This window comes from Ambystoma mexicanum, chromosome 1q (assembly GCF_040938575.1).
Source record: "Ambystoma mexicanum isolate Mex_15411 chromosome 1q, UKY_AmexF1_1, whole genome shotgun sequence".
Taxonomy (NCBI): domain Eukaryota; kingdom Metazoa; phylum Chordata; class Amphibia; order Caudata; family Ambystomatidae; genus Ambystoma; species Ambystoma mexicanum.
In genome coordinates, this window is record NC_090922.1 from 522,146,029 (window position 1) to 522,290,207 (window position 144,179).

General features: G+C 46.3%; 1 protein-coding gene across 1 annotated transcript; it reads left to right on the plus strand.

The window, feature by feature from the left end:
- The first annotated feature begins 13,503 nt into the window (after nt 1-13,503).
- LOC138521635 (cornifelin homolog) lies at nt 13,504-115,457 on the plus strand. Its single transcript, XM_069634616.1, has 4 exons — nt 13,504-13,580; nt 57,215-57,339; nt 104,176-104,312; nt 113,976-115,457. The coding sequence occupies exons 2-4, from the start codon at nt 57,222-57,224 to the stop codon at nt 114,063-114,065; spliced, it is 345 nt and encodes a 114-aa protein (XP_069490717.1). The 5' UTR covers nt 13,504-13,580; nt 57,215-57,221; the 3' UTR covers nt 114,066-115,457.
- The last annotated feature ends 28,722 nt before the right edge of the window (nt 115,458-144,179 follow it).

Sequence of the window (144,179 nt, forward strand, 5' to 3'; positions counted from 1 at the left end):
TTCTGCCAATTATTCTTTTGCATGACACAGTATTTCAAATGGCAAACTTGGCCGCGGTTTTATTTCCATGACAACAGAATTATTGTACACATTTGTGAACTTCAGTCTGCAAGTGTGGCGCTTGCTTGCCGGATTTCCCTTGCTTCCCCTTATACTTTGTATAGTAGGCCCCCAACTCCCCCGACCCATTGTACCTGAGCCTATCCTGCCCGTGCAGGTGTCCGTGGGTGGGGAGAGCGCCGTTTGTTTGGGGGGAAGCTGAGCCTTATTCGTTACCACTAGATGCCCCCGCCTGGTGGTTTAGGCGCTGGTCCGGAAGAGCGAAGACCCATTTCGTTTCCTCCTGGCTCATCCAGAGTCTATCATTTGTGCTTGGTTGCCCAAACACTGCCACGCCACTAAGTGGGTTCTCGCCCGCTGTGGCTCCCCTCCTTCCTGTCTCCTTCTCATAACTCCAGCAATTTGGTACAAATGTTCCAGAAAAAGAGATCCATTCCTTTTGTGGACAGGTGCACCCCATCTTTTAGGAAGTACTCGGGCGTCTTCCCGTCAATCAAGCCATGCCTGACTTGATGGAAACCTCTGCACCTGCAGAATTTTGCAATGGCCCCATTCAGCTTCCTCCTCGATTTCTCTACTGCTGAATGGCTCTCTGCCCCTCTCCATTGTGCCCGGGGAATCACTTCAGACCATATAATTTCAGTTTTGCCCAACTGTGCAGAGATTTCCTGCAATGAGCTCGTAATGTCTTGCAACAGGACACCCCTCCCCAGGCTGGTCAGGTCGTTCCCTCCCAAGTGTATCACCAACACCTCTGGCTTCTGCTGCCTACTCAGCAACTTCCGCAATTGCCCCTTCAGCTGAGCCCATTTCATCCCTGGCACCCCGTGCCACTCAATCCTGAACTCGCCAGCCGTCAGCGCCTCCTGCTGCTGAGTCCAGCTTGCCTTGGCCCTTGAGATGAACGAGTGCCCCACTACCCACACGGTGCGTTTCCTCCTTCCTTGTGCCGCTGGGGAATGACAAATGGAGGGAACGGCATGGTTAACTTACATTTTATCTGGCCTGATATATCGTTTGTGACACCCCGAAGACCATCTCCCCAACTTCTTGATGTCCTCCGCCCCTAAGCCCCCGACTGCCGCGGAGGTGGCGGCCCCTATTCGGAATGAATGTGTCCCAAACCGGCCTCCCGTCAACCCCATCCTTGCCAAACTCTGCGCCATCACTTTTTTAAACTGAAAGTGGCTTAATGCGGACCCGTCTCTGTGCAAGAGCCACGGCGCCTCTGCCTCAGATGGCAGCCGCTGCTGGAGAAAGTTGGCCACTGCTGCCACTGGGCATACCCTGCTTGTCTGAATGGCCTGCAGTGTTAATGCCGCCCCCTTTCCCTTTTGATCTGTTTTTGACCTTCTCACATAGATGAAAACCTGAGTGCTGTTCACCTGGACGTCCCTTAAGCGTAAAAACCCGCTCCCCTTGCCGTCCTTGTTCTCCGGCACCAACTCGCTGACCCTGAGTGCCCCAAAGAATGCCACCATAAAGGCGGCCGTGAACAGTACCCTTTCGGCCTCATCGTTACATACTGCGCCCAGACATTTAATTAACCCGTGCAATTTAAAAATATCAATTGGCCGCCTCTCATCTGGTTTTGTTATAGTTTGCTTTGCCCAGCCTCTCATGGCTAGCATGATGTAGTGTTCCTTGGTGGGGTCCTTCTCCCCCTTCATCTTTGCGTAACGCGCTATGGCCGCCAAGTGGTAACCTACCCATGCTCGGGTCTTCCCCGTCTTCCAGCACCAGCCCACAAATGCCCGTCCCGGGTTCTCACCCCGGTCGCCTGTTAGCACCTCTTCTTGGAATTGCGTAAAACAGTCCCAACATGCCCTGTACCTCTTAGCTGTACCAGGCGCCAGTGCTGTCTCCACCAAAGAGCTCAGATCACCCCAATCATCCCCCACCATTGTTCCTTGAACGGGGCCATTTCTTTCCTTGCTTCGGGGCAGCTTTCCCAGAACCGGTCCCACTGTAAACGAGACAGAGAATCAGCGGCCGTATTTTTTACCCCTGGAATGTGCCGTGCCCTGACTTCAATGTTCAGACTTAACAGACTTTTGGTAAGTTCCCTGAGTAGCCGCAAAACCCTCAGATTGCTGGATGACCCTGTGTTAATAATCTGGACCACCGTCAAATTATCTGACCATAAGGCCACTTTTGTATTCTGCAGCTGCTTCCCCCATAACTTAAAAGCGACTACTATGGGGAATAGTTCCAATAGTGTAATGTCCTTAGTGACCACTTCCTTGTGCCATTCCAGTGGCCATGCCATGCCACACCACCTGTCCCCCAGGATCGCACCAAAACCCAGGGACCCTGAGGAATCGGTAAACAGTTTGAGCCTCTGACTGCTAGCCCAATCCGCCCTCCAGAGCGCCACCCCTTTGGATTCCGCTAGGATGATATCCCACATCCTGAGATCCTCCTTTACCTCTGTTCCCAACCGGACGTGCTGAGAGGCGTGTTGTAAGCCCATTGTCTTTAGTTCCACACTTCTGGCAAACGCCCTGCCCGCTGGTATTACTCTCCCTGCAAAATTAAGGTTACCTGCCAATGACTGTAGCTCCCGCAAGGTCGCCTTGCTTTTCCCCAATAGGTCTCGTATCAAGACCTGTAACTTCTGTACCTTGTCCTGCGGGAGCCTACACTCCCCTTTCACCGAATCAATCTCAATCCCCAGAAATGTCAATGTCGTAGTTGGACCCATGGTCTTCCCGGTGCCAAAGGCACCCCCAACTGTTCCATTCGCCCCTGAAATTCCTCCATCAGGGCCTGCACTCCTCTGTCCCCTTTCTCCCAATGAAGAGGAAATCATCCAAGTAATGCAAGATTCCCCCCTCCTTCTTCTTCAGCCTCACTGTAAATTCCAAGAAGGAGCTGAATGCTTCGAAATATGCGCAACCCATTGGCAAGCACCTGTCGTGGTAGTAGTTGTTACCCACTTTGAAACCCAGCAAGTGGTAACTGTCTTTGTGGATTGGTAACAGTCGGAACGCTGACTCTATGTCTGCTTTCCCTAACAGAGCCCCTTCCCCTGCTTCTTTCACCATTTGTACCGCATCCTCCAGGGAGGCGTACTGTACCCTGCACCACTCCTCAGGAATTCCATCATTCACAGACTGCCCCTCGGGGAAGGATAGGTGGTGGATCAGGTGGAACTGGCCCTCTTCCTTCTTCGGTACCAACCCTAGTGGGGACACCACCAGATTGCTCATGGGTGGTGCCGGGAATGGGCCTGCCACTCTCCCTAGTTTCACCTCCTTCTCCACCTTCCTTTCTACCACCTCGGGTTTTTCCAATGCCGACCGCAAGTTGGCCGCCTCCTTCCCCCCCTGGCTACCCGCCCCCGGGATCCGAAAGCCCCGCCTGAACCCTTACCACAACAATTTAGCATCCGCCTTGTTGTGATATATATTCAGAAAGCGAGCCATGGCAAGGAGGCTAACTGGTGTGGGTAATGTCCCTTTAATCACACGTTTGTCATCCATACTTTCCCCCACATTACATTGTTTTACCGGCATATCAATCAACATTTGCTTTTTCTTTAGGTTTGCTACTGTCCCTGAGCTTGGCCTCGCCTGGGGTGGCTTTGCGGGGACCAGTCTGCCACCCCTTTGATGCTTGTATCTGCATGCCTTCCCATAAGAACAGTACCCCTCTGCAAACCTCCTGCAGTTCTCTTGCTCCCCCTGGTGGGCTGCTGCCCGGTACACCCAGGAGGAGGGCCCACGAAAGGACCCCCTCCCCCGCTGTGTGTACCCCCTCTGCCCCTCCCTGCCCGGGACCTCTCCCCTTGCAGCTTGTCCTCTGGCTCCCTGCAGGGTACCACCTTGTCCATGTATCCCCCAACATCCATTTCGTCCCATGACATTGCTGGCCATATCTGCATTTTTAGTCTGAAACCCCGGTCATATTCCAGCCACCCCTCGCCGCCATATTTCTGATACAAGTCATGCACATATTGCTCATAGGCTATCAGTGCTAGCGCATCATGAGGATACCTTTCCAACATCACTGACATGTACATCCTATATGCCTTGAGCCAATTGTTAATGGAGTGCTGCACCTTGGTGCTCTCTCTGTCCCTTTTTTCCTTCTCCTTCTTGGACAGCTCTTTCAGCCCTCCCCCCATGGGTACAATCCCTAATAAGTCGAAGATGTCAATAAATTCCTTCCTCCCCAACCTCTCCTTGACCGCCCATGGAATATGCCATTCTAAAGAATTCACTGTCGCCCGCATTGGTGCGAACCCTGGCATTGGTCTCCCATACTGGGTTGTCTGGCCCCACACTCCCCCTGCTTCCATGCTGGTCGGGCCTGTTGTCGGAAGCTGCGCTGCGCTCTGCACCACAGACAAGACCACCCCGGGCCCCAGCCCCCATCCCCTCTGGCCCGCTTGCGCACCTGTTGGGTCCATAGCTATAGGCGGTTGGGCCATACCCGTGGTGACAGGAGCCCTCAGCCCTTGACTCCACCATTCCTGTCCCCCTGGCGTCCCTGCTGTGCCCGCCATCTGCGCCTGCTGACCGCCCCCAGCAGGTGGGCCCACGCTAGGCAGCCCGACAGATAGGAATCCCCCGGGTGGGATCCCGCTCCTCTGTGGCAGCTGACTTATTCCCCCTACTTGAGACCAGCCCTGACGCCCTGGGCTGTCCCGGGTTGAGTCGCTGCTCCCACACTATTCACCATCCCTTCCATCATACTAGCATTAGCAATAACATTTGGCACTTGCCCATTTTTCCCCCATGCTTGCATGCATTCCATCACCATACCTTTCACCATCTCCAGGGATGTGGTTCCTCCCCCAGCGACCTCCACCGTTCTGGTCACAGGAGTGCTGGGTGGGCTCACTTGGTTCCCTGGAGCCTCAGCAGGTGTAGAAGCCGTTAAGGCCGCATTCCTCCTGCGCCCTCCCCTTCTGATGAGGCCTCTTGGTGCTGTTGGCCTGTTCCCGACTCGCTTTGGCCTTTGCCGTCAGTGTCCTCTTTCTTTTTGTTGGCTGCACCTCCGCCTCCTTGTCCTCCTCTATGCCGTGGATTTCCACTTCCAACACCGTTGGTTCATTGTTGCTATCCTGAAACAAAAGCGGTGCGCTTTCAACTATCTGGCTGTGTCCTCCCCTCTCCTGGCCTGGCTGGGCCACCATTGTTGTCATCCAGTACGGGCCGTGGGTAGCCGCTGCCACCCTGGCCATTTCCAGAAAGGCCGCCAGATCCATTGCCTTGCGGGCCCTGCTGGGCCCTGCCGGGCCAACTGCCCACCTCCCTCCTGGGTGATGTGAGGCTCAGAGCGAGCGTTCCTGCCATTTCCTGGTCTCTGTTGCCTCGTATGCCGCGGACGTTCTGTGTCCTCTTGTACCGGCTGCCTACGCCTCAGGCAGGCCGTAGCCCGCGTAGTACTCCGCGAGCTGCGTTGACGGCTGTGTGCGCAGGTGGTGCCAGGAGCAGACCCAGCCTGCCCGCAGCCGCTTGGCCGGCGGTGTCCTCCGGCGGTTGCGCGTCCCAGCCTGCGTGCCCTGGCCTGCAGGGAACAGCTGCTTCTGCCCGCCGCTGCACGGCAGCGACCTCTGAGTCCTTAAGCGGGGCCCCAGCTCACCCGAGCGTGCCGGTGTCAGCTACTGTCTGCTCACCTCCGCTTCCCTGTTTCTGCTCCTCTGCACTGGACCGCAGCTGCTGCCAGTCCCGCTGTTCCTGCACTCGCCGGAGCTCCTTTCGGCGGCTTCTTCCTTTTCCCGGCTTCTCCTTCTCCTCTCTGCTGGGCCTGGCTCATCGCCGCTCGAGAGGCTTCACGCCGTGTGGTGGATGTGAAGTACTCCTGGACAATACTTCGTCCCGCCCCCGCTGGTTTCTCCTCGAAACCTTCACGAAATCTTCCACAGCCTGACGATCCTCCACGAAATCCAAACGAAATCCTTCTGACACGGCGAGTCGGCAGGGCCCCACTGCAGGAGCGAGGTGTCTCTGCAGACCGACCCTGCCGCTTATAAGGCGCTCGCCCCGCCCACTTCCTTTGTTAGCCCTTTGCGGGCTTTTGGGTTGTTTTGGCGCCCTGGTGCCGTTCCGCCCCCTGACCTCCCTTTCCCAGGGGGAGGGTCACAGGTTGTAGGTGACATGACCCTGCAGCGGTTACAATGCTGCCTCCTCCATTTTGCTTTTGGTTCATTGCGTCGTCAGCGACATAATTAGGGAGGTGCATTTCAAAACAATATCTACAATGGCTGGTCGGCGGTGATCCCCCCCCAACCATCCGGCTCAGGGATGTGTGTTTGCCCCCTAGCAGTGTACAATTCAACAAACAATAGCAATGCATTCCGCGCGGGGCGGCGGCTGTCCTCGGGTGGATATCTGGCTGTAATCACCATCGAGTTAGCGAGAGACTCAACAATCCAACCCCTGCAACACTATCTCTCACACATGAACAATCTCCCCTTACTAATGACATACGCCAGTTCTACCGATGGGCCTTGTGGCACTGCGGGACCGTGAGAAAAAAATGCACCTGTATTTCTCCCAGCCCCAATGACCCAATGCCCCGGGGTTCTGAAAGGACGCGGCCTGTCCCCCTCGATCAGCAAGCCAAAGAGGCACAGCACAAGGCTGCAAACTTACCTATGCTATAGCATTTCCAAGCCGATGATCCGACGAAAGGCTTCCACTCAAGTGACGATGGACTCCTGGCAGCTGTAAAAATGTTCAGGCGGGGGGGAATGGAAAGAGACCAGGCTCCATTCCTGCCCTGCCTTATATGCGGTCCCCAGGGCGTGCCGAAAGCACAAGCCCTGGGGATGCCCCCCCGCCTCCTGGAGGAGGGGTGGGGAAATCCTGTAGAGGGAGGGGGCAGCCAGAGGGGCATCCCGCTATGTGGGATGCCCCTCTAGCGCCCTCTGCAGAGGCTTGGACATCCCCTAATACTTAACAGGCCTCAGGAAACATAGGAAACATGAGATGTGTCTGGTGAACATGCCATGTGCCTTTCCATAAAGACTTGCTTAGAGAGACTGTCCCTGAACATTCTGGAAGTGGTTACTACAACCTTCTGCCATGCTGTTTCCTAGGGCCTTAAAACATGTGACAGTAGTTAAGAAGCCCATGACATTTCCCAAAGTAGTGGCCCTCTGTTGTCTTGTCTGCCACTTCTCTGGTAAGGTGATGGACTGAAAGGTTGCTCCTCAACTCTTGGTCCTGGTAGAAACTCACTCAATCCTCAATAATTAAGAATCAGGATTTATACCATTGTGAGGCCAAAAACCCAAAATGGCACCTATCACGGAAGGCCTTCTCACATCCTTAGATAAATATCAACCCAATCTCTAGATCCTACTATGCTATACCTGATGGTGGTTTGTAACACAGCCCATCATAGCAACATGTTTGGGGGTGACCAGAAGGACCCTAGAGTAAATTGAAATTCCTTTGCTGTCAGTATGAACAGATCAAAATTGTCACTGCCTCTTGATCGGTCAAGCACATCATGTGGGATGTTTCCTAAAGTTTGTTGCTCTCTTCCCTTATCCCACAGCTATTTAGTGCACATACAAGACGATTAACAACAGTAATTATGCATCATCAGCTACTGTGCCAATTGTACGATCATACACAAATCCACCTTTGATTATGTGGACCAGAGGCGTAGCCAGGATTGTCAGTGACATTAACATCTGTAAATGATTTATGATATGGCATTTGTAACGCGCCTATACACAAGTGTTTCAAGGCGCGACGAGGCGAGGGGGAACAGGGGGAGACAGACAACGATCCTACTAGGCCAGGTGTCATTCAGATCGCGCAAGTGCAAGGGTAGAGGGGAAAGGGAAAAGTGCAAGGGGAAGGGGAGAGGGGAAAGTGCAGTACATGGTTAGTAGAAAACAAGATAAATAATAGGGCCAGCTGGTGGCAAGTGCAAGGTAAGTGCCGGGAGGAGGGGCTGTAGGATACAGAGACAGTCCCGTAGTGCAGGTAGGAGTGCAGGGAAGAGTGGCTGGGCCAAGGAAGTTGCAGATTCAGTGCAGGTTTGCTGATTTTAGCAGGGGAGAGAGGGAGAGAAAGCAGAGGCAAAGAGGAAGGTTTTGAGGTGCTTCCGGAACCGGAGATGGTTCTCCTCAAGTTTCAGGGAGGCAGGAAGGCTGTTCCAGAGAGAGGCCCCTGCTGCGGAGAGAGATCTACCCCCAACTCGTTGCTTGGAGAAGCGGCTGACCCTGAGGGAGTTGGAGGTGGATGAGCGAAGAGCTCGAGATGGAAGATATTTAGGAAGAGAGAGTTGAAGGTATTTTGGCCCAAGGCCCCAGAAGGCCTTGTGGACAATGCAGAGGGTTTTGAACTTAATCCTCGCAGCCACTGGGAGCCAGTGTAGCGATTTCAGTCCTGGAGAGATACGGTCCCTGGGCTTGAGGCCAAGGACAAGTCTCTCAGTCCTGTTCTGGATGAGTTGCAAAGGGCGGAGAGTAGAGGCAGGAAGATTTAGATAGAGGCTGTTGCAGTAGTCCAGCTTCGAGAGAACGAGGGCTCTAGAGACAGTGAGCTTCTTGGGGAAGGATAGGAAAGGAAGGATACCTCTGAGGAGTTGTAGCTGGTAGTGTGACTTCTTAGAGACGTCAGATATGTGAGGAGAGAAAGAGAGTGTGGAGTCGAAGATGACCCCGAGGTTTTTTGCCTTGCAGGTAGAAGCAGGGAGGGGGCCAAGGGAGGCCGGCCAGAGAGCTGCAGGGAAAGAGGGAGTGGGTGTGCCGATGAGTAGAATCTCAGTCTTACTGGCATTAAAGCAGAGTCGTTGGTGGCACACCATTCATGGATAGCAGAAAGACAGTCAGAGATGAGGGAAGGGGAAGAGGAGGCCGAGGGTTGCCAGAAAATGAGCTGGGTATCATCCGCGTAGCACTGAAAGTTGGGACTGAGAGCGGCGATGCGGTGAGCAAGAAGTGCCAGATACTGGTTGAACAGCCAGAGGGAGAGGTTAGATCCCTGGGGGACACCACAGGTAGAGAAAAAGATGTCAGAGAGGAAGGACCCCAGTTGGACCTGGGAGGGTCGATTGGAGAGGAAGGAGGTCAGCCACGCCAGAGCCTGACCAGTGATACCCAGGTTATCACGGAGACGGTTGAGCAGGATGGTGTGGTTGACAGTGTCAAAGGCAGAAGAGAGATCGAGCAAAATGAGAACACAAGGGGTGTTAGAGTCAAGGTTTGAGAGCAGGTCCTCACGGATGTTCAGGAGAGCAGTTTCCATGCTCCGGGCAGCTCTGAAGCCGGACAGAAGGTCATGAAGACCACCAACAGATTCAGTATGGAGATTAAGCTGGGAGATGGCCAGTTTCTCCAGGAGCTTGCCCAGGAAGGGAGTGATAGAGATTGGGCGATAGTTAGCTGGGCAGGAGGGGTCGGAAGAGGGTTTCTTAAGAAGGGGGTGCACAAGGGAGTGCTTGAGGGGGGATGGGAAGACTCCAGAGGCGAAGGAGTGATTGCAGAAGTCAGCCAGGGCAGGAGCCAAGGAGTCGATGTGGTCCTTGATAGTTTTGGAGGAACAGGGGTGGACCTGTTTTGACTAGACTTTCATAGATCGAACTTGTCTCGAAACCTCGTCAGCAGAAAAAAGGGGAAAGGCAGAGAAGGAGGGAGGAGGGGTGGCTGCAGAAGGGCCAGAGGAAGAACAGGGAATAGAGGGGGGGAGGTGATAGGAGGAGAGTGAGGACAGGATGTCCTGAGCTTTTTAAATGAAGTGAGAGGCCAGTGTCATGCAGAGGGCCTGGGAGGGGACAGGAGAGGTAGAGACTGCAGCAGGGTTGGCCAGCTCCTTGAAGATTTTAAACAGTTCAGCCGAATTGTTAGATGCCGCAGAGATACGGGCTTGGACAAGGGCTCTCTTCTTGGTGAGAACGGAGAGCCGGTATTGCCTTTGGAGCAGGCGGCAGGCCAGTTTGTCAGAGGATGAACATGAAGCACGCCATTTCCTCTCTGCCACCCTGCACTTGCGTTTAAGGGTGACGAGATCCGAGTCATACCAGGAGTTACATTTGGCTTTAGGCTTCAGGCGGATTCTCATGACAGGGGCAAAGATATCAAGAGTATCAGTTATAGCAGAGTGGAGAGTGGAGAGGGCTGTGTCAGGGTGGGAGTCAGCCGAAAGGGGAGGGGGGGGCGAGAAGATAGTAGCAAAAGCCTCAACTGACACGCGCTTCATGGGTCGGATGACCGCGAAGGTGAGTGGCAGTGATGAGGGTGGCTTTGCCTGTGGGGTAGGGCAGGTGAGGTGGGAGGATAGGAGAAAGTGATCACTCCAGGAGAGAAGAGTGGAGAGAGGGACAGAGAGGGGAAGGTCATAAGAGATCAGAGCATCAAGAGTGTGCCCTGCAGAATGGGTCGGCCCAGATGGGAGAATAGAGAGTGAGAGAGAGTCGCAGAGGTCGCGAAAGAGTCCAGAGGGAGGACAGGAGGCATCAAGGTGGATGTTGAAGTCTCCAAGAAAGAGGAGTTGAGTGGTTGAGGACAGGAGTGAGGAGGAGAGGTCAGGCCACTCAGAGAGGAAGGAGGAAATTTGACCAGGTGGCCGATAGATAGTAGCCACGGTAAGGGAATGGCTAGGAGAGAGAGAGAGTCGGCAGACAAGGCTTTCAAAGGAGGAGTAGGTCTGCGTAGGAGTGACAGTGGCAGGAATCCACTCAGGGAAGATAAGGGCCACACCCCCCCAGCACGGTTGGGCCTAGGCAAGGAGAGGATCTTGTAACCGTCAGGTAGGAGTGTGTCAAAGCTGGTGACAGAGCTGGCCGTGAACCATGTCTCAGTGAGACCGAGGATGTCAAGGTCCAGTTCCTCAAGAAGGCGAAAGATATCAGAAGAATGTTTGACGGCAGAGCGAGAGTTGAGAGTGGCAATGTGGAGAAGGTTGCCATCCTTGATGGAGTTCCGGGGAGGGGTACAGATCAGAGGTATGCCCCTTGGAGGTGAAGAAGGAGCCCGAGAGAGGGCAGGGTGAGAGGGTGGAGGCAAGGTAGCCGAGGACAGAGAAGAGGGTACAGCAGGAGAGGAAAGGAAGTTGATGAGGCGCGGGAAGCGTCTATCAAAGAGGTGGAGGTTGGCCTGAGGGCCTTGGACCAAGACGGTCCCATTAGCGTAGACATTAATGATGGCCTTAGAGGAGCGGAAGGGGGCCAAGAGGACATCCCAGCGGGTGCCACCATTAATGGGAGAAGAGGAGAAGGGAGAGAGCACAGAGACCATATGAAGGGTCCATAGGTCAGGGGAAGGCACGAAAAAGAGGATGTCAGTAAATGTTTCCTTGGAGGAGGCACTAGTGTAGGTGTCAGCGATAGGGAGGCCTGGGTTGGAGACCAAGATATCCTTTTTAAACTTTTCCCTACCAGATTTAGTGAGAAGAGCAGGATGGTCAACGAAGAAGCATTTAGAGAAGATAGGCGAGATAGAGAGCACCATGGAATAAGGAGGGAGTGGGGGGGGAGACAGACGAGAGCAAGCGGACGGGAATGAGCGGCAAGCCCTAGTTTACCACATTTCAGAGCAGCAGTAACACTGTAAATACGTATTAGGTACCCAGTGTAGAGGCCACCTAAGTTTGAGAGTCCTGCGAGGGGAGAAAAAAGCCCTAGTTTACCACAATTTCAGAGCAACAGTAACACAGTAAATGCGTATTAGGTACCCAGTGTAGAGGCCACCTAAGTTTGAGAGTCCTGCGAGGGGAGAAAAAAGCCCTAGTTTACCACAATTAACGGAACACAGTGAAGTGTAGAAACCATGTGAATGAATTGAAAAGGTGTAGGTTGGTGGCTGGGCGAGCAGGTGGAGCACTTCTGCTGAGTGGGAATTAACAGAATTTTGGTGGGCCTTGCCCACTCAGGCCCTACCCTGTCTACGCCTCTGATGTGGACCTCACAAAAACCAGAACAAAACATCTGAGTACTTTAGGCATATTCTCTTCTAGTGGATGAATTAATTGTCTGTCCCCACATAGGTCCCAAACTGCATAATCAGTCATGAGTTTTAATTCAAGAATTGGGTGCAAAGTCAAAAATTGCGATAAGTGGTTTGACACAGACCTCACTTTTACCATTAGGTTTCAACATTCAGACAGAAGACCTTCTTCCAACTGAGGAAGTTTCCGCCATTCTTACCGCGTACTGTAACATTACATATCAGCACCAAAAAAGTGTTTCCCAAATTAAAGGGGATTCAGAACATCTCGTCTCAACCTGGAGACATCGGACCACATTACCCGGGCCTAAAGAAACTCAACTTTCTCTTAGTTTCACTTTCTCAGAGTACAAGAAATCATCAAGTTCCAATACCTTGCAGGAAGTGGCTGGGATACATACAAAACAAGACCCTGCACACTGCCAGAGCCAGGATCTCAGACTTGGCTGTGCCACACTGGAAAGAGGAAGAAGCACACATGCCAAACTATCTAATTGCTATGTTGTCACCTCTGAAAATCTTTGCTACTCAATCTTATTACTGGACCAAACATGCGCTTATATGAAAATGCAGTCAAGATGATCCTGTTCACGGAGGCCTTCTCCTTATGTCCCCCCTCCCAGTGCTGAGAACACCGCTTAAACACTCCACGGTGAGGTGTGCCCCAGGACCTGCTCAGAGAATCTTACTGATCAGAAATGATGAGGCTTGATCTCTAGCCAGCAAATTTGCTAACCTGCAAACTATCCCACTGATAAACGTCTTCACCTATATGATCCAGCTCGCAGCTGATTCTCAGTCTTGGTGCTTTGCAGTGGCTGCAAGGTGGCATGCAGGCACAGCACTATTGCTTTCATGAGCACATTTTGCAGTGGCTTTCAGCAGAATCTAAAAATTGAAAATCAACAGGCGTTACCCACTATGTTTGCACAGTACGAAAAGAGTGGAGATATACCTCACATTAAGTGGTATCGACATAACTCGGATAAAAAAAGGTAAAGCAGTGGACGGACAGTTTGAAAATGTCTTAAAATAGAGTGCAAACATTCTGTAACTTTCTAAAATACATGTATTGAGTTCAACTCACAGTTCTATATTCACGGTATTACTCATGGTATGGCCAGGCAGAGGTAGCATGATGTCTTTTGCAACTGTATTCCAGCGTTTAGCATTGCAGATGTGCCTTAGAAGGAGAGAGTATAGTAAAAACATAAGGATTAGGTGCAGAAATGGCAGCAGAGCGGCAGTGCTGGCGGGACTGTGGCTTGCTTGCTGGGACCTTGGGCCGGGATGGTGCGACTGCTCACCTCTCCACCAGTTTGCCTTCGTTTGTGCTGCCCCTAGATAAGGCCTTACGTGCAAGGGGTGTGTGGGCAAACACAAAGGACCACATCCCAGGGAACACACACCACTTCCTGAGTTGGCCATGTTTACCAAGCAACGATAGTTTTTTTGAATAGGGCTAGGCAGAGCTTGGCCGAGCTTTAAAAGGAAAAGGGCGTAACCAGCCACGTAACAGGGTCAGGCCAATATTTAGAGGTTCTCCAAAGCTCGTTACTCATTTCATTCTTCCAGTTTCAACTCGTTGGAGCAAGGGACGCAAAAGGTAAGAGGCATGAAGTGTATATTGTCGGACTAGGGTGGGATTGTGTTGAAAGACGCTGGGCCTGGTCCCAGTGCCTATCAGTCATAAGAACCTTTGTTGGGTTGCGGTCTTGCGTTTTTGGGTCTGGTCCTTCTCCTCCGCATTCCTGTACTTCCTGCTATAAACCACATTAACATTGGCAGCCAGCAGGGGCGTTGCTAGGGGGGGCTAAGGGGGCTATAGCCCCTGATCTTTTGGTTGTAGCCCCGGATAGAATCTCAGGAGCTACAGCCAAAAGCCTAGCTAGCCCCCAGTCCCAACAGTTCTGACATCAGCTTAGCCCCGGGTCTTTTCCAGACCTAGCAACTCCCCTGGCCAAATGGATGGATGGTTATGGATTAATACATTGATATGGTAGAGATGTAAAGCTACATAGACGCAGATAGAGCGAGGGAGGGGGGAGACTGTCACAGAAAGAGCAGTCTGAGAGAGAGAGAGAGAGAGAGAGAGAGAGAGAGAGAGAGAGAGAGAGGCGCTTTAAGCTAGGTATAGTCAAGACGGACAGACATTCCGAAAGTTCAGCGGTGGCTCCGAGGCCATCGCACTGTTTTTTTCCTAATGATCTGAATGTAGGAAGCCCCCTCCCTCTGCCCCCCCCCCCACACCTCCACCCCCTCAGCCCGGTCCCCCTGGGGAGAGTGCTCTAATAATGTATTTGATCGACTCCCGGCCCGCGTACAAGCGATTATTGTCTTGTAGGGAGTCAAAAGTATTGATCCGGGGAGAAATATGAGCGCGGAAAATGGAGCCTGTGTGTCAGTTACAATAACCGCAGACTCTGGGGAGGCCGGCACCGACACAAGCAGTCTCCTTTAATTACCGCTTCACCGTGATCCGTCTGTTGACAGGCAGGGGCGTTGCTAGGGGGGGCTAAGGGGGCTATAGCCCCCGATCTTTTGGTTGTAGCCCCGGATAGAATCTCAGGAGCTACAGCCAAAAGCCTAGCTAGCCCCCAGTCCCGACAGTCCTGACATCAGCTTAGCCCCGGGTCTTTTCCAGACCTAGCAGCTCCCCTGGCAGCCAGGGAGGAGTTGTCTGACCTACGCTGAGCACAGTGTACTTGTTATGTTGGGTACTTTAGGTACTTCTGCCCTTGCATCTCTGACTGCGTAACTGGCACCACCTGCCCACCGTTATATTGGCTGCCAGGACACCTCTGAGGTATCTATCATGCTGACTTGTCCTACCCCAAATGCTTTCCTTTCAAAACATGAAAACTCGATTAACTGGACCAACAACTTGTGTTGAGTTGTTCAATGTTTTATTGAGGTCATGACCAAACACAATCCGCGTTAAATGAGGTGCCCTGATTGGAACACACATAAGTCCCTGTACGTCAGGTAATCCCTCCGATCTGAACAAAGCTTTCCCAAGACCCGGGCATAAGGCTGGTCCCGGGACAACGCTTCAGTCTTACCGAAAGGCACATATCGAATTGCCAAAGGCACCGTTGTTATTCCACCAACAACATGTCCTTCCCTGAAAGCTGCTTCCATGAGGTGTTCCGAGTAACTCTTGGCAGCATTGCCAACTCTGGCTGCTCTGCAGTTAGATTTATGATTATTTGCCTAAAATGTAGCCACCTCCTGTCTCACGAAGTAACGTTGGATCTTGCGTCTCTCTCAGGGCACAGTGGAGGGGCGCTGTTCTGCTAACCCCGTCAAGCCATTCTGTAAGTGTTTAACACGGTTACCCTACGTTTACTACTGAACTTCCACGTGCAATGAACACAAGGTTGTATGGCCATAAGGAAAGAAGCTGCTATTTCAAGTTCCGCGCGTTACTGCGCCCGTTTTTGGAAGCAGGGGCAAACTGTTGTTCTTTCAAAGTGGGCGCAGCCCGACGGTTCTGCGCGCGAAGGAGTGACGGGCATTGATTGACTTGACTCTGCCTGCTGGACGACCGTTCCCCTGCTGCCCTAGTTCTCTGAAAGAAAGCTGACGTCCTCAAACGGACAGTCACAAACAGTGCAAACAAACACCTGTGACCGTGAAACATCTCTGGGTGCCAAACTCACTGCATTTGGACTCGGAATCTATTTTCTGCTTTTATGGACAAATAGCTGAATCTGCACGTGGGCACTCCACGGTGAAGCTGTATTTGCCGAACAGCTTCTCCCTTCTTCTGCCATGATTACTGTAAACACATGTCTTCTAAAGGGACTTTACAGGGCGGTGTATCGTGGGTCGTTTATGGATTCTAGACCATCATAACTGAAAAACGAACCCAGGGAATCGTTTGACAAAGTTCGACCCAGGAAATGACGTTGGAAAACGCAGGAAGTGATGGAATGACAGCAATGTGTATTTATTATGACTATGCGACCTAATACACTTAAGTCTGCAGGCTGCAGGGCAGCTCTCCCTGGCCCCAGGGGAAACCTCTGAAAGGAAACGAGCATGTGGAAAAGTGTTGCTGGCAAGGTGACTACTGTGGGGTCCTCTCTAAGGGGAAGCAAACCAGTCCTTATTGTGTAACAAAGAAAGGGCTAGGGCCCAACATGCAACAGACTTGGCTCTTTCTATCCGCTGCCACCCAGCGTGCCACCATATCCAATGCTACATTGAACACCTTTTTCGGCAGTGAGGGGAGGATCGTGTTAATTTATTTATGTAATGTTATGTTGTGAGGTGCCAGCTGCGAAAAAAATTTGCTTTGTGGCCCCCCAAGGGAAAAGAGCGAGAAAGGTGACAGGAAGGAGCGGAAAAGATTTTGGGCTTCAAATCCTTGTAACATTAAGAAGTGCCAAAAGGTCAAGAAGAGGGGAGGAGGGATGCACAAAACAACTAAGAAGCGCAACCGTGTCACAAGTGTTTTAGCATTGAGATGCCTCTTAGGCCATAAGCGCTTTATCAACATCCACAGATCGATAGACAACATAACAATAAGCACAGGTAAGTTCAAGCGATATGACAGTCCAGATAATGGAGGTAGGACAAACTTCATTGTCGTCACAGAGACATCATGACCACGGGGCTAGCATCTTCATCAATGGTCAAAGGCAAGCTTAAAAAGGATTGACCGCAGCAGTCTCCGGGACAAGAACCGGTTGTGGAGTGTGCTCGGATTGATGGGAGGTAGTTCCGAAATAGGGGAATTCTGCATTGTTCCAAAGCCAACCACCATCTCACCCTTTCTGAACATGCCCAGTCGAATGGGGGAAGTTGGCAGAAAATGAAGACCCTTAGAAGGCAGTAGCTGATTTTTTCTGGTGAATTTAGCCCATTTCGACTCTGCAGAAGGCTGGATGGATGATGCACAAGGTTTTAGGGTTATCCTCCTCCCAGCGGGTACCCCAGACGTGAGGCCAGGTGTGGTATTATCTCTGGCGTTCTAGCTCAGGATCAGCACAGCAGAGTGGTTCAACATTACACGCAACTTTCAAGCCTTTTGGCCAGGAAGACCCAAGCACAGATGCACTGGCTTTCACAGGTTCTGATGTGATCCCACATGAGCCTTTAAAAGGATGGTGGATGATTTGGAAGCCCGTCTACTGCTAAAGGGACTGATTTCTGGTCTGCCCGGAAATCCCGCCAAACATAAAGCACTTCCAGAAGTTCCGTGGATTATACCAAAGTCAGTCCCAGGAATCAACCTATTTTCTGACCGTGGCCATATATGTTTGCCATGTAGGTGGTTGTCTGTCTCCACCTACCTGTATTTTCCTTTCCCCTTCTCCTCTCGCCAGTCCTCAATTTTCAGTATTGTACAAAAGCAGGTTATCCAGTAAACTGAGCTTTTTTCAGAAAGTGGGGGTCACCTCACTGCCCCTGTTGACCTAACAAGGCTATCGCAGCTCAGAGTAGGTGTTTTAAAGGGGTGAGATATATGCTGTTTATTCCCAGAGGAGCCCAGTGACCGCCTAAGAGGGGCCCAGTCTCCACAACACCCGAGGACTCGAGTCAAGTTTGTTGACAGGGCTCAAGGACCCTTTGGGCAGCAGCCATAGGGCTCCATTCTTATCAGGGAACCTACATATTGAGGGCCACCCACATGGAAGTGTCCGCAGGGTCATTCCCCTTTCCGTAGAATAGAACTGGTCTTTAGAGTCTCCGGGCCCTCCAGCTCAGACCTTTGGGCGCATTGATGCTTATTTTGTAGTATTGTTGGCTTGCAGTAACAAAGGCCCCCCGCCCCCTGCTCCACATTCTCTGTGCTGTGAGGAGGCCTTACTGTGTCATACAGTGCTACACAAGTGAAATGCATGTACATGTGCAGCTCCCTGTCCAGGAAGCCTGAGCTGAACAGTGACTGCACCCTCAGACTCTCATGCACTATAGGATCAGAATATTACACTATCCCCTTTCACTGATCCCATCCTGCGGTGTGTGGCAATGCAAGTCTGGCCCTCTGTGGGATGCCCCACACACCTGTCTTTGCTTCTCCCGGGTCTCCACCTAGGTCACCCTGCACAGCGTGCACTCTGTCACTGCTGACAGCTGGATGGGCAAGCCCAGACTTACCTCTCATGGGCCTTTCCGGTTACGGCAACATATACAAACATGCCTCTTGTCTCAGGAGCGCATGTCAAGCTCATCACACAACTACCCACTCATTTATGTTCTTCCCTGTAAGTAGCAGAAACTGCCCACAGGGGGCGTATGCTCATTTGCAGATCACAGATTTCCCTATTTCTGATCAGCGCTATGCTTTGATCATTCCAACGGATACTACGGGCATGCAAACTATCACAATCTCCCCCATTCTGTTTCTTACCGGTACACATCTTTCATGTGTGATTGACCCTTTCTCCCTTTGCCCCCTTCCCTCCTCTGCTGCACTTTTCCATTCTCTCAAAGACCAAGGTCTAGATACACTGGGCAGAGCCGGGCACACGAGGACACTCTCCAGACACGCATTAGTGCTGTTAGACCACTGTAGCAGTGAATGGTGCAGTATAAAACACTCTTAACATAACGCATACGTTACTTACAGGAATTGTAATCAGTATCTTGTTATGCTAGGATTTTTTGTCTCATTCCGATTACAAAGGAATAGATGGCGCTTGCTAATTAACTTCAAACTCTTACAACCTAATGAAGTAATGTCAATGTCTTAAGAAACCAAGAAGGGATACCAGATGCTAATAAAATAAGAACGTTTTGCAAACTGTGATTGAACTAAAGGAAAGTCTTTTCACTCTTATTAGCCCAAGGAAAGTGACATCGAAACTATATTGACCCCTCGGAAACAGGGACGTCATTTCACCAGAATGCCAAGGGTAGCGGAAGTGACGTCACACAACCCTTGCCCTCTGATGACATCACAGGAAGTGATGTGATTTCACCCCACCCCAAAGTGACATCACGGGCAGCGATGGAACACAACCTTTCACCCCTTGACAAAACAGGAAGTGGCATCACCTAGCATTGTTCCTAAGTACAGTATGAAACATATAGTTACAATATCACTGTAATGTGATATGCATTTCATACAAGAATGGATCACCATATGTATTGTTAATATCAGTGTGTATAGGTCCATATTACCAAAGTACTGTGAATGCAAGCAGACCTCCAAGGTCAAATGAGAATGATGTGTTATTGTATAGCACTTATGCTTAAACGCTTTATATGGAACACATATACATACAATATCACCCAACCTGAGTTGGTACTCATTTATCAACCTCAGAAGGATGAAAGGCTGAGTTTGCCTTGCCGGGATTCAAACCTGCAACCTGCAGATCACCGACGTACCGGCTATAGCTATCTTATCGGCTAAAGTAAAATGAGCAATTGCATGACTGAGTGTTCTCAAAGTCTGAAAGCAAATTATACTCTGTAGTGCTTACCCTTAAACTGGTAACTGAGATTTAACAGCCCAGTTCATCTGCACGTTTGGTGCAAAGTTGGCCACATGTCAAGCCTGTGTGGATCTACTCTACAGGCTTCAGAGGTTGGAAAAATACATACCACTGGGAGGTTTCATAACTGTGTATTACAGCGTAGCGCAGGGAAAGCAGTGCACTCACACCTCATCCCGTACTCTGGGCCCTCGTTCCCTCATACATGCAAACAAACACCCTGAACAGCATGCCATGAAGATCATCAACAAAGCATTAACTGTGGCACAATGAAATCAAGGGCCACTTTATGTGCTATGGTCAAAAATTTCCACACTATACACAAGTTTTTTTTTCGTCACAAGGATTTTGCCAAGTGAACGAGGACACTGAGATGGAAGTTCTTGTGATGATCGTACCAGAGACAACGGCAGATAAAAACATGCTATAACAGCAAATTGCGAAAAGCAAAATACATAGTCCGAAATGGATGTTCATTCTACTCTAAATGCGTTTTGGAAGTTGTTGTCTGCATTGTGAATTTGAGGTGTTTAAGAACCGACTAAATCGTTGACTCACCCCCTGAAGTGTACCTGAAAAAACCCTTTAATGCGTCAGTCTAGCAACTATTGTATAGAATTCCAGAAAGACAAATTATTTGTTATTCCTATTCTTTCTTATTTAGGGTCACTACTACACTTGTGGAACACCCTGTCTTTTTTAAGAGGCCTGAACAAGAAAGCCAGCCACTCTAGAAACAAAGAGCCACATGGCGCAGGCCGGCGCAGGCCACAGCCCGCTGGCTTCAATTAAAAAAAAATCTCTTTTTTTTAGGGGTAGCAAGGGAGACCCCAGAGTTAGCAAGGGAGACCTCGAGGGTCGTGGGCGCAACCCCTGGCAAACCCCAAATGACGTCCCGGCTAGGAAAGTGATCTCACAATTCGATGAACCTAACATCGTGATATGACACACTTTTATTAACATATGTGGAGGGACGCCCCTTTCCCATTCCCTCAAGCAACTCATGATTAAAATGCAAAAATGGTATCGCTGCATTTTTCCAGAAATGACTACAAACTGGTCAGTGGGGAGCGGCATGGCACAACTTCAAGAAGCAGAGTCTTAATAATGATGGATATGTTTGATTGATACACTATTTATTTCCGGCTTATCATATGCTGATGTAGCTGTCTCCAATGTTCCCCCTAATTATTTTTCCCCAAGTGCGGAAAAGATTAGCCTTCGTGCGCACCTTATTTTCCATGTGCGCAACTGAATAATGATGTAGGCCACTTTGTGAGAATGCATAGTTAGTGAGATCCCATCTCCAAAGTGGTTGGAATGAAATGTCCCCTTCCCAACCACCGAAATTCTTTACAGATCAGTGTAAAAGTAGCATCTTGCAACTCTTTTTCCAGACACATAGGTTATAACATACCAAAAGTACTCCTGTGCATAGAGAAAAACGTGTATGCACAAAAAGGTTTTGTATGGTCCGGATAAACAATAGGTTTCGTGAACCCATTTGTCAACACTGCTCAGAGACAATTCAGAAAGTGCTTAAAGCCATTGGGAAAAAACATTATTACAAAAAACAAGTATCGCTAATCACTGATGTGGTTGCCAAAAAATTGAGACATTATGCAATTTTTGCAAAAATAATAATTGCAACTGGAAGAAATGTGTCAGAAAACATGCCAATAGGAGTTCATGTGACACTTTTATGGTGTAACTCAAGGGCCAGGAGAAAATGCCTCTCATAATATATGTAAGGATGATAATTGCATCAGAATACCTGCACCACAGAATATGATGATCAGAATTCATGGGTCTCTGCTTACTATCCCCATCATGTTTTTCTGTGAGTTGTGACAGCATTATTATTTTCAAAACTAGCCTTACAGCTAGGAGACATATACTATTTTACTCCCTAAAAAAGGGCAAGGTGCCCAACAAAAATGGAAAAACATGAACATATAGGAATCCACCCCCTGCTTCTACACAAAAAGTTCAACTGATCTCTTTTTGAATCGGTGATCAGCAAAGCAGTGTCTTTGGTAGGAACTCGAATATCACTGCCCAATCTCAAGAGGAATTTCAGGGGGAAATAGCATTTGAATAAGCATGAAATATCCCTACTGGCACCGCCAATTACTTTCTTACTCCCTGAAAAATCTTTTGAATTCAAGTACGGAGTAAAATCGTTTCAGAGCCCTGATTGTAACCCTGAAATCGAAAGTGAAATTACAGGGCATATAATACAGCCTTTAGTTCTGCACACCTTTGATCACCACAGCCTAGACAAAAAATCAACAATAGCGTTACTGATGTTTCTTCTGGTACCCTGTTGTAGAAATCACGTATATTTGCCCTTTAAGTCAATAGCAGCATTTCTCACAGTTACAACATATAGAGCACCTTCTTCTTTAACTAGGGACCCATCTTTTCAAATTCACTGTTATCAGTTGAACAAGATGCATGGGGATGCTAGGAGCAATAAATGCAAACCCATTAATATATTGAAAAGTCCTCAGCAGCTGAGCATAGAAATAAATAGAAGGTACTGTTGTCTAGGCTATTACTATAGTTTCCTATGCTTTAGCAAACACACATTTCCTTCATTGTACTGCCAAAACATTTGATTTGTTGTTTGAAAGTTGCTGATTCGTTGTTCACCCCGAAGGGCTATTCTCCTATTCCCTTCCACCCATTCCCCTCCCGGGCTTCTGTGCTATCCTCCAATATTAGTTGACAGGGTTCTGTAAAAAGTGAGGGATTGTAGAAGTAAAACTAACTCCGATATTTGCATACCCACAAATCTTTGCGATCAAATCCAATTTAAAGCCTTATGATGATGATATGTGCAGTTTAAGAAAATGTCATAAATCTGCATGTGCACAATTACTATAAAGTGCATACAAGATTGTTTGCAACATGCCTCACCTTTCAATTGTTGAGTAGGTTTCGACAAGTGCTCAGTGACCATTCTTGTATATCAGCAAGTTAACATAACTTGTTAAGGTCTATCCCCCATGGAACTCTGAACATTTTGAAAGGTTGAAGATTGTGTGAAAAGCATTCTAGTTATCTGAATAGTGTTTCCCTAATTATATATATATGCTTAAGCCAAGGCAGAGTCCATACTAATTATCCCTTTCAGGCCAAGTAAATGATATTGCAATGTTGCTCTCCACTCATATGGTAATGTTAGCAATGCTAAAGTAGGAGACACTGAACATGCCATTTGCCTACTCAAAATACTTAGAGGGCAAATTAATATTTGAGTTTTATAATGTGGTAACTTGCAACGGGGGTCTTCAAAGTGCTTGTGTGACACATGTACAAAGAATAGGAAGCATGGGATGAGGTTAAATATCCTAGTAGCCTGCTTACTTACAGCCTGTACCCGATATTTGAGCTGGCACTCGGGTTAGATAATGTGGGTAATGCTTTTGCTAAGGCACCATGAGTAACAGAAACTCTTGCGCTTGAACGTCATTCATATTATAACATAAACCAACGCTTATATCTTAGTCTGGTAACCTTCTGCTGAGCTAAGGTAGGCAGAGTCATGGTTGCCTGGTAATATCTGCATGTGGGATGGGGCGGAGTCCAAGTCATACGGTATAAGTGTGGCAGAGTCAAGAATAGGATCCTGGGTGGGGAGGAATGATAATGTAGTTAATGTGTGCAGGCATATCTAAGTTACTTCTTCTGTTCATGGAGGCACTTTTTCATATTTATTTTTATTTTTAACCTTGTGTGGGTGTATTCTATTTTTAGAGTTTTTAGGTCAAGCTTGCATAACAGGGCAATGTAATTAGGTTAGGCCAGAATATCAAGAATAGTTAGTATAATTTAGCTTGAGTTTGAGAGAAAGCAAATATTAGGTACCTGCTGTGGCTTGTGCCTTATTAAATCTTATTTGATCAGGTGGGAATTGTCTGTGTGCGCTGCTAAAATTCTTCTGAGCGGCACCCAGAAGGAAGCTGGGCAAGCGCACATGCGCACAGCTTAGAGGGAACATTGGCTGTCTCTCCCTCTCTTTCTCTTTCTGTCTCTTTCTGTGCTGCCCCTCTCTCACTCTATGTGTCTCTCTGTCTCACTCTATGTCCCTGTTTCTTTTTATGTGGGTGAGAGTCGCCTACTTAGGTGCATATTTGCTAAAAACACTCCAGACGTTGCTGACAGCTGTGCCACCAGTGGAAAAAACTGGTATCCTGAGGAAAGGGGTTGCTATGTTTGTTGCAAAAGCATATATTAACAAGGAATTATGTCACTGTACGAACATTGCAAACTGCAGATTTTTAACATCTTGCAATATTGATTTCGAAGGTTCACGTTCAGCATTTATTTTATTCATAATCAGAATGTTACACTAGTCTCACTGAGAAAGGCATACTATCCAAACCTAAAATACCGACATACATCGTTTTCTGATAGAAGGTTATCATTCCAGGATGGACAGTCTGGTACACTTGGATTGTATTATTTCAAAATTCCCCTATGAAAAACGGGAAGGGAACAAAGAGCACCAGTGAAGGTTTCAGCCTGTTTTGCATAAACATTCTCCAGGCAGAATGTTAGCAGTGTCACCACGGAAAGATGGCTCTGCATATGCTCAGTTTCCAATGCAGAGACATCCTAAGAGATCTATATAAGTGCATATAGGATGAAGGGGGGACTATATGATAATATGGAATACCCAGTCATCCTTTATTTAATCATAGCAACATCAATATGAGGTCCACAGTTCTTGATGGATGAAATGAGACCACAGCAGTGTTTGCCTACATCTTCTCCACTTATTAAAGAATAATCAGACGATATTTTTGTAGACAAACAGGGAATGAGTGATCTACCAAAAATCGTGAAATCAATCAACTCTCACAAGGTCTTGCATCTTTGGAGGATGTTGACATGGTTGGCCCAGGGTTCTCTTTTGAATGACCTTCTCCAGGAGTTAACGTCTTCACAGACAACATGTGTGCTTGTCAAACAAGTGTCACCTGGTGGTGAGACGCTAGAATTTGAATGATTCCCAAACTCAGTGTGTTTTTTAGGTGGAGGTGTTTGTTGCACCACACTGGTTGGCATGGAGATGGCACACATCAACTCTGAGAGATGCTTGTGAGGTGATGGGTCACCTCGTGTCATAGAGCCCAGCACTGCTGGGATCACGTCTTCTTTTGTATCCCCGGGTAATCAGGTCTATTTCAATTTGTCAACAGCCTCAGTAGGATCAGAAATGGAAATGGACAAGAGATCACTCTGAATGCCCCCCATGATGTAAAGCTGCATTGATGTCCTAGGTCTGATCATAATGGGCAGAGGTTGTTCCCAACGTTAATACTCACAGCGATCTCGCCTTACTACTAAGTCGAGGAAGTGATGTCACGCCTGTAAAGCAATAGGAGGTTCATTTGTATCCTTACTATATCGCAGAGGAGGTGAGACACAATTGGTGATTAAAGCAAGTGCATCGCAGTTTTAGAGACATGTAGTGATGTCACGCTTCCTACAGCGTAGGGGTTTGCACCGTCAATAACACAAGGAGTGGCCACCACACTAATTGTGTGGAGGACGGGAGGATAATGCTCCTACTAATCCAAGGAAGGCCTGCAAAAGTAACGTCGCATATGGGGCCCCTATGGAAGTAGAATGACACCCCTTTCATAGGAAGGAAGTGGTGTTAGACCCATTCCCCTGAGTAAAGTGAAGGCATGCACACACTAACCCAATGAAGACATGTCACACTCTTAACACGAGGAACTTAGGTCCAACTCGCTCAGTAAAAGGAAGTGATGTGCTATTGCAGCTGGAGCTTTGCACGGACAGCAGAATGCCCCATTAACACTTCTCATATCTAATTGCACTAATACAACATCTGAAACACAAGACAACAGAGTACAGTGCCCTGCTGTGGGTTTGTGCTTTATAGGAACCATGGCAGCGCCCAGTATACAAATATGCCATGGCATGGACCAGGAACGTATTTTCCCACCAGGCTCGTTCTTGTTTCCATCGCTATCGCCATGGGCACGGTGCCACACCAAACACTGCTATCTTGCCCACATGCTGGAAATACAAATGCACACGCCCTCTGCTTTTGTGACTGTCACAGAGGGCTGTGAGTGATTGCAAGGAGAGTATGATAAGACTTCTGCTTACTCTACTCACCCAAAGCACCTTAATTCAGAGCTACAGCCTCAAGGTGGGGCAGGTTTCGCCTCAATCTCAGCTCAGGCAATGCCTTTACATCCTCTCAGGCGGAGCCCTCTATTCCACCTTCTGATGGCGACCCAAACACAGCTCTCCTACTGTACCTCGATCGTGGCATGCAGCACTCTCCACTATTCAAGTATTGATTCTCATCTACAGCTCTGCCTAGCCACCTCATCCTTGACCGAAGCACACCTTACTGCCCCAGTTCAGAGCTCTCAATTTAAAAATAGTATTACGGGGCAGACTTGGTCTGGTCAGATCACGGTTGCGTTGGTGGGGTAAGTCCCCATTCGTTTTGGAGTCCATGGGACTCAATGGGGCATATTCGGTGCAATTAGTGCGGTGGTAATTGTGCCACAGTAATTGCGATGAAAATGACTGGAAAGTCAGTGCATTCACCTCCAGCTCAGAACTGCAGGCGAACACTTGCGTTTCCCCCAAACTCTGGATTGGCCGGAGCAGTAATGTGGCAGTACTAGCATTATGGCTGTATTGGTACTGTGCAACCAACTCCTGATGAGTGGCGGAGGTATGTGTCTGGTTCTTTAGTGCTGGAGGGTAGGTATGCAGTGTTAGAGAGTTTTTAGGAGGGTAAGTCAGCGGTTGTCTGAATTTTTTTCCTCTGGGCTGGGTTGATCAGTTGGGTTAATATTATTCTATGGTATTTAGGGTTGGCTGCTTTATTTCTCTGGGTGATTCAGTTTTGAACTTCCTAATTGTGTTGTGTGGTAGTTTTCCTTGGCTGGTGTTCACTCTTTAGCTTGGTGAGTTAAAGAGTGATGCTTTTAACAGTTTGCTGAATTTTAAGTGATCTTCTGTTGTTCGTATTTCCTCAGGGGGCAAATTCCAAGGTCTGACCGCTATGCAGAAGAATGATGATCCCCGAATATGTGCTTTGTGTATTGTTTCGGTTCAAGGTGAATGTCGTTGCTGGACCTTAGTGTTTGTGTTGGTTTGTAGATGGAGATTGTTCCTGGTATGAATTCTGCTCCCTGGCCATGGATTGCTCTGTGTGGTATGCAGGGGGTTTTGAAGAAGATTACTTTTTTGGCTGGTAGCCAATGTAGTGTTCTTGGTGCTGGTGTAATTTGCTCTCTCTTAGTGAGTCTGAGGAGCAGTCTTGCTGCTGCGGTTTGTATTCATTGTAGTTTTCTGATATAGTATTCTGGCGTTCTGAGATAGATGGTGTTGGCGTAGTCTATTTTTGACATGACGAGAGAGATGACGGTAAGTGTTCTGTGTGGGAATGGGAAGAAGTAGAGTATACTCTTGATTGTGTTTAGTGGAAGAAGCATTTCTCAAGTACTGTGTTGGCTTGTGGTTCCAGTGTTAGTTCATTGTCCATTAATATTCTGAGATTTTGTTACCACTTTGGATGGTTCTGGTGGGTTTCCCAGTCTGGTAGGCCATGGAATGTCGTGATTGTTTGATGGGTTGTCGGGTGTGATCATGATGTTTGTTTTCTCCGGATTGAGTTTAATGCTGTTGGTCCCCATCCATTGGTTTATTTGCATGTGAACAAATAAGTAGATAGGGAACATCTGAGCATGAGTAGATAGCGAAATAACTTAAGTTTGGAAGCATCCAAAAAGTTTGAAAAAGATAGGTTGTATGGACAATTTGGCTGAATACGTCCAGCACTAAAAAATCACAGCCCAAAATACCAAACATGAGGAGCCCTGTGGTGATGAACGCTAAAGAGCCTTTTTTTGTAATGGAGCATACAAATGAATTGTGTGGTCAAGGGCGTCCTATAGTCACCTATGGCAGTGAGATCCATCATCTGCTGGCCGACCAAGATTTTACCAAACTGGAAAAAGCTCCTTTCCTTGCAAGCCACAGTCCCTGTGATTGCAATACGTTAGGACTAGTCTCCTTGAATGCAAGGATATTATGGAATGAACTCTTGCTGTGTAGAAAGCTGGAATTCCTGCCTGCCGCTTCCTTGTTTGCTGCCTTTTCAAAAGAGACACAAGACCCTACAGATTGCCATATTTCAAACTGTAGAGGGTTATTGGACTCATATGGTTTAAATTGTGAGAGGGAAATAGCAAACCAGGCGGTGTTTAAGAATTAAATGTTGTGGAGTTGATTGGTGAGGGTGTCTTAAAATACAAAAAACTCCCGGACCTGAGACTGGTGCACAAGAGGGTTGACATCGGCACCTCTTACCTCGTGTAATTTCCATTTAGGACATTTTGTAGCGCTCTTTTGTGATTTAGGCTCTATGCGCTACTAACAAAAGAACATTGATTGTTATGGAGGGGTTTGTTGATAATATCTGTCGGGTTTTGTTACACCGAAGTTGAAACGCTGAAACATTTATTCCTAGAATGCCCTCATTTACTACAAAAACAAAGGACTCGCTTTGCATCTATCATCGGAAAATTGGGTATTAGATCTGACGAAATTCTTTGGCTATATTTGCAGAACCTTTCTACCTGGAACATTTGAAATAGCTTATATCAGTTTCTACTGAGATTTGAACTGAACCTGATTCCATAAACATCTGATGCTAGCTAATAAAAGGAAGCCGTGCACTTCGAGTGGATTGGGTGGGAGCGAAGGGGTGTTTTCATCTGTACATTTAAATTAGCTGATATTTAAAATGCATGTGTATGTACCTATCTGTAATGAGGAGTCACTCTCTTTCTTTGTTTTCTTCTCCTTCCCTTCTTGCCTCTTCTTTTCTATCTTGTTTCTTTGTTGTTCCTCCAAAGGATGACAGACGAAATGTTTCTTGTATTAATGAATTGTGAACAATATGATACTTTTAAGAATCGTATTGTTGTTAGATTGTATGCAAGGTTTTAAATCTGTAAGCTTTATGCACAATAAAGAAATAAAAATTAAAAAAAATGGTCACCTCATTGCATATTTATGGCTGTGGGTTCATGAACTGCTGTTATGTTCTGTGACCTAGGGTGTCCTAGCCTGCAAAATGAGAATGAGACTAACGCATGATCTCAGAAATCGAATTATTTTATTACACATGTCACCCTCTCCACTGACATCCAACTCTGCTTGAAACCACAATTGGAGAGGTCTGTTGTTCCTTCTGACTCCCGAACAATTCACATCTGAGACTCCCAGATTTGAAAGAATGCGGGTGATATCGTAGCTCCTGTACAAGTGAAGTCTCATTACACAATTTAAGGAGACGCATTTCATTGTTGTGGTTTATTGATTAAATGGACTCTAGTAGTAAATAATAGTATCATAAAATACTGGAAAGAGACTCTGATGAAGGTGGCATTTTGAAGTGCTAACATCTGTTCATGAGTCAAACTCATGTGGAACTGGACTTCATAAAGTCCACCATTCCATAGATGAAGCAGCATAAACATGCTCAGAAGACAGCGAGGGAATTAGATGTCGCAGAAGGGAACTACATAGTGGAAAAAGAATTAAGGAGAAGGAAAGGAAGCATGGGATGACCCGCCGGTCGTAAAGCAGCACAATAAAAAAAAAAATGAAAGGGGGGAATGTAAGCTATCATATTTATACCAACAGAAAGTCCAACATCGACTTTTATTCTCATAAAAGTTCAACTCACAAATAGATTTCAGCCCTTGAACATGGAACCTTAGAGAGACACTGGACTAAGGCAAATTGTGTGAAAACAAGATTCAAACAGAATGCTCTCCTCCGAAAATTCCATTATATTTTGATATTTCAACCATACTTTACGCCACAAAAATTGCCTGTTCTCATTAATGATTGTTCAACTAATTGTCTGGAGTGGTTTTGAAGTAGATACTGCCTCAAAGCTGAGTGGGCCCAACACCAGACAGACACAGAGATAAGTACACATCCATGTTTATTGATTGTATTAACAAATCTGATCACACTTTAAATTCCCTTGCTCAATCCCAGGGACTTTCCCTCCAAGGCTGTCTCTGAACTTCAACATGGTGTGTTCTGTTTTGGGCACATAACACAGTACCAAAGTTCAGGATGGCTCCTGTTTGTGAGCAGCAGTTCCCTGGTATACATCACTCCTTTTTTTAAACCCTAACCCGGAGTGAGTAAAATAAGGAAAATCAAATTCAACAACAGGCTGCTCAAAATTCTTAATCCAGGGGGTTCCGTCCCTAGTGAATATTATTTCCTTTCAATCACTCACAGTATTGGGGTCTTCCTATTCCCTGACTTCTACCTTTGCTTTTCTTTCTGTAGACTCAGGTCATCTGCTTCTAAATCCAAACTCTGGGGAGCCCCCTTATGTAGGTCTTGGGGCCTCCTCTGTGTCTGCATGCTAGTTCGGGGTCTAGGCAGAAGCTCTGACTGGGTAGCACCAGGAAGATGCCCACCGTTTCCACCAGGGAGCTGGCCATCTGAGCTTCTGAAACAGTTGGACTAGGGCAGAGAAGTATAATGACATGCCCCAGAACTGTCACCCAGATGTTGGCCGGATAAACGTTTCTGTAGGTCAGATCAGGTCACCCTCTCTCCCTCTCTGGGTTGGGCTCCTGACTATGATCCCTGTTATGCTGCCCTTAAATGCTTTCTCAGTGAGCCATAATGATCTGTTATAGGGAACCACTCCTACACCTCTGTCCTCCGGACCACTGTGTTGCTCCTTCATCTCTACCTTTGCCTCCACAATGCCTCATTACATGCTTGTACCACCACTCTTCCTTAACTCTTTCAGGAATGTAGCATACCCGTTCCTTCCACTAAACTCCTTCAGCCTAAATATCCATCTTCATACCCCAACTGTGCGTCTTACTTCTCAAGGTTCTCCACAACCTTTCTTCTGGTGCTTTCTCCAAACCCCTTTTCAATAGGCCTCCCGTTCCATCCTGATGTTTCCTCTAACTGCCTCCTTTTACATTTCTCCTCTCTCCTCTCTCCGCCTAGAATCTTCTCCAACCATCTACTCAATGTGCTCCACCTCTCTCTAGTTTCTCCTATGGGCACCTGTTCTGTATGCTCATCATTCACTCTGTCCTTTACTCTTCTTTCTTTCACCTTTCTCCTTCTGCTGTTTCTCTTTACTCCCTACTTCCTGTTGTCAACCTCACTCCTCAACCTCCTTCTGGTCACCTCTCAACAGATTCTCCTTCCTACTCCACCGCCAACTCTTACTAATGTTTTATCTCCTTCCCGGTTAAAACAAACTGGTAGAATCCCAGAAAAATTGGTATCTATATATGACACCAACCCTTCATACTGTTTAGGTACAACATGATTTGTATATATAACAAGAAAGGAACAACCTATTAGCAAACAGTGTCTGTGACCTCTCTGTAAAGAACATCACATTAAGTCCTGAAAAAATGGCCTGCAAAATGTGAAAAACGAATATAAAAATATATACATCTTTTTTATCAAATACCTCACTCAAAATAAGAAAGATAAAACATCCAGTATGATTTATATGTGTATATGAAACACAGGCAAACTAACCGTCGCACTCACATCACCCTTTTTAGCCATGATTTGGTGTTTGTGATTTTAATTCTGATGCGACAACATGACCTAGGAGGTTTTTTTATTTTTTTTGATACATGTGTAGTAATGATATTCAGTGCAGTGGGTAATGATTGACATGTATACGTAAAGCACTAAGCACTTTATTTACTTCCGAATGAGGATTATTATGATGATGCTGCTAATGCAAGTTGCACTTTACCAACAGTCTGTTGGACTCCCTTGCTGCTAATAGCACAAGCACATTTGGCCTCATTACGACTCAGGCGGTAAGGGTTTTACGGCGGCATAAACAGCGCCGACCCTTACCGCCTGAGTACGAGGTCCCTTAGCGCCATGGCGGACTTAACACCTGCTTTTAGCAGGTGTTAAAATCCATGGCGCTAAGGGACCATGGAGTTAATTACGCCACCGTAATTTACGGTGGCGTAATTAACGCCTTCCCCACTCCCATTATGCCCTATGGGGCAAAAATGGGAATGGGGAAGGGTAAATGGGGATTGGGGACTTACCGCCCCGCCAAGGTCGGAATGGGGCGGTAAGTCCGCCAACCACCATGGCGTAAACGTAGTTTACGCCATGGTGGTAAAGTCACGGCCCAGGCGGTAACTTACCGCCAGGGTCGTAATGAGGCCATTATCAACAATTAGGTTGAATATTGCAGATTTGCACAGTCAGTCATAATAGGTATTTAGGGAAGCAATTCCAATACCTGTCAACCACAGCACATCATGGTCAGGTGCACTAAGCACTTAATCTCTAACATTATATTATGTTGTTAGTACTAATAGTGATTACTGACATACACTACATGCTGTAAGAGCAACAGTGCACTCCATAGAGTGCAGTACTTAGCTTTGCATTAATGAGCATATGCGTAAGATCAGGAAAGTGACACTATACGGACAAAGGGTTATTTGTTACTTTTTAGTTTCCCTCTGTCAATTGACATTGAGCACCATTGTTCATAACCAGTGAAAACTTACCGGTTAGCAGTTACGCTTGTTTTGGAATTTTTCCATGACAGCGATTACTGCATGAACTTTCAAAGTAGCAACACATAGTATAGCGTGCATTTATTTGCCTTCTGCTTTCCGGTTCCTAAATAGAACAAACTGTGCTGTGCACACAATCTAATATTGATCTCCGCATATAGTTCACAAATGGTTATGTTGCAAATGTTACAATGTCTGTTTTTGCAATGCTCGATAACAAATATGACAGTTTGTATTTTAAAGGTAACGAACTATGCAAATTACACCATTCAAACATAGCGGCCCTTTAACTATAAGACTGTGTTTGTCAAAGCGACTCTCTATATTGAAACCATAGAGATGATGTTAGTTTATAAGTCTCTTTTCTGTGTTTCTTACCCTCAACGTGAACAAGCGGTTTGTTGCCGAGAAACGTGTCGTTGTTTTTCGTGTTGCTATCTCTGTCCTGGACATTATATTAATTAAAGATACTTTTTGGGCCTGTAACACCCTGGCTTCCTGTTTCTATGTTTGGAGAAGACTATTAGCCTCAAACTTCTTCCTGGAGTGCCATCCACTTTCTTTGTACTTTTGTGCAGAGACCTTTCTAAATATATATATATGTATATATATATATTATATCTGCGGTAGCGGCCAGGTAGTTATGGTTAATTTGGTAAAACCATAGGAAGAGCACTTTTTGGGCGGCTTATAACTTCTCCCCCCTTGGACGAATCCTCACCAAACCTTGCAAAATAAGTATTTTGCCCACCCTGAATTTAGTTTGCAAAATGTGGTGTGGGGTTTGGTCCAGGGGTTTGGTCCAGGGCGGGCAAAGCTATAGGGGGGGTCCTAAAATTTCTTTTTTTCCCATAGACTGAATGGAGAAAAAATGTCACGCCTACAGCCCAAACCGCTGGATGGATGTTCACCAAATTTGGGGCAGGAGTGGCAGCTTGGTCCTGAAAGCGTACTTTTGTAAATTTGGTTAATATCCATCCAGTACTTTTTTTAAAACGTCCAAGAAGTGGGTCTAAAAAAATTTGTCATATCTATGTCCTCTCCGTGGACAAACTGACCTGTTCGCTCCACAGACAGGACACCGATTGGCTTAGAGAGCAACGTGGTGTCTGCGGGCATCGGACGCGCCTGCTGATTGACTGGTGAAAAGTGTGAAGAGCATCAGAATTTTGGGAACGCCTGCGACCTTGGATTTGCAGACTTCACCGGTGTCCACGGACATCGAGGTAAAAACATATTAAAAAACACAACATTGCACTTGTCAAACAGGTGAGGGGTGATGAGGATGGGATGGGAAATGGCTGCAAGAAGCAAAAAAACAGGTGTTTTCTGCCACGAAAGTCCGCAAACATTTCGGATGTTCGCGAACAGTCCTGGGAAGTTCGGGGACACTTCAGATGTTTGGGGGCAGTTTCTGGATGGCATATAGCTTTGGCACCATTCAATGAAACCGCATGAAATTTTGCAAGTATATTCCCGTCCTGATTCCGAATGTGTTTGCAAAGTTTGGTGGGATTCTGTCAAGGGGGGGGCAAAGTAAGAGGTGGGTCTCAAAATAACGTAAAGGCTTATAAATGAGGTCCCATTTGACGAATGTACACTTAATTTGGCAAACTGATGATAGAACTAGATATTAATGGTTTTCTGAAGTTTGGTGGGATTTTGTGAAGGGGGGCAAAATTAGAGGGGCGTTCCAATATAATGTACAGGTTTATAAATGAGGTGCAATTTGACAAATCTACACTTATTTTGGCAAACTGATAATAGATCTAGATATAAATGTTTTTGCAAAGTTTGGTGGGATTTTGTCAAGAGGGGGCAAAATTAGAGGGGGGTCACAAAATATTGTAAAGGCTTATAAATGTGGTGCCATTTGACAAATCTACACAAAGGTTTGCAAAAAGATTATAGATCTAGTTATAAATGTTTTCTTAAAGTCTGAAATGATTTTGTTTTTTGACAAGTGTCATAATGTAGGTACAAAAAATAGGGATATATCTTTGGTGACTGAGGTGTAGCCTGTGGCCATGGGCAGTGCCAGATTGTCCGGGTCATGGAATAAGGTCATGACCTGGACAATCAGGCTAATGGCCATAACCACGGGGGACAACACATGGGGTTAAAGTGGCCAAGTCCAACTGGGACTGGTTTTGTGGTAAAGTTATTCGAAATTGGGATAGGTTTGAAAGGGAAGAAAAATGTGCTTGTGGTAATATGGTCATAGGGTCCTCTTTTCGCCTTCTGCAGGCTTCCATGGAAAGTGAAGAGGGGCCCTGTACGGAACCCTGCCTTCCCTTCCCATGGTGGCCATCTTGGAAAAGGATTTTCCTTCTTACACCGGGACACCTCCGACATCCCGGTGTAGGAAGAAAAATCCTTTTTTCAGCACCCCGGGATCCCACTTTGGGAACCTAGGGTGCTAATGGCCTTCATCCCCCATTACAGGGGCTGGAATGGGGGGATAATGGTCCGGAGACCTCGTTATCCACCCTCGCTTCACTTGGGCTGATAACTTGGGCTGCCAGGCCGGTATCCACTGTTCCATCCCTGGAACAGGGGTTAAACACCACAATATTGCCATTAGGATAACACAAAATGCAAATGGAAATGTTGGAAAATCTTATTGAGTCTATGGGCTCATTACGACCTGTGCGGAATGCGTTTAACGGTGCCGGTAATGGTGCCGGCGCCGTTAAACGCATTCCGCACTATTACGAGTTTCCCTTGCGGGACCCGATGTGGACGTCTGGTTTTACCAGACGTCCAGAGCCGGTCCCGCGAGGGGACCAGGGAGCTAACAGGCTGGTAGTAATCAGCTTATTGTTAGCTTCCGCACCCATTCCCATTGAGCAGTATGGGGGCTCAAATGGGAATGGGGAAGGTCCGGGCCCGGGTTCCCTGAATGAGGAATTACCGGGCCCTCCAAACTCGGAATGGCCCGGTAATTCCCCATTCAGGGAACGCGGACACGGTTTTGGAGGCAGCCATGCCCTTATTAATTAAGTAGATGGAGTCTATACATTTTTTTTTTATTCTACTTTTTAACTGTGAAAAGTGGTTCCTAAAAGAACATTCTTTAATTGTTTTTGGATGCATTTCTTTTTATTTTGGCAGGAGATCTGAGAACGAAAGGTGGGGAGGGAAATGAGGGGAGAGGCACCAAACACTAATATGGAGGGGCAGGTGGACAGGGGAAAATGTTGCAGGTCTGTTATTTCTAAGATAGGGGACAGTGATTCTCATGCTCCTTGTTTACTGCAGTGGTGGTGTCTCTTGGGGAGGAGGGAAGGCATTAGCTGATTCCATTTTAAGATAAATAGCAGTTTTTGCTAAAAGTATGTACTGTGTACTAGATTGTTAATGGATGAGTAGGAATAGGTGTTAGAGCTGTGCAAGGGAAATTTTGAAGTTGAAAGTTCCTAGATCAGTAGGAAATGCAGTTCCAAACTGTCTGCAAATCACGGATCTTATCGTGAAGTGCGGACGGGTTCTCGGACATCTCATCATGCCGCGCGCCAGCATATGGTCATGTGGCACTGTCCGGAAGGTCCGCAATGAAGTCAGATGTTCGTAGACGTTATGGTTAAGTTGCACTAATAAAAACCTATGAAATTCATTGAAAAAACCTTGTTAAGGGGACATTATGGTTAAGTTGAACTAATAAAAACCTATTGAATTCAATGAAAAAACGTTGTTAAAGGGACGTTATGGTTAAGTTGCGCTACTAAAAACCTATCAAATTCAGTGAAAAAACTTTGTTAAAGGGACGTTATGGTTACAAGTAAAACCGAAAACCCCTGAAATTCGCCAGTTACGGTAAGCTAAGCTACCATAACTCGCGCCACCACCTTGCACTGCTAAGAATAACACCCATGACATCAAAGATGACATCATGAATATGATTGATGACATCACTGATGACATCACTGATGACATCACATGTCTAGCCCTTTCTGTTTTTATTCACTGACATATCTAGGCCAGGTGAGTTTATTCACTGACAGTCAAAAACGTACAATTCAAAAGGTATTACATTTGTAGACGTTGCTATTCTCACATGTTCTTACAGTACTTTCCTTAGAATTCAATCGCATTCAATCCTTAGAATTCAATCGCGATTTTGCTAGCGCGGGCAGGGTACGTGTATTCCGAGGGGTGTGTGTGGATTTTTACATGTGTTTTTTCTAGCGCGGCCGGGGTACGTGTATTCCAAGGGGTGCGTGTGGATTTTTACATGTGATTTGGCAGTGTGTGCCCTACCGGGTGTGCCTCCCCACCCCATGCCCCGCAGGTAGCCCATCACCCCTGGGCATGCCCCGCATGCAGCCCATCAATCCTGGGCATGACCCGCAGGCAGCCCATCACCCCTGGGCATGCCCCGCAGGCAGCCCATCACACCTGGAAGCCCCAACTCATGTCCCCCCACCCGCCCCCAGTGACGGGCACCTGCCAGCAGGCCCGACTCATGTCCCCCCTCCAACCCCCACTGACAGGCACCTGCCAGCAGGCCCCGACTCATGTAACCCCCACCCACCCCCAGTGACGGGCACCTGCCAGCAGGCCCCGACACATGGCCCACCAAACAACATGTCCTAACAAAACAGACCCATGGCCCTAATGCCAACCCAAATCCCCCTTGGCCCCCAGTACAAGCATGCAACCAATCACTGCACCCACTCCCAAATTACCCATGCCATGAGAGTCTTAAAAGAAACACCATGCCCATGCAAAAATGCACAACAGAGCCACACAGTGGCAACACATGACAGAGGCAATGTTCATTGAGACATGCACAAGACCAATGATAGTACACAACACCAATCATGAAGTTAGAATAAATGTATTAAGAACATAATGAAATAACATAAGAAAATCAAACTTGCAAATTAATAAATAATGAAAGCTATTGCCAAAAAAAATGGAAAATTGAAAATCCAATGATGAACATGAAAAAAGAAAAGTGGTCCATCGCCAAAGTCAATATGATGTGAATGACCCAACAAAAAAAAAAAAACATTGATCCAAAGGGTCCATGATTCCAAAACAAAAGGAAACCCACAAAAAAGTCCTATGAATAAAATCTATAAACATAAGGTGGAGCAAAGTCCATTAACTCTAAATAATAAGAAATAACAAAGGAAACCTAACCCTAAAGAACTATGTACAAAGGCGGCGGGCAAGTCCAACGGCTCACTTGTTGATGTTCCGGGCCAGGGCATCATCGAACTCCACATCGATGTTCCAGAGGCGGGCCTGTCCCCTGGCCTCGAGGTCTTGCAGGGATGCATCCATGGCCTTCTCCAACTCCCTGCGAGTTGCCTTGAGGCACTCAGCCGACCTTAATGCCCGGCGCATGGAGTTCTCGGCCGTGACCATAGTGAGCCATGCCCTCTCCGCCCGCCGCCTCACCTCATCTATTTGCCAGCCCAACCTTTGCCTCATGGAAGACACTCCCAGTCCGGGGTCCACCTGTCCCTCGGACGATGCCTGCCCCCGGGGTGTTGATGGCCTCGAGCCATGATGCCTCCCATGCTGAGCCTGCTGCTGCCTCCAACGCAACTGCCTCTGCCACCACGATGGCCTCCGGGATGATGGAATCCACCGACGCCGTCGTGCACGTGCCCTGCCCGATGATGCTGGCACATCCTCCATCTGCTGGGGTCCAGTTGGTGGGGTGCCCACCCCTGCTGGACCTCCAACTCCCGACTGTGACAGGGATGGGATCTCTACCAGGCTGGCCCCGTTGGTTGGGGCAGATCCACAGGGGGCCCTGATGGCATCTGGTCCGGAAGACAGCACGGAGAACGACTGGCGTATAGTGTGCACAGAGGAGGAGATGGCCGCAAGACTGGCCAACACATGGAGGAATCCCGCGACCATGGTCCCTCCCAACTGGGCCACGTTGGCACACAGCTCTTTGTGATGACGTGCGTGGTCCCCCCAGGAAGCACGCACGTCATCACGAATGTCACGTGTGCGCAACGTGACACCAATCAGGATGGACTCAATCCGGTCATGGGTCCCCTCGTCCGCAGGTAGAGGAGTGCCAGATGATGTGGACCTCCCCCTACCTGCGGATTGGCCTGGGACGGGGCATCCCTGCTGGTGCATGGTGATGCAGTCACAGTGTCAGCAACAGAGACATACACAGGCACCTCACCGCGACCTGTGCTGCCTTCTGCTCCTGCCCTGGACTGCACCACTTGCATCAGTGGTACCACCCCCACCAGGCTCCATGTTTGGCTCTGTAGCGGCCTCCTCCTCATCTATACACACCAGCAACCTGGATGGCTCTGCACCATCTTCTGCCATTGCAAGCCCCTGTGGGGGCTCATCCACCCCTTCCGCTGTGGCCGTAGTGGCAGCCGCAGCACCAGTCCCCTCACTCCCGGATGATGGAATTTCCTGCGAGGGTGACTGGGCCTTGCGTCACCGGCCGGTGGAGGCGTCCCTGCCGCTTTCCTCCACAGCGCCGTCTCTGCCCTCTTCTTCACTCGCCGCTGTGTAAAGGGAGACATTGAACACAAGCATCAGGGTACCGAACTATAGTCCCCTAGACAGAAAGCAATAGCACATGAGTGGCACTGACAAACGTCACTTCCATCATGTCCCTCCACAACACATGGGTCAGTGCCGACAACACACATGCAGGAACTGGCATGGCACATGCAACATACATTGGCATCCATGTCCAAGGCACCGTAGATTCATCCAATGGTGGGCTGATACATGCATCATGGGACATTCTGGTCACATGCACACACATCACCAGAGGGTCATGCATCTGGCCCTGTATACCCCCAGACACAGTGGATACAAGGATGACTAGGCTGTATCAGTGAATCAACACATCATCACGGACATGTGTCATGCATCCATGGCTCACACACTACTCAGACACACGGACATGTACATCATGCATGTCCATGACAGCAGCACCCATCTCTCACACCCCAAAAATGTCAAAGTACAGACACAGGCATGCATACATGTGTGCGTTCTGCATGCAGCTCCGCATGATGCATTGTAACACGTACACCATCCATGTGGCTCACGTCTGACTGGACTCACATGCAGCACCATCATGTCCCTGCACACACACATCCAAACATGACCCATGTCGCACATGCAGCCAAGTAGCTAACTACCAGCACACTGCAACATGCCCTTTTTTAACCTGAATGCATGGCCACTTACCGATCGACCCATGACGGGCCTGCATTCTGAGGTTCTGGTTGTGGGTGAATGCGCTCCAGGACCTTCATCTGCTGGGTGGTAAGCTGGACGTGTTTGATGTCGCGGGATGCCACCCCCTCCGCGTTGATGGCAACCACCATGTCCTTCCAGATCCTCTTCCGTCCTTCCTTGTCGGCGTGCAATGGTGTGAAGAACTTGCTCCACCAGGATACCAACTTCCTTTTCACTGAAGCTGGTAGCCCTCTGCCTCTCTGCTGGGGGTTACCACTGGTGCCGGAAGGTGTTGTGTCGGACATGGCAACCCCCGAGGCAGGTATGAGTGGGCAACTGGGTCCTGGGGCTGAGCTCTGGAGTGACGGAACATCAGTTGGGAGTCTTCTGTTAAAGCAGCGGTGGTCACAGCAACTGAACCCCTGCAGATGGCAGATGTGCAGGCACCAAATGGTAGGGCACAGTGGCAGCAGGCAGGCAGCAGCAGATGGCTTGTAGGAGGCTGCTCAGGGCTCTGGGGGCAATAATTCGGCCTTCTGGGCAGGAGCGTGGTCTTCCGTGTGTTGTCACGTGGCCAGCTTGATACGGTCTGATTTTGCATGTAAAAAAAAGCACGTTTGCGTGAATTCCGAGGAAAGGCCCTTAGTGCGTAATCGCATAGGTGACGTAACGTGCGCACGGGCGTTTCCCTTGGCACGGGTTGAACGACCCACGTGGGTTTCCATCACTCTGTACGTGCTTTTCGTGGAAAGCGGCGTGTGTGTTTTCCAGATGTTGGGGTTCACACGTGATTAGTTCACAGCGGCTACAGTGCGTACTTCTTCTTTTGGCTTGGGTGTTGGCTACGCATTCTTCTTCTACACGCAAGGCAGACGGTGAGTGGTACACACTATTTTTCCTACTGCGGGTGTCCCTGTTAGTCGCGTACCCCTTTTTTTCGGGCATACTGGCCTGCGTGCTGATCACATGCGCATTTTTTGTGTTCCTGGCTGCACAGAGTACTGTGGGCTACAGGGGTCGCGTATCTCTTTTTCTTGCTTTTTTGGGATGCCTGAGCTTTGCGTGACACGTCATTTCTCCTAATGGGCCACAGAATGGGACATTCATCATAGCTGTATATACGTGCTTTGTTGTCTGTGTGCCCTTTTATACTGCGCAGGGATGCTTCCGCCTGCCTTTGGGTGGCGGACGTGTTTAGGCCGGTGCGTGTCTTTTGGCGTGTGCATGTTTCCCCTATTCGATTCCATGAATACGTGTAGTTCACGTGCGTGTGGGTGTTCCGTGTATTTCACAGCAGTACTTTCCCAGTTACGCCCTTATTTTCACGTGTTGTTCCCCATTCCGCATGTTCCACCCCCTTTTTGGTGTGTGCGCTAACATTGTGCGCTTTCGCTGTGAGCGTCGTGCACAGCGTTCGCAATGTGCAAGTGACGTGTGCGCCGGTGTGCGCCATGCGTGGATTTGGTGCACATCCCGGGAAATACACGCTCAGGGCCTTCCATGAATCGCATGCGTGCGATTCGCACACGTGCGCCGGTTTTATCACGCTTGCGCCAATAATTTCGGCGCACATTTATTCCATGAATTACCCCCTTAATGTTTTGTGTGTAGTAGTGCAAGTATGTAGTAAGTGATGCATTATTACCTACTTAGTATATGTTTCACAGTATGCAAAAGTGTGATACAGAAGCATTCACCGTTTTACTATCCAACATGGAAAAATTAGAAATATCACATCTCTATGGTGTATGCTGCAGCCAATGCCTATGTTTCTGTATGACAAGGTCCCTGTTCTAGAAACAACACTGCAATGGAATGTTCTTTGGAGCAATACATTACATAATCAAGTATGTAGTTAATCAGACTTCTCCAGATGACCCCTGACACTTTTTTGCCAACATTACATTCACAACCCCTTGTAGGGACTTCCTATGAAAATTAAATGCACATGTGATGTCATCAGTGATGTCATCAATCATATTTGTGATTTCATCTTTGATGTCATGGGTGTTATTCTTAGCAGTGCACGGTGGTGGCGCAAGTTATGGTTGCTTAGCTTACCTTAACTGGCAAATTTCAGTTGTTTTTCGGTTTTACTTGTAACCATAACGTCCCTTTAACAACGTTTTTTCACTGAATTTGATAGGTTTTTAGTAGCGCAACTTAACCATAACGTCCCTTTAACAATGTTTTTTCATTGAATATATATATATTACACGGCCCGCGGTAGCAGCCGTGTAGTTATGTTTCAGTTGCTAAACTCATAGTAAGAGCACTTTTTCAGCGGCTTATAACTTTGCTCCCCCTGAACGAATCCTCACCAAACTTTGCAAACAAAGTATATGGTCAGCTGGGGGTGTCCCACATTTTTTTTTGAATGAGGAAAAATTTTGTGCACGGCTACGGGCCAAACAGCTGGACGGATTTTCACCAATTTTGCGGCAGGAGCGGGGCCTTCGGTCAGAAAGCGTGCTTTTGTGTGTTTGGTGGAAATCCGACCAGTACTTTTGTTGAAACTGAAATGCACATCCCAAAAAATTAGTGATATCTAAATGTCATTGGCTCGCGGTACGGCGTGCTGTCAGAGAAGTTTGGACGTGGCCGATGGTTGGCTGCAGGGAAGCATGCTGTGCGTCAACATTTTCTGGGAAAGCCGCCATGGTGTATCGGAAGGGTCTGGAAAATGTACCGTACACAATGTGTTGGTGGCAATAAGGGAGGGAACGGCTGTGGTGTTTGCAGATTGGTTGCACTAGGGCCAGTGTTGCGAACAGAATGTGATTAGGTTGGCAGTGACACAGTACTTTGTGAATGGAAGTGGGTATGCCCATAGTATGTGAATGAAAGTGCACAGGGGTACAGGAGAGAGTGTTTTGTTTGTACATTATGTTAACTGTTGCAATTTGTTGCTGCATAGCTCCATGGCGGTGCACAGGTTGGGTAGGAGTGCTGGTGGCAGTGGTGTGTATGTGGACTGTCTTAGTTGGTGACATGGTGACATGGTGACATGCATGGTGGCATTACGTTGCTGTGGGTGTGTTCAAGGGCTAGACTATTGGTTGCATGGCCGAATGCCGTAGGCCATGCACTCAAGAGCCTAGGACTTGAGGACACCCACGGCAGTAATGCATGTTTGACTGTGCATCAATTAGAGGGTGGTGACATGTAAGGAATGGTTGTGGAGCACATTTAAGACATCATAGGCCAGTGTTGCAAACAGAATGTGGGTAGGTTGGCAGTGGCACAATACTTTGTGAATGGAAGTGGGTACGCCCATAGTATGTGATTGAAAGTGCACAGGGGTGCAGGAGAGTGTTTTGTTTGTGCATTATGGTAACTGTTGCAATGTGTTGCTGCATAGCTCCATGGCGGTGCGCTGTGGTGGGAGATGCTGCAGTGAAAAGTCACGCAGTGTGGGCACTGGGTGCAGTGTTTGCAAACTGTCAGTATAGTAGACAGAATGGTTGATGGGCAGCTTGTATGTGCTTGGATAATGTTCTGTGTGCACAATGCTTGCAGTATGGGCAATGTTGTAAACATTTTGTGGTTAAGTTGGCAGTGACACAATACTTTCTGAGCGGAAATGGGTAAGACAATAGTATGTGAATGAAAGGGCGTAGGGGTGCCGGAGACAGTGTAATGTTTATACCTTATGATAACTGTTGCATGTAAACGCCTTACATGTTCAAGAGCCTAGGCCATGAGGACACCCACGGCAGTAATGCATTTTTGACTGAACATCAGTTAGAGGTTGGTGACATGGAAGGAATGGTCGTGGAGCACATTTCAGCCGCCATATGCCAGTGTTGCAAACAGAATGTGGGTAGGTTGGCAGTGGCACAATACTTTGTGAATGGAAGTGGGTACACCCATAGTATGTGATTGAAAGTGCACAGGGGTGCAGGAGAGAGTGTTTTGTTTGTACATTATGGTAACCTGTGCAATTTGTTGCTGCATAGCTCCATGGTGGTGCACTGTGGTGGGCAATGCTGCAGTGAAAAGTCATGCAGTGTGGGCACTGGGTGCAGTGTTTGCATACTGTCAGTATGGTAGATGGTATGGTTGAAGGGCAGCTTGTATGTGTTTGGATAGGGTGCTGTGTGCACAATGCTTGCAGTATGGGCAATGTTGTAAACATTTTGTGGTTAAGTTGGCAGTGACACAAAACTTTCTTAGTGGAAGTGGGTAAGACAATAGTATGTGAATGAAAGGGCATAGGGGTGCCGGAGACAGTGTAATGTTTATACATTATGGTAACTGTTGAATGAAATGCTGTGCATGTCCATTGCGGTGTGGAGGTTGGTTAGGAGTGCTGGTGCCAGTGGTGCGTATGTGCATAGTGGTAGTTGGTGACATGGTGACATGCATGGTTGCATTACGGTGCGGGGAATGTGTGCAAGGAGCACACCCACTGGAGCAATGCAGGTTTGACTGTGCATCATGCAGAGGGTGGTGATCTTTGGAGAATGGGTGTGGAGCACATTGTCGATGTGCTACAGCACCACAAGTGAGTTGCAAAGCGTGTATTGTGCGTTCCATGGTTGTGGTGATAGTTGCAACATGCTACAGTATTTGATGTGTGGTAGGAGATGGTGCAGTGAGAACTTGTCTAGTGTGGCCACACGGTGCAGTGTATATGTAATGTGGTGTATATGTAATGTGAGTATGGAAGAGGGTATGGTTGGAGTGCAGCTTATATGTGGGTGGTTACTCTGCTGTGTGCAGATTTATTGAAGTAGGCCCAATGTTGTGAAGCTGTTGTGCATAGGTTGCCGGTAACACAATACTTTGTGAATGGCAGTGCGTAGGGGTGGTGCAGGCTGTGGTATGTTTGTGGATTCTGCTAAGTGTGACACGTTTTCGTGAATGGGTGTTTTATGGTGTGGGGGAGTTGGGTAGAAGTGCTGCTACATATTTTACATTTGTGCATAATGTTAGGTGCCCACATGGTCGCCTGCTTGGATGTATACTGTTGTGGTAGGTGTGGAAAGGGCTGCCCTGTTGTGTGCATGGCCAACCGTGTGCTGGGTGCATCTTTGGATCTTTGTGGATGCTGCAATTGTGCATTCTTTAGTAGACGTGTCTGGTGGAGGGGCTTTGCAATCAAACGGAACGTGTACTGAGATTGGTTAACGGTATATATGGATAAATGACAGTGTGCAATGCAGAGGTTTTGTAAGTGATTGCTGCATGGGTGTTTGAAAATTTGACAGCACCCAATGAAAAAAAAAGGGATTGCTGCAAAAATGACCGTGCAAAGGGAAGAAGTATTGTGTGTGCTTTACTGGGCCGTGGCCCTCACTGTATATAGGAAAGCGCACATGCCACATCCTGCCATTACGAGCAGGGTGGAAAGGGAAATGGAAATGTGGGAAATAGGCAATTAGGAGTTTAGGGTGTGGTTCACAGGATGTGATGGTACTATTTCGTCCCAATACTGTGTGGTGAGGGTGGTCGAGATGGAGAGACACACAGTAATTATCGTCGGTGATACCTTTGTGCGCCATCTGGTGATGGTGATGTGTGCAAAGAGGAACTGCTGGTAATTTCAGGTTGGAAGGTGAAAGGGGCCCCTGAGGGACCCTCGGATGTGGAAACAAGGCACAGTCACCACACTCGAATAGATACGCCAGACACAAGGTTCCGTTCCCAAAATCTAGGGTTTATTGCAATACAAAGAAGTCCCAGTTGGCCAAATGGTCCCACGCCCTGCGACGTGTGTCTAACAGACCTCGGGGGATGCAAGAGAGAGTGAAACGTACATCAGTTACATATATACAAACCGAGCACCTTACAATCAGCAATGACACAGTATGACACATTTGATGCCGCCCCCAATTCATTTCCTTTGAATTCGAGGAAATGATTGACCAGTATGACAAATATGACACCTTAGACCACCATATTTAGTAACGGTTTGTAATCTTCAATTTTACAGACACCATTCTTTATTTGCGAGAACACAGTTTCTGTTTTTCCTGGGCAAGCTGCGCGTAGGAGACTGGCACATACTCCTCACTAGCTCTTAGTTTCGATTCTCGCTCTAGAGGTCAGCCTGCTCTCCGGGGCCTCACTGGGCTCAGAAAGGGGGGCCGTAAAGAAGATCATAATTCAACTCTTTAAATGCTAGTTTTGTACATTGCTATTCTTTCATGAGACTCGCTGGCATTCGTGTACTGATTAAATGCCTTGCTCCCTGTCTTCAAGGATATGTGAGGGAGGGAATCGGGCATTTCTGTCTTGCTCTCCAGTGTAATGTTTCAACATGTTTCTTAGTCTTGGACCATTGAAGCGAAATAATATCTACAGCAAAGCAGTTTTACATGAGGCAAAGTGGCAACGTTAGGGAGAGCACAGAGAGAAAACAAAATGGCGATTCTGGTCATCTTAAAATGGACTCACTCTAGTTCAACTAGCTGAACTAATAGCTACGTAATAACTAATGAATATATATTCTTAACACTGTAAATGAGGCGGTTGGTCTTCGGCCAAACAATTATCATTCATTTCCGGACCCTCAAGGGGTGTTTGGTTTTCCTGGACTGACCAACCCTCCTCTTGGCCGTAAGCCAAACGTCTCATCCATACATTGCATCCTCCTCCGACCAAGTATTTGGATTAGATTCGGAATCTGATTCAAATTCGGACTCATGTACACTTGTTGTCTCCTAGTTATTATTATCAATATCAATTGCCATGAATTCTTTAATGGTTTCAGATTCGTTACTATGGCGAGTGCTTGATTTAGTAATGTTTTTTCGTTTCATCATTTGTACACACTCTTCGCTGATTTCAGTACATACCATGGGGAGACAATGTATGCAACAACAACATGTCACGAATATTCCTAGGATTGCTACTAGGATTGCAAATAGCTTCCATTCCCAGGATCGCAACACTTCCCAGAACCCGGAGCTTATGTTCAATTCCCAGCCACCTTCAGGGGGGTGGAGATCAGAGTTTAACACATGCAATTTACTTATCGCCTCAAAAATCATGGGGGAGGAGTCACTTACAAATACGCAACACGCTGATCCCACGATTTTGCAAACACTGCCGCGATCAACTAAGATTACATCAAGTGGATGCTTTCTGGGCCTGTCAGGGTGACTTCAGTTTCGGTGGGGTGGTACGCCTTTGCAGATATGTGGCGTCCATCACGAACGTTGACTTTGTCGTGGTGCACTATGGAAGTTTACATTTGGGTTACATGACCTGTGGACGATTAATCCGTCACCTGAAGCGGATGCTGACCGCAGTGATGCATATTTTTCCTAGTGCCAAAGTCGTTTTCTCATTCATAACACCAAGAGGAGTATGGGTCTATGACGGTGTAATTTGTCACCAGCCAGAGGTCGGAAGGTGTGCTATAAACAGAATTATGCGTGAATTTATGCAGACTGCTGGCATGTTCTCCAACCACTATGAGATCATGAGGTCGCAAAATATGCAGTGGTTCCATAGAAATGGCATTTATTTGAGCGCCATTGGCAATTACGTTTTCTTTTATACTGTGCAAAAAGCAATGACCAGAATGTGGTAAAAATGTGAGGAGAGGCAAACAAAAACGCATGTAAAGACAAAATACAAAAAAAGTTGCTTGCACGCCTGTAAACAAACAGAAAAAAAACTTTATACATCTACGATGGATGACCGAAAACCCAACCCAGTTTGATATTGTGTACCCCGCCACCCCCTGACCCCCCACCTCACGATCACGGAAAGGTAGTGGATTTTGTGGTACTTTCAGGATTACACGTGCGACATTCTGGATGGCTGTGTGGATGTATGTGGATGGAGAAATTGTGCATACTTTCATTGAACTTTGTAGTGTACATGCTTTGGTATGGCACAACATTTGTACTGTAAATGTGTAACGGTACATTTCAAGTGTTGTACAGGAGTGACAGTGTTGAATGATGGTGGCTTTGATGCGATTGGTGGATTCGTGTGTGCCTATTTACGCGTAACCCAATGAGGTAGAGCTCCAGCTTTACAGGTGTGAGGCTCTCGTGCTACTTTGGGAGGCACACGTGCCAAAATCTGTCCTTTACACCACCTTGCCCAATTGACATGGCAGTGTGGGGACTAGCCAATCAGGTAGTGTGGGTGTGGTTAACAGGAAGGGGAGGTGAAACCGTTGTACATTATACTCTGCGTACCGAGGGTGGCTGACATGGTGAAACGTATTGTGCTGACTGTAGGTGATCTCTTTGTCATAGATTTGCACAACTATGCCCTGCAAAGACACTTTGACAGCAATTTTGGTTTGGAAGGAGTGGACGCATTGTGGAATGCTTTGTATGAGTGCAATTACGCTGATATGTATGCACTTTGCAAAGACCTCGACACTTTTGCAGCAGTAGATGTTATCGTCATACACTACAGCGGCATGCATATGGGTTACCTGGCTTGCTTAGATTTGTTCCCTAGACTGAGAAGATTGCTGGATGTCGTGAGGACACTTTTTCTCACTGCCAAGGTGCTTTTCTCATCCATAATACCATGAAGAGTATGGGCCACTGCTCATGCATGTTGTTCCGAGCCAGACGCAGGAATGTGTCTCATCAACAGAAGCATGTATACTTTTTTGTCCGCTGGTGGAATGTTCTTCTGCAACAATGACCTCATTAGTTAGTCACCCATTGGCAATGCAGTTTTGTTTGCCTGTCTACAGGATGCGGTGAAGAGTTTACTGTACTAATGTGAGCACGAGAAAGCACAAAAGCTAATAAAAACTGAAAAAAGTGTGTCTGTAGAAGCAACAAAAAAAACAGGCTCTTTTAAGAGCCACTCCTTACCACAAACTCCCCCTACCCTGGTTGCAAGTTATTCCCCCACACCCGCACGGAGCACCAAAGCCACATCCGGGGATTTTTCGGGTGGCGGCCACGGAAATGGAACTGTGGGGATTGTCCAATCAGATACTTAGGGTGTGCGGCAATAGGAAGAGGGACTCCTGCTTCATTCGGACTCGGCCCTCGACATACTTGGGGACCCGCACGTGCCAAATTTGGCACTTCTCATCATGCTGGCCTATGGAAATGGGACTGTAGCGATTGTCCTATCAGGTGGTGCTTAGGGTGTGCGTCACAGAAAAGCGTGCCAATAGAAAGAAGGACTCCTCCTGCTTTACTGGGTGCTGCCCTTGCGGTACTTGGAGAAGGCACGTGCCACATTCTGTGCTTCTCACCATGCTGGCCAATGGAAATGGGACTATGACCTTTGGCCAATTAGGTGCTGACGGTGTACATCACAGTAAAGAGCACCAATAGGGAGAAAGAGTCTTCCTGCTTCACTGGGGCGCGGCCCTCGCGGTCATTGTGGTAAGGCATGTGGCACATTTTGCGTTTCTCACCATGGTGGCCAATGGAAATGGGAATATGGACTTTGGCCAATCAGGTGCTCAGGGTGTACGTCACAGGAAAGGGCAGCAATGATTTGTTCCATTACTTTGTGTAGTGCGGCTGGTAAACATGGCAGGACGTACAGTTTTCCTCATGGGTGATGCCTTTGTGGAGGATCTGGTCGTGTATGCCATCCAAGAAGGCTTTTTTGCAATTTCGGTTTGGAGGGAGTGGAGACTTTGTGGCGCAGTGTAGAAGCGTGCTGTTTCGGCAGAGTGCTTGTAGAATGTCAACGCATGGCCACTTCTGGACCTGTACATGTTGTGGTCATGCACTTTGGAGCCTTCTTTTTGGGTTCCATGCCTTGTTCCTGTGTGTACCGTCAACTGAAGAAGATGATGAAAGCAGTGTAGCACATTTTTCCTTTTGCCGAGGTGCTTTTCTCATGTATACGCCCAAGAATAGTGTGGAACTATTCCATTGATTCCTGTCGCCAGCCAGAGGTTGGAAGGGGTCTCACCAACAGAAGCATGTGTGACTTATTGAGTGCTGCTGGGATGTTCTCCTGTGAGAATGACAACATTTGTTCTCGCTATACACACCTTTTCAAAGGAAATGGCATGTCTTTGTCGACCAGTGGCAATGACATTTTCTTTCAAAATCTACAGGCTGCAGTGAAGACTCTATTGTAAAAATGTGAGCTGACGTTGAGAACACAAACTTACTTATAAAAACCACAAAAAAGGTGTTTGTATGGAAGCACCTTTATAAAAAAAAAAAAAAAACAAACAAAGGCTCTTTTAAGAGCTGCCACACCTAACGACATCCCCTACCCTGGTTGAAAGTCTCTCCCCCACTCTCGCTCCCGCCCAGCACGAAAAGTCAGCAAATATCGCGATACTTGCAGTGCGGCACATGTTAGATACGCCCCTTTTGCAGCTGACACCCATAGAAATGGGCCTGTTGAGCCTACGGAATTGGTCAATACGTTTTCTGGGTGTGGTGTGTACGCACAGAGTGTGGTAGACAGTGTATTTGTCAACAGACATGCAGAGTGTGCGGTTATGGCTGTGTGTTTCACAAGCCACATCATGCAGGTTTTAGGGGACTTCGAAATACAGTAACTGAAAGTGAATGGAAAACACTGTGCAGTGGGTGCTCATTTTGGAATCTATCATGTGGATGTGTGGTGCTATGGAGTACCTATAATGAAGTGACTGATTTTGGTTTGTCTGTGTGACACTTTGGTGACACGCAATCATGCTAATATTATTGTTGTTGATTGTGGAGGGAAAATTGCACAGCATGTTATACGAGTTTCAGTGCCCTTTGCGATAAAATAGGCACTTGCCCAGGTCATGCGTTTGTTTCCGATCTCTTTGATAACTTTCTATAGTATTATGCAGACATCGATATGGTTGTGTCATTTTCTAGTTGGTTCGCAAATGGCAAAAGCACGGTACATTGTGAAGAAGTGTATTTGTGTCTTTGTACGACATGTGAAAATGGCGTCCTTCACATATGGGATTATGACGTTTCACAGCACAAACACTTTTCCCCAGCTATAACGTTCATCTTACTATGCATGAATCCTGATTTCTGCACACCACATCCAAATTGCCTTGGTGCCCTTCTTGAAAGTAGTGAAACATTTTTTGTAGTAATTGCGGGCTGACAGTGTTCAAAACATTCTGTAACACCTAAAGAAGCCTTTTTATACAGTGACTCCCTTTCCAACCGATTGAACTACAGTGTTTTGCACAGTGCCACGCTTCCCGACATGCATCCGTTCATTGGCAATTCCATTGTTCATCTCGAAAAGGTGCTTTCTTTATTTCCCTTTTTTCCTTTCCCAGTTCATTTCCATTTCTTATGGTCTACTGACACACCCCACAGAAGGAACAGCAGGAAAGGACCGGTCCAGAAGGGGAAGGACCTGCATGGATACCATAGGGGACGTGTCCAGAGATGTAATTATTGGGTGGCACTCATCTACATAGGTGCCAGTCATTGTCATGCTCCCGGAAGGACTCTTTCCATGCACTTCCAAGTACCTTCCCCCTGTAGAGAAGCGTGTTGCAGTACATGCACAACACAATACCCTTTGCTGGTTAAGGGTCTGTAGCGCACCATACGGTCTGCAAGGATGTTTTAGAGCTCTGCTGCCCTACAGGATTCCACCATTTGTTGCCCGCAGCAGATGTGGCAAATGCTCTATATCCATCTATCCTATGTTAGTGTTGGAAGGGTGGTACACTGCCCACTGGTCCCTTGTGCTTTCATTTTAGTTGTCGTCACATGCAATACAAACACTTCATGCTATGTCATTACTCTTAGGGGTAGCATTCATGGAGATGCATACATTCTGGAATACAAGAATGTTTGCAACAACCTGAAACAGAGCTTCATTAAGTGGAGGAAAAAGGCATTTATTTTGTGTGACCCATGCAGGTACAGTACTTTTCTAAGCACCACTAACATTGTTTGCGCTCTGCATAGTGCACTGTTTGCTTACTTGCCTTTACATGCACTTGTATGTGTGTGAGCAAGCTGCACCAACTTGCCATTTTGAAGACTGATAACAAACTATCCCACCTGCAGTTACATGTATTCTTCAACTGTATGACCCACAGGCAACCTCTTAACACTTTCCGTTACACTGCTCAGTGCAGGCACAATGTGTCTGTTTCACGGGTCATGAAAAGGCAAGCAGCATATCAATCAAATTAATGCAAAAGTTCCACGCCCACATTACACTGCAGGTTGCTGTTCCTTGTTTACCAGTGGGCGTCATACAATGAGGCGTGCTTTAGCCACGCATTGGTAGGTTTGCAGAGCCACCCATGTAGTGGGCAGGATTACTTGAAATGTGGTAGCCTACTGTATGACTCAGTAGGGCTGTTGACAGGGGCGGTGTTAATAGCACACAGTGGATGATCTATGTATTGGTATAGGTGTGGAACGGATACACGTGCGCTTCCACAACTACTCAAAAGTGAATTAGAAGATGCGGACAAGCAGACACTAATGGAGTCCTACGGATACTTGCAGTGTGCTTGCACATACGCCGACCAGGTGCAGTCTCCCTAGGAAACATCTGTATTGTTCATCTGTAGTCATCTAAGTCAGAACTGTGCGGCACAGAGTCACCATGCAATGGTAATACAAAAAGAGAAACTACTGAAACACTCACCAACATTTACCATGTACATCTGTAATTGCTAAAATACGCCAACACTATTCGGAAGGGGTAGCACAAATGGATACATACACCACACAATTTGGCCTTTCCACATGTTTTTCATGAGGACAGTCAAGGAATCAGTAACAAACCGTTGTTAACGGGACATTATGGTTCCGTTGCAGTACCAAACAGAAAACACTATGCTAAAGCAACGTTCTGGTTACAGCACCCTACTAAAAACCTATGAAATTCACTAACAAAAACATTGTTACAGGGATGTTATGGTTAAGTTGCACTAGCAAAAACCTATGAAATTCAGTGGAAAAAGTTGTTACAGGGACGTTATGGTTCAGGTAAAACCCCCCGAAATTCGCCAGTTATGGTAAACTAAGCAACCATAACTCGCGTCACCAGTTTGCACTGCAAGGACTTACACCCATGACATCAAAGATGCCATCACAAATCTCATTGATGACATCACTGATGACATCACATATGTGGCTTCCTCTTTTTTGTTGACTGACATAAGTAGGCCAGGTGCTCCACCTCATCTTCCTCAACCAATACTGTAACCACACAGCCTACTTCTGTGGGACACAAAATCCCACAAGCTACATTGCAAGTGATAAAAGAGGCTGTTGATATATAGCTTTCGAAGACAACAGTACACTGTTTTATACCGCAACACACCACTCTGCAGGGGGGAACAATTTCAAAGTGCTTTTGAAGCTGTAATCAAGGAGAATGAGAAACACTGCCCCCTACCTTAGATGTAACACACACGCAACATCTTCACCTGTTCACTTGCCCCTCCATATTTGTGGTTGATGCCTCTTCCCTCATTTCCCTCCGCACCTGACTTTCTGAACTCTACTGCAAAACAGAAAAACACCAAAAAAAGGTTCCATCTTTCACATTTAAAAAATAGAACTAAAATAAATAATCTTATAGACTCCATCTACCTTACATTTTTCAGTAAAGTAGTTAGACTCAATAGATTCTACAACATGTCCATTGGCATATTGTGTTATGCTAATGGAAATAATAGACAATTGTATACTAGAGAAAAATATAAATGGACAGAAACAATTTTCTGTCCCAAATACTTTTCTCTAGCATACAATAAAGACCATAATTGATGGACCTTTATAACTATCGGCGGTCTCCACAGTCCCCTTTCCAGGCCATGGATCATTAAAAGACCCGGATGGCTGGTGCACACCATCCCACAGGGCAGCCCGTCTATTCTTTTTGATTTAATATTTGTAACACTCCCTCAATGCCTGCTTTCAAACTGTCACACATCCATCCACCAATCTCTTCCAAAAACTGTACATATAACCATATGTTCATATTAAACTTCCACACACCAACTGCCACTTAACAATCTTCTGCAAATCGTTTGCATCTGCATTTCCCTTACTTATACAAAAAGATTTTACACAGCACTTCTATAAATGCACATATGCATTGTGCAGTGAGAGAAGTGCATAAAAGAAGGGGCAGTACGAATGGGCAAGTTCTCATGAGAACCCAGGAGGGAAATGCAAAGGGATGCCAAGGTGGGACGCCACTGGCTAACTACTGGAGAAGAGGGCTCCAAAGGGTGGGAAGCATCTTAACATCCCTTTAACAACTTTTGTTCTGTCAATTTAATAGGTTTTATAAGTGAAAATGTTTTATGGTGTTACATCACTGTATATAAGTGATTAATAATTCCTCTTTTCATATATATGCAAGAATTTTAAACCTCCTTTAAGAAACATATTTTTTGCAACACATACTTATGTTTGTCGTTATCAGCAGCGCATGCAGGGGATACAAATCATCATTCATTTGCCTATGGCATAAGGTTCAACCATGACCCCAGCTCAACCAAATCACCCCTATTATTCATGCTCCTACCCTGCATCCTAAATCAGTGTCCACTATACCCTAATAATGTACCCATTTGTCCAGAGCTCATGGCTTCCAGACATGGACAGTCTCCAAATCCATAGGGCATGGGCTTCGGCCATGCTGCATTCCCCCATAAGCAAATCAGAATACACATTCGTGTTTGCTGAACGCCAGGCCCACTACCCAGACACCAAATGTATATCACTAGTTTTTCTACTTATATTCTTACACTTTGAAAAAATAAAACACAAGACATATTTCCAAAAATATGCTTTCAGGTCCTTGCTAATGCTTGTCGTGCATGTTTGTTGTAATCTAGTCCACCACTTCAAGCTGTAAACACAAGCAGAATGTATTTTCCCATTCAAACCTACGGCTTCAGCCAAGCCGCATGCCCCAATAAGCAAATTACAGTACACATTTCTCCTTGCTGATGGCCAGGCCCATTGCCCAGACACCAATGTTATATCACTGTGCTGTGTATTTACATTGTCATACTTTCCCAACAAAAAAAAAACACGGGGCATATTTGCAAAACCATGCTTTGAAGTTCATGCTGACCCTCCTTGTGCATATTTGATGCAATCCCTTTCAGCACTTCAACCTGTACCCACGAGCAGATCTTTTTTTCCCATTCAAACCTATACCAATTTTGAAAGAATGTTCCACATAGCCGGTCCCTCATGGCCATGCCCACTGTAACCCCATTGTTTGTCCCTCGTTGTCATGGCCAGGAGCCAGATAGTCCAGGTCATGGCCTTAGATCATGACCTGGACAATCTGGCCACCGCCCATGGCCAGAGGCTACACCTCAGTTTCTGATGGTACATCACATTTTTTTGTACCTACATTATAACACTTTTAAAAAAATAAAGCAAAGACACATTTGCAAAACCATATTTTCAGGTCCTTGCCAATGCTCCTTACACAAGTTTGCTGCAAATCCACTGTGTTTTATTTTTTAAAATGTATCAAAATGTATGCATATAAAATAGTCTTATAACTTGACAAAATCTATTCAGACTTTGGCCAGACATTCAAGGTTTGGTCTATAATCTTTCTGAAAACCTTTGTCCACATTCATAAAACGGCAATAAAGTTATAAGCCATCTAAAAATGTTGAGACCCCCCCTAATTTTGCTCCCTCTTTACAAAATCCCACCAAACTTTACAAAAACATTCATATCTAGGTCTAAAATCTTTTTGCAAACCTTTGTGCAGATTTGTCAAATTGCACTACATTTATAAGCCTTCAAAATATTTTGGAACACCCCTCTAATTTTGTTCCCTCTTGCCAAAACCGCACCACACTGCAGAACTATTCAGTCAGGTCTAGAATGAAATTCAAAAATGTCATGCAGTTTCATTGAGTGGCGCCAAAGTTATAAGCTATGCAAAAACTGCTTTTCACCAACCCTGTGATGCGGAAATAGACATATATGTCCCTGAACATCTCAGATGTTCTCGAACATCAGAGGACTGCGCCGGACATCTGGACTGTTTGCGGACGTCAGAGTTGAACAAACACCTGGTTTTGGGTCTTTTTAGGGCCATATCCCATCCTATCCTCATCACCCCTCACCTCTCAAGAGATTGTTTCATTAGTTTTGACAAGTACAATGTTGTGTTTTTTAATATGTTTTTATCGCAATGTTTGCAGATATTGGCTGCTGTCCGCTTATCCAACATGGCGGGTGTTTCCAAAAATCTGACAAACCTCTCGCTTTTCACCATCTAATCAGCAGGTGGGTCACGCTGCCATTCGGGCCAATCGGGGCCTGTCTGTGAACCAAACAGGGAAGTGAGTCTGGGGACCAAACCCATATACCACAAATTTATTTTTACTTACTTTTGGTAAAATACTTGATGGATTTACACCAAAGTTTGAAAAGCACGCTTTCTGGACCAATCCGCTGCTCCTGCTGCAAATTTTGTGAAAATCTGTCGAGCGATTTGGGCTATAGGCATGAGCAAACAATTTGGGACCGCCCTATGACTTTGTCCCCCCTTGCATGAAACCGCACCAAACTTTGCAGAATCAATCTGACGGGACATATACCTTTTTGCAAAGTTTTGTGTGGATCATCCCCACACTGCCACTGAGCCCAATATCATATAGCAAGTGAAGGTTCCCTAGACACATGGCCACCCCACCATCTATCTCAACGGGCAGCCATGGACTTTGTCACAACACATTCGTCCATATGTTTGCCTCTTGCTCTAAACTCCAGGAATTTTGGAACTCATTATTGGACAAAATCAGGGTTATTATTGGGACATAGACAAACCATACACTGGAAACTGAAATTCAGGACATTCATAGGATACATTTAAGACTGTATGGTATAATTAAGGCAAAGTTGTTCAAATGAAGAAGCTGTAAACATGAAAAGGCAACAAAGTATGATGAATCGTGGAAGCTTTATGGTAAATATGGGCAAAATATTAATTCCAATCTGTAGCTATAGCAGAAGATATTGTGCAGGTAAGTATTTGCATCTCACGAGATTGCCTTTAGTTTGGTTACATGCATATTATGTTGTTAAGTGATTTATTTTGTCTGTCTCCCTTTCTCAATGTCTGTGTCTATGCCTATACAAATGTAAAAAACAAAAGAAGGAAATGCGCAAAATGTGGGCTGATCAAAAGCGTAGTCATCCCCCTATCTGGATAAAATTCAATTTGTTGCAATGTATATGACAATTTTATAGACCGCTCCAGTGGTGATTGGTGCAGTAAGCAAGCTAATAAGATAACACAGTTTAGAACACATTCTAGAAGGTGAGACCCTGATTGCAGAATCTTGAAAGGATCTTGGCCTCCTTCTGATGACATTCTCTAGAAAGCCCTCCCCCTCTGCATTTTCTCCCCTCTGTTTCTGGGTAAAACTGCAGTCTTGCCTATTTGCTTCTCTCCAGACTTTCTTTGGGAATTTCCCCCTTTCCTCGTATACATTGAAGACGTCTTCTCTGCTGCCTTTCTCTGTGGGTCCCTTGCCCTGCTCCACCTTTATTTTGAGAGCCTTCCTTTTCCGTATTCCCTTGGGGATGTTAGCATCTTCTTCTGCCTTTATTTAGAGAGGCACTCCTGGCCTGTAATTCTTTGTGGAACTCCTCCCTGCTGCCTTTTTCTGTGGAACCCTTCTGCTCCCAGGCTTTCATTTTGGCAAAACTACTGTTCCCTATTCTCTTATGAAGCTTAACCTCCTCTTCTGTCATTATTTATGGATCTCCCATAATTCTTTGGAGATGCTCACCTCTCCTGATTCTCTCGGTGGAAGCCCTCTTCTCCTGCCATTCTCTTGAGAGCTCTCATTTGCTCTTTCACTTTGGGGGTCCTAGTCTTTTGCCTTTTTGTTCAGAACCCTCCTTCTCTGCCTTCCTCTCTGGAGCTCTTTTCACCTGATGCTCTTTAGGGAAATATTTCTCTCCTACCTTTCCCTCAGGAGCTCTCCATGTAAAGCCTTTTGCCTGTTTCCTGAGAGTCGTCTTGGGTATACACGCCTGCATTCACAATCCTTTATCTTTTTCTTATAGCTGAGAAATGGCTTATCAGGAGACCATCATCTCCCAGCCACAAATCACTGTGACCAGCTACTCGGTGTCCAACCAGACCAACTGGAGCTCTGAACTATGTGACTGCTGTGGAGACATGGAAGTGTGTAAGTCATAAATGTCGACCTTGTAATCACCTGCCTTTGTCACTTTTCTTGCCAAACTGTCAGCATCTTAATGGAGAGGAAGGTTTTGTTCCATCGGGGTGACACCTGATCTCCAACTACAAGAGGTTTGCAGGGAATCATATGGCTTAGAGTGCAGTTATTAACCCTGGGAGTGATCACGTTCCCAGATATCTCTTTGGTTTGGTGCACATCTCATGTGTTGTTTTCTTTGCTCCTTTCCTGTTACCTCCCTCTGTGTTCCTTGTCCACTTCTGGTTTCCCCCTTGTACTCCACTCATCCACTACAGTTTACACCCACCCCCTTTTCTTCCACACCTGTGTTGTTTCACCTTGTCTATTCCTGACCTGCCAGCAGTTCTGTTGGCTTAGGTTTGCCAGAGGTCTTGAGGCTTAGAGTGCAGTTATTAACCCTGGGAGTGATCACGTTCCCAGATATCTCTTTGGTTTGGTGCACATCTCATGTGTTGTTTTATTTGCTCCTTTCCTGTTACCTCCCTCTGTGTTCCTTGTCCACTTCTGGTTTCCCCCTTGTACTCCACTCATCCACTACAGTTTACACCCACCCCCTTTTCTTCCACACCTGTGTTGTTTCATCGTGTCTATTCCTGACCTGCCAGCAGTTCTGTTGGCTTAGGTTTGCCAGAGGTCTTGAGGTTACTACGAGCACACCCATTCAGCTCCCAGGTGCAAACAACCCTCCCCAGTACACAAACAGAGAACTCAGCCAAGGGCAAGTTAGAACTGTTGCTTATTACCCAAACTGACAGGGATCATACAGGAAATTCGAAAATACCCAGAATCACCACTCCCAAGCCTGTGTTGGGCCAATTTGTTGCATTCCTGCGTCACAGCATGGGCCCTACCCCAACCATTCTACGGGTCCTTCTGTTTGGGTGATTGGGATGATATCACTTATGGATTGCACCTATAGATATTGTGTTATTGGTCCCCACATGTCAGTTGGCGGGCCTGCCTCTTCCCTAAGAAACTATCTATTGTTGCAAGGTCGCAGGATTATCATTGGCCCTTGCCCTCTGCCATCCACCCCCGGATTTATGTCCCCTGATTGGCTGGAACTGGTCTCCCCAGGCCTGGAACCCTGCTCTGTTCTCAGCGCGTTGTACACTTCTTCAAGGTGATTAGAATAACTATGTGTTCCCAATGTAACTGTTAGCATTACCACTTTTGCCTATGAGGGTGCCCTCAGCATTGCAACGTTGTTAAAGATACAATATTTCACTTCTTTTCTGTGTTGCTGGGAAATGGTCATGTTCCCACCATGGGTGAATGATCAATATTTAGTTTGGCCGGATCACGTGGTTGGGGACCATAAAACCGAGCTCTTGGGTCTGCAATTTATGAAAATTAATCCTGTTTTTCTGCTGATGGCTCCTTGTTGTTTTAGGTTTGAAATGTGCTGCTCGTCTCTGACCTTGGCTGTGAGCCCTGGCCTGCTGTTCTGTGCAGCCTGGTTCTGCTTTCCCTAGTCTCTCGTCCTGTGGATTGTGGTCTCAAGTAATCCACATTATAATTACACTATGATTTCTACAGATCTATACCGTTCTATGTTTACCATAGGTTATTCGTATTTGGTCCTTCCAGGCTCCTTACTAGATCCTGTAGTTCCATAGGGTTAATTGTAATAAGCATCTGCAAGCTTGCTCTGCATATCTTTGTTGCATTGTGATTAGCGTTTCTGCATTTGGCTAATGAGAAAAATAAAAAGCTTATGACAGTATGTATATGTAACTGTCCTCTATCTACAGAACTGTGTACGCATGTTCTTTGTGTGTGCGCATGTATGTACGTGTAACTTCGTGCATGGCTGCAAGTGTACTTCGTGGCTAACCTTGCCATGTTGTGGTTTCTCAGCATTAGACAACGTCATCCATCGAGGCATTTGGGTCAACGACCAATGCTGAAGCACCCACATCCGTAAACACATTAACTGGATAAGGATTGAATGGCTGTCTAATGGAGTATCTGTATGCTTACGTGGATTTCACTGGCCCTCTTGGGGGCTGTCTGAATAGTGAGTGGCTTTGTGCATTTTTACCTCTTTGAGCCGTCATGTTCATGGGGTGAGGAGGGGCATTCCAGGGTCCCTCTCTTCAGTCCCCCCTCTGGTTGACTTGTCGACCAAACCACCATACTTCGTCACTCTTGCTTTTGGTAGCCCTATCTTCATTACTCCTCCAAGATGTCCATAGTAATTTGCATGGTCATTGACGCTCCAGGTCATGTAACTGCAGACCCCTTCTGGGTTGCACCATAACCATTTCACCCAGTATCTGTTGTTGTCAAAGCGATTGTCAATTGTTATCATCTCTGTCGGGAACAGTGGACACTCCCTTATTTTTGCTCTCAGGTTATTTCTTTCTTTCACTATCTTGTCCTTTTTGTTCATCGATGTTTATATCTGCTAACACTTTCATCCCTATTGTCTTCTCAGTAGTTTTGCAACATTGTGTAATGCATATCTTGATCACACATAGTCCCACTATTGCTAGTAGTAGTGTCCTTGGAAGTACTATTAGTCCATTCGCTAACCATGTTGGCATCCATGGCCATATGTATGACAACCAGCTCTGATCTTTTCCTATTACTTTGGCTTCCTCCTCCATTCTGATGTGCATTTTCGATAACTGTGTCACTGCTTCTGTCAGTGTTCCATTCTCTCTGTCATTTGCAGGCAAAAATGTGCAACAGGAACTCTCGATCTTGGCACAAACTCCTCCTTCAATTGCTTCTAGAAGGTCTAGAACATATCTGTTTTGTAGTAACACCAACCTTACTGCTCGGAACTCTTCTTTTATCCGGTTGAAGCCATTTTCTGAAGAGTTTATTGTCTGCATAAACCCCCATCTTGTTATCTGCAACCATTTTGCATTTGTATATGTCTGTACAGTTGGATCTACTGATGCGACAAGCATCTCTGCCCTACTGAACAAACTGTGCTCAGGTGCTACATCATCTAGTGATGCTTCTGAATATGATGAAAAATAGTTGTCCCTTCTGACTCTACTCACTTCTACTGACCATTTTAATCTTCCCTTTTGCTACAATTCTACTAATGTCATCTTTCTCTTGTTAGTATCTATCTTGGGGAAGTCGTCTATCATGATTTCCTTCTGTGGTACCACCAGTGCTGACATATTGATGTGTACCAACGAGTAAACTCCTCCTCAGTTGGGTGGCAGATTCTCATATGCCTTGGATCCGCATGTTCAATAGTGATCCATTAACACTGCTGGCCCAATCTTCATTGCTGGATGCTTTTCGGTGTTCATGAACTCTGTGTTTTCTCCAACCTTTAGTGTACCATCATTCTGGTAACATAATGCTGGTTTCTTCAGTGGTATGATGGGCATTGGGCAAGCTTCATTGTCCACCCAGCTCAGTAACTTGATGCTCACATCCCATTCTTTCAGGCACTTGTCATTCTCTTCTTGTACTGTGTTTACCAGTGCTTGTACTAGGGTGTGTGCCTTGCTACCTACTACTTCCTCCTTCCATCCTTCTGCTGTGTATACTCGGCTATACACAAGCATTTGTGGTCTTTCCCAACATCCTGGTTCTCCTCCTATTTCCTTGACCCCCTCTTCGGACAGGGCATTTCCTTCAATGTTATTGTTTTGTCTCTCCTTTCCTTCGGCCATCAGTCATGTGTTGCATGGCCTGGTCTACTTGCCAGTAATTGTTCATCATGTGAAGAGTCTTTATATAACTGTCTTCATAGGGAAATGTTGCTTTGGACATTCATCTCAATGTTGCTGTTTTCATCTTGAATCTTCCTCGGTTTGTAACCATGGATAGGTACATAAGGTACTGTTCTCTGTCTGCTGGTATTTCAGTTGCTATAAACATTCTGGATGCACTCATGACATACGGGTTTAGTGAGCAGAGATAGCAGCTTTTCCCCAGTGGTTTCTTTACGTACTTTGGTCATGTGCTTGTACTACATGTTGTAAGATACTTGAGCTGTATCAGTCAGATATAGGTCCACCCCTCCCATGTCGGTATCAGCACTGGGCTTACTTCTCCTTATCAGGCTTACACCGCTCCCCTGTCCATCTCACATGGTTGTTCCACCTGCTAAAGTTGGGGAAATGTTGGTAGAGGATCCAGCAGTAGCACTATCAACAAGGGATATTCGGCAAAAAATGAAAGCAAAAACACCACTTGGAAATAAGAAACAAGACAACATAAGCACTTTTTTAATAACCATCTCCATTACCTGTGCTGCTTGGATCCTGGTGCAACTTGAAGATATCAGTTGCCAGCCTGAAATGTGTAAACCAAGTGTTATTGGATTAGTATTGTAGTAATTCAAGCCCTGCGGACCATGTAGTCTGCTATGGCAAAAATTAATAGTTGTTCCCACACAGCTTTAATTCTAGGGTCTTGGAGTACTGCAAGTACAGATAGGTTTCCTCTTTCTCGTTGTGGCTAAACTTGGGCGAGATATGCTATGAAGACACAGAAATCCATGTTAGGATCATGTCTCTGTGTTCTATTTGATCTTCTAACAAATTGAATGAATTGGCCTTGGAAGGTTTCAGGATGGCGTTCAGTGGGAAGCATGGAAGAAATGCAATAAAAGCAATCCCACTTTCACGATGAATGTGTGCAGAAAGAAAAATAACAAACAGACAGTGTACCCTCACTCTGGATGTGTAGTAAGTCCTTACCCTAAATCTCCTACCCGTGAGTGAGTAACTATTGGGTATCCTCTGCTCGGCAGTGCTGGTTCCAGATTCATGTTTTGCTCTTCTGGTTGTAGATCGTTGGCCCTGACGATGTCGGTGCTAGGAGAGGCCACTTCTTTGTAGGGCTTGATGTCACTGAGGTGATTCCAAGTATTCTTCCTGACCAATTTGATAGCTTGCTCAGTTACCAATTCAACCACATGCAGCCCTGTAAACTGCGGGGCATCACATTTTCTCGCTCTTGTCTCCGGCTTCAGGCCTCTCCTTTAGTTTTTGCTTCTGGCGAGAATTAAAAGAGGCATTAGCAATCAAGGAAGTTGTATACTAGTACATTTCCTGAGCCAATACATCAGACACACTCTCAGTATCTTTGATTACCCTAGTGGAGCCAGGGTAAATCGCATGAGCTGTCCTGTCACCCCGTCATGCAGGGTTAAATTGTGGTCAGACCAGAGCTTACTGCACAGTGCGAACAAGGCTAAGGGGAGGCAATGGAGCCAGCTTTTGTTCAGTGTCTTTTTAGTTTTAGCTATGGCCTCCTTGAGCAAGCAGTTGAGACACTTACACACCCAGTTTGCTTGTGGGAGGTAGGCACAGGTGAATTTGTGTTGGACTCCTAACAAGGTTGTGATGTGCCGGAACATCTCTTTGGTGAAGTGAGGCCCGTTGTCAGATCGCAGGACCTCACACAAGCCCCATCAAGGGAATAACTCCCGGACCAGGAATTTTTCTGCTCTAAAACCATCGGGATCGGAAAAAGGACCAGCCCTGATCCAACAGAAAAAGGGACACACAACCACTACCATGTAGTGGTACCCCTGGCAAACTTGGATCATGTCAACATAGTGGATGTGTAGGTGTTGGAATGGACCCACTGGGTGAGGTTTGGCTCCTCTCACTACCCTCGATGTATGACCTGCAGCATATTGTTTACACGCTAGACAATTAGTCATGAATTCAGCCATGTGTTCTGCCAAGTTAGGACAGAACTCTGTTTCTCCAATGTGAGCAGCAAGCACCTCCTTCCCTGTATGGGTTGGATAGTGTAATTGTGTCAGTGCAGTGTGCAATAATGCAAATGGCATTACCACCGTCCCTGTACTGTTTTGCCACTCTAGATCGTCTGTTGGAGACACTGTACATCCCCTCCTTATCCACAGCTCTTTTTCTTCCCTAGGTGCAGCTCCCTGCAGCTCCATAATCTCTGTCACTGATAATGTGTTATACCCTTCTTTTGCATAATCGCACGCGTGGGATGAAGCCTCCATTTCTAAATTGTCCCCAAAACAGGCGGTGGGTTTTGCTTCCGCCACTGCTGCTTCGTTACCACTGGAGATGGTATCCTCCCCTTTTGTGTGTGCTTGCCACTTCACTATTGCTATTCACTATCAGTCCGCCCAATAGGAGTGTGTGCTGTACCAGTGACCCATCAGCATGCCTGAAGCCCCTCCTCATCCAATGTGACAGCCCAGAATGCACTGTGGATGTCAGGTAGGCTGAATCGGAATAAATAATCACTTCCTTCTCCCTGCTTTGCCCCAATGCCAATATTAACACCACTAATTCTGCTGCTTGTGCTGAGTAATGTGATGGCAGGCATGTACTGGTCACTACCTCGCTTGCCCCTACCTCGCTTGTCCCATCCGCTCTCAACCACACAACTGCTGTCCCAGTATATCTTTCCCCAGTCATTTGGTCAATTGTTGAAGACCCATCAATGTAAAGGACGTCTCCCCCCTCAAGTGCATCCTCCTGTACCTTGCGAGTGTCACTGAATTCTTCTATGTTTGCTGTGCAGTCGTGTCCATAGGTGCCCTCCCGTTAGACATCGGCGATAAAGGTCACCAGGTTGACAAGTCAGCATCTCACCATGTTGAGAGCTGGGTTTGATAGTAACACCTCATACCCCGAAGCTCTTTGTGTTGTCAGTGTGCTATTCAGTCTTTCCAGTATTGCAAAGAGAGCATGCCCCATGTAAAAAGTGGTGCTGCATCCCATGATAATACACGCTGGTTTTCCACTGCGAAAGCGGCTGCAGCCAATACCTGTTTGCATGGATAGCTGTAACGCTCACCTGACTCCCACGGAGGCGCTGGCCTGGTTCGCGCTGCTGTGACCTCTTCTAAGGTGATGCGCAGGGTTCAGAAGACGGACTGGAGCGGGCCCCCAAATCTGGCTTGTCTGGCTCGCAGAAGTATCCTTCTGTAGGTGGAAATAGGGGATTAACTGTCTGCGGGGTAATGCAATCGGCCTCCCACTTTCTCCTCTCACCCTCCTCGAAACCCTTCTGTGATTCCCCATAGCGTCTCACCTTAGGGTCTGGAAGAACAAGCTCTCCATCCTGCTTCTGATGCAGGGGCGCGTTGGTATCCAGTTACTTCACTGGATTTTCGGATTGGTGAGAACCAAACTTGCTTGGCTTCCAGGTAAGTTTTTTGATAAGAGGTTCCCCTTGTGTCCATGCATTAATGTACTAATGCTAGTGTCTTTTTCCCCATAGGGGCCGGGGTACGGAATGCCGGGGAACAGGCACCGACCCGAGATGAGAGGTGAAATCCTTGTAGAAATCAGGTAAGTCTTTAATGAGCGTTTTTTTGGTAATGTCTTTTCATTCGCTCATTAACGCTGATGTCCTTTTTTCCCCTTAGGGGCCGGGGTCCGGAAATGCCAGGATGCGGCGCGGACCCGAAATGAAGAGGGAATGAATCAACACGTAAGTCTTAACATGGAGATTTAGCTTTCCTTATTCCCTTCTGTCTCTCACCTTTTGTTCTTGCCTTTTTCTCCCTAGGCGCTGGGTCGTGACTGCGAATCCGGATGATCGCTGCTGAACATGGAGGCGCCCTGTAAAGGTGAGTGGAATGCGGCGCTGCAGCGATCGACGCGATGAGCTTTTAAATAAAAGTCTTCCTTTTCAGGATTGTCGGCGAGATGTCTCCGGGATGCGGATTTAGCAGGTAAGGACTTTTCCTTCTTCTGTTCTCTTCTTCTCTTCCTTTGCAGGTGATCCAGGATGCTGGCAGGCATGGCAGAAGTCAGGATGCAGGAGCAGACACAGTGAGCGTCCAGCTGCTAGATGCAGGACAACACGAAGCACGTGTGGCTGTTCGGGTGGGGTTTAAATAGCCTTGGAAGAAGTTCCAGGTATGTATCCTTCCTCCAATCAGGTATGTATCCTTCCCCGACCACGCTCGGATGGTAAATTAGTCCCACAGGTAAAGTAGTTCCTTTCGGGCCTCAAGGAGGCCGGGATCCTGCAGCATGGTCTGCATCAGGTAAGTGCACCCAAGCACTCCCATAATGAGCCTGGCGCCTATGGCGCCAGGACTGATGTCTTTTATGAGCCTGGCGCCATAGGTGCCAGGACACTGTCCAAAGGGCCCCTACATGGGGTTGCTGGGTCTTTCCTTGGGGACTGGATGTCCGCTTTCGGGGATGCAGGGCTTGAACCGGCTCCCCGGGAGCGGGCATCATGACAATAGCATCCTCTCATGACTGGGTCTAATTTCCCACTGTAAAAGGCTAAAGGCTTGTGCCCCATGCTTGTCTTTTGTGTCAGTACTTCTGTCATAACCACTCCGTCAGAGTGTGAGAATATGAAACATTCTTTTTGATAATCTGGGATCCATAATGCTGGAGCTGTGCATATTGCTTCCTTCTCCCCTCATTGTGCTTCTTTCAGTGTGCTCAATAGGGGCCTGGTGTAGGTGCTATAGTCGAATACTCGTGACCTGCAGTAATTCCATAGTCCTAGGAACTCCTGCATTTGTCTTACAGTTGTGGGTTTTGCTGTCCTGGATATTGCTTCTGCCGTTTCTGGTGTCACTCTTCCACTATTTTGGGATATCATCTGTCCAATGGATAAGACTTCTGTCTGTCAATATAGTAATTTGACCTTGGTCACCTTGTACCCCTTTTCTGCTAGTACTGTCAACGTGTGTACTGAGTCATTTCTACACAGTTCCTCTGTTTTGCTATGAATTAATATGTCATCTATATACTGTATAGCTGTGCTCTCTGTCTGTACATTGCCTAGGTCCATTTGAAGCACCCTGTTGAATATGGAAGGTGATACACAGTACCCTTGAGGAAGTCTTGTATGTTACCACTTCTTATTTCTATATAGAAACAAAGTTAAGTCCTGCAAATCTGGGTGTAGTGGTATAGAGAAGAATGCATTCTTCAAATCTATGACTGTGAAGTAGGCAGCTTCCGTAGGGATGCTACAGAAAATTGTCACTGGGTTCGGAGCTAATGGAAATTATGTTTCTACAATGTGGTTAAGAGGGTGCAAGTCCTGTATAAAATGCCATGACCGCCCTGTTGCCTTTTTGACAGTGTACACAGTCGTGATACATAGTGATTCTGATGGCACTAGGATGCCCTGCTTCACTAGTGCTGCAATGGTCTCATAGATAGCTTTGTCTGCCTCTCCTGACAGTAGGTACTGCTTAACTTGTAGTAAAATTGCTCCTGGCTTCATCTTTATCTTCACTGCACCTATCCCTTTCAGAAGCCCCACATCAAAGGACTTGTGGTCCATACAATGCTGGGGTCCTTTGCCAAATCTTCCTCGAGAAAGGTCGCCGGTGCTTTCAGCACCATTGCCATTCTCTATGGTACATCTCTGTAATGTATCCTCACCCAATATGTGATGCTCATTTCGTACACCATCTCGTGGTCTGATCTGTTGTCTTTGAATAGTTATTTGTCTGTAACTGTAGTCAACCTGTGTCCTTCTGGCACAGCAGTCACTGCTCGCCATGGTCGCCCTGCGTCATCTGTCCCGTGCACTGCTATCAAGTCATCCCCCACTATCCCTGACTCTAATTCTAGTGGCACTATTGTCCCTTCCTTCTCAACTAATGTTATTTCTGGCCTGAAGAAGTACTCATTTGGAAGGCACCACATTTTCCCATGAATCCTTGGGAGCCATGCTATTATTATTTTGGTCCCATACTGAAACATTTCCTCGTCTACTGCCACCCCCCTCTGTACCCTCTGTCCACAATATGCTTGAATGATCTGCCTCACATTTAGGTGTATCCCTGGTGTGGAACACACTGTCCCCTGCTCAGTGAATGAGATGGTCATGTTAAGTCTGCTCATGATGTCTCTCTCCAGCATGTTTATGGGTGTCTGTCGAAAAAATAAAGCAGGGGCAAAGATAGGTCATGCTCCTCTTTAGTAAGTGCAATATCTTTTGTGAAAGAAACCACTTCCGTCACCCCAGAGAATCCTTGAGCATTCATGGCATCGCCTGACATACTATATTTCGCCTCCCTGATGCAGGATTTAGTCGCCCCTTTGTCTACAAGAAAGGAAAACTTTTGTCACCAGCGTCACCCCTATACGTGGTTCCTCTGCAGGGTTGGGTGTGATCTATAGGATGGAACACATTAATTCCATCTGTGGCTGTCCCATTCAGGGTATAATGACATTGGGCCTCATTACACGGTAGGCGGTAACCATGGCGCTATTAGCGCCATGGTTGGCGCTGGTATTTTACCATGTCCGCCTTGGTGGATGTCGGAATTACCGCCCTACTCCAAGGTGAGCGGGGGCGGTAATTCCCCATTCACCAAGGCCCTTCCCCATTCCCATTTTGCCCCCATAGGGCATAATGGGAATGGGGAAGGCGCTAATTACGGTACCACAAATTGCAGTACCGTAATTAGCACCAAGGTCCCTTTGCGGCACCCTACTTTAACGGCTGGTAAAACCAGCCGTTAAAGTCGGGTCTCGCAAAGGGAACTCGTAGTAAGGTGGTAAGGGTTAACGGTCACCGGTAGCATTATCGGTGACCGTTAACTCTTACCGCCTTCTGTGTAATGAGGCCCATTCTGTTTCCCAAGAATGGGTTCCCCCACTACATTGACCCCTGAGTTTCCTAATGGGAGTCGTTATGACACTGTACCGTCGTTTGGTTGTGTGCTGCTCTGCATCTGTGGTATTTTCTGTGCCGTGTATGCATGTTGTGTGTTACCTTACATCTGTGGTATCTGTGGTGCTTGTGAATACTGCTGCATAGGCGCTTGCATTTGTGGTGCCTGTTTTATGGGTTGGTGCATCTGTGGGTATGCGTTTGGTGTCTGTCCTTGATGTTGTGTCTGGTCCTGGGACTAGAACTAATTATGTTCCTCTTGATATGCTGGCTGGTATTGCATTGCCCCATTTTGTTGTGCCCCTCCCCTGCTCCTGCATACCCTCGAGATATGCCCTATCAGTCCACACACCCAACACTCGGGTGGTTCTCTCACTTGCCTCTGATACCCCCAGAAAGCCCTACTGGGCCCTGATGTGTTAACTGCCCATATCTCCACCCCCCTCCGCATCCCCAGGAAACACCTCTTGGTTCTGCTGCATCTGATGCCCATATCTGCATCCCCTTGGTGGCCCCCCTCTTCCTTTGAATCAATGATGTGCACCTCCCCACCCCAGGAATCCCCCTCCCCCAGGCGGTGGCACATACTGTGTCTGTGGTGCCCCTTGTCCTCCTGTGCTTGTTAATTCTGCCTCTTCCATGGCGTATTTAAATAGCTTCTTATGTATTAACTTCACCTCCTGCTGCTTTCTTTCCTCATGCTTTTTCCTTGTGTTCTATTGCATGAACCTACAGTATTTGTATTTCTGAACAGGGCTTTGCTTCCATCCCCACCAACCTCTTTAGTTGCCTTTGAACCTGTTCTGGTAACCCCTGGAATAGTATATGATAGAATAATGCCACTGTTTATTCCCATAGTTCTCGTGTTTCAAGACGCCAACGCTCTTGAATAGTCTGAATGTAGTGTAAGGGGTCTTCGTCTTCCACCATTTTGCGTGCCATAATCACACTAATGTCTGACATGTCTGGGTACTGTGTCTGTAGAGCTTGCCATACGGCTGGTCGGCAGTTAGCAAATGCTGCACCATTGTGTGCCATGTCCTGGTTAGTAAATCCTGGCTATCCCGCCCTTTTCCATATGTCATCAGCGGCTTCCCCGAGGATATCCACTAGTACTCCTTTTACATCTCCCACTGCTAATTTCTGTCCTGCTGTCATCCTTTTGATTTTGTATATCCATTTCCCCACACCCGCGGTTAATGAGGGTAGCCTACACCTCAAGTTTTCCTCGTCTATATGCTTCCATGATATTTATTGAGGTTGCTTCCCTCCCATTTAAAGTAAGGGCAACTGTGTAAACCCGATCTCCCCATTCGCTCCTTGTGTCAGCCTTAGTGTCAGTAAATGTCCTTGCCGGTTCTCCATTCCTTCATCCTGGAAGGTCTCTAAGCATCTGCACGTATGGGATTAAGTCGTCCATACTGCGTGATGTGTCCCCGGACTGCCGTGATCTCTCATCTTTGTCATCCCTGGATTTCCCTGTGTCACTTTCTATTTCCCATGTCACACTTCTATCAGTGCTGCTTCCTGTCGACTGCCCCCTGGCTCATATCTTTCCCTTGTCTTCGCTTCCCCCTAAGTCCTCATCTGATTCGGTGCCCCCATGTCACTGACAATGTCGTCCTCGAAGCTTAGACTCCCTGAGGTCATGTCTTCGCCTAGCTTCCCCTCAAAGTCAATTAAATTCCCTCTGTGCCACCTCACGGGGGACCCCACTTCTGTCCTGTCTGATGTTGTAGCAGTCGTGTCATGTGTGGTGCTGCGCTCTTGCTCTGTTTGCCTAGCTCCTCCCATCTTGTCATCTCCCGTGCCCATTCCCCACTTTATCCTTACGTCTCTCACTGCACGCTCCTCCTCCTCGCGTTTGCGCTCTCTTACGAGTTGCTCTACTTCCCACTTTCTCCTTTCCTTTCTTACTAAAACTTGCATTACTTTCTCGTCTTCCTCCCTTTGCCTCTCTATTTCCTCTAGCTCCCTCTTCCTCCTCATCTCTCACTGCTCCCACTCCTTCTCTTCTTCCCTGTGATTTTCTCTTCACGCCCTTTTGCGTTCTTCATTTTCTTCCCTCTTTTGCCTTTCTACTTCACTTCCTCCGTCATCTCTGCCCACTCTCACGCTTTGCTGCTCCCTTTATGACCCACTATTTTTTTACTCGTCCCTGCTGATTCTCCCATTGTCTCCATATCCAATTTCAGAGGTATCTGACCTCCTACCGACTTGTTCAATGCTATACACTTTAGCCCCTCCTTGGTGCTTGTCTGGGTCTACCTGTGTGCTCCTTTCCTACCATCTGTCTGTCTGACCCCTTTCTGCCCCTTCTCCTTAGTATATGGTGGAGGTTGAAATATTGGATTTGTATACCCCTCTGCTGCCTTTAGCTCCCATATAGGGTATAACCCCTGTGCTTCTGCTATGCCCCCTTCTTTTTCATGCTCAGGAGGAAGTGGGGGAGTAGGGCCTGAAAGCACTCTGCCCAGTATCTCCTGCTGGCTCAGCATCCACTGACACCTCGCTATTACCCCTCATCCTCCTGAAACATCTTCCAGAGTTCGAATATCTCCATATGATTGGTCAACTTCTTCCCCTAAGAAGTGTTTTGTATGGGCATCTGTAATGGATGCTGGATATGTTTGGAGAAACTTCTGCATTGTGGCCATGGCTTAGTCAATTTACCTTCTGTGTCTTTCGTCCATTCCACACTATATATTTACAAATCTTGTCCTTATATCGCGGAAGGGCCTTACACAGGTGCTATGGAGGAGTATCCCCCCACACTTCCCTTGATACATTGCTTTATACTTACTTGACCTCAAATCGATGCTTTTGATATTTCCTTTACTATACAAGCACAAAAGAATACTTTCAATTCAGTTTTCTTAATTTTACAAATAGCAGTTCTCGTCAAGTCCTCCCGAGCCTCTCTGGTTCCCAATCAACCTGTCAGGAGTGCTCCGTGCACTGCCCTTCTACAACCTTCTTACTTCTCAGGCACACCCACCAATCTTGCGCATGTGCCTTCTGCGCACCGCCACCGAGCACTCTATTCCATCAATTCTAAACTCTCAGCACCAACTTCTGTACCTCCTCATGCTTTCCTAGTCCTATGCACAGACCTGATGGGTGACGTCACCACTTCACTAAACAAGAGAGTGCTAGAGATCACTTACAACACTCAGAATGCTAATGTCCCATTAAACAAACATTCACACAACCCCAACATGAACCCACATTTGTCTTCCTGTCTCCTAACAGGAGATACCAATATTTCTCGTGCTCAATCGGTACCTACACCGTAGCCTTGTAGGTAAAACGTCTCCGCGAGACTTAACCAGAGGAACACCTTACGCAATCTAGCTTAGCTCCCTTTGCTAAGGCTTTACACAGGGATACCGTCATCCATGACCCGAGATAAAATGCCCAATTCACAGGGAATCCAATATTAACATAACTTCTATCATCCGTACCCTTAAGTCAATAGTCTAGGTTATTCACCAGAACCCTTTACCTCAAGACCAAATGTTCCCTAACCACAAAATGACATCTACCTCAGCTCCTTTCCCTACTGTGCTTCACAATACTCAACACTACTAAACAATACTTGAAAAACTTCAGAAGATACTCAACAATACTCGTTATCATCCCACACCAAACATTAATTTACCACCCCCATTAGTTGTCGTGTGACTGAGTCAATACTTACACTCCATGATTCGCTGACGCTGTTCGGCTATCGGCTCCCCCAAAGCTGCCACGCCACCCTTCTGGTCTGCTGGACTCACTCCTCATGGACCGCGGGCAGGATATTTTCAAGCTGGCTCCTGACAGCCTTTGCACAGGGGTGCACTTCCCCATAGGGCTTGTTTTCTGCAAGGTGCCCCGCAGCCCTCCAGGCGGTGCGGCAAAAGAGGCAGCTTATGCCGAGCGGGCGTAATCAACCATCCTCTGCTACTAACTTGTTGGCTTAGGTATGCCAGAGGTCTGGGGGTTACTACAAGCGTACCCGTTCAACTTCAAGGACACAACAATCCTCCCCAGTAGACAAATCGAGGACTCAAGGGCAAGTGAGAACTGTCGTTTGTTACTCAAACCGACAGGGATCATACAGGACATTCAATCATTTCCAGAATCACTGCTCCCAAGCCCATGTCGGGCCTTTTTGTTGCATTCCTGTGTCACAACATGGGCCCTTCCCCGAAAAACCTACAGGTCCTTCTAGTTCGGTGATTGGGGAGATATCACTTATGTATTGCACCTATAGATATCGTGTTATTGGTCCCGACATGTCAGGTGGCTGGCCTGCCCCTTCCCCAAGAAACTATCTATTACATTGTTGCAGGTTAGCAGGATTACCATAGGCCCTTGCCCTCTGCCATCCACCCCTGGATTTCTGTTCCCTGATTGTCTAGAACTGGTCTCCCCAGTCCTGGGACTCAGCTCTGTTCTCAGAGCTCTGTGCACCTCCTCAAGGTGATGAGAATGACTATGTGTTCCCAATGTAACTTTTGCCTGTGAGAGTGTCCTCAGTGATGCAACGTTGTTAAAGATTCCATGTTTCATTTCATGTCTGTGTTGCTGAGAAACGATCATCTTCCCACCGTGGGTGAATGACCATTGTCTAGTTCGGCTGCATCACGTGGTTGGGGACCACGAAATTGAGCTCTCGTGTCTGCAATTTATGAAAACGAATCCTGTTTTTCTGCAGATGGTTCCTTGTCACTTTAGGTCTGGAATCTGCTGCTCGTCTCTGACCTTGGCTGCAAGCCCTGGTCTGCTGTATTGTGCATCCTGGTTCTGCTTTCCCTCATCTCTCGTCCTGTGGCTTGTGGCCTCATGTAATCCACATTATAATTACACTATGATTTCTACAGATCTATACCGTGCTATGTTTCCCATAGGTTAGTCGTATTTGGTCCTTCCATGCGCCTTACTTGGACCTGTAGTTCCATAGGGTTAATTGCAATAAGCATCTGTAAACTTGCTCTGCATCTCTTCGTTGCATTGCGATTAGCGTTTCTGCACTTGGCTAATAAGAAAAATAAAAAAGCTTTTGACAGTATGTATATGTATCTGTCCTCTATTTACAGAACTGTGTAAGCATGTTCTTTATGCGTGCATGTATGTTAGTGTAACTTTGTGCATGGCTGAGAGTGTACTTCGTGACTAACGTTGATATGTTGTGGTGTCACTAGTGACGTCAGCACCATGGTTTCTCTGCATTAGTTAACGTCATCAATTGAGGCAGTTGGGTCAGTGACCAATGTTGGAGTGCTTGTATTAAAAAACACATTCAATGGATATGGTTTGAATGGCTATCTAAAGGTGTATATTTCTCCATACATGGATGCCAATGGCCTCCTGGAGGCTGTCCGAATAGTGACTGGCTTTGTGCATTTTTAACACTTTGGGCCATCATGTTCATGGGGGCGAAGAGGGGCATTCCCGGGACAGTCTTCAGTTCCACTCACCTACCCACAGATGCTCCCAATTGAGGGCTTCCACCCCGTTAACAGTTAACAGCCAGTATACACCACGCCCACGGGTTACACAGCTACATTAATTAAGTGACCTCACTGGATAGGAGGCCAGTAAGATGCTCTCTCAGGTCAGACCATCTTCCTAGGAGCATAGGGTGTCCTTTTAGCTACATGTCCTTTGGACATAGAGGTGTGCAAATGATCAAACTGTGTGCACTCTTCCGTTGTTCCCGAAGCCCCTACCCCATGAGTTACTGAGTTGTCTGATGTTGTATTGCACATTATGGGGAGTGGCACGGATCCCTGACAAGCTATTCCATTTCCATTGCAAACCTGTTCTATTCCATATGTGTGTGCCAGAGGTCAGAATCATGTCTTCAGGGGCACACTAGTGTACCTTCATAGCCACCCTTTTCACGACTGGGTGACTCTTGACCTATGCTACTGCGTTTTCTGGGTATGTAGAACCAGACATGTATGCTCCAAATGTCAAAGACGAATATTCTAAGCATGTCTGAGCCCTAAGTAACAATGACCTGTGCCCTCCACTCAAACTATGTGTTTCCTGGTTTGGTGGCAGCCAAGAAGCAGAAGGGGCTTGCTTCCTGAACTCGGGAGGCATGCTTTTCCATCCCCTTCTTACAGAGATGCCCGAACATCTTGTCAGTTGATGAAAGCCATTAAAGGTTGACCCAACAATGAATCCCCTGGAGTACTAAAATCATGCATATGTGATGCTCTTAAAAATCTGCAGAAAGACTCTGTAAATTAATCAGAATTATGAACTTAATTTCTTTCTAACAACAGTGACATTGGAATAGTGTATTCTAAATACAATTATACTCAACCATTAGTACATTTCATTATGTTTTTTACTAGCAATCCAAACATGAAAAATACCTGATTTATGTCTACCATATATATATACATATATATATGGTTTTATGCGTGAACAGGCAACGGGAGCGTTGCGAAACGCGTCGTAGGTTGCACTGCCTTTAATAAAGCTGGATATGGCATAAGAACTTTGGCGATTGATGGATTGATTTATTTTTTGGAGATTCATGCTGACGTCCTGACCGCTTTGAGTGCCGTCCCTGTATGGAAAAGCGCATCTACTTTTCCTTTTTTTCAAAATATATATATATATATATATATATATATATATATATATATACATATTCAGTGAAAAAGCATTAGTCAAGGGAGAGTTAAGGTGATGCAATTTAACGCAACAAAACCCCTGAAATTCGGCACTCCAATCTCAAGCAAGTCCACCTTAACTATGCACCCTCTGTTGTGTAGTATAGGACCACAATGATGACATCCTTCATGATATGACTAGTGACATCACCAAATACACCATACATGGCATCACTGATGACATCACTGATGGTGTCACTAATGACATCATGCATGACATCATTGATATCACTCATTTGATTAGTTACATTTTCAAATATGAGAACTCTGTTTTGTCACTTACCATATATGGACATTCTTCATATTTACACAGGACATTGTATTCTGCCCTTGATTATTTACTTTTAGTGTACGGTGCACAATTGTAAGAACATACAGACGTTATTACAACCAATGTTATATAGGCATTGTTGTACTTTGGAAGCTTAATTTCTTCTCTATAAATGTAATTAAGTAGTATAAATAACAGAATTGTTTGTATATTAACCAAACTGCAATGTGTTCATGCAATGTTATTACAATAAGGACAATTGTAAATTTAAATGTGTATATTTACTATTTTCATAACACTTACTATTAAACATGTTTCTACTTCTATCTATTCTTATTTGTTTATTATTACATATACTTGTAATATTATGTTTAAAATACATGAAATAGATTTACCCAAATCAGGTACTTTACCTGCAATGAAGTATTCTAATTGCTTACTAATACATAACATTCAAACCATTTGTATAACGTAACATATTTTTATTTTGCATTTTATAAATTGATAAGTACTACAAATGCATGCTCCATAAGCAAACATATGATACTTGTGCTTCCGAGTATTGCTCCATGTCATGATGTTATTATTGGTAAGTGTAATAACATAAAATACGTATCAAAAGAGGTGAACTAAATTATTCTAACTTACATAATCAGTAATGTCATAATGTAATTATTGATCTCATCAGTGATGTCATCTGTAATGTCATGTTTGATGTAATTAGTGATATCACCAGTGATGTCATCATTGTGGTCATGCGCTGCGCAACAGGGGGCACATAGTTAAGGTGGACTTGCTTGAAATGGTAGTGCTGAATTGCAGTGGGGTTTGTTGCGTTAATACTGATCATCTGAACTCTCTCTTAACTAATGTTTTTCACTCAATTTCAAGGGTTTTGTTCTACTACAGTTTTTTTCAGGGCCCACTAGCCATGGGCATCCGCTGTGGCCACTGTATACATTGCATCAATAGGTTTTTTCGGAGCCCCAAGCATGGCTTTCAGCCGTGCCCATTGTACATGTTGCACTAGTAGGTTTCTTTGGGGCACACTAGCCATGCTTCAGTCATGGCCAGTGGTAAAGACCGGTTGCACCACTAGGTTTCTCTGGAACCCACTAGTCATGGCCTTCAGCATGGCCACTGTGTATGTTGCACCACTAGGTTTCTTTGGAGCTCATGGCTGTGGCCACGTAAATGTTGCACCAGTACCTTTCTTTGGGGCCCACAAGCCATGGCTTTCGGCCGTGGCTACTGTACATTTTGTGCCCACTAGCCAAGGGCTTTGGCCATGGCAACTGTACATGATGCACCAATATGTTACTTTGGGGACCACTAGCCATGGCCTTCGGCAGTGGCCACTGTACATGTTGCACCAATTTGTTTCTTTGGGGCACAAAGACCCACTCCCCCCTGCCTAGTAGATGTGCTCACTTTAGGGGTAAATATTTCTCTTGCAATCTCTATTCCTGGAAAATGTCCCCGGAAATCAATTCCAATTATGCTGATTCCCATCGTAGTTTAAAGTATTCTAGCAATATTCCCCCTGTATTCGCCCAATAATGCTAAAAAACAGAAAACGCATCCAGGCGCTTAACATGTGCCCCTCTCTTCATTTGTTGGTACCCACACTTCTTCCAATTACTTTGGTCTCTCCCTGACCTTCTCCCATTACCCCCTATCACTCTTCGGTTCGTATGACACAGTTTCTTTTCCAAACACGTCTTGCCACAGTAATCTTGCGAGATTCCCCCGGTTTTCTTCTGATAAGCCAAATACTCCTAAATGGCTCCCCAGACCTCCCCTAACTTCAAACAGTGCCCTCTTTTTCCCTCCCCACCTCTACCCTGATGTGGTTGCACCTGTTTACCTCCTCCACATAGATTTCTGAGGTCTTTTCTTTTTGGCTTCCCCTGGATTCATCACAGGAATTGCTTGCATTGAGCAAAACAAACAATGGCGGCTTTCCATTTCTGAGGTATGTAAACGTTTTTGGGAGCAGGGAGAACCCCCTTCTCCGTCGAATATTATAAAAACTACTGAATGGATTTACCTCAAACCAGTCAAGGACATTAAGTCAACGATTTGTGACCTAGTTGTTTCTTATTGTGTCCATATTGCAATTTTTCTCTATGAGAATACGAATAGGAGTAGGCCGAAAACAGCTGTTTTTTTTGTTTTCTTAATCTCTTTTTCATTTTTTAACTAATCTTTCCCAAAATGTCCAGTTTGGGGGGTCCATTGCAAACCTTTTTTTGGAAAATGTCCTCCAAATCCAAATCCATAAAGCGAGTTAAAAGTTATTGGCAATAGAATGTTGGGAATGTACATATGCACGCACTCACACACACATGAATATTGATCTCCGTGGCACCACGTAGAAGTATGTTCCTCCCTTTAAAACACTTTAAAACATGCTAACCCCATAAGTGCCAAGGGCGAGGTACCTCGTCCTTGGGATTACCTCTCTGTTGGAAAGGACGAGCTACCTCGTCCTTGGCGTTTAAGGGGTTAATGAAACAGAAAACGTTAGAAGGCATTGAATGGCGAAATACCAAAATCACCAAAAAAAGGCCTTGGCACTGGGGGGGAAACCCATGCCAGTTAATAGCAGTGGCGAAATATCATGACGTCAATGGATCAGTTTCCTGAAGATTGTCTCATAAAGGATCTCATCACTTAGCCCTGCCTTTCCTCCACACAAAAATTATGCATACAATTAACATGGTATTGTTTTCTATACTGCACACCCTATCAGTAAGCATAGCCTGCCCTCCTAGAGGAATTGACCAACCTGCAAATCTGACACTGTACAGGAAACTGAAAGGCTTAATGATATTTGAAACATCTCCTTGTGAAAGTTCTTTGGAGAATAGGCAGCAGATAAAGAACTATAAAGTATCTTTCCAGAGAACAGGTGAAAATAAATGCTAGTTGCATGCTTGGCTATAAAAACATATTCACACAACACAACCCCCTCAATCTTCTAAAACTGATCAGTTCATACTGTGATGGATAAAGAAACATCATGTCATGTATGGACTGTTTCATCGCTCACTGTTACGTTTCCTCTGGGCCCCCCCATTCAATGAAATCAGACAGAGGCGTTGCTTGGGGGGCGGTGGGGATGAGAGGGCTTTAACCCCAGGTAGAAGTTCAGGGGCTACAACCAAAAGGCTAGCCCCAAGTCCTGACAGAGGTGCAGAGTACAGGAGAAAGAATGTGGGGGTGAGCCGCCTCCAGGCCAGAGAGAAAACACAGTATTTTATTTATTTATTTATGACATTTGTTAAACGCCCAAACCCAGGGGTATCACGGTGTTAGTTACAACATATTATTCAGTTATATTTACAGTAGAGTTTAACATGACCATATATAATTGGTATCAATGAAATTTGTCAAACAGCCATATTCTCCAACCCAGGCCTCCCTATCGCTGACACCTACACCAGTGCCTCCTCCAAGGAAACTCTCACCGACATCCTCTTTTTCATGCCTTCGCCTGACCTATGGACCCTTCATATGGTCTCTGTGCTCTCTCCTTTCTCCTCTTCTCCCATTAATGGTGCACCCGTTGGGATGTCCTCTTGGCCCCCTTCCACTCCTCTAAGGCCATCATTAATGTCTACGCTAATGGGACCGTCTTGGTCCAAGGCCCTCAGGCCAACCTTCACCTCTTTGATAGACGCTTCCAACGCCTCATCAACTTCTCTTGCTCACCTGCTGTCCCCCCTCCTCTGTCCTCGGCATCCTTGCCTCCACCCGCCCTCCCTGCCCCCTCTAGTGCGCCTTCTTCACCTCCGCAAGGCGTACCTCTGATCTGTACCCCTCCCCGGAAGTCCTTCAAGGTTGGCAACCTTCTCCACATTGCCACTCTTAACTCTCGCTCTGCCATCAAACATTCCTCTGATATCTGTCGCCTTCTTGAGGAACTGGACCTGGATGTCCTCGGTCTCATTGAGACCTGGTTCACGGCCAGCTCTGTCACCAGCTTTGACACACTCCTACCTGACAGTTACAAGATCCTCTCCGTGCCCAGGCCCAACCGCGCTGGGGGGGTGTGGCCCTTATCTTCCCCGAGTGGATTCCTGCCACTGTCACTCCTACGCAGACCTACTCCTCTTTTGAATGCCTTGTCTGCCGACTCTCTCTCTCTCCTAGCCATTCCCTTACTGTGGTTACTATCTATCAGCCACCTGGTCAAATTTCCTCCTTCCTCTCCGAATGGGCGGACCTCTCCTCCTCACTCCTGTCCTCAACCACTCAACTCCTCTTTCTTGGAGACTTCAACATCCACCTGGATGCCTCCTGTCCCCCCTGTGGACTCTTTCGCGACCTCTGCGACTCTCTCTCACTCTCTATTCTCCCGTCTGGGCCGACTCATTCAGCAGGGCACACCCTTGATGCTCTGATCTCTTCTGACCTTCCCCTCTCCGTCCCTCTCTCCACTCCTCTCTCCTGGAGTGATCATTTTCTCCTATCTCCCACCTCACCTTCCCTACCCCACAGGCAAAGCCACCCTCATCACTGCCACCCTCCTTCTCGGTCATCCGACCCATGAAGCGTGTGTCAGTTGAGGCTTTCGCTGCCACCTTCTCACCCCCTATGCCCCTTCAGCTGACTCCCACCCTGACACAGCCCTCTCCACGCTCCACTCTGCTATATCTGATACTCTTCATATCCCTGCCCCTGTCATGAGAATCCGCCTGAAGCCCAAAGCCAAATGTAACTCCTGGTATGACTCCGATCTCGTCACCCTAAAACGTAAGTGCAGGGTGGCAGAGAGGAAATGGCGTGCTTCATGTTAATCCTCTGACAAACTGGCCTGCCGCCTGCTCCAAAGGCAATACCGGCTCTCTGTTCTCACCAAGAAGAGAGCCCTTACCCAAGCCCGCATCTCTGCGGCATCTAACAATTCGGCCGAACTCTTTAAAATCTGCAAGGAGCTGGCCAACCCTGCTGCAGTCTCTACCTCTCCTGTCCCCTCCCAGGCCCTCTGCACGGCACTGGCCTCTCACTTCATCTCTAAAACCCAGGACATCCTGTCCTCAATCTCCTCCTATCACCTCCCTCCTTCTATTCCCTGCTCTTCCTCTGGCCCTTCTGCAGCCACCCCCATCCCTCCTTCTCTACCTTTCCCCTTTTCTCCGCTGATGAAGTTTCCAGACAAGTCCGATCTATTAAAGTCTCGTCAAAACAGGTTCACCCCTGTTCCTCCAAAACTATCAAGGACCGCATCGACTCCCTGGCTCCTGCCCTGGCTGACTTTTGCAACCACTCCTTTGCCTCTGGAGTCTTCCCATCCCCCCTTAAGCACTCCCTTGTGCACCCTCTTCTTAAGAAATCCTTTTCCGACCACTCCTGCCCGGCTAACTATCGCCCAATCTCCATCACTCCCTTCCTGGGCAAGCTCCTGGAGAAACTGGCCATCTCCCAGCTTAATCTCCATGCTGAATCTGTTGGTAGTCTTCACGACCATCAGTCTGGCTTCAGAGCACTTTTCGTCAGCCAAGATTGGCTGATGAAAGGTGCCACAGCAGCCATAGTTTAACCGGCTGCGTTCGTATTTATCCACGGCTTAAGCAAGGCAGCCAAACGGCCCAGTGGAGATTATTTTGGTCCACGGCCATATACTTCGCTGAATTCCACCACTGGCTTTTCTTTTCCAGTGCGTCACAATCGTGATGAACCACACGGTTGATACAAGCGGTTTCAAACATACGGCTTCTCGCATGAATAAATTCACCCTTTAACTGGGCCGCAAGAGACAAACAAGAAAAAAGTTCTCTTCTCTTTTAAAAAAACAGGCATACATCACGTGAAGCGCCACTTCTGGGAGCATTCACGACGGGATTCACTCCATCTTACCAGTTCGCCAGCCCCTGAAAGTTTCAGAGGAGATCTAAGGCTCTCTTGCTACACACACCCTCCACCTTTGGCTTTCTACTAAGAGACAACGCAGAATTGGCGATTGCCCTCCTGTCCTGAAGAAGGTTGAATATTAAGTCACGATGCGAGGGGACTGCTTCATCCTCGTTAAGAGAACTCAACCGAAACATGTTGACAATGGTTTTCTAAAACCCCCTGAATACCAGCAGAGGGGCACATTGTGAAACAATTGAGTGCTTAATTTAAGAACTGTCTGACCTACGACTGTGATTTAAACAGAACATCACTTTTTTCTAAATTTTTTGTAAATATGATGATTGTATGAATGAGTTGTGAATGATTGGTTTGTGAAGGGATGTATTACAGTTGGTTTGTGGAGCTGATCAATGAATATAAACATTGTAAATATACTTTTCATACGACATATGCATTTGTATAATAAACAGAAAGCTATTATGATATGAATAATAGCTATTTGTCGTCTCTGGTCTAGCTGGCCCAATCTCTTTATTATATTATAGAATAGCCTGGAGGGCCATAGACGTTAATCAGGCTCCCTTTTCTTACTCCTGGCTTCAGAGCTGCCAGAAGCACGGAAACTGCTCTCCTGAACATCCGTGAGGACCTGCTCTCGAACCTTGATTCCAACACTCCGTGTGTTCTCATTTTGCTCGATCTCTCTTCTACCTTTGATACTGTCAACCATGCCATCCTGCTCAACCGTCTCCGTGAAAACCTGGGTATCACTGGTCAGGCTCTGGCGTGGCTGACCTCTTTCCTCTCCAATTGACCCTCCCAGGTCCAACTGGGGTCCTTCCTCTCTGACATCTCTTTCTCTACCTGTGGTGTCCCCCAGGGATCTAACCTCTCTCCCTGGCTTTTCAACCAGTATCTGGCACTACTTGCCGACTGCATCGCCGCTCTCTGCCCCAACTTTCAGTGCTATGCGGATGATACCCAGCTCATTTTCAGGCTATCCTCGGCCTCCTCCTCTCCTTCCCTCATCTCTGACTGTCTGTCTGCTATCCAGGAATGGTGTGCCGCCAATGACCTCTGCCTTAATGCCAGTAAGACTGAGATTCTACTCATCGGCACACCCACTCCCTCCTTCCGTGCAGCTCTCTGGCCGGCCTCTCTTGGCCCTCTTCCTGCTCCTACCTGCAAGGCAAAACACCTCGGGGTCATCTTCGACTCCACACTCTCCTTCTCTCCTCACATATCTGATGTCTCTAAGAAGTCACACTACCAGCTGCACCTCCTCAGAGGTATTCTTCCTTTACTCTCCTTCCCCCAGAAGCTCACTGTCTCCCGAGCCCTGGTTCTCTCGAAGCTGGACTACTGTAACAGCCTCTATCTAAATCTGCCTGCCTCTACTCTCCGCCCTCTGCAACTTATCCAGAACAGGACTGCGAGACTTGTCCTTGGCCTCAAGCCCAGGGACCGTATCTCTTCAGGACTGAAATCTCTACACTGGCTCCCAGTGGCTGCGAGGATTAAGTTCAAAACCCTCTGCATTGTTCACAAGGCCTTCTGGGGCCTGGGGCCTAAATACCTTCAACTCTCTCTTCCTAAATATCTTCCTTCTCGAGCTCTTCGCTCATCCGTCTCCAACTCCCTCAGGGTCAGCCGCTTCTCCAAGCAACGAGTTGGGGGTAGATCTCTCTACTCGGCAGGGGCCTCCCTCTGGAACAGCCTTCCTGCCTCCCTGAAACGTAAGGAGAACCGTATCCGGTTCCGGAAGCACCTCGAAACCTTCCTCTTTGCTCTGCTTTCTCTCCCCCTCTCCCCTGCTAAATTCTTGACTGAAACTGCACTGAATCTGCCACTGGACCACTCTCACTGATCTCGGTCCTTGGCCCAGCCACTCTCCACTTGCACTGCCTCCCTGGCAACCACTGCACTGCGGGACTGTCTCTGTATCCGTACAGCCCCCCTTCCCAGCACGTGTCTGCACTTACCTTGCACTTGCCACCAGCTGGCCCTATTATTTATTTGTTACTCTACTTCCCTGTACTGCACTTTCCCCCCTCCCTTTCCCCTTGCATTTTTCCCTTCCCTCCACTAATGCATTTGCGCAATCTGAATGACACCTGGTCTAGTAGGATCGCTGTCTGTCTTCCCTTTGTTCCCCCCTCCCTGCCTCGTCGCGCCTTGAAACACTTGTGTATAGGCGTGTTACAAATGCCATATCATATCATATCATATTTTCATACATTTTTTGAATCTGACGTAAGATAGGTTCATTTCTAAGGTGTGCATGTAGAGTGTTCCAGAGAGAGGGAGCTGCAACTGTGAAGCTGGAGCCTCCCGCTCTTTCGCTCTTGTAACGAGGAATGTCAAGCAAGGGGATGGCACTAGATCTTAAAGTCAGTTGGGTTGAATTTAGGGTGATACTGTCATTGACATAATCCGGTGCATCCTTGTAAATGCACTTTTGAGCCAGAGTGAGTGCCTTAAGGAGGATCCTTGCTTTTATTAGGAGCCAATGCACTTCCCATTTGGTCACAGAGATATGATCATTTCTTTTTAAGCCCAGAGCGGCTCTTAATACTTTATTTTGTAGAAGTTGTAGTTTGTATAGGTTAGTAGCTGATGTACTCAGGAAGAGCACTTTGCAATAGTCCAATTTGGAGAAGATCAGGGCTTGGGCTAAAGTTAAGAAGTTGTGTGCTGACAAGAATTGTCTACTTAACGAGATGAGTTTAGAGGTGTAGGCCGTAGAGGAGGATAAGGCATTGATGTGCCTGGCCGTTGAAAGATCAGCCTTGAGATAAACTCCTCATGTTTTTACGTGTTTCAGTACTTGAATGGAAGTGCCATCAATGAGTATAGAAGAGCAGTTGCTATGAAGGCATTTCAAATGGGCAGGGGTGCCCACAATGAGGATCTCCGTTGTCTCATCATTGAGGCAAAGGCTGTGAGCAGCCATCCAGTTTTAGATAGTGGTATACACTGAGTTGATTGTGATAGTGTCCTGCTTGTAGTTTCGCGTGATAGGGATGAGAATTCGGGTGTCATCAGCAAAGTTTGTATAAGTGATGCCCAAGGACTCCAAGACAGCAAAGATAGGTCTAGTATAGTAATAATAATTTAGGATTTATATAGCACTACGAACCCTCAGGTATCCGAGCACTGCTTATTATTACCCGCGGTGTGTGGTGCTCATTTATCGACCACAGAAGGATGAAAGGCTGAGTTTGGCCCAGCCGTGATTCGAATCTGCATCAGCAGGCTCTGCACAGATGTCAAAGCGAGCGCTCTACTCGCCGTGCTATTATAGAATGTTGGTGAGAGGCATGAACCTTGGAGGACCAAAGTGGTACAGGGATGTGATCTGCTGCCTCTTCACCAATGAAGAATCTGGTGGTACGCTCAGATAGGAATGATTTGATCCAGAGTGTGGGTTTCTAGGGAGAAGTGGAAGTTTAGGCTAAGGGACTGGCAGAGTTTTTCATGGGGCCTCATTACACGGAAGGCGGTAAGGGTTAACGGTCACCGGTAAGGGTACCGGTGACCGTTAACCCTTACCGCCTTACTACGAGGTCCCTTTGCGGGACCCGACCTTAACTGCTGGTGTAGACAAGCTGTTAAAGTTGGGACCCGCAAAGGGACCTTGGTGCTAATTACGGTACCGCAATTTGCGGTACCGTAATTAGCTCCTTCCCCATTCCCATTATGCCCTATGGGGCAAAAATGGGAATGGGGAAGGGCCATGGAGAAAGGGGGAATTACCGCCCCACCAACCTTGGAATGGGGTGGTAATTCCCCTTTCCTCCATGGTGGTACCGGTATGGTACCAGTGGCAACCATGGTGCTAATAGCACCATGGTTTACCACCTACCGTGTAATGAGGCCCATGGTCAACTAAATCAAAAGTGGCTGATAGGTCGAGGAGGAGGAGGATACTTAGGTTACCAGTGTCATGATACTGTCCATTTGGACTTTGAGGTCCAGTAAGGCAGTTTTGGTGCTATGCTTCGGGGGGAAGCCTGATTGCCTGGAACCGAGTAGATGGGTGCTCGCCAAGAAGTGTTGGATTTGGGTTTATGCTAACCGGTCTATTATCTTAAGAAGAAAGGGGATGGGGTTGATGGCTTGGTAGTTGGTGGGAATGGTAGGGTCGAGGGTGGGTTTTTTGAGTAGGGGGGTTATCCATGCTGCTTTGTTGTTGGTGGGAACTGAATTAGAGGCAAATTAAGTGTTAATAAAGTCAGTAATAATAGGGGCTAACGCGGATGCGCAGAGTTCACTAGCGAGGCAGGGCAGGTGTCTCCCGTGCGGTTTGATGGCTTTAGGGCTAAAATGGTGGACAGGGCTTGTTCTTGAGTGATTTTGTTAAAATTGAACTAGGGAAAACTGTGAGGAGAGTTACGACTGACGAGATCAGATGTCTTTGGTGACGTGGGTTTTGGTAGCAAGGGTCTCCTTTTTGGCTTTGATTTTTATCCTTGAGGAGTAGAATGTTGAGTGACAGGGCATTTTGAATGGTCGTGCACCAGGTTGTGTCTGCTTGCTTGAGACGGCAGTGGGGATGGGTGATTCCAATTCTCTCAGTACAGAGAATAGCTCCTTGGCGTTGGAACCTGTCATTTAGATGCTCAAATTGTAGGAGTTGGATGTGTGGACCACTACTGCTGATTTGTACGTTTCGGTAGATAATGCTGTATCAGAGGAAATAGAAGCATTCTTGATCTGGAGATGTTCTAGGGGTCTTCGCTTACGATGAAGGTGGTCAGCTGCTTGTCAAACCACATGTTGACAGGTTTATGCCTTTTGGGCCTTTTAAGGACCAGATTAACATGAATATAAAGGTGGTTTGGAGGCAAGCGTGATAGAGGTCAGCTATGTCGTTGGGGTTAGTATTGGTGAGGTTGAGGTTCAAGAGTGAGGCATTGAGTGAGGGTTTGAGGATATCAGATGTAAGCTTATGGGTATTTCTGATCCTAAAGGGAATAGAGGAGTGTGTTGGGATGGTTTGGAGGTTGGTAGTATCAGGAGTGAAGATAATCAGAAAGTGGTCTGACCAATGTACTTCAGTGATGGACTCAATGTTGATGGTGGAATTGACTGTAAGGAGCCGGTCAAGAATGCTACCTTTGTTGTGCGTAGGTGAGTTGAGGATTTGGGAGAAATGCATGTCTTGAAGGGCTGATGCTAGTTCAGTAGCTTTAGTGTCAGCTGGGTCATTAAAACCAAGATTTATATCACCTAGGATAATACATTTCGTTGATGGCTTCATTAATGGTGTGATGAGCAGGGGAATGTCAAGGTTGGGTCGATTGGCATTATTGGGTTGTCAATAAATCAACAATATGTTGTAGGTGGTTTTGGGTAGTGACCTCTGTGTTTTTAATACTGCTCTATTTGCTTCATCCTGTATTTCTGGTCTTCCTTCTCATTCTGCATTTGCTGCTCTTTCTACTGATGATGCAGCTTCTATTATTTCTCTCTCTCTCTCTCTCTCCTCATCTCGTGATTCTCTTTATCCTGCCTCTTCTTTCTCACCCTCTTGGAAGCCTTCACAAGCCTGGCATTCTTCTCAACTTTGCTCAATGCAGCGAGCCCTCTGCCGCCTTGAGCGGTACTGGTGTAAAACTCTATCTGATTCCGATCGTTTGTCCTTTTCTTCTTATCATGCACTACCTGATGATGCTCTTCTCCTGGCTAAACACTCATTCTTTTCTGATCTCTTGCATGCTCAATCTGCGCATCCAAGGCATCTGTTTCAATCACTTTCTCGTCTACTTTCTCCTCCCTCTCCAAACTATTCACTCAATTCTACCACCACTGCTTCTGACTTTGCCTCCTATTTGTCTTCTAAAGTGGCTAGTCTTCGTACAGCCATTGTACCGTCCTCTTTCTCTTGGTCCTGTCTCCCTCCATCTTCTTCTACTCCAGTTATTTAATCCTTTTCTCTGATTAACAATGTGGATACTTCTTCCTTTTTAGCCCGTGCTCATCCCACATGTTCCCACTTTAATCCTATTCCTTCATCGCTGATACTTAAAGTCTATCCTTCTCTATTTTTTCCCCTTACCAGTCTTTTCAATATTTATGTTCTTACCTCGACCTTCCCTTCTTCCTGTAAGCATGCCTCCATTCTTCCCATTTTGAAGAAACATTCTTTAGTTCCTTCTCTCCCCTCAAATTTCCGACCAGTTTCTCTTCTTCCCTATCTTTCTAAACTCTTGCATGTCTTATCTTCTCTCAGGTCTCCACTTTCATAACAGAATACTCTATTCTTCCTTGTTTCCAGTCTCGCTTCTGTCCTCTACATTCAACCAAAACTGCTGTTCTCTTTGTATGTGACCCACTGCTTTCTGCTCACTACTCCAAACACTCATATCTCCTTATTCTATTGTATCTCCCAGCTGTGTTTGACACAGTGGATAAAACTTTACTTTCATCTTCCCTCTTCTCTTTCGTTTCTCTGGTTCTGTTTTATGTTGGTTTCGTTCCGATCTATTCAACCGTATGCACTCGGTATACTGGGCTGGGCCTTCTTCTGATACTTTACCGCTTCTTCACTCTGTTCTTCAAGACTCGGTCTTAGGCCCTTTTCTTTTCTCTCTTTACACTTCTCTTTTTGCTATTATGTCATCTTTTGGGATATCTCACCACTTCTATGAGGATGATACTCAACTTGTTCTGTCCTTTTCACCTTCCAGCCATGTCAATCTTACTTCCTGTCTCTTAGCTATTAAAGCCAGGATGTCAGACCATTTTCTTGTTTTAAATACAACCAAAACCGAAGTTCTCTTCTTCCGTGCTAATACCATGCCCCCTCCTTCTTTTGTCTCTTTTCCTCCTTCTCTACTACCTATTTCTAGCACTGCTCAAAACTATGGTCTCTATGTTGATACTGATTACATTTTTCTCATCACATTTCCACCATCTCCCACTCCTGTTCCTATCATCTTTTAAAAATTCATACATATCTGCTCTTTCTTAAGTTTAATGCTACTAAACCCTTGATCTCTTCACTTATTTTCTCACGTCTATTCGATTGATCTACTACACTCTTCCAGTTTCTCGCTTAACTTCTCTAAAGCCTGTTTCCAATGCTTCCATTCACCTTTTATAGTCACTCTCTCCTAGTGACTCTATTTCACTGTCCCTATCTTTTCTTGGCTATCTTTCTTTCCATTTTCGCTTCAAATTTTATTTTCTCGTTATTGTTTTTAAATCTCTCTATGTACCTGTACCTTCTTATCTTTTGCCTCTTGTTTCTTTTTATCTTCTCTCTCGTTCACTTTGTTCTCAGTCCCTATTTTTACTATCAGTTTCTCACCCCATGTGCTCAGTCATGATTTCTTCCTTTTTCTTTGCTTGCTACCCTCCACTGGAATGCTGTTCCCCTCTCTCTTCATTCTATTACTTCTTACTCTATATTTTGCACTAATCTGAAGAGCCATCTCCTCCGCTCTTGATGTAGATTTTGTAAATGTTGTATAGTCTGCAAACATCATTTTATTGCACTGCAAGTGTGTTCTGCACAGTGCTTTCAAGTAAAACGCTATATAAATGTCAAATGAATAAAATAAATTAATACATTTCAATTGCTGAACAATGTATGCATACGAATGCAGCAAGTTCTAACAATGAAACATTGTACACAGGCCAACCCTACGATTCTCGGGGACCTCAGTGGCAAACGATGTGTGCGCCCCCCTTATTTGCTTAAATAGTGACATCAGTGATGTCACAGAATGAGTCTTTAGTATGCAAAGGTGTCATGGGAAGTTAAATAAAAACATGTTGCCATGCGTAATGTATTAGAGAAATGCACTGTGAAGTCCAGTGTATGAATTGTCACTATTAATATTTACCTACGTGGCAATACCAAGAGTACGGCTATTTTTGAAGTCGCAGACAGTGTGAGCCAAACACCCTATAGAGCCTTCTAATTTTAGCAGATAATAGCGTGATTAAAGGGGTTTTCCCAGGAGCACTCACTTTAATTAATTGGCAAAGACGGGATTTGAGAGCAGTATGAAAGTCAGGAACTTTAACACATCTCTTTCCAGATGTAGTCGGAAGAAATACGGTTTGCAAATGTCCTTTGGAAACCTTCGTTTGAAAAGACTATCTGACTGTGGAATGCATTGCAAAAATATGGTGATTGTGTTTTGCTAACTGAAACGAACTGCTGTTTTTGCAGAAGTTTCACATTTGTTTTTATTTTTTATTGTGAGTATATTTGGTCATATTGTCCATATTAGCAATATGCTTTTATTTTAGAAGCTACAGATAAAGGTTATTTTGACAAAATAAATAACCTCCAAGCAGATAATAACTACTTTTATCAAGTACTGCTCACTGGAACATGAGAAGTGAACATTATTAATGTACCCCCACAACACTGCCTTGATTAGAGGTGGTGAGCAGGACAAAGCTGTTTGCTGTGTGTGGGAATAATGGGGAATCCTATAGTAGAATACTGTAAAGGCAACTCAGCAGGTTAGGTGACTGTTGTGAGATGTTATGTTTATACCTTCCTGTAAACCATTTGGCTTTGTACCTATTTGTGCTTTAAAATGTGTTGTTTTGACTTGGGGGATGAGAATGGCTCCTTCGCTTCATTCAGTGTGGGAACCTTTGCCCCCATGGTGAACCCATGCCAGTATCTGTGTACAGTTCACAGTTGTTTCAAAGAATCATATTTGTTTTGTATTTGTATCTTTGAATTAAAATGTATTAACAATTGGCTAATCTATGTTGGAATTGGAAATGCATCTTTCATTTTTACTACAGTATGGTCTGTCCATACTGCATTTCTACTGAATAAAATTCACACGGTAATGGAATAAATCCACAAATGTCATTGTTTAAAAAGCTATTTTGGAATTGGAAATTCTTTTCATTTTTTAGCTATGCTATGTTATATTGGGTATTTGCTTGCCGCTGACCGCAGCTTATTACAGGTGCAGTATTCGGTAGCCCTTGAGATCACTAAGAAACATTTTCTGGTTCTTTTGGAACAATTGTGCTGAAATATGTGTGATTTGACAGGGTTTTTAAAAAAATATCTCGCGGGGAGAACTCCCACTGGTCAAGTTCAGGCTGCGCTTGCTCGCTGCATTGCATAATTAAATTTATTATGTCCGACCACTTTTTAAGCCCTCTAGCCCTGTCAATTTGTCAGCCCAACAACCAGCAACAAACAACTGTGTGGCTAATGTGGCAAATAGGTAGCTCTCCAGCTGCTGCTTAAATACAATTTCTCAATCCACAGAAAGTAATTGGCTGTCCTGTCCAAAGGGTTTTCTTGGTCTTCTATATCCTCATAAAGTGTTACCGAGCACTATTGGATGAATATTCACACTTTGGAGTGGCAGTATAGCTACATGTTAGCAGTACTTCCAAATGAGTATGAGCAGTATAGTATGCAATATTAAGGCTCGACAGCACAACGCAGCACGTGTGTTCATGTGATATAGTTATGTGACGTCCAAACTTGCCAGCCAACGGCTCTAGCACTGGATCTTTTACAAACCTAGCAAAACCCCTGGATTGGGGCTAAGCCGGCTGCCATAGGTGGAAGAGAACGTTGTGAGTGTGACAGGAGAAAGGTGAGTCTAGTGGCCCTGCTTCAGTCAGCTCAGTGACATTATCCTTTCACAGTGTTCAGCCAAGGTCCTGTTATCATGCGCCCGGACATTACCTGTGCCTCGATCAGTGAAGCTCCATGGCTCTCCGGTGCTCCGCTCCGAGCCTCCTTCATGGAAGGGGTCGTGATGCTTATGACGTAGCAGCTATTTTCCAGTCAGCCTGATATTTTTTAGTGCAATGAAGGTGCTACAGCGAGGGAAGGGACCTTGCTTTTCTTACAGGAGTTCGCTCCTCAGTGGGCGGTGCGCTATTTCAATATTTTCTTCTACTCATCCAGGGATGTTGGCCCCTCCCACACTGCTGTCACGTGCTGTTATAGAAGGAAGCCCAATCATAGTGCCCCAGCTCACTCTTCCTCTAGTTCTACGCTGGGCACTGTTTGATATCTTCGAAGGTGACCTACTAGACTGGCCCCAGGAAGTGACAAGAGTCAGATCTTCCTTGGCATTTGACTACTGGGCAAAAACCAAATATGTAAACAAGAGACGTAAGCAGTAAGGCTTACTTAAATCTTTTCTCTGTGGTCCCAAAGCTAGGTTTTCTTTATTCTGGGCAAACCCCTGCTGGGGTTGAGGGGGCACGGTTTCAACAATAAGATGACTCAAAACTACATTTCCTAGATTCCATTTCATGTCAACTCATTCCAAAAGTGATTGGTTCTTTCAAGGATGAAGAGGGTGGTGTATATGATTTTAGAATTAGGCGAAAGTAAAGAAGCTGACATGCAGCAAATTAATTTGTAAGGAATTTTGACATGTACATTGCTTTAATCTTTGCTCCAAGTTCCTGTTGTTATTGCTCATACTGACTAAACCTTTTAAATGCAACCAATTGAGTAGATACATACTGCAACTACACTCTGCCTTCATTCTTACAGCTAGGTCCTTTCATGGGTTGCGTTGGTTGAAGTATGCAAATATATTCTGGAAGACACTTTAGAGTACCATGTACAACTGAACAAAAGCCGAAACACAAAAATAAAAGATCAGCCACAAAGATCCTTGCACTTCGCCTGCATTGACTGACCACTTCCTGGGTCAGTTCTCACTTTGCCACTTCCTGGGTCAGTTCTCCTTGCGAATGCCCCCCGTACACGTGAGGGTTACATCTAATTTTCACATGCAAGGTTGTGTATTTCTCTTACAGGACAGTGGGGGGAAGAGGGACAACAATATGGCGCTATGACCGATGACAGGCAATCGCTGCCAGCATGTTTGTCAATGGTACATGTTCACCGTGACATACGCAACATTTTTTACACAACTTAAGTTTAAGCATCCTTCCTTTCCTCTTGTTTGAACGTGAGAGAAATAGCCTGGGTGTACAGTCCTAGGCAACCACCCTCAGGGATGGCAGGCACTACCCGATATTCGTGTGGTTCGAGTTCCCATAAACCTTCGAGGTTTCCCCCTCGAGAAATTCAAGGATCACACAGGGCTCAGCAGGAAGCACACCAGTAGAGAGGGCAGGCAGTTGTCATCCCACACAGGAATCCCACCCTGGTGGGGGCTGGCAGGAGGAGCAGGGCAGCGCGGCCATGCTGTACATGTCCTCTAGTCCCAGCACCCTGGCGCTGGGAATAGAAACGGCGTTTCTACATGTCTTGGGGCGCTGTGCGAGGCAGGGAAACCACCAGGTGGCATGGGGAGAGGACAGGGCTGCTTCGGGGTGACGGTGTGGCTGGTTGACGCTCACCCCCCACCCCCAAAAGTGCCCCTTGCATATTCAGGTGTGACCAAACATTTGAATCAACGGCCCACACATATAAGCTGGTCACTTTTTCTGGGGTTCGATTTCGTGTGTAACCAACACACTGTGCATCACATGTATACAGGCCATTCATTTTGTAATGTCATGCACACAACTCAAGCGCCTTAAATGTTCATCTCCTTTCAGAAATGGTAGGGAGTCCTGGCCCCCGCTTTACATGGCTGCTTCTTGAAACCCCTTATTGTGTGCACATCAGAGACGCACTCCAGGAAAGTGATGTTTTGGGTATGTGAAAGAGTGACACACATACACACCCACTCTCATACTGACTAGTCGAAGTTTCTTGATTGTTCACTCACGAAACCACTGGCAACTCGGCACACATTTTATGCACTCTTTTCTTCACGTGGCAATTCAGTGAGTGCCCAGTTGAGCCATTGAATAATAAGGGAGCCTCTTTCTCAGGACAAAGATGCCATCTACTCCAAGGCACAGTGGCTTTCTCTGAATGCGGCAGAACAATGTACTTCAGAAATAGATTCTCTAGTCACTCAAAATGTGAGAATAATACTCACATTAAGACCTCACGCCATATTAGGAGATTGTTATAAAACTCCCATATAACATACAACACAACGTAGCATGTTACTAGCACATCCAATCCTGAATCTATTAGGCAACCATTGGCCCATCCCCCCCCACACTTTCCCCAGCCTCTCTAGAATTGTCACACTCTTTGCTACTTGTTATCTGCTGTAGGTACCACAGACAAAATAGTACACACCGTGAGCAGTAAAACAACAGTAACATTGAAAAGTAGCTCCCACACTTGGCCAATACGTAAGCATCCTGAAACAAATGCAGTCCCAGGCAATGTTAGAAACATAGGGCCTGATTCACAAACGTGTGCGCGCGACCAAATCCGGAGATCCGCATGAATGTCTGGATCTGCGGCTGCTGCCCGATCAGTGCCGGATTAAACCCAGTGGCGGCCACTAGCCAGTCAATATATCACGGCCCACCCATGCCAATGATCTCCTAATATGTTTTACATTTTCTGCACCGCTTCATTTTGATCCGTTGTCACGGGGGCCCTAAAAGGAGAGGGGACCATAGGCTGGTGCCTTCCTGGCCTAATGGGTAATCCGGCCCTGTGCCCGTTTCAAAAAGCACACAAGCGGAGCAAACCTGGAGATGCCTGGAGCACCAATGGGATGCCCTTGAGCACATGTCTGTGAATCGCAATAGTGAAATGTAATGTAAAGTGATGTGGTCCAGCGTAGCACATTGTCTGCCATTCCTCTTCTTGGGTAGTTGAGAGGCATGAGGTGTTGGTAAGTGCAGGCCAGAAGGTTCTATGTTCTATGTTCCTGTCTGATTCTCGGTGAGTCGTGGGGAGGACACTTGAGGTGGGTGTGGCCATCAGTGAGTCGCTGTGTAAGTATCCCGTTGGATTTGCTAAGGATGGGGTGTTGCCTGATAGGCTTGCCGGGAGGCTGTTTCTCACAAGCTGGTGGGTGAGGTGCAGAGTTCAGATGGTGCTAATGTGTGCAGGGGATGGGGGCACTTGCAAGTGTTCACCAGCAACTTGTCAGTGTCTAGATGATGTGTGCAGGGTGAGGCGGTACCTAGAATGCGGAGCAAATTAGTGAGCTGGAGATATGCAGCAGCCAAGGAGAAATCTATCAGATGCAGCCGTCAGTGAAATACAACAATTATGAAGCAGTGCTGAAGATGCAACAATCAAGAATCAATGTATGAAATACAGCAACAAAGGGGGAAAAGGGAGAAGCAGCAGTCAATATAGGCAATATATGAGATGCAAAAAATCAATTCACTCTATACGATGCAAAAATCAAAGCGCAGTAGATGAAATTCAATAATGCAGGGACAATATATGGCTGCAACAATCTATGTGCAATAATCAAGGAGCAAAATATGCAAAGCAATATTCAAGGAGCAGTAACTGAGCTGCAACAACCAATAAAGAAAAGCATGAGCTGCAATCATCACGTCGCAATGTATGAGCTGCAACAATGACACTATGGAACACAATAATCAAGAAATAATATGTGAGATGCAATATTCAAGGAGCAGTAACGTGGATGCAACAATCAAGAAGCAATATATCAGCAGTAACACCCAAGGAGACGTGTGTGATGCAGCAATTAAAGAATGGAGGAGCAGTATGGGAGATGCAGCAATCACTCCATTGGCACTGGAGTGAGCCACAAGGTGTCTGTGGGCCTCTAAGATTTGCACCTGATAACTTGTAACAGGTCCATGAAGCTTGCTGGAGCATCTCTGGCATGTACCTGAGCAAATCTCGGTAAATCGCATTTACAAATCAGAACCCCAAAAATGCACCCAATGTCTCCAGAATGTCCCCAGTTTTACAGTTTTTGGGCCAGATTCTCAAAGAATGGAAACATTGGTATTCTAACAATAACGTTGGGAAGTCCACATTTTTCAAAATGCGTAGGTCACTTTAATCTCAATGGTAAGCAGCGAACAGACACACTGGCATCACCCGTAGCTTCTGCCTATGAGTGGCTGACCAGGCATGACTGCACTGCAGGAGTTAATGACTTTGCAGGAGGCATGGCTCCCACGTGACCAAGGGGACCAACAAGAGCCGAGGAGAAATGAGCAGTCTGGAAGAGGGGCGGGGTGGCAGAGTTTGGACACTCGGACGGTTGCAGGGTGGGATTACATTTAAGAAGTCTCCACTTGGTAAAATAATTGATGGAAAACTAGCTTCCTTGAAGGCCTCATACCTCTTATCACCCCTAGCACATTGATGCCACCACAAAGTGTGGCTGACAAGCCAACTGGCACAGGGTCAAGTGGTAGAAAAAGCTGGAAGCCAGAAAGCCCCTGGCAACAAATTAGCAAGTGGAGAATAGGGTAACATTTGCACAGAAGCATCTTAAAAATGTTTTTAATTTTGGTTTGAAGTTTTTTAAAGTAATGCTGAGATGGTTTCAAGGTGCAGGGGGCGGAGGAAAAATTTACATCAGACCATAGAACAAAAGAAGAAAAGAAACCACAGTTCAGAAAAAAGAAGAAGCGGGGTGGGAGTCAAGGAGTGACTAAAGGCAGTTGCCAGCGGTCAGGCTCTAGGCTTGTGGCGGAATCTGTTCAAGGACAGTTTAGTTATGATATGATATGATGTGGCATTTATAACGCGCCTGTACACAAGTGTTTCTAGGCGCGACAAGACAAGGAGGGGAAACAAAGGGAGGACAAAATAACGATCTGACTAGGCCTTGTGTCATTCAGATTGCACAAGTGCGGGGAAGTCGGAACGGGAGAAGTGGCAGAGGGTTTGGGGGGGGAGTGCAGTTAACTCACAAGTGCAGCCAGCGAGCGTCTCATAAGTGCACAGAGAAGGGAATGTAGGGTTGCAGATACAGACCACAAGTGTTGGGGGAGCCGGGAAGCAGTGCTAGGTGTAAATGGACATGTAGGCACCAGGGCCCAAGTTCTGAGGGTGGCCAGGTGACCAGTGCGTGCACCAGATGGGTCATCAGCATGGGAGAAGAAGAGAGAAAGCGGAATCAAAGAGGAAGGTCTTGAGTTGCTTCTGGAACCAGAGGTGGTTCTGCTCAATTTTGAGAGAGGCAGGGAGGCTGTTCCAGAGGGAGATGATAAGTGAGACAAACATAGCATTTTTTGCAGACATTTGGAGGATTGAGCAACTACAGAGAGGCTGATGCAAGATTCCTGGAAGGAACATGTTATTTTTATTCTGGACAGGAGGACGGTCAGACCTCTCTTGGTTGGAGTTTTATGGCGGACATGTCGGGTCTTGACCATGATTCTCTAGTCAACCAGAAACCATTTAAAAGTTTGCAAGGCTGAAGAAATGGGGTTCCAAGCTTTGAGGGAGAAAATTAGCTTGACCTCGCCTGTTTGGTGATAACAATCAAATATGGTCCTTGTTAAGGTCAAAGTAAAAGGAATGCAGAAATGAAGTTTGTAGAGACCTGGGGCTTAGGCAACATCCATTTTTAGAGAAAGCGTTAGGTAGGAGGAGAATTTACTCAACATGTGCATTTGCTAGTGTGTTTTTAGCGCTGTGGGATTGATATCAGGGATGAAAGCAAGGTTGTTGTCAACCAAGATGGCCTGCTTTCTGTCAGCAAGAGAAGGAAAACTGGGAAGCGACCCGAAGTAGCAGGCCATTTAAAGGAAAGGGAGGGGGACCAAAACATATCATTTCACTTTAGACCAAGCAAGGGTTGTGTTTTTCGATGGTCCAGTTTTGCACTCTTTACATAAAGGTAAGAACAAGGTCTCAATCAGAGTCATTAGATGCAGTTTCCAGAAGGATTTGCAAGTCATCAGCACAGTTTTGAACGTATTGATCAGATTACCAGGAGGGCTGGCATAAAGATTAAACAGCTAAAAGGAGATGATAGTACTTTGGGGAACAGCTCAAAACAGTTCAGTGGTTGGGGAGAGGAAGGCAGCAATGGCTACACATTCCTGAAGGTAGTTGGTGACCCAGTTGAGGGCTGGTCCTTTCTAGGCCAATAGTCGAGTGAGGTCTGTCAAAAAGAACAGCATGGCCCATAGTGTCAAACACTCCGGAAAAGTCCAGAAGGATGAGAGCGACAGGGGTGTTCCTGACTAAAACTTCAAGGACTTTGTGACTCAGGAATAGGAGTCTCGTATCCCTTGAATCTGGGAGATTGGAATCTAGATTGATAGTCATGTACTGGTGTGATTTTCTCTAGGATTCTAATCCGCAATAGTATGTCGGTGATGGAGCAAAAGTTGTTCTAATTAGTGGGGTCTGCCATGACATATTTATGAAGAAGGGCGGCAGCTGAAGATTTCAGTGGGGCAGAAATGATGGCACTTTAGAGCAAAGCATCACCCAAGTCAGTGATGGGCTCAGCAAGGAGGTGCTCTACCCTCTTCATCAAGGATGCTGAGCAGGTCTGGCATTGCACAATGGAGGCCTCGAGGAGCTTGAAGGCAATGTCGGGAACAATTCCATTAGTTACAGGCAAGAAGGTAAAGAAATTGGTGGCAGCAGTCTGTTAGGAAAAGGGTGGGCAGCGATGACTGCAGTTCTTGCCTAAAAGGCCAATACACAAGAGATACTCAAGGTATTGCCGCCAGATCTGCACCCGTTTTAGCCTGTGTTAATAAGGTAGGAAGTAGTGGGTCAAAACCAGATATACTCACAGGCCTCACCTTGTTTTCTTCAATGCAAATCTTTGTAAACCAGGCCTTCACTGTTTGAACCAGCAAAATACACATGGAAACTTATGAAAACTTGCATTAGAATCATGAGCACAAACGGATGCACGTCACCCAAAAATATAAAGTCAAATAAAAATGAAATTATGTTTGTACCTGCAAAACCATGCAACACAGAGCAAGGTACCAACATTATAATCGTAATGGTGCATATTTTTCTATAATTGTTTTCCATACGTTTGTCATGTCAAATCATACTACTTTATTAATAAAATGAACCGTTTTTCTGAAGGTGCTCTATTGGAAATAATACAGTGCATTTGTGGACATAATGTCAGTAATTCTTTTGTTATTTAAAGTTTCCATTTAAATAGTTGACATATTTAAGATCATTTTCCTTGCAAATAATCACCTAAAATACACATATTTATAGCATTACTCCATATATGATCATTACAAGGACCTTATTCAAATGTCCATGTGAAAAAAATGAAGCACAGAGGATTTATTTAGCCCCTTAACAAAGTAGGGTGAAAGGAAGGACAGTATTAAAACCAGCGGCTAAGGCAGTTTTTTGTACTGGTGCCGGCGCAGAGGAAGGAATGAGGATTGGCTGCTGATGGGGCATGAGGAATTCAAACAATTCAAGGCCAGTCGCGGATGATGAACATTTTCAGTGGAGCAGCTGAACATCTCCCCCAAATTAGTGCAAGCAATCAAGCATAGCAAAGGAGTTACAAGTAATGTAGGAAGGTGAGGGTTCTCACCTGAGAATTTCATTAGATTATGGGTTGAAATTGTGAATTCTACAGCACAATTTTGTGGAAAAAGGGGTAAAGCATCATACAATTTACAAATGATCTTCTAGGGTAGCATATGATGAAAATCATCAAAAGATGCCAGGTCAGTGGAGAGCATAAAACCATGTTACCACATTTTAATGATGCATGTGTCCACAGCATGTGCCAGCATTGCCATTGTACATCACTTTCATGAAGCTGCACCCAAAATGAATATATCATCATTGCCATTGTATGTAGTGCTCATCATGCTGCCTCCACGATATATGCCAGCATTCCCACTGTAAATAAATTTGAAGATGCTTTGATGATGAGTAGGCATAGTTCATGTCAGCATTGTCACCGTAAATCATTTTCATAAAGGTAGACCCACAATGAATGCCAGCATTCACATCCATACTGTACCTCACATTGATGTTGTGCATACAGTGCATTCCAGTATTGCGAATGAAAATCAATTTAATTGAGCTGCGCCCATAATAAAAACAAACTTTGCCAATGTAAATTATTATCATAAAGCTGCACTCACAATATATGTCAGCATTGCCACATCACTTTAATGATGCTGTGCATTCATTATATTCTAGCATTCACACTGTAAATCCCCTTGATCTCATACCCTCAATACATTCCAGCATTGCCAATGTAAACCACATTCACAAAGCTGCACATCAATATTAGCCAGCATTGTCATTTTAAATCATTATCATGATGCCATACTCCCAATACATGCCAGCATTCTCATGTCAGTTTTAAGATGATACACCCAAAATGTATGCCAGCATTGCTACTTGATACACATTTTATGAAGTTACACCCAAAATACATACCAACACTGCCACTGTAAAACTCGTTGATGATATCACATACACAAAATATGCTAGCATTGTACCGGTAAAATAAGTTTATGATGCCCCCACCAAACACCCACATGTGCACATGCATTTGCACACACATGCAGTTAGTAACACTCAAACATAAACACATATGCAGTTAGTCACACTGATGCACAATCACACAAATATATTCTGACAACACACACACAGGCTCACATGCATGAATACACATTTGAACCTTTACAACACACACACACACACACACACACACACACACACACACACACACACACACACACACACACACACACACACACACACACATTGATGTCCATGCATTCAGACTCTTTCACATACAAAATAAAACACAGACACTGTATTACATTCAAACATGCATACATACAAACACTTTTTTTAACTTACCTAATAATATGTTAAAGGTTGAATTGCCACAGACTTAAGATCTGTAGTCTCCAATTCTAATGCAAGGGGCGTCAATCATATGTAAAGCTTTGCCATGGTGTTGCAGCCCACAGATCATAAATATGTGCCAATTCAAACATTCAAATATCTTGTCTAAATGCCAAGCCCTTGGATTAAAGATTTGTTTTTAACTTACCTAAACATGCTGTTATATGCTGCTGTGGTCCTTTGTCTAGATGACACAGCCAATGGACTCCGCCTCAGGCAGTGCTTGTAAGAAAGGAATGAAAACAGGGGCCCAAAACCACATAACCCTCTGAAACGGTATTGCCAATAAAGAGAAAACACAGAGTGGATTGTGGTATGCCAAATGCAAGTTAACCCAGCTTTATTTGCAATGTAAAGCTTGGGGGGAAAAAAAGATCAACAATCAAGTTCTCACTCAAGATTTTCTCCAACATTTCAACAGGAAACAACAGTTTATATAATCATTCCGATGTCATAGTTATGAAAACCTATTGCTCCTAGTCAATGGTTCCCTCTACTAAGCTACATATATAATTCTATATGTCCAACAATAATGATTGGATAACTCTTTATATAACATCCCGCCCATAAAACATACCATACAATGTGCTACATCATCATGCTTGAATATTTTTGGTGGGCTCTAAATTACTTCTGCAGTGAAAAAGACATGTGCATATCGGTTAACATGCAGTCACACTCTCTGTGAACTGGCGGCATGATGACATGTTTTATGTAGATGGGAGGAGAGGACTAGTGTATCGCCTTTGTTCTTAATTCAATAAAACAGCCCATGTTATCTCCCCCATGATGTCTCTGAGTTTCAAGGACCAATTTCCAGCAATTGTGGACCTCCTTATTCTACCAACAGTAACCGCCATTCTGTTCTTGACACATTTATGAATACTGTTATTATGAATAATGCTGCTTTCACCGTTTGCTCAGTAATTATTTGTCTTCCTTGGAGGCAGCTACCATCTAGTCACCACAGCATTTTCCTGAATTAAATGTATTTGTTCAAATAGCGTGCTTACGTGGGGCCTCTCTTAAAACTGTAGGGCATAATTCTCTGCTGTGTTGGTGCAGTTTAAAATAGCAACTGCTTGTCACATTTTTCTTCTGCAGGACACATTTATTTTGCTATCTACCTATTTGCTGGTGCATGCCTGTCACATGATTACCCTTCCGGTGGGTAGCAGCAACCTTATCTGCCTACATTGGTCCTGCCCAACTTGTGTAGTGAGTCCCTATCTTGTGTACACTCCTTCCTGTCACCTAATCTATTCTATTTTAAAACACACTAATTGTGCAAGCTAATGCCTCATCTGCCCCCTACTTGTGTGGTGGAAAAACAACTATTCTTTGTGTCCGCTGCATTTCCAGGACAATTTAAAGTGCCGTTTCAAATGTGTCCTTTTTTATCTTATAATTTGGTTTCTTCTGAAGAAGGCAGGGGGGCAGAGCCTGAACATGCTCTCTAGTCAATAATTGCCCCACTACAGGAACGTATGGCATGAGTGGGCAGGGAACAAAGTGTGGTTGCTAAGCAACCTGAAGGCACCAGCGTGCAGCGTAGCACAGGCCCTGTATGTCACTGTTGCCACGCCCTCTACTCAAACATATATTTTGTGTTAAGTACTTTGAGCCACCGCCAGACCAGTGGTTGCCAGGGTAGGTGCTCCAGGCATGGCGGAGGGATCCATGGGACACTTTACACTCTTGCATAAAGCAACATAATTAAAACAAAACCAAAAACAATACACCAAACAAACAACAGTAGATAACTAGATAAATAAGGTGGAAATTATAATCAAGTAAATTGTAGTTTCTTTTGCTAGTATGTATTAGTGGAGGACATACCAAAATCCATCTAGCCAAAACGTAACATAGCACAAGACACAGAATAAGGATCTCAATTAAAATATTTCTCATGGAGTCAACACTCAGAGTAATGATCTGAGCTTCCAATATCTAATATGTTCATCAAAGCAAGTGCCAATAATGATGCAAACAATGCAATTTGCCTTCAGATGTTTCCTTCATCATTCGTTCACATCAAGGTCCATGACAAATTCTGCACGTATTTTCATTTTATTTTCCATTACCCGTACATTCAATAAATGTGCTCTTTATTGAAAAGTGATTTTGCCCACATCAGTACCATCTATCCATGACATTATTTGTGACATGTTCTTGTTCTATTGGCTACACAATTTGAACATCTAACTGACCAATTAGAGATGGTGGGCTAGCAATGATTTTTAAATCTCCAATGTAAATAAAGCTTCACCTTCGTCCAACATGTCAAACAGCTGATCTCATGCTGGCTCCTGCTACCCTTTCAGATAACTCTTGATCCAGTAGTTTAATTCGTATTGCCCAATTAAACAACACAATGATTTTATTAGCAATCTTTTAGACATTGTTGCTGATTTATTAATGAAATATTCAAATCTTATAATCACAAGTGAACTTAATGTCTTTTTGGATGGTACTGACATTTCTAAAAGTGTTGAATTAAGGTTATGTAACATGGCCCAACATCCTTACTCAAGGAAGCCATCCAGATTCATGATATTTGGCTGAAGCAATTATTTGCTTACGAACGCGATCTAAAAGTCGGCCCATTTATCATTTCCCCTTTTTCTTCCCTTGACAAGAAGAAATGAAGACAACGATCAAGTTCAAAGACATCTAAAGTTTTACATAGATCGGGTAAAAAAAAGTGTATCCAAGATAGACACTGAACCAGCCAGGATTCTAGAGAAACTAAACTGTAAGGTCACATCAGCTGGTGATCAGATTGCCCCTCTAAAACTAGTTCCACTTGTCCAAAAAGCCAATCATGCTAAGTGGTTCACTGAATCATTGGATAAAGACTGTCAAGAGGTTTGGCTTGCTGAGTATAAATTAGGTCTAACAGTGAGGTGTCTTATTGGCAGTTTCTGAAGCAATATACAATATATATTTTTAGAGCCAATAAGCATTTTTATTCTGCTCATATTTCAGTAACTAGAACCCATGCAAAGATATGTATGTAATAGTAAACCAATTCTGTAGTCTTACTCCAGCCCGGAATTAGCTGAATCATTACTATCGTTCTATGATGCTAAGATTTCAATATTGCATTCAGGCGTGGTTGAATATCCGATAACATTCCATTGTTGGGATTGTCCACTGCACCATTCTTCTCAGTCAATAACCCACTGGTTCAATGTTCACAATTGACCAAACCGGAGATTATTAAGATTATCATGACCAAGAAAAAAACATTGCTTCACCCCCAAATAACTTTGACGAACTGGGTTGCTTGACAAACCAATTTCTACTAAGTCCTGTCCATTAAAAAACTCTTCTTTAACCTGTGGCCTTATACCTAATAGTCTAGAAAAAAGATTTGATTAAAATTGCTTAGAAAACCTTTGCCAGAACCCTCATCTCCAGTATATAACAATCCAATTTCACAGCTACTTTACCTAGGCAAAATCTAAGAGAGAGTAGCAGCCTCATAACTGGAGGCGTACTCGGAATCACATTGCCAGCAGCTTCGCTCTGAAGATGGCAGGATCACTGTGACTGGGCTAGCCCATTGGACAATGCTAGACATGTGGGTGAAAGCAGGATGACTGGTCTGCTGATACTGGTGCTTCTATCAGCTGTATTTAGAATGGGGGCCATTATCTGCTTCTTGATCATGCCAGGGCATATGTGAACTGGTTCTCGTTTGAACTGCCATCTTTGAATTGGCCCGAGAACAAGCAATTGCCCTTTTAAATGTATGTTAAGTCTATTGTGCCTTGCCTAGAACCCTTCAGATGCCTTTTCGATATGTATGCGGATGACATTCAGATAGATCCTGAATGTTGAATGGGGATTCAGCTGTGGCCTCCAAAAGTGTTCAGACATGTAAGGTATCTATCGATTAATGGATTTGCTTTAATGGCCCCGAATTGAATGATGCATAGTTTGAGGTGTATAGGTGGATGTTTCAAAAATAAATAGAAGCCCTTTTGCCACGTTAGAGCATTGCCATTTTGCACATTCCTCTTTCCATGTTTCCAACAGGGGAGAGCAGGCTGGGTGTTGGGGGAATGAGCGCAGAGAGTGTCACAGACAGAGGCGCACCCCTCTGTAAATTCGTAATGAATGTTCAGGTCCGGTACTGTCATCCCCGACCAATCATCTTTCCTACATGATGCCGGTGTAGCACTTCCAAGGTGTGATTCAGTGCATGTGCAGTGCTGTGGGCATGAATACTCATGTGTGTGGGTCAGAGCACCTGCAGAATGCTGGAGGCCTCCACACTAGCAGGTGTCCTGTGCGCACACTAGTAGAGAAAACACTGTGAATGGTGTATTGCGTGAACATTCAATGGTAAGAGTGAACTGAATTCCTGAAAGTGGGCTTACTAGGATTAGGATTTTAATGAGTGGTAGCTGGAATCTTACTACAGTCCCTTTTTCCTAAAGAAAATTGCTCCAACGTGTTTAAAAAGAGGAACAAAAAACCAATTCACCGCTTATGGAAATCATTTCAGGAATGAATATATTTGTGGGCTTAATTTGCCAATTTCATTTTCCATTTAATTGCCCATTATATCTAACATCCCTGTGCAGAGTACACCCGCAAATAATCAATCTAAAAATAACATAACATTGAGCAGAAGATCATTTAACGTGTTATGCCTCCATCCCTCTGGCCTACGCCATCGGAGTGTCCTGTGATCTTTGCAGGACTCTGACGCTGCTCCTTTATTCACTTTTCAGGTCTCTGTGGGACTTTCTGCCCCTGCATCCTAGCCTGCAGGGTAGCTGAAGACTTTGGAGAATGCTGCTGCCTTGCCTACTTGCCTGGGACCCTGGTCGCCTTACGTACCGGGATCCGCGAGCGCTACCACATTGAGGTAAGAGAACCTGGCCTTTACAAAGGGGCAGTGGAGAACTCCGGATGTGGAGGGGGCTGCACAATCCCTTTACTTTAGGTACAGGAAAATTACCATGCACGCCCCCCCCCATTCGCAGGGTCCCGCAAACACGGGGCGAAACTGCAATTGATGTATGCTATTGTGAGGATGCACACTGTGGATGCAGATCTAAAGTTATGACGCAAAGTGGCCATAGTTATCAAGTGTAACTGCGCACTCACATAGCGCGCACAACACTGCACATGTGGGTCATTTAAGGCAATCGTAGGTGAGCTATGGCATCAGATCATAACATGATGAACAACATCCTGATATCTTCCGGCTAGCAACAGTATGTTCAGCACATATTTGAGGGCTAATGTGGGCTGGTGTATGCAGGTGGTTCAATGAGGAATGCTGCAACTGTCCAAGAGGGTTATCTGTAGCACGACAGCTACAACTGGAAGCCTTCTAGGAACATCTCAGCAGTTGTCACAAGGCTTGGGTCCATGTGCTTCACCCGAACCCACAATCTGTAGCACACTCATATTTGGGAGTATCACAATTCCTGCACAACAATGGCGCCTATAGTGCTTCTGGGTGCTCAGGGGTTCAGACGTGGTAGGATGGTTTCCACTATCCACTCCACAGCAGAGCTGGGTGTGATGATTTCAACTTTTCAGTCTTTGGAAGAGACCAAGTACAGCACTCGTTCATTCACCCAGGTAGGATAAGGCCACAGTGAAGAAAGGGGGGAGATTGAAGCACATCAACAGACAGTGGGAGGCGCTCACAGGACTTGGGGGAACTTGAAGATATGACTCCTCTGCACAGATTGTACCTTGTTTACTGCAAGTAAAGGGTTGGGCAACGTTTATAGACAGTGTGAGGAGTGTGGGGTCATGTACTATGCTCTCTGTAGCTTAAAGTGACTGTGTAAGGGGCTTGCAGCACACAGAGTGAGAGGGAAAGTCCACCGTGAAGTTCCCTCAGAACTTTTTAAAAAAATTTTAGGCCTGCATTTTGATAACATGTGCATAATTCCCTTGCACCAACCTAACATATTTATAGTGTAATTAGTAATGTGCAGTCACAAGCTCCTCATGGAAAAGCCAACGCCAGAGATATAATTTGCTCCAATCAAGGCAACTGTTTACCGTGGCCATAGTCTTGTGATAGAAATAATTGGGACTTATCCGGACACGATTTCTTAAACATGACCCCACAGACCATTTATCTCACATACCCCTGTCCCAAATTAAAGTACTGCTGTTACAAAGTAACCATACTGATTTTTACAGTGACCCACACCTGCCTGCCAATACCTCTCTTCTTGAAAGATAAGACAGTGAACCTTCGAAGCCAAGAGTTTTAGTTGTCAGCTGTGCGCCAGCTCCAGCGTCGAGCATCAGTCACCGTTTTCATATGGCTGTCGATTCCCAGCAGGGTATCAGCCTCGTGTTGCAGTTGTTTACCCCCTACTCTACTATGATTCAAGATGATCAAAGAACCAGCTAGATATCCGGCTTCATTATAGTGGCTGTGCACACTGAGGTAACCTGTGCAGAAAACATGAGTGCGCGCGCGTGCGTGCGTGCGTGCGTGCGTGCGTGCGTGTGTGTGTGTGTGTGTGTGTGTGCATTCTGATTAAGTGTCTGCAGATTCTGATGCGCAGTAATGTTTAGCCTCTGTGTGAGAACCCTGCAGAGTTTACATGCAACCGGACATCAGATCATTCCAATGGCCATGGCACGGTTTCATTTCCTTGATTGTGCATGGATTTCCAGAAGATTGTTGATGGGCACCCAGCATTGGTTCATTTAGGTAGGCTTAACCTGCACCAATCAATGGGGCTCATTTGCCTTTAAAAGAGGGCTGAGCCCCTCACTTTGCAGATCATCTGACGACTTTGAAAGGAGTAAGAAGAAGAAATCATTTGGACCCTGGCTGAAGGTGCAGTCTGCCTTACAGCTTCCACCAGTGAAGGAAGACCAGGATTTCCAAGAGGGAAGCAAGTTCCCTCCCCTGATCATCTCCCAGTGAACAGAGGGAGATACCAGACTCAGAGGACCCGTCCAGCAGCTCCAGAACTGGTAGCCATCCAGCACAGAGCATTCCCTGCTAGGTTCTGCCAGCAAGTCTCCTAGGTTGAAAGTGCCAGAGAGTCTCTGAACAAAGGACGAGGACGTTGCCTGCAAACACTCCCCTCAGCTTTGGGCCGTCCACCTTAAAGGATGACACAAGTCCTGCGAAGAAGCTAGCAGGAGTGCCACAACAAGCATGAATCAGTGTCCATCTTTTACGGACATTTTGTCACGCTGCAATCACTAAAGCCGTCCGAGAAGCCTCGACCAGTGTTCCAGATCTGCCAACCAGCACAGAGACAATGATTCTTGACCCTGAGATGCTGTGTAGGCCAGCCTGCAGCCGTTTGTCCTGCCTCGCTTGCCGAACTACCTGCTACCTGATACCCATAGCTCTTTCCCTTCTTGAACTCTGTCACAGGATCTGCAAAGTGTCCTGGAACCGATTTGACGCTGTCGAGCATCAAGATCATCTCAAGCACCAGGTACATTAAGGGTGGGTTGTAGTTTGTAGTGTGCTAGAACTGTCTGTTGTAATAATAATAAAGTAGATATGTTTCAAAGAAGGTAGCAGGCGCTCTTCTCCAGAAAGAACCTGGCATGATAACCTGCTCTGAGATGAGAGTTTGCAGCACACGCTTTTTGCTCACTGTATCTTTCACAGATGGGAAATATCCATTTGCATATCAGTCTTTGTCCCGCCCACGTGGGCAGTCCAGCACCGAAATGCTATGGCAATTCCTCTCTGAACAAGAGTACCAAAAGCAACCCCATGCACGTGTTTCAGCCTTGTTGGACCTCATCAGTGAGGTGAAGCTTTGTCTCTCTGAACAGGGAGTCCACGTCTAGTTGGCCCCAGGTAACTCAGGGTGACCAACCCCAAGTTCCTTGCAAACATTTCAAAGGAGGTAGCAGGCGCTCCTCTCCAGAGAGAACATGGCATGATAACCTGTTCTGAGATGAGAGTTTGCAGCACACGCTTTTTGCTCACTGTACCTTTCACAGATGGGAAATATCCATTTGTATATCAGTCTTTGTCCCGCCCACATGGGCAGTCCAGCACCGAAATGCTATGGCAATTCCTCTCTGAACAAGAGTACCAAAAGCAACCCCATACACGTGTTTTAGCCTTGTTGGGCCTCAACAGTGAGGTGAAGCTTTGTCTCTCTGAGCACAGTGAGCAGGGAGCCCATGTCTGGTTGCCCCCAGGTAACTCAGGGTGACCAACCCCAGGTTCTTTGCAAACATTTCAAAGAAGGTAGCAGGCGCTCCTCTCCAGAAAGAACCTGGCATGATAACCTGTTCTGTAGATATGTGTATACAACCTTGATTGGACAGTCCCTTTTATCATTGAATAATAATTGTATTTTTGCTGTGTTGCAACTAACCAGCGACCCACGACCTTGAAGAGATAATCCTGCCGTTCCATCTATGTTACCAAAATTGGACAAGGAGGTTCATAATTTACTTGTGTTCCAACCTGTTTGGATCCCTTCTGGTGTACTAGAGGTGTGGGGCTGATTGATGGCTTAGAGACCGAGATTCATCCCTGGACAACTGGTGCCCTGGAAGCTGATTCGTCACAGAAAGAGAGAGAGACATAAAGAGAGAGAAGGAGGGAGAAAGAGATAGTGAGAGAGAGAGAGAGTGTGAGAGAGAGAGAGATAGAGAGAGAGAGAGAGAGAGAGAGAGAGAGAGAGAGAGAGAGAGAGAGAGAGAGAGAGAGAGAGAGACCGCTTGATAGTGGCAAAGTGTGAAAGTAAGTGAAAAGAGAGCTTTCTGGGGGGTGGGGGGAATGTACCGACATCCAGTGAAAATCCCATTAAGGAAAATGTTGCCAGTGGGTGACATTTCCCCAAATGTACACCCTGACTAAAATCAAACACTTTTCCCAAGTACTCTAGGATTAGAGTTTATAATTCTAAATGACACCCTTGCTAGAATATTTGGGGAAAATATTTTAGGGGTCAGGACCTCTGTCATACCACAATATTTCCACGAGGATTATTTCTTGACTATCGCCCTTTCAACTGTAAAATTGCTCTAAATGAGCTAATTGAATCTGAAAATACTATATTTTTCTTATCTTTTATTTACATTGATTACAGTTAAATGCATGTGAGTACAATGTAGGAGAGATTAGGCACTAGTGGGGAGCAATTACTTGTCTCTGGCAGTGGAGCCCCCAGAATTGTTTCATAGGGGTGGACTGATGAGGCCATAGGTAATCATGGGGTGGCACACAGGGTGCCACACAAGGCCGGATCCAGCCTCAACATTTTGGCTGGGATGGATGGCAGTTTTGAAAACTGCTAGTAAGACGGGACATTAAACCTATTGCGCTAGTGATTTCCCTCCAAACCCACCCTCTCCCCAAGCCCATTTTAATGGGTTAATATAGTGCATTTTTCAGTACACTTTCTGTGATGAATTAGGTAAAAACCTACGCAGTTTATAATCGGTTTTGTAGGGTAAGACATAAAAAGTATGTTATATGCCAAGCCACCAACAATGCACAGGAGCATTTTAATTTTGTCTGCTATGTGCCAGTTCTCTGCAAGTGCAAAAAAGCATTTTCATATTGATTGTGGTCACACATGTCCATTCTGGTGCACTTATATATGCCACTATTCTCACATAGGAAAATACTCATGTTTGCTTTGTCCATAATGCCAGTAACCGTACTATGACAAAGCATGTTTATGCTAGCTCTCCCAGTACATGCCAGTATCTCCATGTAAGAACATACTCCTGTTGGCTTTACCTTAATGCCAGTGAAAAAAAGCCATGCCACAGTAAGAAAATATATCCTTTCTGGCTACACAAATCCCCCACCCCCCATATAAGAACACTGATGTTGTATTTTCTCCCTAATGGCAGTAAACATGTCATGCCACAGTAGATAAACAGCCTTGCAGGCAGCATGAATGCCCCCACCCCAATGTAAGAACACTTATGTTGCCGTTGGCCTTAACACCAGTAATAAACTGCAATGGCACAGAAAGAAGACATGGTCTTGCTGGCTAGCTGGTAAGATAGCTCCGCGGGCTGAGCGCATGCTGTTGTAATCTGAGTATGATTTGCAGGTTCAAATCACAGCAAGGCCAACTCAGCCTTTCATACATACTTCAAAGTGACCTCCCTGATTCCTACCCTCCCCTATGGACCTTGTACTATTATGTTGCTTTTGCACCTTGTTACCCCTCTCTTACTATGTACTGTACTGTTTTCCCTGCTCACCAAGTTGTATCACTGCTGTGATACTTACGGTTTGGGCAATGTCAATAAATGCAATAAATAAAGCTTATTAAATGAGTGCAAACTTCGGCTGGGTGATATATTTCATGTAAATATGTTCTCTGAACATCGCTTTGGTGAAAGTACTATATAAATAGCATATTATTACACAAATCCCCCCCATATAAGTACAATTATATTGCACGCATCATGTTATATTCCCCATGTAAGAATATGTGTGTTGCCTTTGACCTTAAACACCAGTAAAATAAGGACCCAAGTCAAAATAAGGAAACATGCGCTCCCCATGTAAGAACACTCATCATGTTGCCTTTGACCTTAATGCGAGTACAACATTCTATGCCACAGTAAGACCCAGCCAGGTCATCCCCACTGTAGTATTCTCCACCATCCCACCCCCACTCAAACCCCACCATCACATAAAAACACTCACGTTGGTTTTCCTTTGCCCAAAAACGGCAGTAAAACATGCCATGCTCTTGTCAAAAAATGTCCATGCTCCAATGCCCCTCCTGAGATGCACAGAGATATGAAGACATTCAGACACGTGCACCCACACAGTTGATCTGTCATTCACACGAGCACCCAGAACATTTAGACTGTGCGCTCATTAACACGCGCAGTCACACCATCCACACTGCATTCATTCACAGGTGTTCACTTGCAGACAAGGTCTTGCATACAAACATACAACCACCTACACACTCCCTTGCATGCATGCACACATACATTCATCCATACATACATACATACAATCCCCACATGCACACAAATATACTTTTTTTTGTTCATGGTAATTATTGAAATCATGGGCCATGTAAAAGCTGAGCCAGCAGTTAAGCCTTTAGGTGCACCATGGGGGGGAGGGAGTCCTACTGATGGGCTGGCAGGGTTTTGTCCTCAGCCTCTACCCTTCACTTCAATGCCTGTTTTCTCACCTCAGAGAGCAGTGTATTTGTTTAAGTAAATACACCGCTTTCCAAGGTGAGAAATGTGACAGGTTCATGCCGGCTGGTCCCGGGCTGGGCATAACAGCAGGGATGACTGCTGTGTCAAAGGGGGGCTGAGGGGGCTTTAGCCCTCCCAAGCCCAGGGGCATGGGAGCTCCCAAATAATCCATGCTATGGTGATATTAACTGGCCATTGATAGTAGCAGGTGCAAACGGTGTGAGTGCCTGGGCATCTAATAGCAGTGCCTTGCAATGCCTAATATGTCTACACAAGCCAACATTGTTGACTTTGCTAATACTTGTTTTTAACAGGACTTCAGCACTGGACACGCATAGTGTTTATAAATTGGGTGCCAGACCTGGTTAAGGCATTTCTATTACATAAGTAGCATGTTTACAGCACAAATTAAGTCATTAACACTCAGAAGACAGCACTTGAAGGGTCTGCCAATGTTTTTCAAAGCAAAGTTTGATGGCAAAGCCTGAAAAAAGAGAGCTCAAAGAATTCCCATGACGGGGGTGCTTTGGCGGGGGTTGGGGAGAGAGGGAGGGTACTTGGTTGGAGGGACCATAGGGATTAGCATAGCCATGGGCAGTCAATGGGTGGGTAAATAACCAAACAACACATTAAAGCTTTGTTTCCCTCCTCATATGCCATCTCTCCCCATCTGTACTCCTAATGCAATAGTTTCAGCTTTTAGATGGCTCTGCCACATAATAGCCCAAACTAAAAAGGGGCATTTAAAACAGAGGCCTTGTAGGGCGTACTCCAACTCATTGTAGGGTTAGGGTGTGCCTTAGAGTGGCCTAATCTGCCTTTTTTTAGCCAAGTAAATATCAGATTTGGCAAAGAGGTCAACAGACAACACAGCCAGTCAGAGAGAAAAAGGCAAGTCTAGGAAATATGGCAGTAGTGGTACTGCAGGGCATGCTCGGGTGTGAAGAAATGCAATACGTTAGAAACGTGTCACGGATGTGGGGCAGTGCAACATAGGAGCAAAAGAAAACATGCTAGTTAGAGGACAGAGTGCATCATCTTTATTTAGTTTTGTCAGAATGGGTTGGGGATACAGACCTATGAGGGAAAAGGGTTTTTCCACAACAAAATAGGATATTGTTCTCTGAGAACACTAAAAACAGAGTCAGAGTGGGATTTATTATTTATTGAGTGTCACGATTTCTAACCTAATAGGGATACTGGACACCCTTAGAGGCTTCTATTCCAGTACACATTTGCTAGCTTATAGCCCACCGGTCCTCGAACATGCTTATGTGGCAACCCCTGGAGAGACACATTTTGCTGACCATCCTAGCAATGTCAACACTGATCTTTCGCAGGATTCCCAGATTCCTGAGTGGTCTTGCCGCACCACCCCCTGGTGCCACACACATACCATCCTCCGCTGGCTCTGAAGTGTTTGCCAGGAACCACTCGATCCCTCAGTCAGCGACACAGCCCAAGTCTCCTTTTCAGAGTCTGGAACACAGCCTGGAAGCACGAGCCAAAGCAGAAATGCGCGTGTTCAGGCTGTGCTTCTGGGTCCACTGAGCATGCGCCAATCGATCAATGGGGTGCAGAGCCACCATGGCTCTCTGATCTGACTCCAGTCCATCCCCGGCTGCGGCAAAAAAGAAAGATTTTTTTTTGCACTGAACTGCTTTTTTGCTTTTTTGCTGGGGTGGCCGATGGGGGGGGAGCAGCATTTTTATAAGGGCGCCCCTCGCTTCCAGGGGATACTTGAGTTTGGATTACAGGCGTGTACCCGAGTGCAAAGTGAAAAGATGAATATGTGTGCAGAGATCCCCTAAAAGAGATTAGAGGCGCAGGGAGTGTTGACTTATTATTATTATTGAGTGTTTTTATATCACAGTTAATGCCAGACTCCTCCAGCTTCTAAGCGCTGCACCGGGGATCAAGCCCATGTTGCACACCATCATTTTGTTCCTAAAGTGAGAGTGTTTTTACTTGGGTATAGCGATGAAACAATGCTCATTTAAATCTCCTTAGGTAGACTGTATTTCACTTGATAGTACTCACGCACAGTGACAGAATCTGCATGGCAATGAGTGAGATTAATTGTGGAGCAAGGAATGACACCCAATGAGTGACACATTAGTGACTCTTGATATCTTTGCCTTGTCGCAGGTCAATATTTATGTGACATGTGAAGAAATCTTCAAATAAATAAAAGAGTGCAACGCTGAGCAGAATCCAATTTGTTTTCTGTTTACACGTCTGGGTCTCCCTCATTACCTCTGCTGGGTGGTCTTGGAAGTGTGATGTTCCATGCTGCGGGTTTTAAGGTTCTGACAGATTTGCCAGTTCAAAGTGTGTTATCCTCTTTAGTGCTTAATTTGTGGTGGTATTTGCCAGGGCTCGGCCCTGCCACTTATTTGTGAGGCCCGGCACTTATTTTCTCAGACTCAGTCTGATTATGATGTAGTGTTAAGTCAACTCTATTATTTTTAATCTCATTATGTAATTGTGACACAACAAGCAACAACACTGTGAACAGAGCCCCTTCCGGGGCTGGCTCAATGTTATTCATGAACCTGATGACCCAGGTGGGCGGGACAGTGCTAGTTATCTATTTCCATGAATAACAATGAGTGGGAGAGTGACAATGCTGGATGCATGTGCTGGCCATGCCCCCACACCACTCCAGCCATCCTGCAAAACATTGATGTAGCTCAGCTACTGTGATAACCTGTAACAATACTACAGTGGTGTGCGTTGACAACATGAGGACAGTCACTAGCCAGCATCAGCCACAAAGGGGCAAAACCAGGATGAAGGCCGCTGCCTAAGAGATTGTCTGTCATGAGTGCCAACCTACACAAAACGATTTTGCTCCAGCGTTTGGCAGGCAAGTTCATCAGTTCAGGAATGATTTTTCCTGCATTTGTCAATCAACGTACCCTAGTTGGAAATCACGGTTGCTCTTTTTTTGTTATGAGATGGTCAACATGTTCCACTTTTCACCTACAGAATCCAAGCAAAATCTTAACAATGATAAAGTGTTTAAAGAAGCACATTTGCCTTAAGTTAGAATGCAATGTTAGTTTATTGCTGATTGGTATCTGAAAATTGCACATCTGCTATATCTGAAAATTGCACATCTGCTATATCTGAAAATTGCACATCTGCTATGCGTAGTCCTTCTATCACCCACAACAGGCAGTGGGAGTTGCAGCTTTTGCCCTAAATATACTGACACTGTGGAGCGCAGCTGTGGGGGGTGGCAATAGTGGGCTGGGAGTTGCCCGCCCTGATGTGTCCCAGGTGTGGTAGAAAATGTCTGGGCCCTGGTACTTATTATTTGGCAAATTAAGCACTGCCCCCTACTAACTGCATGTGCTTCTCTTTCCAGGGCTCCATCTGCTGTGACTGGATGGCCATGGTATGCGTGCCGCTCTGTGGCCTCTGTCAGATGGCCCGCGAGCTGAAGAACCGGCGTTGATTTTGAAAGATCGCAACCTCTTGTACAGCCCGTGCAGCAAAGAAGTGGACTTGATTGCACAGTTTCTGCTCTTTTCCGTGTCTTTTTCTTCTCTCAGCTTCGATTCACAGTCAGGGAAGGGGGCATCAGCGTAGGCGAGGGGATATGTCAATTTCCTGAACTTTTGAATGCATAGGGTCAATGTCTGCTGCCTACACCAATCACGAGAGGTGAATATCATTGCTTCTTCTAGAGCAAGTTATAGAATGTGTCCGAAGGCTTGGAGTGGGCCCCTACTGAATTGTCTTGGTTTCTCTGAAATAGGTGTGGGGAGGTATACGCTTTGTAGATCTATCATTAAAGAGCAAGAGACCACCGTTCTGCATGGAGTATTTCTCTCGCTCTATCTCTCTCTGCGTGTATTACCTTTATTGTAAAATCCCTCGGCTTGAGTGATATGTCAACAGGTTGTCATAATGTGCACCTTTTCAAATTGCACCTAATATTCTTTCCTAGGAATCACGTGACTACAAATAATTGCTGGGATGCCGCAGATATGCCCCATGGGTGTAGGACATGGGGGGCCAGGGGGCACAAATCCCCCCCACAATTTTAAGTGGGGGGGATGTAATGTCATTTATCCCCCCCAGAATATGTGTTTGATGTGTCGTGCAGGGATCTGTTTTTAAAGTGGGGTGAGGGGCTGCTTACTATGGAAACTGCCCTCTCCCCCCTGGCCCCCAAAGCGTGGGGGCAATACCCTGGGGGCAGATGGGTGATCATCTGCCCCCAGGGAAGGGGGGGAAACAAAAAAAAAAACGTAGTTTTGGGTGGTGCGGGTGGGACCATTAGTCACCAGGGATTTTTGCAAGGGGGGTGGCGCTCACCCCACCCTAACTGGATGGGGGCACCTTTCTCCCCCTAGGAAGGGGTACATGAGATGCTCTCCATCCATTTGGGGTGGGGGGGGCACTGCAAATATTGGCAGAGCCACCCCTCCCAAGCCTGGGGCAGTATGTTCTGACCCCCTTGGGGGCAGATGGTCACACATATGTGCCCATCTACCCCTAGAGAAGGGCAAAGCAAAAATATATATATTATAACTTGTTTTGGTTGGGGGCAGGGGGCCCACTAGACCACCAGGATTTTTGGTGTTTGAAAGGGGGGTGGCCCGTTTCCCCCACCCTAAGTGGATGGGGCACCATACGTAGCCTTCCCTGGGGGCATATTTCTGCCCCTAGGAAGGGGTACATGAGATGCCCATCCATTTAGAGTGGGGCGGGGGGGCACTGCAAATATTGGCAGAGCCACCCCCCAAGCCTGGGCAGTACATTTTGCCCCCCCTCCCATGGGGCAGATGGCTACACACATGTGCCCATCTGCCCCTAGTAAAGGGGCAAAACAAAAATAAAACAAATTATAACTTGTTTTGGGTGGGTGTGGGGGTCACTAAAGCACCATAGATGTTTTTAGTGGAAAGGGGGGTGCCCACGGGTTTCTTCTTTTCGGAAATGCATGGGGTTCTCTGTTTTCCTTGGTGGCTTCGACACCCTAGGCCCAAATCTGTAGGTTGTCCACATGAGAAAAATCTGCTTTGCCGAAAGGCTTGGGGTTATCAGTGGGTTAGCCTTTTCCCTTTGCGCAGTGGTAGGTGCATCCACACATGTGAGGTAAGGTTTTCGTTGGGACACCTGTGGGAAAGCGGGAAGATAGGACATCTGTTGTTGGCGGCATGTTTCGGTGGGTGGGCAGAGGGAAATGTCTCTGAAATTCGGTGGAAAAACCACAATTTTCAGACATTTCACTCTGGCCACCCACTGAAACACGCTGCCAACAACACATGTCCTACCATCCTGCATTCCCACAGGTGTCCCGACAAAAACGGTACCTCACATGTGTGGGTGCACCTACCTGGGTTCAAAGGAAAAAGGCTAACCCACTGGTAACCCCAAGCCTTTCGGCAGAGCAGATTTTGCTCATGTGGACAAGATACAGATTTGGGCCTAGGGTGTCGAAGCCACCAAGGAAAACAGGGAACCCCATGCATTTCTGAAAAGAAGACACCCGTGGAAATCCACAGAGGTCTGACTTGATTGAATCGCCCCAGAATGTATTACCCACAATCCCAGACAAAGTGAAAATTGTGTTTTTTCCACAAAATTTCAGACTTTGTCAGGGATTGTGGGTCATAAATTATGGGGCGATTTGCGGAAGTCAGACCTCTATGGATTCCCACGGGTGTCTTCTTTTCGGAAATGCCTGGGGTTCCCTGTTTTCCATCGTGGCTTCGACACCCTAGGCCCAAATCTGTAGGTTGTCCACATGAGCAAAATTCCTGAAAATCTGCTGTACGAAAAGACTTGCGGTTACCAGTGTTTTCGGCTTTTCCCTTTGCACCCAGGCAGGTGCACCCACACATGTGAGGTACCGTTTTCATCGGGAAACCTGTGGGAACGCGGCAAGGTAGGCCATGTGTTATTGGCTGCGTGTTTCGGTGAGTGACCAGAGTGAAATGTGCGGACATTGTGTTTTTTTTCTGTCATTTTCCCAATTTCCCCCCAAACTATGGAATCTTTCCCTACATAGTTGTTACCTGACCTGTGCAAATCACCCCTTCCTGACCTTGGAATATTGTCTACTTTTCAGAAATGTATGCCTTTCGGGCTTCCCATTCAGCTTTCCTGCCCTTTTCTTCCATTCCGTCGATGCATGCCCTTTTGGACAAGCATATCAAAATATGTTATTTTGGTTTCCACTCAATCTGTTCTTGAAAGCCTCAAAAATGGCAAATCCAGCACAGCAAACCATTTGTTCCTAGCTCTTACAAGGAAAACACCACAGGCTTCTTTGTACAACATTTTATTGCCATTTTCGGAAAAAACCCGCAAATGGGCAACTTTGGCCGAGATATCTCATGTAACAAAGAAGTTACAAGGGATTGAATGGCGACATAACAAAATCACCAAAAAAGGCCTTGGCACTGGGGTGAAATACCCATGGCAGTTAAGGGGTTAAGACAGTAAAGCCCCAGAGGAGATATCATTTGTAAGGTAGCTCAGTTGTTAATTCTCCAAATGCAGATTGTGCACAGGAATATGTAACACCTGTGTTCAGCACCTGGCTTAATCTTCCAGTGGAATAATAGGCAGAGTGAATGCATTCAACTTCCGATGCAGCACAACATTTTCCAGGTCAATTGGTTCAGAAAAAGTGGTGGAAAACACTATTTCTGACGCTTTTACTAATTGGCCAGATTTTCGTGCATTTTCTGGGTGGAGTTCAGGAGCTGAGTGGACACACCAGGACCCCCTGTATTTCACGCTCCACCAGACAAATGCGGCCTTACTGCCAGCATGGATTCTCATGCTGGAAATAAGGAAAAGGATTCCTCTGGGATCTGCTTGGAAATGAAACCTGGTAAAAGCGGGCGGAGTCCAGAGGAAGCCATTGTCAATTCCGCCAGCAATCGCTAATTGTGTAAGGTATTTACACTCTTCCAAAGTGGAAAAGCAATGTGATTTCACCTGCCTTTTACGTTAAAATCTTCCACTTTGTGGCGGAAAAGTAAAAATGTGCGTCAATGGAAGTGGTCCACTCCATGCAGTTGACTTTGCTCCTTGATGCTTGGAGGTTTTGTGTGATGCTACACATGTAATAAATAAATAAATACATTTAACATGACCACAGATAAATGGCAATTCGTGATCAGAATGAGTGAGCATGACATGTCGCTGGTAAGAGGGTGTCCTGTGCTTCTTGAGTGCGTTGGCAAATGCCCTTAATTGCCATCTCGCGTTAAGCAGGTGCTGAAACCCATCAGTGTAGATTGCGCAATAATTAGTCGACAGAGGTATTTCAAATGGCAAATTTCGCTCTTTGGGTGACATTGTCAAAGTGGGAGAATGTTGCCCAGGATGTGCCACTTTCTCTGCACAGTGAATTGTGCCCACCCCGAGGAAGAAGTGTGAAAAACTCACAAGGGCACTGTGCCCTTCTCTTTCTGTGTGTCTCTTCCCCACAGGGAGACAGATGCCGACTCAGACATGGGTAAGTCTCAGGTGGCAAGCCTGTACCCTAGTTGATGTGGCAAAGGATTCCAGACTTCTGAGGCTGATAACATTAGTAGCATTGAGTTACATGTCACCTGACAGGTATGTGTGATAAAGTTGCAAAGCAGAGCTGTTAGTGGGCTAAAGCAGGAGGCAATGTCTGCCCACCCTAAAGGGTACGTACAACCAAAAGTAATAGGCCCCTCCCTCCATCATGGCTTTAGGGGCCAGGCTCCAAAACAGGGCAAGAATGCCCTCCAATCATCCATGCCCAAGAGTAGGGTACCCCTTGTGCTCCAGGGACCCTGTTGAGCAACCTCTGTGCTTTCCAGGTGATACTAATGTTATTTAAAGTCAGAAGTCTAAAAGGTAATCGCTTATTTACAGCTGGAAATTAGCTCCTGGCGTGATCAAAATGGCTTAACCAAGTGTGACATCATCCCCTTCCTTTATAAGCAATATGTGTGCTCTCGCGTTTCTTCGTCCACTGAATTAATGTTAGAAACAAAGGCAAGTGTTCTGTCTCTTTGGTAGGCATTAGAAAGGCAGTTGCCAGCCTCTGGCATAATATGCCATGTTCTTCCAATATTGGCTAGCTGTTTCCCTCTTATGGCCAGGTAGAAACATCATGGCAGTGACTGGCAAATGCCTTTCCCCTGCCGACAGAAAAGCGGAAATAAGAGGCCAATTCAAGACACGGAACAAATAGAAGGTAAGACCGACTGCAGTTGCCTTTGCTGTGTTAGGGAGAATATGTTGAGTGTTCAAGCAAGGAGGTATGTATTAAGCAAGCAAGCAGTGAGACAAGGGAGAGGCAAAACAAGGCCAGAGGGGCTCTTTGAATAATGTAACAGGGCAGAGGACCCATGCTCTGCCGTCTTAGTAACATAAGAGAATCAAATAGATCAGGCTTTGCAGCAAATGTTAAATGAGAAAGGAACAGAGTCCAGCTATGCATTCAGAACAACAAAGGCAAAGAAAGGCTAGGCTCTGAAGCCAGCATGAGATGGAATAAGAGGGACCAGACTCATCGTGAGAGGCTGGCCTGGCACTCGCAGGGGCGGTAGAGGTGCAGCCCACATAGCGGGCTGCCCCTTTGGCCACTCCCTGGGTCCACATACACCCCACCTACTAGGCATCCCCCGGATTAAACACCTCCGTACGCGGACCTGGGGTGTGCTTATAAGTGGGTGGGCTTGCGATCGCTCATCCTCCTTGTTTGCTGTACCCCCCCCAGAGGACAGTCAAAGCAGCAACATCACACACCTGGTCCCTCTACTCCCCTAACAGGGCTTACTCAGAGGTACAAACAAGATTTCCTTTCTTTGAAACCCTCATCTTTCCAATCCAAGAGACTCACATGTCTCCTTGCCCCACACAAAAAAAGTAGCATCTTGCAGTTGGTAGAAAAGGCTTCAACTCCTTTATTTGGCAGGAGTCCACTTACAGGTGATCTGCCTCTTAACGAGCTGGCGTCCTAGCTGTGGCCCACTGGAAGTAATTGTTATTTCCTCTCTCTTACCATGAGCTCATAGATGAGAAATCCAGAAATGCAACATACAAAGACATGTTCTTTGCTGCTGCATCCTTTAATTTTCTTCTTTTTTCTTTTCTTCTTTTCTCTTGTTTTGTACAGTGATATTTGTAATTTAATACGTACTGCTATTTTAAGTAACATTTTGTGAAAAGTCAAGTTCTTTGACTAACATACAATAAATAAATAAATAAAGCAAAGTCCTCAAGATGTCCCCTGTCCCCCCCAGATTTTATGTGTCTCCTACGGCCCTGCCTCTTCAAACACAATAAAGGTGTGAATGTGTGATATAGTTACTGGAGCGAGCGTGGTCGAGGATATTGAGAAGCCGGGTCACTGGTAGTGTTCTCTCCCCCGGAGAAGCAGAGTCCTAAACTAGTCTCTCAAAGACATGATCACTCTCCTGCACACTCAACTTTCCTCCACCCGCCACACAATGCATGATATCAGAAGCCACTGAGACAAGTGGACATCCTATCTCAGTTGGTCTTGCACAATTTGCGTGACGGAAAAGGGGGCATGCGATGGGCAATTTAGGACGCAGAGATTGAAATCAGGGATAGCCTCTGCCAAGCACCAGAAAAGTATAAAATCTGCCTTCTCCTCCCTATTACTCTAACCCTTATGGAGGTTCAAAAGGACTACCAGCAGAAGGATTCCCACAATGTTCTCATCTCCTTTATGCCAACACTGCATTGGTCATTTGGATGGGTCAACTGCCTTTGAGTGGGTGGCAGTTTATGCATTCAAGGATCTGGCTTAGGTGACGCTGGGCTACTCTTGACAGATGCCATCAGTGGCGTGACACGTGGTGGCTTTTGGTAGGTGAAGCATTCGATGGGCACAGAACTTAGGGTTCTTTCATAAGATTGCCTCTGCTCCATTAACCAGATGGCTCCAAAGCAGCCCGCTTTATTAAACCATAGCCATGCAGCATAACTACTCATAACTCCGCACCCCTGCTGGCGACCAAGGACAGGACAAACCACGGTCAATAATGTCCAATACGATGATCTGATCCCCCTCACCCCGGCCTTACCGAGAGACCCTATCATCTTATCACACCTATTGAACATTTTTCTGCGATTGCTGTTATAATCTATGTATTGCTTATTTGTAAAACCAAATAAAGTGTTGTTATGAAAAAAAAAAAAAAGATTGCCTCTGGTGACCAGAGTGCTTATGGGTGGTACGGAAGGAGGGGATGGAACGGTGTGGCTAGCGGGCTCAATAAAACCATGTCTGTGGCCATTTTGTGATTGGTGGTGGGTGTGCCACCTATACTGGGCGTGCTGAGTCTGGCGTACAGAGCAAACCTAACACTGGTGTGCAAAATATACAAGGTGAACTACAAGGTGGCAAGTGCCCTCCACTCTGGTGAACCTGGTTGTCCCACTCTGCTCCTGACCTGGACAATGTTCCCTGAAGGCCAACGGTGGGAACATCGCTACATAATAAATGGCAAAGGTGCACAGTCCTATCTGTTTTTGACATGAAATGCCAATTTGAAATGCCATGCTTATTATCTCTGTTGGCATACAACGAGGCTCTGGCTAAGGAAAGAATAAAGAGTTGTGTAGTGCTAGGACTGTGAGGGCCATGCAACTTTCCCTGAGGATTAGAGATCCACTTCCATAATTGCGTCCTTACTTTTATGTATCGTTTATAGATCGATGCTCTCCAAATGCTGCTTTGTATCAGCGCAAGATTTGGTCCAGATTTCCCTTGAAACAGGAACCTAAAAATGTTGCTTCCTCAGATGCTCATTCCAGGGAAATCAAAAGTCACCGATAAGCACTTCCCCTGTGTGAGAAAATGAAAGCAGCACACGCCACATGTCACCCACCCCCAGAGATCTTTCACGGGGAGGGCACCCCCTGAGCACCCGTGCTTTGCGGGGTTGGCAGCCCTCAGAGGTTAAGGCTGGGAGAGCTCTGCTACTATTTGGCTTTTTTTCGATTGTGCATTTCAAGCACAAAGAAAACCACAGGGTGGGACAAGGTCTCGCACTGTAGGCTGTCAAATATCTTCTGAACACATTGCTTTGTTATCAGCAAAGCTTTTCAAATGGGAAAGGATTAGTGTTAGATGGCTGCACACACACAACAGTTAGTGGGTAATTGGGATTAAATGTTTTTGTGACATGTCTCTTAAGAAGTGTTAATGTTGGGTGATTACCAATAACAGGGGTGCATAAAATGATGTTTCATGCTGTGTGAAGGAATGACCATAAGCAGGTGATAGTATTTTATTTTGTGGATTTTAAGTCTTGAGTACAGTTCTAAAACCCAATGGGGATTAATTTAGGAATATATATTTTGCCTTTTGTAGACGTCCATTTCGCATTGACAACAATTACAACAATGACAATTTATATATTGTAATATATCAATTATGTTGCAATGCAACTTCAAACTCCAATTACTAAGGGCCGTCAACAATGCCCAAGAGAACTGCGGAGCCCTCAAAACATTCTGTCTCCTATCAGTCTAAAAGGTAGGAATGTAGCACCCCAAAATAATACACAGACATACATTTTTTAATCATTTATTTATTTTGGATTTGTAAAGCGCGCTGCAGCCCTCGGGCATCGAGGCGCGGTTTCAAGAAGATGTCTTAGTTACATGTACAGGAGGCCTTGCTCATGGTTACAGTGAGCAAGAGCCTAATGGAATACAGTGATACATGATACATAGGCGATTGAGATTACCCACTTTAAGACTTTGGGCCGCATTATGGGTTTGGCGGTAGCCATGCAGCTATTGGTGGCATGGCTCCCTCCAAAACCGGGTTCGGGTTCCCTAAATGGGGCCATTCCGAGTTTGGAGGGCCCAGTAATTCCTCCCTCAGGGAACCTGTGCCCGGACCTTCCTCATTCCCATTCGAGCCCCCTTAGGGCTCAATGGGAATAGGAGAGGGAGCAAACAACGGGCCGATTACGACCGGCCCGTTGTTAGCTCCCTGGACCCCTCGCGGGACCCGGTAACGAGGCGTCCTTAACGAGTCCCGCGAGGGGACCTTGTAATCAGGCAGAATGGGAATAACGGGTCCGCACCCGTTAACCCATTCCACCTGACTCGTAATGAGGCCCTTAGACTAGAAGGGTAACAGAACATAAAGGTTAGTATACACGATCAGGCACAGAGTGTATTGGGATCAGATCTATACAAACAGAAGTGTTTTAATTGCTTTCCTAAATGCTGTGTGTGAGTTGATGCATCTGGGGGGGAGGGGTAACGAGTTCCAACTGGTAGCTGCAATGACCGGGAAACTCGAACCACCTGCTCGCGCTCTGGAGTGCTTGGGGATGGTGATATACTTCACCAAGCATAGGAGGACATCTCCCGCATGCGCTGCACCAAGGCTCAGCAACAGCTTACCCGCCATACTCAGGCAAAATGGACATCAACATTCACGCACATCTGAGAGTTATAATAATAGCTTGAACAATCAGTAGTTTGAGGACAATAGACACTTACCTGCCAGATAATCATGTCAGCAGCATTCCTGCCTTACCACTTATCTATTTCTGGGACGACTGGAGCAGCTGCTCCGCTTAGTGCCTGCCTGTAAGTTTCCTGTTTAATAACAGGAATTACATTCCATGAATACTTTGAAACCTCCAACCAAACAAGGCCCCAGCAACGTGTAGAAATACAACATGCACATCTAAATGCAGGTCTTTGGGCAGTTCTTATAGCATAACAGACTGAAATTGCCATAGATTGCATCACAGTTTATACTTTTACCGTCAGACCCCTTACAGACACTCGCTGCAGCCTTTCATTCTTTCCTCGTCTTCACTGGCACAGGTTCTATGCAGTCTGGCACCTCAGTGAGCGAAAGGGAATGAGAGAGAAAGAGTGAGCAAAGAAAAAGTGAGAGACTAATAGAGATTGAGAGAGGCGAAGAGGGACACAGTGGAAAAAGAAGAAAAGATAGATGAAGGGATGCATGGGAAGAAAGAAAGAGATAAAGCGAAAGAAAAAGACTGTGACTGACAGAGACTGTGACTCGGAGGTCTGTGTCTGTGACTAAGACATGGCTGTGAATTGGACGAGAGTAGATTTAGGCATGAAAGACTAGGACAAGGAAGGAAGTTTAGGACAAGGAACTAGAATGAGAGCTTGGGAAAACGAATAAGAGCGAGGACAAGGAACAAAAATGAGGGACTAGTATGAGGGACTAGGACAATGAAGAGCTTGAGTATGAAGGGACACATACATTATCAATAACAAGACATGTGTTATGATGTTCATTACCTAGGGACACTGTTGTATGGGAAGCTATGCCATGGAATGTTTATTGGTTCAGGTTCTGGTGAGGTCACAGAACCTCTATGTGTTTATGTTGTTCTTAAAGTTCTACAGTTTGACAGTTGAAGCTACTTGTTGGAGTAGAGGGGTCCTCTGTTGTTGTGGGGGGTCTTTCTCTCCTGTTATCCTAATAAATACTTATCGTGAAGACTTACCTGTGTCCAGAGCGTCTTCGCAACAATGGCGATGAGGATGGGATGACAGGAGACCTCCTGCAACTAATCTGCCTGCACTTCGCTCCGCTGCCCAAAAGCCTAGTAGCGACCGCTGAGGGAGAGAGACCCCATCGTGCGCTGCTTCGTGCTCTGGGCCGCTCCACTTATCCTAGCGTTGCAGCAGCCGCCGAGACTAGCAAACGGATGCCCTGGCATCCAGAGTGTGCCGCCCTCTAGAGTCTGCTGTCTTATAGCAAGTAAGTGCCTGCGCTGCCCGTTAGCCCCCCGTCGAGCGACGAGTCCGTTTTTTGCTCATTTCGCCTCTCCCAAGAGGCCTCGCCAATCCAGCAGCTATAACCCGCATAGCCTCTCCAGTACTGTTTGTCGCAGCTGCTCGGAGACGTGATTGCCGCGATCGGACTTGCGTTCCCTGTAGGGGGTGGCACGCAGCCTAGAGACGCCGCAGAGCACGTCACCGTACATCGGAGTGGAGGTGTACAGCACGAAAGAAAAGTGAGCAGCCAAGACCGAGCGGAGCTCGTTACCGTACATTCGGTAGGAGGTACGCAGCTTGAGAGACTATTGAGTGGCCAAGATAGGGCAGAGCACACTACCGTACAGTCGGTAGGAGGTGCGCAACACAGACGAAAATCATTCATCATGTTGATCGCGTTGTTGTTTGGATTGATCTGCAATTTACTGGGAATTTCGAGTTTGCAAGTTTCTAGCTAAAGACATAAAGGGGGCAGCATGTCAAGCAGTTGAAGTCCAAGTGTTCACCAGGTCACCGTGTTCATAGCAAGTGGCATCCGGAGTGTATTTATCTTATTGAAGGAGGCCAGAGGATCAGCAGATCACACAGCTTTGCATTATGGCAGGTTTGCCGGGTATCGCAGGACTACCAATTTTTATGCCAGTTCCTGGTCCAGCAAAGATCATGTGGGCTCAATGGTGCAAGGGGTTTTTACACTACATGAAGGCAGCCGGTGGAACTTCTTATTCCAGTGAAAGGAAATTGCCGTTATTGCTGCATTTTCTAGGATATGAGGGCCAAAGAATATACAAAACACTTCCTCAACCTCTTGGAGATGGCGGTGGGGATGACATGAACAAATTTGATTTAGCTTTGATGAAGTTGGGTAAGCATTTCAATCCCAAGACCAGCACAATATTGGAGTGCTATAATTTCCGCATGCGTGTACAGGCGTCTGGAGAATCGGTGGAAGAGTATGTGACAGCGCTGAGACATCTCGCCTTGTCCTGCAAATTTCAAGAAGCATTTGATGAACACATACGCAATCAATTCATGACACATTGTAGGGCCAACAAAATTCGTGAAGAACTATGGATAAGGGATGAGCCAAATTTAGACGAAGTATTGGCCATTGCAAGGCGAGTGGAACACTCCTTAGCATGTGTGGCCAAATTATCCAGAAACGAATTGGGAGAGTCAAAGGAGAGCAAGTCTGAAGTTTTAAATGTGACCGACGGGAAGAGCAAAAGGAAGTCCAAAAATCGCCAGTCAAATCGTGTGGCTGTGGAGGAGAAGAGAAATCAAGATCTACCGCAGAAGGCAGAAAAAAAGGATAAGAGACTTTGTTTCCGATGCGTGAGCAACACACACTTTGCATCTTCTGTTGTGCGCCTGGTTCGCAGGGCCACATGTGCGAGGTGTAAAAGGAAGGGTCATTACGCAAACTGTTGCAAGAACTTTCAATTCGGACAATTTGCTCAAAAGAAGGTTCTTTATGTGAATGAAGAAGAAGATGGAAGGTCGTCCGAGGAGGAAATAACACTTCCAATGCAGAATGTTGTTGTCAATACTGTTAATGTTGTCATGGAGGGTGAAAGTACAGATGATTGTGAGCATCCGTATGCACTGGTGAAAGTGAATGGTCATGAGGTATCCATGATGGCGGATTCTGTGTCTAAAATTACTTTGGTGTCTAGAAGTGTATTTGAGAAGGACATGGATGGTAAGGTGTCCGGCCTGTCAAAACCTGATATAAATCCAGGTGGATACAATCAGGATAAAATTGAACTGTTGGGGTATATGCGTGGAGCGAGTTCGAATTTAAGGGCCGGAAATGCGATGGCAAAGTATTCATAACCAAAAAGGGTCAATCCTTACTGGGATGCAGGGAGCAGAAAAGCCTTGCCATCAGATTAGATCCTAACAAAGAAGAACAAATATCAGGTGTCAGAACCACATGCAGGTTTGTGCAAATATGTGGTAGGACACAGAGGAGTATTTGATGGAAGTATGGGGAAGGTGAAAGGTTTTATACACCAAATCATATTGAAAAGGAATAGCGTGCCTGTTGCTGCAAAACTTAGGCCAGTATCTTTGTCTTTAAGGGAAGGGGTCAAGAAAGAGTTGATGAAACTATTACAGTTGGGTGTCATTGAGAAGGCAGGCGGAGTTGAATGGGTATCCCCAGTGGTGGTTGTCAAAAAGAGTTCTGGGGATCTAAGACTATGCATAGACATGCGTGAGCTCAACAAATGTGTAATGGTTGATAGGCACCCATTGCCGAATATGTGTGTGATGTTGACCATGGTTGGGCGAGGAAAGTTTTTTTTTAAAATTGGATATGTCGTCTGCTTATGACCAGATTGAATTGGAGGAATGGTGCAGAAAATGTACTGCCTTCATCACCCATGAGGGTGTGTTTCAATTCAGAAGGATGCCTTTTGGGTTGGCATCGGCCTCATCGGTATTTCAAAAAGTCATGGACCGGTTACTCAAGTGTGTGAAGGGGGCATTTTGCTTCCAAGACGATGTGTTTATTTGTGGGGAAACCCTTGAAGAACATGACAAAAGTCTGTATGAGGTGTTGAACATTTTTGAAGAAAGGGGGATCACCTTGAAGCAAGAAAAGTGTACATTTGCTGTTTCCAAGGTAGATTACCTAGGCCACGAGGTATCATATGAAGGGGTAAAACCTAAAGAGAGTATTGTGAATTCCATAAAAGAAATTGAAAGGCCAACCAATAACAGTGAACTACGTTCATTCTTAGGTATGACGTAATTTTATCAAAAATTTGTAATGAACTATGCATCCAAGGTGTTGGAAATGAGGAAGATTCTAAGGAAAGGGATAGAGTTCATATGGAATCAATAGTGTGATATGGAATTTACAAGGATCAAGCAAGAGATTGATATGGCTCATCCATTAGGATGTTTTGACACCAAGAAACAATCTATTATTACTGTTGATGCCAGCGAAGGTGGGCTGGGAGCAGTGCTCTCGCAGAGACAAGATGATGGGTCGGAAGAGGTGATAGCGCATGCGTCACGTGGTCTGAAAGGTGCAGAGTTGAGATATTCTGTTCTCGAAGAGGAAGCTTTGGCATGCTATTGGGCTGTTGAGCGGTTTAGAAATTTTGTGTGGGGTATGCAATTTGTTTTCTACGGACGGATCACAAGCCTTTGAAAGTTATTTTTGAATGTAAGGGTTTAGACAAGGTTTCGCGCAGAGTAGCCAGGTGGGTTACCAGGATGCAGGTGCACAATTTCACAATGGAGGTTATACCTGGGAAGGAGAACATGCTTGCCAACAATCTTTCAAGGGTAAGGGTTGCATCCCAGGAAGGGTTAGATGAGGAGTTGGAAATGGAAATGGTGTTTGTGAACACAGAGGGAATTGTGTCCAGACAAGAGTGGTTGGTGGAGGTAGGGAGGGACGTGATAATTAATAAGGTGATCACATATGTAACGGCTTCTGTTTGGCCTAACAAATCTGAATTGGACAAGGGTGAGAGGCCTTATTGGGATATGGGAAGGGGGTTGAGGCTAGAAAACAACCTCTGATTGATGTTGGTGTTCCAACAAAAATTTGGAGTGACATACCAATGGACATCCTGGGTTCGGTTGATCTAGGATATGGCCGAGGAAGGTATGTGGTTCTGGTGGTTGATTTATTCTCCAGGTGGGTAGATTTCAAGGTTGTGCGTGAAATATCGGGAGAAAATATGGTGAAGGTTTTACAAGAAATGTTTGCGAGTGAGGGTCTACCTGAAAGTGTCCTTACTGACAATGGAACTCAGTTCACCGGTGGGTTGTTTCCTGCATATTTAAGAAGGTGTGGAGTAAGCCATAAGAGGGCAGCTCTTTATCATCCTGAAACAAACGGGATAGTTGAAAGACTAAATAGATGTGTGATGGAAAGCGTACGCTTGGGAGAGCAGTGTGGCTTCGATAAATTAGTGACCATTCAAAACAGAATGTGGGCGTTGCGCACGGCACCTCACGCGACCACTGGCTTGTGTCCATTCGAACTTATGAGGGGCCGAAAGCCTTTCTCGATGGCGTGTCCTCCATGGTTAGGGAGGAGCAGGGAATCGGATGTGGTTATTGATGAAGTGAGAAATGCACTTAAGAAGAAGAAGAGTGAATGGTTCATGCGAGAAAACAAAAGAAGAGGAAGAAAGGAATTGCATGTGGAGCGAGGTGATTGGGTAAGAATAAAGAAGGGTGTGGTGAAAAGAAAAGGAGAGTCATTATACTCAGATCCAGTCAGAGTAGTTGCTGTTATGAAGGGTGCGGTGCGTGTGGAAGGCGGTCAGGTTTGGAACAAAAGTAGAGTGGCTACTGTGAAAAGAGGTCAAGTGTGAGGATCAGTGGTGGTGTGTATGAATATTTGGAAAAAAAGAGAGGTGTGTTAAGATGTTCATTACCCAGGGACACTGTTGTATGGGAAGCTATGCCATGGAATGTTTATTGGTTCAGGTTCTGGTGAGGTCACAGAACCTGTATGTGTTTATGTTGTTCTTAAAGTTCTACAGTTTGTCAGTTGAAGCTACTTGTTGGAGTAGAGGGGTCCTCTGTTGTTTTATGGGGTCTTTCTCTCCTGTTATCCTAATAAATACTTATCGTGAAGACTTACCTGTGTCCAGAGCGTCTTCGCAACAACATGTTACCCTCAGAACTCAGAAACATTAATACAGCCACTTAACAAATATGGGCTGTATGTGATATGATTAATAACATGTACACATTAATTGCTAAAATGTCATCTTTTTAATTCATTTACTTATTCATTGAAGTATCAAAAAAGCATTAAAAAACACATATACACCACATAAAAGTATACAATGTTAAAAGTAGTGTTTCCACCACACAGAATCAAGATTACAGATGCTTGATACACTCCGCAGTAGCAACTTCACTCTTGCTTCCTACTACGGAAAAAAGCCCAACTTATATAAGTTTCTGTCCAGAATTCTGGATCTTGTTCGCTGCAAGACGGGCGTGGATACGAACAACCAGAGTGAGGAGTAACGCTGCCAGAGAAACATATGCAGTTATAGGAACTGGAACCATAGAGGAAAGAATAGAGAAGACTACAGAAAGCACAAGACAAATTTCTGCCCCTGAAGAATGTCCAGTTATTGAGAACACCAAGGACAGAAACTTATATAAAGTAGGAATGGGATGAGGGACTAGGATGAGTGACAAGCATTAGGACTAGGATGAGGGACTAGGTTAAGAGACTAAGATTGGGGTTAGAATGAGAGGCTAAAATGAGTCTCTCATTCTAGTACTCAGTGCAAGTAATTCTCTGGACAAGAAGTAGGACAAGGAGCTAGTACGAATGATGAGGATTCGAATGAGCGGAAAGGATTAGGGTAAGGGATTAGTATGACAGACTAGGATAGGAACTAGGATGGGGGCTATGATTAGTGTGAGAGAGTAGGATGCAAGACTAGGATTGAGACAAGGAAAGCCTGCGGCGGGTAAGGGCGAGTAAGGGTGCAGTGTTGGCACCCAGGGTGGGCAAGCAGAGGACTTCCATCGACACCGGATTGTATAGTAAACCTTGTGAGCTAAGCAAAAGGGGAAGAGCAGGAGCTGTGTGGCTTTGTGGAAGAGGAGCTGTCTGATTCGTGGAAACGTTGGGAAATTACCCAGGAATTGCACCCTCGAAAAGTAGTGCAGTGAAGTAAGGAGAAAACGGTGTGACAGTCTGCTAAATTATTGATGCTTTTATTTTCAAGCCCGCCCAGGGACCGGTGGCAGGGGGAGTTGGAGTATGGATGACCCTCAAGCAGTCAGGTGTTCTCTAGGGTGGCCAACTGTCCTGTAATCTGAGGGATTGTCCCACAATTGGGGCCTGCGTCCGGCAGTTTGCTGAGTGGCTCTGCGGGACGCAGGTTGTCCCGACTTGCTCTGTTCGAGCACAGTTTGTGCTCGAACAGAGCAAGTTAGGAGTCAAAATTAGGCATGCTGGGGGCTGGTGTTGGCTGCTGCAGGGCGCTGTCTCAGAGACTAGCTGCCACTTGCCAGCCACTGTTATTCCCATACACGGGAAATGTAAGATATGTATTTTATTTTTCTTCCGGCTTCGAGGCTGACACTTGAAGTTTCAAAGACACACCGAAGCCTGTTTATCCATTTGCCCACTATCTGTTCCAGTTGGCTGTTGCATGATATGTTATGTCCAATGTTCCACAATTGGGCAAGGCAATATATGAGGACCAGGAGAGCCTTCAGAACAAATGTATCTTTTTGGATCTGACATACCAAAGGTTGCCTATCAGTAATCAGAGATGACATAGTATTCTGCCAGAGGGGTGTTATAGCAAACTCATGGTAGGGTATATACAGGTGTTTCTCCAGTCATAGGCACTAGTGGAGGGTTTATTGAGTATTGATCGCAGGGTGTATCCTTCAAGTAAATCGATGATCGCACTGCGTGCACAAGAATTTCTTCATCATCCGGGGTGAGAGACATTACTCGTACCACGGTGACTAACCCATCCAATAAAGTGTCCCAGACAAAGGAAACTGAACCGTTTGTGCAGCCGATTAGGTATCTAGGCGACACAGAGGACATAGATTGACTGGGGAAGGAGGACAGTTGTAAGGAGGATGGGGAAGGGAGTGTTACCCTATTGTCCTGGAATATTGCGGGCCTCAACAGATTGACTAGCAGTGCGTATAGGTGTGCCTTTAGGAGGGATTTTAAAGTAACAGTGTTTCAGGAGACGTGGGCATTGGAACCTGTTTTCTTTTATGGATACCAATCATTCCATGTCCCTGCTACAAAAGGGCGAAGGGGCAGACATAGGGGCAGTCTGACAATTTGGGTAGATGTTTCCATGGGGTGGAGAGTGGTTTCCCAGCAGACGGGTTCCGTGGATCTACAATGTCAATCCATACTGACCAAGGGTGATGAAAGAAAAGACCTATTTAATATCTATAAAAGCCCATCCGCACAGATGGGTATCGCAACACTGTCTAGGTTTAGGGACCTTTTAACACCTGCCAAAATGGGGCAAAGCCCGAATATTGTGACATTGGTTGCAGAAGACTTTACTCTGCAGATTGAGCCGGTGGGAGTATTGGGAGGTATATGGGAGGACGAAGGAATGGCCTGGGATATCTTGGACTTGATTGTAGCCACCTCTGCTAGAACACACCGATATGCCGCGGATTCAGCCTGTACCTTTTTTCGATTTGAATTTAAGAGCCTGTAATGGACGTTTCCCTAAAGATCAGCCTGCCAAAGTGACATTTAAGGGTCATAACGGGTCATCGCTTATAGATCATATTCTTATTTCTTGTGATGCATGCGCAAGGGTGGAATATTTCAAAATGTAGATAAAAGCCGAAAGTGACCACTATTCTTTGACAGCCTGAATTAACATCCAAGGGCAAAGGTATACTATACACTGTGTCCCAGTACATGCCCAAATTGTGACAATAGGTGGGCATAGACGGAAATCAATTAAATCGGCCAATGTGCTTGACCATGGTGTTAAACCAGCAATGCATTCTTCAATCCTGCCTAACATAGAAACCATTTGTGACTCAGAGAGTAATGATTCAGCAATACTGAATGACTATGAAGGGTTATCTCTGCCCCCAAGAGAGCAATTAAGAAGAAAACTGTAAAAATTGTTGGTTTGATAGAAAGTGCTGTGTGGCCAAAAAGAAAATCATGGCATGCATAGACTCTAAGGTGGGGGTGGACAAATGTAAGTTGAGTGTGGCATGTTCTGAATACAGGAAAATTGAATGTACTAAAAAGAATGAATACATGCAATCAAAGTGGAGATCTCTGTTTGAAGCCCTCCAGAGTAAAAATAATGTATTATACTGGCAATTGGCAACTGTTGGGACGGACATGAGTCTATCCAACCCCCTTGGCACTTTAGAGTGAGTCGAATCCCATAAGCGGCTGTGAGATGTTCTATGCGGAAAGGGCCACACTAAAAGACCCGGCACAAAAAACAATATCGTGAAAACTATAGAGTTTTAGGTTTAGGGCGCGCATAAAGAGACGCCATTTTGTAGTTAGGGTAGACACTCTCAGCCCTACATGCCGCACTTTAAAACATAGGCTCGGTGGAAAAGCCTGTACAGGCCCAGAATACTGAGACGAGATGTGCCAGCGCTGCTAATTCCCACAGACACTTTCCCTTGTTCCTTAACTGTTGCAATTACTTCGTATCAATGAAAGGAATGCGCCTTGCAAGGCTATGAGACAGCACCAGGCTCCTTGCGGCACCCATTCATCACAGCCAGGTCAACAGCGGGCCTCTAACCCCTACTCAGCCCACCAAGAGTAATGGCACCCACCACTGACCCAGTCCAAGACCCTCTGCATTCCACAATAGTGAGTGACCCCAGCTCACCAACGATACAAGCAATGGGCATAAAAGATCTGAACATGCATGACCGTTTCACCTCTTACGTTAAAAACACCCGTTGTAGTGCGAGGTACAGGGAGGGATAAATTATAGATCAAAAAGAGGGTGGAAGCCTTAGGTGTGAGTGGTGCGATATACACAGAGCACAGAATGTGTGGGTGAGCATGATTGTATTTCTTCCCTTCCCACTGTTGTCCGTCCTGAGCCCCGCAGGTGCATGCCATAATGATGTAGCTGTAGCACTAGCTTACAATTGTAGCCTTGTGATAGCAACATGCAAAGAACCTGACCTTCACTCCCTGAAAAGATGAGCCCAGCTGACCCATGTGAAACCAGACAGACAGCAGAGACGGGAACCAATCATAGCCTGGAATCCCCTATGTATACTATCTCACCAACCAGCGGTGTGGGTTTAGACCCTATGGATGACGTCCTTAGTGATGCTGTGGACTCTTATAACTTGCTGATGATGATGATTCAGACAGAACGTTCTCAAGCAGCAGAGTCCTCTGCTGACCCCTTTACATGTTGTACAATTAAACTGTGTTATCCTTGCATGCAATCTCTTGGCCTTTTTCCCTAGAGGGTTGTTTCTTTCTGGCATGAGTGTAACAGGGACTGGCCTTCATAACAGATAGAGATCTGAAGGGCAACCTAACACTCAACTGCTCTGCAGGTGCAGACGAGTGGCAACACCATTTTGAAGGTTTGTACGGGGGTCAGGAGGACATTGTTTTATTCTCTCCTACCCTGCAGGGGGTGATCAAATGTGTACAGATTTTCTGAGCATAACCGTAGGTGATGTAGAGCAGGCCATTAGTTCTCAGAAAGGTGGTAAAGCCTCACGGCCTGACCTCATCCCGGCTGACCTGTTTAAAGATGAGGTGGCTATTTTGGCACCTGCATTGTGCAGGGTATTTAATGCAATCCTCAGGCAGGATGCAATACCAGAGTCTTGGTGTCAAGCCACATTAATCCCTCTGTATAAGAAGGGAGGGAGCTACCAGCCAACTACTGCCCGATCTCCCTCCTTGATAGCGCAGGCAAACTCTTTGGGAAAATTATTTAAATGCAGCTACAAGACTGGTTAGCTAGAAATAATGCCATAAGCAAACATCAGGCGAGTTTCAGAAGGAATAGAGGTACCAAAGAGTACTGCTCTTTACTTCATCTTCTGATCCTCTGTGCTGAAACAAATGAAATGATATGCTGCATCCCACCACCTCAGGACTGCGTTTGATTCGGCCTCCAGGGATACCCTGTGGCATGTGTTATCTATTCGTAAGGTTCCAGCACATTTGATTCAGAAAATTAGGTCACTCTATTCTGGAAATAGCGCCTCAGTTCGCCCTAGTTTGGGTGGGGTTACCACTACTGACTTTCAAGTAACAAAGGGAGTGAGACAGGGCTGTGCTCTGGCACCACTTTTGTATAACCTGTATATAAAGTAAGTAATCAATGCTTTGCTTGAGGGATGCCAGGACTACCCAAAAATTAGTTTGGAAAGGTACCCAGCGCTATTCAATGCATATGACACAGTTTTGCTACCTACAACACTGCGAGGTTTGACAAACTCTCTGAAATCTTTGTGTCCAAATGCAAAGAACTGCAACTGAATATTGGAAAATCGAAAGTAATGTGGTTTAAGCCACAATTTGCAAGAACAAGGCCAATGGTATTAAAGGTGGATGGAATTCAGCTTGATCAAGTTGAAAACATTGGGCCTCATTACACGGACGGTGGTAAGGGTTAACAGTCACCGTTAATGGTACCGGTGACCGTTAACCCTTACCACCTTACTACGAGGTCCCTTTGCGGGTTGGAGAATTTAACGCCTGCTTTTTGCAGGCGTTAAAAACCAACCCGCAAAGGGACCAGGGAGCTAATTACGGTACCGCAATTTGCGGTGCCGTAATTAGAACCTTCCCCATTCCCATTATGCCCTATGGGGCAAAAATGGGAATGGGGAAAGGCAATGGGGGAAGGGGGAATTACCGCCCACCAACCTTGGAATAGGGCGGTAATTCCCCTTTCCACCAAGGCGGTGCCGGTATTTTACCGGCATGGACCAAGGTGCTAATAGCACCTTGGCCCACCGCCATCCGTGTAATGAGGCCCATTGACTACCTGGGGGTACTGTTCCAAAATCTGAAGGTTGGGTTGCGCAACTGAAACGCTCGGTTGCTAGCTTAGAAAAGCTTGGTGGGTCAATGCATGCTTTCCATGCTAGTCACGGCCGAAGAGCTGTATCTCCGGCTTTATATTGATGTGAAAGCAGGCTATTCCTGCAGCTTTATATGGACTCAAACTATGGGGGTATGCAAATCTGGTAAAATTGACAACAACTGAGCAAAAATCTATGAGAAAACAGTGGTTTGCTATCTAAGAGTACCCTGTCTGCTTATGTACATTTGAAATTGGATGTAACCCCTTTGGGTGCTTTGGCGTCACTTCGTCCAGTTCTTTTCTGGATAAGATTATGGATCCAGGCATTAGTGGAAAAATATAGAGATGCCTTAAATCATTTGATGTCCCTGGATGGGGGGATATGGATCAAATGGCTTTGTCATGTCAAAATAAAACTCTATATAACCTAGGGGAGGTGATTTATGGGAAAATCCCCGTAATCAACCAATAGGTCTGAGGAAAAGAATAAGGAATGGTGCTGCCCTAAGAGCACAGGACCAGCTGGAGGCTGGTGCAATGTCATTAAAACAAGGTCCAGAATACTAGGTAGCAAACCCTACCTAGATTTGATTAGAAAAGTCCTTATCGAGTAAGATTAGGTTCACTCCCTGTGGCTGTATTTATGCAATCATGCAAAGACTCAGTCTCGCATCAATGTTGTATGTTTGGAGAGGCAAGAGAGACAATATTGCATTTCATGTTGATTTGTGCCAAAACGAAGAACTTGCATTGTATGTGCTTAAAACCAATACTGAATGAGGAGGGGATGAGCGACACTGTAACAGCTATGACGTTTTTGAGGCAGAGTCCACAAACACATTAGTGTTTGCCAGAGCTCGATAAACGCATAGGTCCTGGTTGTTGTGAAGGACGTTGCTGAACTCTGTTGTTAATTGTAATGAGACTTGTTAAAATAATTTCTGGAGGCTGCGAGCAGTGCTCTTCTCCGTAATTTTATTTTATGTGATCCGTTGTATTTTAAGTATAATAATTTATGGAATTGTTGCGATTGTTTTTATATGTATAGACTTGAAGTTTATATATTGAATAAACGTGTTTTGACTGACTGATTAGGACACGAGACTAGATTGTGAGACTAGGGTAAGGGTATAGGACTAGGGGGAGGGACACGGCCTAGGATGAAGTACTAAGAAGAGAGACTGGACCAAGGGACTAGCACAGGAAGACTAGTTTGAGCACTAGGATGAAAGGCAAGGATTCAGAATAGGGCAGAAAGTAGGATTAGGAGTAGGTAAAGAGACAAGGATTGGAACTAGGACAAGGTGAAGGACAGAGATGAGACACTAAGATTAGGACTAGGGTGAGGATCTAGGATTAGCATGTTGGACTAGGACACGAGAGTAGAATTAGGACATACATCAGTCTGCATGGAGGGGGCACAAGCTCAACAGAGAATGTCCTCACCTTCAACACCCGCTTTCATGAAGCGCTGTAAAAGGAGGCCTTTACCAGGGAGAAAGCTCTGCAGTTTGCCTTTGTTTAATCATGCTAATGCTGGTAAATGCTAGTAGAGGAACGCATGGTGAGTGGCAGGACTGGAGAGCACTCCTACACCCTAAATCCTGATTGGCACCTATTTAATAAAGCCTCCGTCACTGGTTGATTTGGTAGACAACACAGAAAATAACAATATGTGATTAAATCAATGCATACCACAAGTATTGCCAATGACCATGGCAACACTGTATTCTGCATTTCAACACGCCTCCCTTCTCTCTTCTCTCTGTAGCAATAGTTTGACCACAAGGTTGCACTAAAGTACCACCATATGCACAAAAACAAATAACATGGTAGTAAAAACGACATAAATAGAGAAACATTGAGAGATGAAGTGCATGAGGAAAAGGAAAAGATAAAAAAGGAACTGTAATAGCCCCTAAGTTTGTAGAAGCACGTATAATAACACACAACATTGATTATAAACCAATAATACAACAAACATCAATAAAAACAACAATACATTAATTAATATTAATATGTGTGAAGTAGAAAGGCACGTAGCATCTAAACAAAGCTTATTAACATATTGATATAATGAGAAAATTAAATATGGGGAGGGGTAAAATGGTTCTTACCTAACATCACAGAATGCAAAATGTTAGTAAGTAATAGGGAATGGGCAGGTGAGTAGGGCTGAATGATTTTACAAATAATGTTATGTTATATTGGGATTTGTGTCATTTTCATGGTCTCTAAGCACTCAGAGAGCTAGAAGAAAGGGAGTGGGTTTGGTAAGAGTCCGCGAGAAGTAAAGGCAAGATTGCAGTGCTTTGTGTTGTGGTACCCTGAACACTTTGTGCATGTAAGCTTTCTACGTGTGACGTGAAGGCGGCATCAGAGGATTTGTGTCCAGAGAGGCAACGTCGTGCCTATAGTATAGGTTTGTGTTGGCCAGGGGCTGGGTATGCCAGTTGCAGTTAGAGGTATATGCTTGTGATGTTTGGCGTCTGGGGAGAGGGTTGCAAAGTCATGTGCAAGTGGCTGGTTTACGTTGGTGTGTGGTTAGTAAGTTTGAGATAAACTGAGGGTTACTAAAAAAATGGGGAGTGTTCTTTTGGTTTAGGTAGCTACTTGAAATATTGGTATTTCTGCCGGTTGCTTTATGGTGAGAGGTAATTGGCTTTAGTGGTGGATGCATCAAGATGTCTTGTACACCAGTTTAGATATTGTGGGAGACAGAGAAGGGATTTTACTAGGGCTTGTGCAGTGCCATGATGTGATGTCTTCCAGTCGTTTTAGTTTCCTGAGTGCAGTGTGACGTGTTCTAGGCAGAAGGTTGGGGTCCAGTAAGGTGTTCCCTTAGGTTGTGTCTGCGAATGAAAGTTGAACTGTTGATAAGTGCTGCTTTCACTGCTTGATTAAGCCTTGAGGGGCCATGTTTTAAGCCTTTTCCTGAATTTCATGTGGTCCTTTGAGTTGTGGATTTCCCCAGTGTTTGGCCACCATAGTGGAAAAGGTGGTGCCTGTGTGTCTTTCTCAGAAAGTCTTCTGGTTTCTAAAAATATGTTGTTTTACGATCTTAGATCTCTGGTTGGTTGCTACAGCGAGATTTCATTTTGGAGGTATTCTGCCCCTTCTTGTTCAATGCAGAGAGTCTTAAACCTGATCTTTTGTTGATTGGCAGACAGAGGAGGGCTCTGAGAGGCAGTGTTGTGTGTTCCGACCTGTCTAATAATAATCTAACAATGGCCCCCAAACAATTCATCTTTTCCTTTTTGCCCCATGCCAATCCAATATATGTGGAAGCCTCTCCTAGTGAAATATATCCAAGCCTATTACAAGGGAATGGAGAGGTGATTTCCTTATTTTCCTTTGGCAGCAATTGATTTCGGGCACTTGAGATTCAAAGATTGAGCAATTATTTCAGATTCTAAAGAGCGTTCCATTAAAATAGCTCAAACATTAAAGACAACCATTTTGTCTGTGTTTCCTGGGCCAGGAATGATATTCCTGATTAATTTCCGAACCTAAACTTACAATTGCTTTATGTAAGGGCAATCAAATATAATATTAGAGAAAGGTCCAATCTGAGAGCTGCAGTGGCAACATAACAGGGAGGAAAACCTATGTATTTCTTAGTTTATTTTGAGGTACAGGGTGGGAAAAAGGTAACATAAAATGTACAGGTGGAAGTAGGAGATTGTTATATTTGATCACAATGCCAGGGAGCACATTCCTAGACAGACAAAACAGAAAAGCAGACACCATAAAAACTGGGTAGACAAAGAATGGGGACGAGGGGCATAACATTGGTAAAATGCTAGACAGTGTGCAATTGGTTTTGTTGGGTAACACAAAAAGTAAATCCAGCAAGTCACTAACAGTGCACAAAAACATTTCCCAATACATCTTCATGCCTTTGCCTACAATATAGGCCAGGACCAGTATAAAAAATATTTTCATGCTTGCTGTGCTCATACAATTCCATGCTGGTATGCCAGTATTCTCATATAATAACCTACTCGTCTTTTCTTTGCACGTAACGCCAGTAATGATACTATAAGAAAACATGCCCACACTTGCTCTGCCAATATATGCCAGTGCCACTACCTAAAAACATACTCCTGTTGGCATTGCCAATAAAAACACCATAAAACAATAAGAACACATGTCCAAACTAGGTCTAATGTAGGCCAGTCTAGACACTCACTGGTCGATTCATGGAATTAATGTGCGCCGATAATTCCTGCGCAGAGGTGCCAAAACGTGCGATTCGCAGTAAAAGTGCGAAAATCGCAGTGCAACTGCGAAAATCGCAGGGAAACTAGCGCACATCGTTTCATGGAAGTCCGTGCGCGAGAAAAACATTGGATGTGCGCTGAAAAAGTGCGCGGCGCACGTCGGCGCACAGGTCATCCAACGGCGTGTGCCACGGCCACTGCGAAATCGCACATAGCGCGGCGCACATCACAAAAGTAGGCGGAACATGGGGCGTAACACTCGGAATGGGGAACAACGCGTGAAAATAAGGGCGTCATGGGGGAAGTACAGGAGGGACACGCTCGCCTACAACCCATATTCATGGAATCGAATAGCGCAAACCAGCGCACGGTGAAAGACGCGCACAGGGCCAAACAAGTACGCCACAAGAAAGCAGGCGGTAGCGTCCCTGCGCCTGAAATAAATGTGCGCCAAAATGTGTGCTAACAAAAAGCATCCATATACAGCTATGATGAATGGTCCATATAGTGGCCCTCTAGGACAAATGAGGTGCAAAGGGGTACCGACAAACACGGACACCCGCTGTGTGAAAAATAGCGTGTGCGTGTATTACGGGGTTCGCGGGAAGTTCCACACGCGATTGGCCTGGGCACGTGTATTCCGGGGTGCGCGGGAAATTTCACACGCGAATTTGCAGGGTACGTGTATTACGGGGTTCGCAGGAAGTTCCACGCGCAATTGCCCTGGGTCCGTTTATTTCGGGGTGCGCAGGAAGTTTCAGACGCGAATTAGCAGGATACGTGTATTTCGGTGTGCGGGGGAAGTTTCACACGCAATTTCAGCAGGGTACGGGTACTCCGGGTGCGCGGCAAATTCCACATGCGAATCCAGCAGCCTACATGTATTTCTGGGGTGCCGGGGAGTCCCACAAGTGAATTGGCCATGTGGGTCCTCCCAACTGTTCCCTCTACAATCTCCACGGCCCCTGCAGGCGGACCACACCACAGGGGACTACCCTGCACCCCTGCACATGTCCCGCAGGCAGCCCATCCACCATGGCCATGCCCCCCAGCCAACCCACATGTCACCTTGCACTACTGCCCACAAACGCATGTTTCACAGCACCCCCACCCCCCTGCATCCAGGGGCACCCTCCACCAGGCCCCCACTCCTTCCTACCACCCCCCACACCCCCAGCAGTGCGATTCGCCTGTGTACGTGTATATCAGGGTTGCGCGTGTAGTCTGACACGCGATATCAGTAGGGTACGTGTATTACGGGGTTTGCGGGAAGTTCCACACACGATTTCAGCAGGGTACGTGTATTTCGAGGTGCGCGGGAAGTTTCACACGCGAATTTGCAGGGTACGTGTGTTTCGGTGTGCGCGTGAAGTTCCATACGCAATTTCAGCAGGGTACGTGTACTCCGGGTGCGCGGCAAATTCCACACGCGAATCCAGCAGCCTACGTGTATTTCTGGGGTGCCGGGGAGTCCCACACGTTAATTGGCCGTGTGGGTCCTCCCAGCTGTTCCCTCTACACCCTCCACGGCCCCTGCAGGCGGCCCACACCACAGGGGACTACCCTGCACCCCTGGACATGTCCCGCAGGCAGCCCATCCACCATGGCCATGCCCCCCAGCCAACCCACATGTCACCTTGCACTACTGCCCACCAACGCATGTCTCCCAGCACCCCCACCCCCCTGCATCCAGGGGCACCCTCCACCAGGCCACCACTCATGTCTCTCTGCACCCCCACCCCCCACCAGGCAGGGGCACCCTCCACCAGGCCCCCACTCATGTCTCCCAGCACCCACACACCCCAGCATCCAGGGGCACCCTCCACCAGGCCCCCACTCATGCCTGCCTGCACCCCCACCCCCCACCAGTCAGGGGCACCCTCCACCAGGCCCCCACCTATGTCCAACTCATGTCCCCCTGCACCCCCACCCCCCTGCATCCAGGGGCACCCTCCACCAGGCCACCACTCATGTCTCCCAGCACCCCCACCCCCCTGCATCCAGGGGCACCCTCCACCAGGCCCCCACTCATGTCTCCCTGCACCCCCACCCCCCAGCACTGTGGGGCACCCTCCACCAGGCCCCCACTAATGTCTCCCAGCACCCCCACCCCCCTGAATCCAGGGGCACCCTCCACCAGGCCCCCACTCATGTCCCCCTGCACCCGCACCCCCCAGCACTGTGGGGCACCCTCCACCAGGCCCCCACTCATGTCTGCCTACACCCCCACACCCCACCAGTCAGGGGCACCCTCCACCAGGCCCCCACTCATGTCTCCCAGCACCCCCACCCCCCTGCATCCAGGGGCACCCTCCACCAGCCCGCCACTCATGTCTCCTAGCATCCCCACCCCCCCTGCATCCAGGGGCACCCTCCACCAGGCCCCCACTCATGTCTCCCAGCACCCCCACCCCCTGCATCCAGGGGCACCCTCCACCAGGCCCCCACTCATGTCCCCCTGCACCCCCACACCCCAGCACTGTGGGGCACCCTCCACCAGGCCCCCACTCATGTCTCCCTGCACCCCCATCCCCCACCAGTCAGGGGCACCCTCCACCAGGCCCCCACTCATGTCCAACTCATGTCTCCCTGCACCCCCACCCACCAGCATCCAGGGGCATCCTCCACCAGGCCCCCACTCATGTCTCCCTGCACCCCCACCCCCTGCATCCAGGGGCACCCTCCACCAGGCCCCCACTCATGTCGCCCTGCACCCCCACCCCCCACCAGTCAGGGGCACCCTCCACCAGGCCCCCACTCATGTCTCCCAGCACCCCCACCCCCAGCATCCAGGGGCACCATCCACCAGGCCCCCACTCATGCCTCCCTGCACCCCCACCCCCCACCAGTCAGGGACACCCTCCACCAGGCCCCCACTCATGTCCAACTCATGTCTCCCTTCACCCCCACCCCCCTGCATCCAGGGGCACCCTCCACCAGGCCCCCACTTATGTCCCCCTGCACCCCCGCCCCCCTGCATCCAGGGGCACCCTCCACCAGGCCCCCACTCATGTCTCCCAGCACCCCCACCCCCCACCAGTCAGGGGCACCCTCCACCAGGCCCCCACTCGTGTCTCCCAGCACCCCCACCCCCCTGCATCCAGGGGCACCCTCCACCAGGCCCCCACTCATGTCTCCCTGCACCCCACCCCCCAGCACTGTGGGGCACCCTCCACCAGGCCCCCACTCATGTCTCCCAACACCCCCACCCCCCGCATCCAGGATCACCCTCCACCAGGCCCCCACTCATGTCTCCCAGCACCCCCACCCCCTGCATCCAGGGGCACCCTCCACCAGGCCCCCACTCCTTCCTACTACCCCTCCCACCCCCCACCAGTGCGATTCGCCTGTGTACGTGTATATCAGGGTTGCTCGTGTAGTCTGACACGCGATATCAGCAGGGTACGTGTATTAGGGGTTCGTGGGAAGTGCCACACGCGATTTCAGCAGGGTACGTGTATTTCGGGGTGCGCGGGAAGTTTCACACGTGAATTTGCTGGGTACGTGTATTTCGGTGTGCGTGTGAAGTTCCACACGCAATTTCAGCAGGGTACGTGTACTCCGGGTGCGCGGCAAATTCCACACGCGAATCCAGCAGCCTACGTGTATTTCTGGGGTGCCGGGGAGTCCCACACGTGAATTGGCCGTGTGGGTCCTCCCAGCTGTTCCCTCTACACCCTCCACGGCCCCTGCAGGCAGCCCACACCACAGGGGACTACCCTGCACCCCTGCACATGTCCCGCAGGCAGCCCATCCACCATGGCCATGCCCCCCAGCCAACCCATATGTCACCTTGCACTACTGCCCACCAACGCATGTCTCCCAGCACCCCCACCCCCCTGCATCCAGGGGCACCCTCCACCAGGCCCCCACTCATGTCTCCCAGCACCCCCACCCCCCTGCATCCAGGGGCACCCTCCACCAGGCCCCCACTCATGTCTCCCTGTACCCCTGTTAGGGAGAATTCTCTGTTTAGGCTGAATTCCCTAACCTAGTGAGTCCCCCAGCAGCTTTGCTGGATTTCTGGAGTTTGTTTTTTTCCATCCTGCCAAGAGTGAGACTCTTTTCTCCCACTCTTGGACATGTATGTGGGTAATTCCTTTGAAATGTCAATGTGTTCGATGGGCTATGGGGTCTTTTTACTCCATAGGGTCTCATATGTTTTTCTATGTGTGTTACACCGCACCCTACGTGCCGTAACACGGGGGCGTCCTAGCGGATCCCCCACCATAGACTCCATACCCGGGGACTGACTACTGTCTCCCCGGGCATGTAAAGTCACCATTGGCTTTACTAGACAATAAATTTACTAACAGAACTAGTACAAACCATCTTATTGTGGACGTACTAGTAGGGGTAATTCGATTACTCCTGGATCTGTTACTCGAGGGGGCACTGTCCCGTCCCCCCTCGTCGAGTTTTGGCTGGTGGCAGTGGAAACTACTTGTTATGTTCGTCCCCGAACATAACCCTATGGGACTCGTCCCATTGTTGGAGATTGATACTTTTTCTCATTAATCTCTAACGTACCACCGATCTACTTATCTTAAATAGGTTTATCGGGTGGTATTTTCTGCCAGAACTCAGTTTGTAAAATGGCGTCTGTGTTCGTCTCTGTGACTCCTAAACCAAAGGTCGAGGCCTTTGTTCCACTTTTGGCGGGCTCTGTACAGAGACCCTCCAAAGTGGTGCCATTCTGTCTGGGTTACCACAGGGGTGCGGGAGGGGGTTTAGGCACCCTGGGCCGAGTTGCCTTGCCAACTCCAGTCGCACTCTGGAGTGATTGGCCCAGGTGGTGAGCCTTCCCGCTCACCACTTAGCATGTGATTGACAGCTAGGCTGAATGAATGGGGGTTTTCTGCATAAAAGAAGGGCTTTTGGGACTGGATCTTCAGAAGTCGCCACAGGACCTAAGAATCCGACGAGGGTAACGCTGAGCCGACCTGCACGCCGACACCTCCGGTGGAGCCTTGCAGAACCGACTCACCACTTCCCGACGACAGAGGAGATCTCCCTGCCGGAGAGTCTCTTCCC

Coding starts and splice junctions, on each gene's coding strand:
- LOC138521635 (XM_069634616.1), top strand. CDS start 57,222: ATGGCTTATCAGGAGACCATCATCTCCCAGCCACAAATCACTGTGACC. Junction 57,340..104,175: donor CTGTGGAGACATGGAAGTGT/GTAAGTCATAAA, acceptor TTCACTTTTCAG/GTCTCTGTGGGACTTTCTGC. Junction 104,313..113,975: donor GCGAGCGCTACCACATTGAG/GTAAGAGAACCT, acceptor TTCTCTTTCCAG/GGCTCCATCTGCTGTGACTG.